We start from the raw sequence: 123,950 nt of genomic DNA on the forward strand, positions 1-123,950 counted from the left end.
AACAGGATGACACATTCTTGACGGTGAAGTGGGATGAACATGAGTTCGGGGCCAGCGTGTGCTACATATAGATATCCTGTCACCAACAAGTTAGATGACCTGTAAGAAATGCATACACTCCTACCAAGACTGAATCGGGAAGAAATAGAAAACTCCGAACTGAGGGTGTAGTTCAGTAGCAGAGGTGTCAGCAGCGGGGAGAGGGAGAAGAAGAGGGAAATTTGAAACAGACCAGTAGTCAATAAAGAAATTCAGTCAGTAATAGTCCTTTATAGGTCTGGAATACAGTGCAGTGCAGTAGAGTGCTTGCTGAGTGTGTATAAGGTAATGAATTGAGCCTATAGTCACACACACACACACACACACACACACACACACACACACACACACACACTCCTACCAAGGAAAGTTCCAGACTTAATGGCTTCACGGCTGAAGTGACCAAGACAACTCTTCTCACTCTTTAAAAAAAAAATCTAATCCAAGTGCAGCCCACTCTTGGCAAGGCTAGTACCAATGACACCAGATCCAAACAAGGGCACTGCAAGAGGATGGCAGCCCGTTTGCTTCTTTTTAAGACGGGGTCTCACTGTGTGTCCCTCACTTGCTATGTAGACATCAGGCTGGCCTCGAACTCAGAGATCAACTTAGAGTCAAGTGTTTCAGTTAAAATTAAATTCTAAGCACAAATAGACATAAGTTCTCTTGCTGTTTTAGGAAAAGTATTCCCAAGCATTTCTTCAGAAGGACACACATGAGTAGGTGTGTTTATCATGTAGGGGGACATCAGTTAGGAAATGCCGCTAAGCCATCCAGTTACCAGGAGAAGCTGTTAGATTTGCCCATCTTGACCCGTAATACCAAACAAGACCAGTCCTTTCCCCTAACCCTGAAACTTCTGACAAGCGAGCTAGGACAAGAGCTGGCACCCACAAACACGTAGTCTTAAGATTTTCACTTTTCCTTCCCCCGACCTGCTATTGCTAGGATATTAGGCGCATACCTGATTTTCTTTCAGAGCCCGACTCTCCAGCTCCTCCCATCCCCCTCTTCAAGAATGTTACAAGACTTAGTGGGTGGCTAGCAAGACCCTCTCCGAAACAAACAGCCATTCCAGAGAAATAATTGCTCACATACCAAGGGCTGCCAACATGAGCTGCTCCCCAGTAGTTCAGTAACCTTAATGAAGCCAGAGCAACGCCCTCCGCCATACAGATTCCAGCTAGAAGAAAGGAGCTACAGACTGCGGAAAAGTCCGAGTTAAAAGGCAAACACCACAGGCTCCACCGGGCGGGGAGCAGGCAAGGATTTCTAAATACAGAGCTCAATTGTAAGAGCACCTATTCCTCACTAGATCATCGTTTGCTCTGTCAAAAATAGAACCTTCCACGTCTTGATCCATTCAGAATAAGCCACAGCAGGCACAGCTTTGCTTACACAAGGCAACCAGGTCAGAAAGGCCACACAGGGAAATGGAACAGGCAGCCAGCAGGTTTTCTTAGGGATTATACTGCTGCAGCTTTTATCCTCTCCCCAGCTATTCTGGTGCCAAGAAAACTGCAGGGAAGGCTTTAGCTCTGCTCTCAAAGAGCTTGTCTGTTATCAGCAGTCCCACAGCTACAACTCCCTCTACTGCCCAGTATTTTCTTTACTAGAGCCGGCTTAAGGAATTTCAAACTCAAGCATGTTCACAGTGCTAAAGCAGTCCACTACTGAAAATATTACCAAAAGGGCACAAATTTAGAAAGGAGCATTGGAGCTGAAAAGCAGCCCCCAGGGGCTGACTTCCACAGTACAGTTTAATGAAGTCTCCGTCTCCACAGAACTGGGACTGTAAAAACTTTATTATCATTTATTTACTCAGTGTGCATTGGGCATGCTTGCGGGAGCAGAAGCTGGACACACACGCAGAGGTCAGAGGACAGCTCGCCAGGATCATTCTTCCTCTCCACCAAGTGTCAGGCTTGGCGGCGGATGCCTTTACCCACTGAGCCATCCTGCCAGCCCAGGAACTGAACTTTCTGGTTGACTTTTGCCCACCTTTAATACCACCTTTAGCAGGATTTGAAATGGGCTCTGGGGTTGGGGGTGCAGCTCAGTGGTAGCATGCTTTGATCCCCAGCGCCACGGAACAGAAACAAACACAGGGCAGGCCGTGCTCATCTTGCAGTACCCACGTAGAACACACTACTAAACTTGTTTGGCTGAGGGAGGCGGCACATGTCATGATCCCAGCTCTTAGGAGGCCGAGGCAGGAGACTGGGGTTAGAGCCTCCTGGGCCAGACAAGAGGAACCAACCTGAAGTTCGTATGAAGAATCGCTCACCTATCGATTTCAGCGTATTTGCTCGACTGCCTAGAAACCCTGCGGCGACCACGGTTCTGCCACCCGAGAAACTTCCAAGCGTGAGGGCTAGAAGCTGCCTGTGTGAGCTTGTGAGTGGAGGATCCGAATAAGGAAAAATAGACCGTGTTCTAAAGACAGAGGGGAAGAGCTTTGGAGTCCACGACGGAAGTGAAAGAATAGTTGTGTACAGTGCAGACAGAAAGGGGAGCAATGCCCGAGCCAAACCAGGGGATGGCTCCGAGGTATTTCCCGCACACCTGCCCACACCATGGACGGAAAGAACCAACTCCCTACAAGTTGTCCTCTGATGGAATGAGCATCCCCACACACAACACTCCATCCATGTAACGGCAAAATAAGCAAGGACCAAAATATGTCTGCTGGGGTGGGCAAGGCCAACAGGTTCTGGCTCTCTGACTGGGGAGGGGAAGCAGCTGCTATCGCAGTGAGCGAGGAGAGATGTGCCGTCCTCGCTTCAGGACAAGCCCACAGCGCCCAGAGCACAGACAAGTTGCAGAATGTGGTAGACCAGCCTAATTTCGCTGGCAGATGAGCAGCTGTGGACTAAAGGCAGCAGCCAGGCACCATCTTGTCCTGATCTGAGACTGCTGAGGCCAAGCCTGTCCCCTGCAGGTCAAAGAACAGGAGGACGCTGTTCCAGTACGTCTTACCCTTGTGCCCCGCTTTCAGTACAGTTCTATTTGTGCGCATGCGCCATAGCATCCATGTGGAAGTTGGAAGACAACTTTCTAGAGTCGGTTCCCTTCTCTACTGAAGGGATTGAACTCAGGATGTGAGGGTTGGCAGCAAGCACCCTCACCTGCTGAGCATCTCCCCAGTCCCTTTTACTACTTTCAACATTTTTACTTTATTGCTTTACATTTTGTTGTTGTTCTTTGGGTTTTTGTCTAATTTTGCTTGTATGTTTTCTTATTGGAAGTACTTTTTTCTTAGCTCCCTTCCCTTGCTCCTCTACATTTTGACTTTTTTAAAAAACAAAAACAAAAAAAATGCAAGTTTTTCTTTTTTTTTTTCCTTTTTTCTTTTTTTTCTTTTGTTTTTTGTTTTGTTTTGGTGCTGAACCCCAGGAAAGTTTTCATTTTCTTATTCCTCTTCTCAGACTGATCTAATTTTGCTCAGCTTCCCCACTGGGAAACCTGATGCTTTTCTTATTCTCATCTCTTGCTCTTTTCCCTCCCCAACACTTCCTTCACTGCATTTCAGAGCATTTACTCACTCTGCTTCAATTCATCCCTTCCCTGCCTGCTTCCTTCATTTCATTCATTCCCTTCCCTGCCTGCTTCCCTTAGTTCATTCATTCCCTTTCCTGCCTGCTTCCTTCATTTCATTCATTCCCTTCCTTGCCTGCTTCCCTTATTTCATTCATTCCCTTCCTTGCCTGCTTCCCTTATTTCATTCATTCCCTTCCTTGCCTGCTTCCTTCATTTCATTCATTCCCTTCCCTGCCCACTTCCCTCATTTCACTCATTCCCCATCTCCACAATTCCTTCATTTCATTCATTCCCTTCCCTGCCCACTTCCTTCATTTCATTCATTCATCTCCACAATTCCTTCATTTCATTCATTCCCCGTCTCCACACTTGCTTCATTTCATTCATTCCCCATCTCCACAATTCCTTCATTTCATTCATTCCCCATCTCCACAATTCCTTCATTTCATTCATTCCCCATCTCCACACTTCCTTCAACAGTTCTGAACTTCATAGTCCGTCCCACAGTCATTTTACCATTTTGTTTTATGGTCCCTGGTGATGTAATAAGGAGCTTAACTGATCTGATTGTATTTTAGATCTTGTATGATTTGATGCTGCTGTAGTTACACAAGTGTTTTCTTCCCACTGAGTGGTACTGAGGGCTGAGCCTTCGAAAGTAGTCCTCTTAAGATCTGCAATGGAACTGAAGACATTCCCAAGCAAAACCACACAACAGGCTTAGCCAGACCCAGGCTAGTCATCTCAGTGAACTTCTCTAGACGGTTACAACAGCCGTTCTGAAGCCACAGAGTATCACACTCAATTCTATACTTTCACTCAGTTACACTTTTATGAATTTGACCACCACACACAAAATTCCCCAAACCCACAGCAGTTCAAACTAAACTATTATCTTTATATCCTCTCACCAGTTATTTCTTGTTCTCCTTTCTACATGTTAGACTGTACCCATGTTCACATTTGTTTACATACATACATGTAGATATTATAGGCACATACAAGGGAGACCATGTTTTTTCCTGAGGTTGTGTGACCTTATTATACATTCTAGGTCTACTGAATACATTTTGTGACATTTTTTAGAGCTGAACAGTATTCCATTTTGTGTATGTTCCAGTCATCTTGTTATTTATTAATTGGCACTGTTTACTGTGTGAGAGAAGCCATGAGGCACAACAAAACCCACTCTAAGAGTTTATTAAGGGGGACTGGAGAGATGTCTCAGTGGTTAAGAGCACCGACTGCTCTTCCAAAGGTCCTAAGTTCAATTCCCAGCAACCACATGGTGGCTCACAATCACCTGTAATGAGACCTGGTGCCCTCTTCTGGCCTGCAGGGACACATGCAGGCAGAACACTGTATACATAATAAATAAATCTTTAAAAAAAAAAAAAGGAGTTTATTAAGGGAAGGGAATAGAAAGGGTGTGAATAGGCCTAGGGAATGACTGTGCGGGAAGAGAGAGAAGGAATAAGTGGAACCCGCTTTTATAGCCCACCCCCCATCCCCGCACATTCGCATATGGGTTTACCTAGTTATGCCACACATGCACATAGATTACGTGATCATGCTGCACATGGATTACGTAGGACATAAGGTCCTAGGATGACTAAGCATCTTGACTGGCTACTAGACAGCACATTCAGTCATGCAGCTGGGGGAATGGCTAGGAATTCTAACAACTAGATTGTTTCCATTTCCCTGATATGAGTAAAGTGGTAATAAACACAAGGATGCAAATCTCTTTACAGAGTACATGGCCAGGCGTGGAACAGTTTGGTTACAAGGTAATTCTAGTTTTAATTTTTTGAGGAAACTCTAGACTGATTCCATAATGGCTATATTAAGTTGTACCCTACCAGAAGTACGAGTTCCTTTCTCTACATCCTCTGCAACATTTGTTCTTTACAATAAAGTTTTACTTTATTATTATTTTTTTAAAGACAGCCAGGTGTGGTGGTGCACACCTTTAATCTCAGCACTTGGAAGGCAGAGACAGGTGGATCTCTGAGTTTGAGGCCAGCCTGGTCTACAGAGTGAGTTCAAGGACAGATAAGGATATACAGAGAAACCCTGTCTCAAAAAACAAATGAACAACAACAAAAACAAACAAAAGATAATGAAATAGGTAAAATGCCAGGATGAAGATTTCAAGAGTTCAGTGGTAAAAGTGATCAATGACTTGAAATAATGAGCAAGGAAATTCACATTCAGGGGTGGGACAAAACACAAACACAAGCAGGTATGCTGATAATGAAAAACTTCATTGAACCAAATATAAAACAGTGGAAAGCATTGTCAATTAACTCAACTGAACAGAAGAATGTCAGGGTGGAGGATGTGATGGCTAACACTGTCAACCTAATGGAACTTGGAATCACATAGAAACAAGCCTCCGGCAGGTCTATAACACACTTTAGGTCAGTACTGGACACGCCTGTGAGGGATTATCTTCGCTGCGTTAACTGAGGTAGAAGGCTCTCCCTAAGGTGGCCCCATTCCCTGGGCTAGGGTCCTGGAAAAGGAAATCAACTGAGCAGCAGCATCCATCACTCTTTTTCCTGACTGCCGACACAATGGACCAGCTGCTTCCAGCTCAGAGGGTAAAGACACTTGCTACTAACCCTGGTGACCTGAGTTGGACACTTGGGATCCATATTATGGGAGGAGAAGATTCCCACAAAGTTGTCCTTTGGCTTCCATGTGTATGACATGGCACACACGCACATGTACACTAAGACCTTAATGTAAGACCTGAAATCCTCAAACCGCTAGAGGAAAATATAAACACTTCACGATAGAAGCTTTCTGAGAAAGATTCCAATGGTACAGGACATGAGTCCCAAGAGCTGGCAAACAGGTGATAATCTATACAATGGGGAAAAAAATCTTTGCCAAAGTGATGAGTCACACAAGGATGTATAGAATATATGAAGAACTTTAAAAAAAATGGGTAAGTGAACTGCACAGTTCTCAAAATAGTTCTTGAGGAAGTGAGCATGCTTAGCCACCAGAAATGCGAACGGAGTGATTTGAGGAGCTAGGAAGACGGCTCAGGAGCAAGATGCTTGCCACACCAGCATGAGAACCTGAGTCTGATCCTGAGACTGACTAACGCCACGGAAGCAGTTTGTAATCTCAGTGCTAGAGACTGGACATGTAGACAAGGGACTCCCTAAAGCTCATGGGCAAGCTAGTTTGTCAGGTAGTGTGGACAACAGAAGACCCTACCTCAAAACAGGTGGAAGATGAGGACCGCCGGGAGGCTGTCCTACAACTTCCACATGTACAGGGCATGCGTGCACCAATACTCTCACACACATCATATGATCCACACGAGATTCCACCTCACCCCACTCAAAACAGCTATCAAGGAAAAAAAATACTAACAGCTGGAGAAATGGCTGAGCAGTTAAGAGCACTGGCTGCTCTTCCAGAGGACCTGGGTTCATTTCCCAGCATCCATGTGGCAGCTCACAACTGTCTGTAATTCCAGTTCCAGGGTACCTGACTCCGTAACACAAACATACATGCAGGCAAAACACCACTGCATAAGAAATAAAATGGCAACAAAGATCCCCCCATTATGTAGACTATCACCCATTTGCCAGTTCTTGGGATTAATGTCCCATGCTATTGGAATTCTTTTCAGAAAGCTTCTATCGTGAAGTTTTTATATTTTCCTCTAGCAGTTTGAGGATTTCAGGTCTTACATTAAGGTCTTGGGGTACATGTGCATGTGTGCTATGTCATACACGTGAAGGTGAGGGTGCTGGAAAGAGAAGCTTGCCTTTTACACTGCTGGCTGTATAGGCTATAAACTGGTACAGCCACTACTGACCTCAGCACGGAGGCTTCTCTAAAGACAAAAACGTCATACGGCTCATACGTGCATGTACGTCGGGCGTAAATTCCCAAAGCACTGACTCAAAATACCAGAGATATTTGCACTTCCATGATCATTACTGCACTTTTCACAAGCTAGCTTAATGTCCCTTAACACGAATGGATTGAGAGCATGGGATATATATCAAATTTTATTCATCTGTAAAAATAAGAAAATCATGACATTTGCAAGTAAACGGATAAAATGGGAAATTGTTATTTTAAGTGAAATAAGGTGACTCAGAAAGACAAGTAGGAAGGAGGAAACCTGAAGGGAAGCTGACAATGTAGGGAAAGAAGGGAACCAGGCAGACAGGGGTAGCTGACAGAGAGAGGACTGACCAGAACAATATGACGGATGGATGAAAATGCTACAATGAAATGCATCAGTTTGAATGCTAACTAAAAAAGAAAAAAGAAATCCTACTTAGGAAGATTATTTGTTCACAGAAAGACCCAGGTACATGGGCTGGGGATTTGGCTCAGTGGCAGAGTACTTGCCTACCATGCATGAGGCCCTAGGTTCAATCCCCAATATTGCTCTCCCAAAATTATAATTATTGACCATTACTTCTTTAGCCAGGAGGTAGTGGTCCATGCCTTTAATCCCAGCACTCAGAAGGCAGAGGCAGGGTCTGTTGTATTTGAAAAAACGAGGGGCTTCATGGCGGGTGAGAGACCCACCCATGCAGACAGCACTCTAATGGAGAGTTTTACTGGGGGGAAGGGAAAGAAGGGAGCTGAGGAGGAGAGAAAAAGAGACGGGAAAGAGGGCAGAAAGGAGATGCGGACATTACCTCCCGGGAACGGAGAAAGTGGCTAGAGCTCTAGCCCTTTTATGAGGATGTAGCACATGTACAAAGAGACTATGTAGCAAAGAGCTCATGTTGTCAGGACCCTGAGCAGGCCAAGGTATTGTCTGCATATTGGCCAGGTCCCCAAGGGGTGGGTCTGAATGCTAACAGTCTACAGAGAGAGTTCCAGGACAGCCAGGGCTACATAGAGAAACCGTCTTGATGCCACGTCCCCTCCAAAGACCTGGGCATGTAGTTCATTTGGTAGAGTGCTGGCCTAACACACAAGTGACCAGGGTTCACTCCCCAGCACCACAACCAGGTATGATAAATGCAGGCTGGCAATCCCAACACTTGGGAGGTGTAGGCAGGATTCAATGTACACTCATCTACATATTGAGTTTGAGGCCAGACTGGACTATAAGACCCTGTTCCAAAAACAAAACAAACTAGGAGTCAGTCAGTCATGTTGGTGCATGGCCATAGTCCAGCACTTGTCAACTGAAGCAGGAAGCTCATGAATCTGGGGTGGGCCTGGATGACCCAACAAGTCACTACCTAAAGAGAAAGAGAGCCAGTGGGTGGGTGGGAAAATAGCTCACTGGCTAAGAGACTGCTCAATCCTGAGGCTGGAAGGATCACAGCTGGATCCAACCACCCACATAGAAAGCTCACAAAGGCTGGCAGCTCCAGCTCCAAGGCATCTGATGCCCTCTTCTGGTTCCATGGCATCATGGCATCAGCAGTCTCAGAGACATACACATGACGTATGTACACACAGAAAAAGAGGGAGGCCAGCATGACGGCTTGCTGGGCAAAGGGTGTCAGCAAGCCTGACAACCCGAGCTGGACATCCAAGTTGTCCTCCAACCTACTCACATGGCTATGGCACTGGTACCTGCACTCACGCAAACCAAATTAAGCCAGATTACCAGTCTTCAATCCCCGGTCCCACATGGAGAACTGCCTCTCAAAAGTTGTCCTGGGTGCTGGAGAGATGTCTCAGAGATAAGAGCACTGGCTGTTCTTCCAGAGGTCCTGAGTTCAATTCCCAGCAACCACATGGTGGCTCACAACCATCTGTAATGAGATCTGGTGCCCTCTTCTGGCCTACAGGCAGAACACTGTATACATAATAAATCTTTTTTTTAAGATTTATTTATTATGCATAGTGTTCTGACTGCATGCATCCCTGCAGGCCAGAAGAGGGCACCAGATCTCATTACAGATGGTTGTGAGCCACCATATGGGTGCTGGGAATTGAACTCAGGACTTCTGGAAGAACAGCCAGTGTTCTTAACCTCTGAGCCATCTCTCCAGCCCCATAATGAACAAATTTTTATTATTATTATTAAGTTTAATGCTTCCTTTTTTTTTTTTAAATGCTGAATGCCGTTTATTGAAGGAGGGAAGAGGTCTTAAATACAGGCTTACAGCACAATGGGAGAACCCCGGAGGGCAGAAGTTTGCTGCAGATGTTTTACAATCTTGCATCTAAGCTGTTAACGCCCATTATGCAGGATACACAGACAAGGAACTTCCCTTAAGCATTCAGGAGGGAACCTGGCAGGGAATTAGCATAGGGAGGATATCAAGGTCAAGGTCAGCAAGCAAGGCAACAGTTACGCAAAATGGGGGCCATGGTCCTACAGGTCCCTTTTACTAAAAAATGAGCTTCTGACTTAGGTTGTGTGGGACGTCAGCAGGTCACCTTTCCTGTCATGGAGACGCCTGCCCAGGTCACACAAGCACTCTGTCTTAGGTTGGTGAGCGCCCCCCAGGAATTACCCGGCTCTGAATACTCATTATCATACAGCCAGTGTTCTTAACCTCTGAGCCATCTCTCCAGCCCCATAATGAATAAATCTTTAAAAAAAAAAAAAAAAAAAGTTGTCCTGACCTCAACATTTGAGCTGTGGCATGAGCATGTACATCCTCATCAAAATAAACAAAGGTGAAAAAAGAAACAAAAAACCTTGGGGGGGGGGCAAAAATAGGTTGTTTTGCTTGTGTTTGTACATGTGCCCCCAGACTGCCAATGGTTGTCTTCCTCAATCACGCCCCAACCTTACACTTTGGGGAAGTAGTTTTCATTGAACACACAGCTTGCAGATGTTGCTCCCAGGTTCCATTTCCACCTCCTAAGCACTGATACTATAGGCAGACCACCACAGGCAGCCAGCTTTCATTTGGTCCTGGGGTCCTGACTCCAGTCCTCATGCTAAATGCTTACCCACTGAGATATTTCCTTCCCCAGACCAAACTAGCTTTATCACTTGGGAAGGCTCTTTAAAGATAAGAGAGATCTTTAAAGATAAGAACAGGTATGTTTCTTCACTATGCTATTACATTATCTAATAATTTACCAGGTATCTGTGGGTTTTTCCCTAAACTACCAATCTCAAAAAGTTTCTTATCAATTTTTAGTTTGTTTTAAATGTACTTTAGCCGTATCTTATTCTCCGCCTATATTCAAACATTCCTCAGTCTGCTCTTGTTAAACAGTCTTGTTTTGCAACCTTGACCTTCAGATCCTCCTGCCTCATTCTCCTGCTACGAGAATGGCATGGGCCATCAAATTCTCAGACTTCAGTGTCTCACTAAGCGCTAAGCAAACAGAGCTATGAACATGTTCTCAACCTCTTGCACTTAAAAACGCTAGTGTTGCAGCACCGAGTGAGTGGGTTGTGGTGTTTGTAAAGCTGGGATCAGACCAGGGCCTCCTGCACGACAAACAAGCACTTACCGGCAACTACACTCCAGCCGCAGGCCATTAGAACCATGAGTTCACCCCAGGGAAGAAGCCGGTTTATCGGTCACCCCCTCAGCCTTTCACTCAGCACTAGCCGCTTACCTGTGCAGGCAGAATTCTCACTCTCTGCCTCAAGAATGTCCAGATCCGACAGGCGGTGGTGGCGCACGCCTTTAATCCCAGCACTCGGGAGGGAGAGGCAGGCAGATCTCTGTGAGTTCGAGACCAGCCTGGTCTACAGAGCGAGATCCAGGAAAGGAACAAAGCTACACAGAGAAACCCTGTCTCGAAAAACAAAAACAAAACAAAAAAAAAAGAAACCTTTCAGAAACCTTAAAATAACAACAGCTAGAAAAACCACTATGTCAAAGGTTTTTGCCACAGGAATCAAACAAAACTGTAATAAAAACAACCTCACAGCATTTATTGTCACCTGATAATAACATAAGGGCCACTAAAACAATATGAATAAATCTCGGACTGTGCTCCCAGCAGCAGACACCTTTAAAAACACTACATGTCCTCTTCAACCTCTTCAACTTCTCGAGTGCTTGCCAGTTTCTAGTTGGAAACACTCTGGAGCAGAGTAATATTGTCTCCTTTCAGCATGATCCGACCTGCAACAACAAAAGTTGTTAATAATCAGAGACAGGAAGTCATCGTTAGCCTCAGAATTTCCTTTTGAACAGTATTGTGAGAGTTCACTTATAAAAAAGCACGTGAACATTTTCAAGCATCCATACTTTGAAAGGTTCTCTACCAGGTCTACTGGCGCACACACACCTTTTCAGTAAGAACAGAATTAAAGCCACACAGTTTTAATGAAAACTAGTTCTTACAGCCTGAGTCAACTGAAAAGTCTTGATGCAGTACCTTCCAGTACAAGTTCAAGAGTTTTTAAATGAGGTGTCTGTCAGATTTGGGAAATGCAGTGTATTTCAATCCCATCTTCAAAACTGTTAGTAAATTAAGAAGTCCACCTTGCTGGGTGAGATAACTCACACCTGCAATCCCAGCACTGTGAGGATAAAGCAGGACTGTAGGGATACCAGCAGCCTGGGCTAGAGTGAGAGCACCTCCAAAGCAAACAAAACTCTATTTTCCACCTATTTAGCTTTGGTCCAAAAAAGGGTTTGGGAAAGGGATATCTGAGCTCCATCACTGATAAATGAATCAGTGGGCACTGACTACTTCTAACAAAAGACAAAATACCTCAATAAAATATCCTTGATTGAGATTCTTTGTTTCCTGGCTTTTTTTGAATTTCTCTTATGTGTGGAACACTGAGTTAGCTATGGAGCTTATTGCAAAGAGAGAGGACGTGACTCATGCACTTATGGAGCACAGAGTCAAACATAGAAGCAGTGATAAAGTAATAAACGTTTCACTACAAACAACATACCACACCCCACCTTTTCCAATCCAAGGAAAACCAAAATAAATTTGGGGTTTTGTTTTGTTTTTAGTTTGTTTTTCCAGACAGGGTTTCTATGTGAAACAGTCCTGGCTGTCCTGGAATTCACTATGTAGACCAGGCTGGCCTCCATCTCACAGAGATCTCCCAGCCTCTGACTCCTGAGTGCTGAGATTAAAGGTGTATGCTACCACTGGCTGGCTAAATTTTGGGTTTCTTAGAGAAAGCTCTATTTGATCTGAGTTCTGAAGACACAGGGAACAATATATGTAAATGCACTTGGTGGAGTCAGGTGTGAAAACAGTGTAGCCCTGTAACACAATCACTAAGGAAAATGAAGCAAGGGGATCTGAGTTCAGGCCAGCCTGGGATAAACAGGAGATCCAAGTCAAACAGGAAGTGGGGCAAATGTGCAGGGTTAGAACTGAGAGGAGACAAGCATGGTGACACTGAGAAAATGGGACAGTGTGACACATGGTGAGAAGACAAAGTCAGGTCAGAAGGTTCTTGCAAAAACACCAAACATTTGTCCTTTCCTAGGAAAAATAGACAATCAAGAATATTTCTTTTTCTTTTTTGGTTTCTTGACATAGGGTTTCTCTGTGTAGCCTTGGCTACCCTAGAACCAGCTCTATAGACCAGGTTGGCCTCTAACTCACAGAGATCTGCCTGCCCATGCCTCCTGAGTGCTGGGATTAAAGGTGTACACTGTCACCACTCAACTGGCAAAGAAGAATTTCAAGTGAAAGTTAATAAAGTCAGACACGGTGTCTCAAAAGATGACTGAACTCTGGAGAGCAACCTAAAGGGGATGAAGGAGGTGCAGAGAAATTGTAAGCTTAATGGAAACTGCCACTCAATCAGGTGGCAAACACAAGCCAAGCTAAACAGAATGCAGGAAGTGAATTTGGCTCCTGATGTGCTGATTTGGAAACATTCATATGGAAGCGCTGAACAGATTCAGAGAAGAGGCTTGGACTAGACACATAAATATGTTAGTCAGTGTACAGATCAGTAACTAAAGCCTTAATGTTATTAAGTACTTAGGGAAAAAACTGTCAAAAGAGAGCTGGAACCCAGCCTCAAATATTTAATGGCTGAGTGGAAAAAGATAAATATACAGTAGTCTAAAAAGAAATAACCAGAGCCGAATAAGAAATACTCATGTACTAGATCACAGAACCAAGGGATCCAAGTGTTTTAAAGGAGGAATCAACTGTGTCAAATCTGTTTAATGCTAAACATAAGGGAACACCAGTAATGACCATAAGCTTTAACACCATTAGCTGGGCATGGCACTTGGAAGGTGGAGGCAGAAGACCAGCCTGGGTTACATGCGATCCTATCAATAAACAAAACAAAGGAGTGGGTTAAGGAATTAAGTGGCAGAAGATGACTTCAAAAGCAACCTTGTAGCTGGGCAGCAGTGGTACATGCCTTTAATCCCAGCACTTAGGAGACAGAGCCAGGTGGATCTCTGTGAGTTCAAGGCCAGCCTGGTCTATAGAGCGAGATCCAGGACAGCCAGGGCTACATAGAGAAACCCTGTCTCAAAAAACCAAAACAAAAAACAAAAAACAGGGCTGGAGAGATGGCTCAGTGGTTAAGAGCACTTGTCAACTCTTCCAGAGGTTCTGAGTTCAATTCCCATCAACCACATGGTGGCTCACAACCACATGTAATAGGGTCAGATTCCTTCTTCTGGTGTGCATGAAAACAGAGCACTCATATACATGAATAAATAAATCTTTAAAAAAAAAAAGGGCAACTTTGCAAATTTAAACATGAATTCAGCTTCAGACCACTCAAGTCTGCTAGCTAAGTAAACAAAAATCTGTAAAGCCAATTGTATTCTTACCCAGTTGTTTCCTTGACTTTGTTTTAGAGTGAATTTCTTCTGCGTCATCTAATACGAGGTTCATGTACTCATCAAAGCCCTGGAAAGTCAATTGACAAGTCATTTTTATGTAAACCACATCCAACCATTCTAAAAGAATAACCAGATCCAGAAATACCAACTAATTCTAGAAGTTTACCACCCCCCACCCACACACACACTGATCTTTCAGTTCAAACACCAAAGGACCTACTTATTTACTAACTTATTTTTATTCTTTTAAAGGTTTTACCTTCATTTTTTTATTCTGTGTATGTATTTGTTTTTGGGTGGATGTATGCACAAAAGTGCAGGTGCCCAAGGAGGACGAGGCAACTGGATCCAGCCACCGGAAGTACAGGCAGTCAAGAGCCATCAAATGTGTGTACTGGGAACTGAACTGGGTCCTCTGGAAGAAGAGCAAATGCTTCTATCTGCTAAGCCATCAAATAGCCCCTTATTTTTGAGATGGCATCTCATGTGGCCTATGTTTACCTCAAACTTTCCATGTAGCCAAGGATAGCCTCCAAACTCCGATCCTCTTCTCTCTCTACTCCAAGAGCTGGGATTACAGGTGTGTGCCACCATGCCTGGTCAAATATGACATGCACAACTCTTGGGGCATTTTCAAAAATAAATTTTGGGGGAGGAGGGTGGTGGTGCTGAGGATTAACTCAGGGACATCCACACATGGTAGGGAAGTGGGTTACCACTGAGGTGCATCTCTAGCCTGCCTCTTTTTAAATACCAAAGAAAGCTGGAATGGGATCCTAAGTACTTCTTCATTCTTTTGGACTTACACATTCACTAGATATGCCAGCCAGATACTTTATCTTTTTATAGCCTACCCAATCCAGTGTGTGTGTGTGTGTGTGTGTGTGTGTGTGTGCGCGTGTGTGTGTGTGTGTGTGTGTGTGTGTGTGCGCGCGCGCGCGCGCGCTCTCTCTCTCTCTCTCTCTCTCTCTCTCTCTCTCTCTCTCTCTCTCTCTCTCTCTCACTGCTCTTTCCTGGTCCTCACAAGCACTACTTCCACAAACTACTGAGCTTGTTTGCCACCTGGCAAGGGATTACTGATGGACACCATCTATACAAAATAACTCAATATGCTAACAACACTCCCAGAAATATTTTATTTTTCTTCTAAGCAGTGGGTAGCTTTGGAGGGGGGGACTAGGGAAAAACTTCAATTGGTAAAGTACTTCCAGTTACAAGGAAATGAGTTTGGATTCCTAACTCACAAAAAAAGCAAGGCACAGTGGCACACACCTACACTTAGTTCTGGGCAGACACATGAGGATTTCTGGGGTTTGCTGGCCAATTAGTCTTGTCAAATCCATGAGCTCCAAGCTCAGTGAGAGATCTTGTCTCAAAAAACAAAACAAAACAAACAAACAAACAAAAAACACCAAAAACAAACAAACAAACAAACCCAGAAGATACCCAATGTTTACTTCTTGCACACACATGAATATGTACATCCATGCACCCCACCACAAACAAAGTTTTCCAGGGCTGAACATGGGTAGTGCATGCCTGTAAATCTCAGGAGGCTGAGGTAGGATCACAAGTTTAAGGCCTCACCTGGCTACACTTGGGAGCCCATTTTCAGGTTTCCTAGTGGCTTTACTCAGCAGGTCTGCATAGAGAGGATGATTGAACCACGGGCCTGAGTGCAGGTGTCTGAGATGGTCTGCACTTGGCTATGCTGGGGGGAGGTCTTTTGCTCTGCCCCTTGGCATTTCTATAAATACCCTAGGGCAGAGACAGTCGGGGCCCTGTTGGAATGGGTTCCAGGCCCTCTCAGGCCATTCCTGTATTTTCTATCTTTATCTTCCCCTCTAAATCCTTCTATTTAATACTTCCTACTGCTCCTACTCAAGAGCACTCTGGAGAAATGTGGGGGTGGTGAGTAGCTCCCCCACACTACACAGCAGTACCTTACCTCAAAAATAAAAACAGGGCCAGAGAAATGGCTCATCGATTAAGAGCACTGGTTGCTTTCCCTGCGGACCAAGGCTCAGTTCCTAGCACCCAAATGGCAGCTCACAACTGTCTGTAACTCTAGTTCCTGGTGATCTGGCACCCTAATACAAACACATGCAGGTAAACACCAATGCATATAAAAATAAATTTTTTAAAAAATAATCAAAAACTAAGAATGTCCATGGCTCAGACAAAAGGATTTCCAAGTGTGAGTCTCTCTTAAAGACTGCCCCACACAAAGAATCCAGAGGCCTCGAGATGGCACAGGGGTGAGGAGCACTTGCTGCTCTTGCAAAGGTTTGGTTCCCAGCACCCATATGTGGCTCATAATCACCCATTTTCAGGTGAGCCAATGACTTCTGACCTGTGTGGGCACTAAACATGCGTGCACACATGCACACACACTCACATACACACCATTCATAAAAATAAATCTAAAATAACAACATAAAATTGCTCAGTGGTAGAGCAGGCACTTAGTATTCAAGAAACCCTGGGTTTGATCCCTGGCACCACCAGAACAACAATAAAATCCTAAAACCAACCAAACAACGAACACTGCTTATGGCAGCCTGCTCTCGAGTCTCCGTTAAGCCTACCGGTCCAATCAGGAATGACCTGGTCCAGAATGAGCCCCTGCATTAGACCCACCTCCTCTGATTTTGATTTGCTGTTGTTGTTCCCTCTCCTCACAAACTAAGTTCTTCTTAAAAGTTTAGTTCTCCCTCCCCTTTAAGAAAAGAACTACCAGGTCTGGAGAGATGCTCAGTGGATGAGAGCCACTGACTGCTCTTCCAGAGGACCCAGGTTCAACTCCCGGCACCCACACGGCAGCTCACAACTTCCTGTAACTCCAGTTCCAGGAGATCCACCCCCCTCACACAGACATACATGCAGGCAAACCCCCAATGCACACAAAACAAATAAAATCTTTAAAAGAAAGGAAAGAAAGAAAAGAACCATCTAAACCTATCAACAAGAGCAAGGAAGGAGAAGGGCTAAATAATGTGGGCCCCAAAGAGCTTTCCTTGGTTGGGTCCTTGACTTCTTGTATATCGCTCTAGCTGGCCATCTTTTGAGAGATCTTTTTCTAATAAATTGAGAAAAATAGCCTGGGTACTCACAATAATACAACCCTCTATCCGCATATTCACTTGTTCATACAGCCAGACCTGAATCCGAGACCTCTGAAATAAAAATAAAAATGTTTTTAGAAATATAAACAGACCCACACCATTACTTTGGTTCCACAACAACTTACAAAAAAAAGTTCCAATGAATATAAGCCAAAAAATATAACTAATTAGTCTACATCTAAGAACTAGCAACTTTGGTTAACTTGCTGAAAAACACTTTTATTTAATAAATGCTCAAGACAGGGCTGTTCAAACTAATTTTCCTACACTCTCAAGACTTAATTATTGTTCCCAGCATGAATACAGTTACAGTTAAAATTTGTTCACAGCATGGCACAAACACGTTTCTATCGCTCAAGCCCTTCTTAACAAAATCCAGATCCAAAATGGAGTGACTGCCGCCCCCTCCCTTCTCAATTTTCCTTGTCACACATGTAACCTCAATTCTGGCAACTGAAAATTACAAAAGGTTAAAACTATTTTTCATTTGTGTTGTAACATTCTAAAATGAACATTGTTAAAATCTCTCCAAAGGTTGCCGGGTGGCTATGATGCACGCCTTTAATCCCAGCATTTAGGAGGCAGAGCCAGGCGGATCTCTGTGAGTTCGAGGCCAGCCTGGTCTACAGAGACTGATCCAGGACAGGCATCAAAAGTACACGGAGAAACTCTGTCTCGAAAAACCAAAAAGTAAAATAAAATCTCTCCGAAGAAGAGCATTTGCCATTAACTTCTCTGTATCTAACGTTTCCTTCTTTTTGGTTTCTTTTCTTCATTTTAAGTCCAGCTAAGGGAAAAACAATATCCAAATGGCATTGTTAGGTTTCCCGACATAACCTGTGAAATTCGTGATTTTGTTCTTTCAGAGTAACGATGATTGTGTACATGCTTGAGTCAGGCACAGACGTACATCATTTTGTTAATTAGCGCTTTTCCCGTAACCTTATTCTCAACTGTGGTCCCCCCTCATCCTGAAGCACAGGATCAGAGAAGTCGGCACAAACAGCCAAATAAGCGCAACTTTCATTTCAGTCGTAGTAAGGAAACAGTTAACAAGTAACTTACGTACATTTTGCAAGTATCTGAAGATGAGGTTCTGCACCACCGCGATCAAGGAAAAAAAAGTAGAGATTCTGCTCCCAACCCTCACCTGAGGGTCCAGCGCCCTAAGGCCAGGCCTGGCTACACAGGCAAGCACTAGCGACCACCTGGATCATGCACTCGGGGTGCCTAGAAACTCTGAAGGCACTTCCTCCTCATCGCCCTCGTTTCTCGGAACTTCCTGGGGGCCCACATCCTCCTCGCCCACTCCGCCGACCCCGCTTTCATTCAGTGGTACACGCCCGGCACGGCCCGCCCGAGCCCGCCTCCCGCAGCCCTTCAACTCCGCGCGCTTTCCGGCCACCTCGGCCGCCCCGGGGCCTCACGGGAAGCGGCCCGCACCAGGCTCCCCCGCTCCCCGGCCGCGCTCACGGCGTCACGGACCCCAAGCCCAGAGTTCACACGCAGCGTAGGATACGATGGGCTGCACCATCACCTTCTGCACCTTCTGGCCCTGGCCGCGGTACGCCATGGTGGAAGTCACAAAGACCACACGGGTAGGAAGACCGCCTGGGAAAGCGACTTCCGGAAGTAAGACCTGGAAACGGAAGTGCACAGGGCCGTAGGCGACCCGGGCGGTCCTGGGACATGCCTCTCTAGCCACGGAGGCGCTTTTTCTCTATGCTTTATAACCTCCGCCGGCCGGCCTCCGAGTTAACCGCTCTTTGAAGTCGAGGTCGGTCCTACAGCGCCACCTGGAGGTAGGCTGGCGGCGCACAGGGGCTTCGGTCAGGCGCCTGCGCAACGGTCGGCTTGCCTCTGCCTAGGTGCTATTCTGAGAGCTGTTCTGGAATGTAGGCCTGCGAGCAGTATCTTGTCCAAAACCATCTGCACACATCCCTTATTCGCTCTGGATTGCCATGCCCGAAGCAGTGGTGTCGCTGTGGTTTGCACCAATAACAGATTCAACTCTCATCACCTTTATAGAGAGTTACTGTTGAGGTGGTAACTGAAGATGGCAATCTATCTAGCTTGAAAGGGCTGAGATCGGCTGGCTGGGCTCAAATCCCTCTCAGAGTTGTGCGACCAATGACAAGTCATTAGGCCCTAATTTCCATGAAATGAAAACTAATTAGTTTTGAGACAGGGTTTCTCTGTGTAGCCTTGGCGTCCTGGACCTCTCTCTGTAGATGAGGCTCGAACTCATAAGAGTTCGGCTTGCCTCTACAGGCGTGCGCCATCAGCACCTGGCTGAAATGGAGAGTTAAGTGCACTTTCTGCAGGGCTTGTGAACGTAATAGTGCACAAGGGTTCCTTGAACTATATGGGATTTGCACGCACCTGTAATCTCAGCCCATGGAAGGTGCTAACAAGAGTATAAGTTTAAGGTCATTTGCTAAATAGTGTGTTCCAGATCAGTCTAAGACACATGAGCCCTTCTTTCAAAACAACCAAAATAATCCACATGGGGTTAAAACTGATAAATTTAAGGTAAACTGGAAATGTAAGCCAAAACATGCATTTTGCCAGGCAATGGTGGCACATGCCTTTAATCCCAGCATTCAAGAGGCAGAGGCAGGAGGATCTCCGTCAGTTTGAGGTCAGCCTGGTCTACAGAGCGAGATGCAGAATGGGCAACAAAACTACACAGAGAAACCTTGTCTCAAAAAACAAAACAACCCCCCCCAAAAAACCCACATGCATTTAATACATACTCCTAGGGCCCTGGGGAAATGGCTTGGTAGGTAGGACCAGAATCCAAACACCAGCACCTGCTCAAAACCTGGACACAGGTGGTACGTGCCTGTAATTCCAGCTCTGGGAAGGCAGAGACAAAAGGATACCTGGGTTTGCTGGCCAACTAGTCTAGCTTAATTGGCAAGCCCTGGGTTCAAAGAGAGACACTGTCTCAAAACTGTGAAGAGTGATTGAGAAGGACAATTGATGACATCCTTTGGCCTCCACATAAAATTATTTCAAATAAATCCTAGTCCACTTAGCACCATCGCTTGGCGTCACCCAGAGCCGAGGCTGCCCCACCTTACCAGAAAGTAAGCAGAGTGGCTTATCAGGGAAAATATCAAAATTCAAAATGCAAAGTATGTTTTTTACTGAATCCATATTACCTTCACATCATCTTTAGGTTGAATTGATGATCAGTCAGGAGCTGTCTAGATATGTGGACAGGTTAAAACTTGTTCTCTGTAAAAGCCCGCCCCTCCCTTTAATCCCAGCACTTGGGAGGCAGAGGCAGGTGAATCTCTGTGAGTTTGAGGCCAGCCTGGTCTACAAAACGAGTTCCAGGACAGCCAGGACTATTACAGAGAAAGCCTGTCTTGAAAAATATAAATAAGTAAATAAATAATAGTTAAAAGAATGTATCACACTCCAAACATGAGAAAATGTCCATATGCAGAGATAGATTTACTGATTTCAAAGACAGCAAGGAGAGAACACAGGTACCCATTCTATCGGAAATGCAAAGATAACTTTCTATTTGCTTTTGCATTCTCTGATTTTTAAACTTTGGTGACGTGAATCCAAAAACAATCCTTTGATTATACAGCTCATCAGAAATGTTGTATGATTTTTCTTTCTTTTTTTTTTTGGTTGTTGTTTTTCAAGTCAGGGTTTCTCTGTTTAGTCCTTTCTGTCCTGGAACTCACTCTGTAGACCAGACTGGCCTCGAACTCAGAGATCCGCCTGCCTCTGCCTGCCCAGTGCTGGGGATTAAAGATGTGTACCACCATCGCCCGGTGTATGATTTTTCTTTAAAAAAAAAAAAAAAAAAAAGATTTTGCAGGGCCAACAAGATGACTCGTCAGGTAAAGTGGTGACCTGAGTTCAGTCCCTGGATTCTGTGTAAGGGTGGGAGGAAGAACCAACTCCTGGAAATTGTCCTCTGACCTCCACATGTGCGCCATGCATTAAAAACCATACACTTGCCGGACACTGTGGCGCACGCCTTTAATCCCAGCACTCGGGAGGCAGAGGCAGACGGATCTCTGTGAGTTCGAGGCCAGCCTCGTCTACAGAGTTCTAGGACAGCCAGGGCTATATAGAGAAACCCCATCTTTAAAAAATTAAAAACAAAATGAACACTTCCATGCATGTGAACACACATTATAAGTACAAATAGGGTGTTCTGGACTTGGTGGAGGGCCGTGGACCTTTCCAGGGGTTTTTGATTGGTTCTGTATAGTTTCTATTTGTCCTGTTATCCCGTGTTTACTTAGAGACCAGTGTCCCTACTGTAAGTCTTCTAAATTTATATTTTATTTGGTGAACTAGAAGTCAGTAGAATTTTCCTTTTTTTCATACCCACATTAGAATCAGATCATCTATTTTTAAAAACACTATTATAATTATTGTTAAGACACAGTTTCTCTGTGTAGCCCTGGCTGTCCTAGATCTTGCTCTATAGCCCAGGCTGGCCTCGAACTCACAGAGACCCACCTGCCTCTGCCTCCCAAGTGCTAGGATTAAAGGTGTGCGCCACTACCGCCCGGCAACATACATGTTTTGACTTCAATTTACAACTTGTTTACCAATTTTAACCCCATGTGGGTTATTTGTTTCACCTCCTGGCCTTGAAACTGTAATTGTTAAAGGTAGGTAACTACCTGGATTTTATTCTAAAACTTTGTCATTGTGTTTGAAAATTTCCCTAACAGCTAGGCACGGTGGTGCCTTTGATCCCAGCACTCAGGAGGCAGAGGCAGGCAGATAGATCTCTGAATGCAAGGCCAACCTGGTCTACAAAATGAGTTCCAGGACAACCAGGGCTACACAGAGAAACCCTGCCTCAAAAAACAACACCAAAATAAATTTTAATAAAGTGCAGAATGTCATTTTAAAAAAAAGATTTATGCGGGGCGGTGGTCTCTAATCCTCAGAATGTCATTTTATATACTGTATTTGCTGATATATGAATGAATGTGTCACAATTCAATGAATATATTCAATAATAGAAAATTAGGCAAAACCTTGGTTTCTTTCACATTGCAATTAATCATAATATCCTTGTAAATCTTGAGATTTTCATGCCCCTCCTGATGTCTGTAAAATATGCTTGAGGAGCACTAGCTCAAAGAGAAATACTCCTGATATAATTTGATTGACATGCTGTTTCATGTGTCTCTCACACTCATGGGCTCAAATTCCTTTGTAGCCAAAGCTGGCCTGGAACTCCTAATCCTCCTGCCTCTGCTTTCTGATTGCTGGGACTACAGGCATTCACCACATTGCCAGCCACTTCCCAAATAAATGTTTTAAAGACCTTAGCCGGGCGGTGGTGGCGCACGCCTTTAATCCCAGCACTCGGGAGGCAGAGCCAGGCGGATCTTTGTGATTTCCAGTCCAGCCTGGTCTACAGAGCGAGATCCAGGACAGGCGCAAAGCTACACAGGGAAACCCTGTCTCGAAAAACCAAGACCTCTCTGCATTTAGGTGAAGTTCTGCTTCCCCTGGAAGCCTCACAACTTTTTGAGCAGCTGGGGCTCAGTGAAAGCATGACAAGGCTGTTAGGGAGTTGCAGGGCAGCGCAGGAAAGATCAGCAAGCCCCGAAATGAGTCAAGAATGACTCCCTCAACAAACATTTGTTTCTCCTGGTACGGACTCAGCTGTTGAAGCCCCACCCCCTAGTACTGCAGCTGTGTTTGAAGACAAGGCGGTTCGTTTCTGTTTCTAACTATTTGTTATTTTGAGACAGGGCTGTTGAAGAGATCATTAGGATTGTATGGAATCTCCTGCCTGGGACTGAACCTCAGCTTTCTGGTGTCCTTAGAGGAGAAAGAGGGGCTGGAGATGTAGGTCAGAGCCGAGTACTTGCCTTGCATACTTGAGGTCCTGGGTCCCATGCCCAGTCAAACAAAATCAAAACAACAAAGACAGCCCAGAGGCCTCCATTTCTCCATGGGAACAGAAGGCCATGTGAGATCACTGCCAGCAGCGACCCACAACCAGAAAGAGCCACACTAGAAATACCACCGCCATCTAGCTGGCCAGGCCTTTACTCTCAACTGAGACATCTGTTGAGCTATTCAGTTTGTAGTAACATATGGCAGCCTGGGGGAACTAATGCACCGATTAGCCAGAGACTTTCAAGACAAGTAAAGCTCTGTCTTAAACATGCCCTCTTCTCCAGGGTCTTCCGCATGCTAGACAAGCATGCCACCTCTGACCTGCACCCTCAGCACTTCCCGCTCTGCGAGGGAAGTATTGGTGAACAAGTTTTTGGAGAGGGACATTGAGACAGGGTCTCTACATAGCCCTGGCTGTCCTGAACTATGTAGACCAGGCTGGCCCTGAGCTCACCTGCCTCTGCCTCCCAAGTGCTGGGATTAATGGTATGTGCCACCATGCCCAGCTGGCAAACAACTAAAATAGAGAGTAAATGAAGAGTATATGCCTAGTGGATAGACATCAACCTTGTTTGAAGAAAAAGGAAGGTTTGGGAAGAAGCAATCCTCTTAGGTAGGAGGCCACATAAACAATAACGAAGGCAGGGACTGAAGAGATGGCTCCCAGTTAAGAGGACTCACTGTACTTGCAGAGGACCCAGGTTTGGTTCCCAGCACCCACATGCTAGCTTACAACCACTCCTAACTCCAGCTCCAGGGCATCCGGCACCCTCTTCTGCACCAGGCATGCAAATGGTGCACAGACATACATGCAGGCAAAATACACACATTTAAAAAACAGGGGGTGGTGGTGGTGGTGGTGGTGGTGATGGTGGTGGTGGTGGTGGTGCATACCTTTAATCCTAGCATTCAGGAGGCAGAGGAAGATAGAACTCTGAGTTTGAGGCTAATCTGGCCTACAGTGAATTCCAGGACAGCCAGAGCTATGTGGGGAGACCGTCTCAAAAGAAAAAAACAAGCCGGGCAGTGGTGGCGCACGCCTTTAATCCCAGCACTCGGGAGGCAGAGGCAGGAGAATCTCTGTGAGTTCGAGGCCAGCCTGGTCTACAAAGTGAGTTCCAGGAAAGGCACAAAACTACAGAGAAACCCTGTCTCGAAAAACCAACAAAAAAAAAAAAAAAGAAAGAAAAAAACAACTAACAGAGGCAGAGGGCAAAAGACAGGATCCCTGCCTGAGGGCTGGGGCATTACCACGTATATATACAAGCATCACTCTGTGTTGTTAAAGGTGAGGTGTTGGGAAGTGCTTGCTCCACATGTTCAAAACCCTGGGTTCAAATCCAGTACTACATAAACCAGACATGGGAATGCCCATCTGTAATCCCAACATTTCAGAGGCAGAGGCAGAAGGATCAAAAGTATAAGGCCATATGAGACCCTTTCTCAAATAAAAGTAAAATAAGAAATAAAAACTAAAACTACTGAACTAGAGCTACTAAAACTCTAGCTCATTCTTCATTTTGTCTGGAGTATTATCTACCTAAAATGTCTATGTAAAGCTGGGCATGGTGGTCCATACCTTAAGCCCAGCAGGATTAAAGAGAGGCAGCCTGGTCTACAAATCAAGTTCCAGGCCAGCCAACTGCCCGTAACTCCAGCTCCAAGGACTCTGGTGATCTGCTGTCCTCTGCGGGCATCCCCACACAAGTGGCATTCACACACACACACTCGTTCGTGCACGCACACTCACACACATCCTCTCAAAACTGCTTAAGTACTTCAAAAGCAGGAATTTGACTTAGACTCATCTATCCTTGATGACCAAAAGTGTTTAATTAGTGTAAGTTCAAATTGCTCTGTGCTCCTTCAAGGGAGGGGGCGGGGAAGACTCCCAAATACTCGGCAGTCAACGTCAACACATCTAACGTTTCCTCCTGGTGGCTTTTCTAAAGGTGACCCATTTCCTTTGAGCTCTCAAAGCAGACAAGTGACTGCCCCATCAGGTAAGGGTCTCTGTTTCCCTGTCCTTCCACTAAACAGTCTTGTTCAAGTTAAATGTTTCCCTAATCCGTTTAGTTCCTTATCCTTCACGCAAAACACCTTTCTAAAAGCTCTCTTTTCTAGCTCCCTTGACTGCAGACCTGTAAGTTCAATGGACTAGTTTTACTGCTAGCTGGGAACAAAGTAAAGACTTAAAAAAAAAAAAAAAAAAAAAAAAAAAAAGAACCCCAGGATGGAGGCAGTAGTTTTAATTTACCACTTTTTGCTCACTGCCACACTCACTCCATCTTAGGAATTAAATCTAACCAAATACAGATTAACAATAGGCCTATTCAGTAGACTTCTGAAACCTTTAGTAAAAAAAAAAATAAAAAAAAAACACCAAAAACCAAAACAAAACAACCAAAGACCATAAAATCCTATATTGCTGCTTGGGAATCAAGGCAGACTTTTTTGCTCATTTTACTACAGTGTTAAGGGTTGAACTCAAGTCACCAGGCTTGGTGGTCATAAATCACTGGCTCTTTTATTTATTAGAAACTTGTTTTAGGGGCTAGGAGCATGTGACACGGCACAAGCATAGGGAGTCAGAGGACAACACAGTTATCTATCTTTGTTGGACGCTGGTTGCCAGGATTATGAGTCAAGGGCCTTTCCCAGCTGAGCCATCCTCTCTCCAGCAGCACCGCCCCCCGACATCACTTTGCAAATTAAAAACCAGCTGCAGGGTTTGCGATGTAGCTCAGCACCAGACTCTGGGGTCAATCCCTAGCACCACACGAACCAGGTGTGGGTCATCTTTCATCTAAGCACTTGGGTGGTGGAGGCAAGAGACTCCAGAAAGGCAGGTCAGCCTGAGCTGCAGAAGCTGACCTACACACACAGTTGGGCTTGAGAAGACTGACCCTGGAAGCTAGCAGTGGCCTTTCTGTAGATTGTTTCAAAATGGGTGCTCAGGACCTGTTATTATTGATGTTATCTAGTAAGCACAGATTTCCTTCTGTTAAACTGCCAAATTCAAGGGCATCACACTTAAGTAACTGCAGAACTATTCAGATGAAGTGAAGCAATAGTTTCAGAACGGGATCCCAGGAGTCTGGTCCACATAACTCAAGCTTCGTGTGTGAACTGCAGTTAGCTCTTTGTGTTAGCCTTCTCTCTATGGGAGCTCCCGAGACTGGCAGAGATGAGAATGCACAGAGCCACATGAGAGATGCTATTGTTAAGGTCAGAATTTCACAGATTTTAATCTTGTTGTCTTTTCATTTTTGGCCTGGAATTCAGAGACCCTCCTGCTTCTGCTTGGGATTAAAGGCATGTGCCACCACATCTGGCCTAATCTTGAAAAAATATAAACTGTAAAACTATCTCCAAAATTTGGGGCAGAGCTAAGCTGCAACATTTGATCTATGACCATTAAGATATGTACATGAAGAGTTCATTCAACTTGATGGGACCTTTTGGGGATATGTGGGGGACAGCACTAGGCTGGACCAAGCCTCATGGACACTAGGCCAACGGTCCACTGCTAAGTTATAGCCTCAGCCTGGGGACTATTAGGATACTAGGAGGTTACTAAAAATTCACATGTATTTTTGTAACAGTAAGAAGTCAGTATACAGATTGAAAAACCTGTACTCTTCTAACTAAACATTTTCTTCCATCTTCATGCTCGAAAATCCTCAATCACTGAATATTAAGATCACTTTTAAACCTGCCCTCCTTTTAAAAAATAGCATCACTTAAGTTATAATGATAAGAACTAAAGATTTCCTATATCAGTTTTATTTAAAACACAAATAAGTATTTCTCTTTCGGTAATGGCAAATGGTTCAAATAATGTTGAACGAAAATCATTGACTAATACAGGGCATTAAATATGAACAGACTTTCTTTTAAAGCAAAAGAATAGAGGATATATACAAAAGGGACCTACAATCTATAGGTCAATTCAAAAAAGGAAATGTGTTTATAAAATGTGTGGTGAAAGCAGAACATTCCACCCCTGCTTTGGAGAAGGGCTATCTTACAACATTCAGTCAGCTGAAGATGGATTGGTACAAGCGTCTATACATAAATTTCAAGTCATTTTTGTATGTGCAGAATCATCCAGATCTTCCCAGACTGAACGGGCAGTCCTGTGGCTTTCTTCCTTTTCCATATTCCCAGCAAGGCTACATGAACTTCAACTCGTGATGAGCCGCTTACAACAGCAGTTCCTTAGGAGCCAACATGACGACGACGGGCGGAAATCTCCAGGATTTCCCTAGGAGAAACAAACTGGCCGCCTACACAAAGTTTCACAATGAACAAGTCTTTCTTTCCGCCTTCCAATTCTGTACAGTGTCTCATTTCAAGACTATTACCCTCATCAGACTTGTTCCTTCACAAGTCTAAACCTTGAGGTGATATGAAGACCAACATCAAGAAAAGAAAACTCAATCCGGAAGTGAAGAAACTGGGGGTATCCAATACACCCCAGAGCATCTCGCCATCCCTGCGACAGCACAGCCCAGTGTACTGCTCCAGTCCGGAGATCAATACTGGCAGCTTGAATGAGGTTCGTTTTTTTTTTTTTTCCCCCTCCTCCCATGGTTAAAGCACATCAAATAAATACTAGGCAAGAGGAGTTTCCTGGGAGAGTTAGAAATTATAAAATTTACCAATTTTCTGTCTCTGTGATAATTCAATGCCAGTAGGAGAAAGGTATTGAAGAAAAGGGACAATTTTCACACTAAAAAAAGAATTTCCCTAGTCATGTCACCATCTTATAAAGAATCCAGGGAATCCCAGAAGTAGAAAATTCGTTTCAGGGGACCCCTGAGGCACTTTAAAGCCTTTAAAAAATTACAGTAATAATAAATTAGCTATTGCTCTTCAGAGGCTTATGGAGCAGCTAATGCAACAGGACCGGGTCCAGAGTTCTGTCCGTATCTCAGGTTCTCGAGCCGCTCGGCCCTCTTTAAAGCTTAGACGAATCTCCAAATACCTTTAAAAAGACATACAATTTAACACAGACGGAGTGGGTCTTTTGTTTAGTGGTAGCATGACATTTGGTCCACAATGGTTAGCAGCTGTCTTCATTTTCAACTCTGATAATCTTAAGACAATACATAAATAAATACAGCAAAGGGAAGATCGCCCACACTGACAAACGCCTCAAGGAGCCACTGAGTTCTCTTGCACCATTTCATTGGGAGCTCAGTCTCGTGTGGAGAGAAGGGCATTACAGAACTTTCTTCTCAAAGATACTAAACAATGGCATCAAATGGACAAACAGTCATCAAGGGATGTAAAGATCTGACCCCAGGGGAACCAGGACACACACGGGTACTTCAGAGGTATACTTTTGATTTGGGCAAAATTTGAGACTAAAGAAATGATCACCTCAGGCAAATGTTAGAATAGATGAAGCTAAGTCCAGTTTTGGTGATGGGTTTTTTTTTTTTTCCTTTAAAGCGTCCTCACCATCAGCTTCAGCTGTCAATCATCTCTGAGAGCTCAAGCAGAAGGTCGTCTTCATCTTTGCCAGGATCCAAGTCAATCTCAGCTTCTAATTTGCCTCCTGAAATTTCCCATATTAGTTTCTCAAAATCATCTTCCACAGAGAGTGGAGGCTTCCCTGTTGAGGCAGAGCTCAGTCGGCGAGGTTTGGATGCCACCTGGGATGAGGAAGGGCCAGATCCTTCTGGGAGCAAGGGTTCTGAAGAGGACTGGGTTGAAGGCAGCACCAAACTGTAAGTGGAAAGCAGACTGTTAGCCCAGCAGTGCCCTTCCTCCATGGTTCAACACTGTTTAAACAGTTAACCACGGTTGGGCGGCCCCGGGGACAGCTAGTGAAAAGTTGTTATTGTTTCACTAACTGGGAATCCAGTACCTTTTGAACTTAGCCAGGTATTTAAAGTATCTTTCAACAATAAGGGCAAACATCAACAGCAGTGCTGAAGAGGAGCAACCTCCAATTTCATGCTTATTTGCCCTCAGTGTGGAGTTAGCTTTAGAGGTAGCTAACCTGTAAATGTTCAGTGACTTTTCGCATTTTTTGACAAAGAGGAAAATCAGTAATGGCCTGGAGTTTGGTTAAGAAGACATTACCTGTCCTTAGGTTTTTCTGTCTCAGACATGGCGATGGATGTATCCTCAGAGAGAAGGGGGACCACAGCCTACAAAGGAAGAGGAAGGTAAAACTCCCTGAGAGTTATGCTTCTCTCGCTGGTGTTTGTATGGTGTGTGTGCGTGTGCGTGTGTATGTGCAAGGGCCCATGTGCGAGTATGTAGAGTTCAGAGAAGGCTGTCACGAGGAGTCCTCTATTCTCTCTCCTTCACTTCTGTGGGAAGTTAGTCTCTTACTGAACTTCAAGCTCATGGTTTCAAGTTATGCTGGCTGGCCAGTGATCTTTTGAGATACACCTGTCTCTATCCCTCAATGTTGTGGTTACAGGCAAGTGTATGGCCACACTGGCATTTTTTATGTAGGTGCTAAGGGATTCAAACTCAGGTGCTCATACTTGTTTAGCAAGCACTCTTAACCACTGAACCATGTCCCCAGACTTCAAGGCTTTTACAAGATTTTCTTTCTTTTTTTTTTTTTTTGGAGACAGGGCTTGACTATGTAGCTTTGGCTGTACCAGACTTGCGAAGGTAGACCAAGTTGGCCTTGAACTCAGAGTTCTACCAGCCTCTGCCTCCTCACTGTCTAGCTTCAAGTCAGGCCTTTTTTTCACCCCCAAGAGCGTATTTTCTTTTGTTGCCTTCTTAGAATCACAGCTAGTTTTTGGGTTTGGCGGTGGGGGTGTGGGGGTGTAACCTAGGATCTTGCACTGAGCTGTATCTTCAGCCCAGAGGCTACAGTTCTTTAATCCTAGGAACCCAAGAACCAATGATCTAGAGGCTGAGTATGTAAGTAAGCAAAATACCGCCTGCCTCTTCTCAAATCTCCAACCAGACTCTAGTTACTAGAGCCACAGTCTGAGGAGGCCAATGCTCAGGAAACGGCAGAAGTGTGAGACGCAAACAAACAGCCCAAGGGCAATCCTACCCGAGTCCAGTACCGCCGAAGTGGGGCAGTTCTTACCACAGCCGCTTTCTTGGCGGGGCTTTCCTGCAGGACACTGCTGGTGCTGAGCGGCCTCACAGCTGCAATGGCAGCCGGGTGCACCTCCACTGCCTTGCGTTTTGGAGCCAGTTTGGGAGATGAAACAACCTTGACCACAGACGGCTTCACATTTACTTTGGGTTTGGCTACAGGAGACAGAACATATCTGATTAGCAACCAGGTGATCTCTTTCACATCCTGAGTAACTAAGAATAGGATACAATGCCTTCAGTAGTAGAAATACCAAAAGAGTTGCCGGGCACGGTATACCCCAGCACCAGGAGACAGAGGCAGGAGGACCTCTGTTGAGTCTGAGGACAGAACTGTGAGTTCCAGGAGAGCCAAGGCCACAGAGAGACCCGGTCTTAAGAATAACAAAAAAAGCAATACCAAAGGAGCAAACTGCCTGAATCATACTCTTCATTCAATGTCACTATCATATGCCATGGTATCTCCTTCTGCAAAAGGAGAGGAAAGCTGACTGCAGCTGCACACCTGTAATCCCAGCACCCCGGAGGCTGAGGGAGAACTGAGTCTGAGGCCATCTGGGGATGGATAGTAAGACCCTATTCAAAACACCGGAAGAAAAGTGCACCACAGAAGTTCTGAATGGGGCTTTTATGTTTTTCTTTTTCTGAGACAAGGTCTCAGGTAACCCAGGCTACCCTCCAATCATGTGGGTGAAGATGACTATGAACTTCTGATCCTCCTGTTTCCACTTCTTGCTTCACCTCTTGAGAAGAGCAAGGATTTGGTGATTCTAATCATAAAACTTTGAATGTTTGTGGGACAGTAAAGAAAATAATAATGCTGTTTGGGTCTAGTGTCTTTGGATAAAGCAACAGAGGAAAAGAGTGAGCTCCATGATAACAGTATGCAGACGCACAGAAACAATCCAGAACATTCAAAGTACGTCCTGAAAGAGAATCCTCCTCCAGCAGCCATGGGACTCAAGCTGCCAAAACCCAAACTCAAACCCTCACCAAACAACTGGCTGACTTACAAGCCATGATGATGACTACCGAGGCACTCCACCTTGGTCGGCCTCTCTAGTGTAGCACAGCCTCTATTGGACTACCCAGACTTTACCATGAAAACCAATCTAATAAACCCCTCTTCTGCATTCATGCTACTGGTTCTGTTCCTCTAGAGAACCCTAACACAAACTGAGCTGGGATTACAGGTGTGTTTCACCAGACATGGTTTTTCTGTGCTGCTATAATGGAACCCAGGGCTTTGTGCATACTAGACAAGTACTAACAACTGAGCTACAGCTATAGCCCCAAAGAAGGCAAAACCAACCCACCAACCCACCCACCCACCCACCAACCAACCCACTCACCCACCCACCCACCAACCAACCCACCCACCCACCAACCCCTCCAGCAGTTAGTTTTAAGTTGTGAAAAAGAGCTCTGCCTAAGTTTCATCTCTGCAGATGACTGTATTACCACCTGTTGGTGTGACCTCGGTGCACACGAGATTCAACCCCATAGTTGCCAGTGACTGAGATTTGGTCATTGTGCTATGATAAAGGTAGCAAAATCACTCACCTTTACTCCTTTTTTCCAAAGTCTGTGCTGCACATTTCACATTCAGTATGGAGTCCCCGATTCCAGAGGTTTCTACCTCCCCCTTTTGGGACGACTTCGTGGGGAGCCGCTTAGCCAGGTGCCGTGTGATGCCTGATACAGCAGTGAGCACGGGCTTCCCCACCACCCGGGTAAAGTACGAGGCCCCGTCTCCGGGGACAGGCGTCAAGGCTGGCTTCTCCTTCTGTGAGGCTCCTGCCTCCTGCTCTTTCTCAGTGTGCTTCTCTCTGACAGTGTCACATCTATTGACTGGAATTTTTGTGGTATCACTTATGGTCTCATCTGAAGTCTGTGGAAAAATTCAATCAAAGAATTAAACCCTACTTTCTAATTTATAGTGCTGAGTGAATATCTAAGTTAGGCAGAGTATTACATGATTCAGAACAATAAGGAAGCTGATTATTTGATATTAAACAGAAGATATGCTGTTAAGTGTGAAAGATTGGAAATGAAGATGTATGAATCAATAAAAAAAACTAAGATTCTATTGGCTATGTAATTATGACCCCAAGAAAACACAAATGAGCTGGGCGGTAGTGGCGCATGCCTTTAATCCCAGCACTTGGGAGGCAGAGGCAGGCGGATCTCTGTGAGTTCGAGGCCAGCATGGTCTATAGAGCAGATCCAGGAAAGGCGCAAAGCTACACAGAGAAATCCTGTCTCGAAAAAACTAAAAAAGAAAGAAAACACAAATGATACTAATTAAGACACTATACATTAAGGTTTATGTCAAGATATTGTAACAACTGTGTGAAAATCTCAATGCCCAGAAAGACCTTCTAGTCACAAATTAGAATATTAGAGCCAGTAAAAAACGAACACCTTAAGGAATTACTAAAGCTAGAGCAAGCTGCAAAATGATATATTGTATATCTCTCAACCTGAGTTGAGTATTAAATCTGCTTATATAACAAAAAGCTTAAAGGAAAGGTAGGAGAAAAATTATTATAGCATTTATCCTTTGTTTTTGAGAGGAAAAAAAAAAAAAAAACTGACTGTGTGGCCCAGAATGGCCTCCACTAACGAGTGTCCTACCTCAGCCTTGCAGTCCCAAAGCCTAGGACAGACACAAGCTTGTGTCACCATGCCTAGGTTGTTCATTCTTTCTAAAGAAAAAAATCCTAGCTGAATGTGGTGGCACATACCAGTCATCATAGCACTGTGGTAGCAGAGGCAGGAGAATCAGTTCAAGGTCCTTGGCTACATAGCTAGCTTGAAGCTAGCCTGATCTATCTGAGACACCGTCTCGAAAAAGTGGGAGCTGGACAGATGGGTCAGTGGTTAAGAATACCTGCTGCTCTTGCAAAGAACCCAGGTTCATTTCCCAACACAGACATGTCAGTTCACAACCATCCTTAACTCCAGTTCCGGGGATCTGATGCCTTCTTCTGGCCTCTGCACACACCATAAACACACATGGTGCCACAGTGTGCATACATGCAGATATACATACATACACACATGTACATGTGTATGTGAACACTCACACACATAAAGTAAATAAATCTTGGGGAAAAAGGTCAAGTTTTACATGATGTGCAGCAAAACATTAACAGCCAGTTAAAAAACTATGAAAACAAAGAAAATTAACATACAGACAACTGTAAAAATCTTCTACAGATGCTGGGCAGTGGTGGTGCAAACCTATAACCTCAACAAACAGGAGGAAGAGGCAGGCAGATCTATGTGAATTGGAGACCGGTCAGGTCTACACAGTGAGTTCCAGGTCAGTCAGGGCCACATAGACCCTATTTTAAAAACCAAAAATCGGGGCTGGAGAGATGGCTCAGAGGTTAATGGCACTGGCTGCTCTTCCAGAGGTCCTGAGTTCAATTCCCAGCACTCACATGGTGGCTCAAAACCATCTGTAATGATATCTGGTGCCCTCTTCTGGTATGCAGGCATACATGCAGATAGAGAACTGTATATATAATAAATAAATCTAAAAACAAACGAACAAAAAAACTCATTAAAAAAAAAAAAAAAAAAACCCCAAACCAAACCAAAAAGAAACTTCCATAGAAAATGATGACCACAGTACTGGGCACTGTAGTGGAGGTTGTAATCTGCACTACGGAATGAGGCTGGCTGAGGCAGGCAGAGTTCAAGCAACATAGTGAGAAACTGTCTTCAAAACTCTCCAAAAGAAACTAAACAACAAGGCCGGGCGGTGGTGGCGCACGCCTTTAATCCCAGCACTCGGGAGGGGCAGAGCCAGGTGGATCTCTGTGAGTTCGAGGCCAGCCTGGTCTCCAAAGCGAGTTCCAGGAAAGGCGCAAAGCTACACAGAGAAACCCTGTCTCGAAAAACCAAAAAAAAAAAAAAAAAAAGAGATATTATCAACCAAATGGACCAAACGTATCTACAGAAACTAAACAACAAAACACGACCCAAAACGAAACAATGAAAACCATACTCAACCGACCAGTGAAACTGTTGACGGAAACTTAATGTACCCTCCAACTAAAAGCACACGTCATTCACCTCATCTCAGTCTGCCGAGAGCCCTATCTGACAGACAAGCTTACCTCACTAGGCTCTGTTTCAGTCACAGTGCTCTGAGAAGCTTCACTGCCTTCCAGCTCGAGGCTTTTCTCTTCTTTTGCACCTGTATTCACATTTAAAACACCATTGCTTTAATCAGGAGGTGAGGAATGAACTAAAATTAAAACGAGCTTTTCTGTCAACACAAGCTACCGATTCTGGGAAGAGGGAGCCTCAGCTGAGAAAATGTCTCTATCAGACTAGCCTGTGGGGCATTTTCTTGACTGGTAATTGATGCAGGAGGGTCCAGCCCACCATGGAAAGTGCCACCCCTGGGCAATTGGTCCTGGCTGTATAAAAAGGCAGACTGAGCACGCCATGGAAAGCAGACGAGTATGCAGCACTCCTCCATGGCCTATGCTTCAGTTCCTGCCTCCAGGTTTCTGTCTTGACTTCCCTCAATGATGGACTGGTGATCAGGAAATGTAAACCAAGTAATGCTCCCTAGCCCTGCTGCTTTTGGTCAGTGTTTAGAGTAGTAACGGAAACAAGAAACGCACGGCTAAGAGATGGGGCGGGCCTACAGAACCTCAAGAAAACACCCACACACCGTACCACTACAAACTGCTACTAGAAACAGCTTACTCTACTGAACCCGCTGCCTCCAATTCCCTCAGTTAAGAAAAGTTTGTCAAGAACCACCCAAGCTCCTGGAGGTCCTGTCCTGTGCTTTAGAACAGTCCTGCTGCTTGGAGGGCTCTACAGACCTGCTCTTTTGGTGATGCGGAGCAGCCTCCTTGCCCCAGGAACAGCCTCGGCTGGAGGCCGGGAGCTGACCCTGCTCTCAGAGCTTCGCTGTGCCCTCAGGGCCTTCTCCAGTTTGATTTCCTCTAGCGTCTTTATGTGCACCTCCTGCATAGACCTGGCTCTTCCGGCAGGCTCCTCGGGTTGTCCTTTGCTGACAGCGACAGGTAACAGACTCACTGTCTTCTTCACGTCAGTATCTGCTGCCAACTTGGGGCAACCTGTATCCTTTTTGGATTTCTGTCTCTCCATTTCCTGCTGCCGATGTTTCTTTTCAGCCAGGACCTCGGAGAAGGTTTTGATCCGCACTGAGGAAGAGCTTTTGGTTCCGGATGGAGACTCGTCAGTCCGGGAAGGCTCTTCTGTCTTCAGTGTGGTTTGCACTTCCCCACGTTTCTGACTGGCTCTTTCAAGAAGGATTTCTTCCAGTGTCTTCACGTGGATCTCACCAGCTTTGTTAACTCTCTCTGTTTTGGGAAGGAACATATATTTACACTCTTGTTTCTCAATGACTTATGATCTCTCTAAGAGTAGAAAATACAGGGAGAGGCATCAGCTGCCTCATGTACAGCATTAGGTTCACTCTCAATTGTAGACAACTGCAAGAAAATCTCTAGAGACAAACCTACTGACTGGTATTTCTATCCAGAAATACAACACAAATGGCTGAGAATCATTTATCAGTGGAGAAACCTGCACCATTATAAACCTTGAGTAAAAGGAGCAATGAGCCCTCAATTCACTCATATGTATATAAAACTTGCACTGGACACATGGCTAGAAATGGTACTAAGCCAAGCATCCCTCTGCCCAGGTATGGTCTATAGTCTGCCAAAACCCAGTAACTAAATGAGCTGTTGTCAAGTCCGGCAATGGAAACTGCTTTGAAGCACACAGTGAGAACATCAACCACCGTCTAGGAACTGGTCAAAGCAAACTTTCATGAAGTGACATTTAAAACACGAAAAGGAAAAGGGAAAATAAAACTGGTGACAAGACAAAACTAAACAAAACCCAAAGGCCACAAATCTGACCTGCACCCCCAGACCTCAAACGATCCTACAACTATTTAAAACAGGGAACAAATGTCACATTAGACAATCATTCTCATTACTGGAGGGCCAAGAAAAGAAATAATGAACTGATGTAGAATTAAAAGAGAGATGATACACATGCATGCATGCACGAACACAGACTAACCAGTAAGAGATTTTAACTAAAATTCAGAAACAAACTACACCCCAAGCTCCTAAATATAGCATGTTCTGGAACTTTGTGAACTTGATATTCCCCCACCAGTCTCATTTCTGTCTGTGTCTCTGTCTCTCTGTAACCCAGACTGGCCTACGAATCCCTGATATGACATAGTCCAAGTTAACCCCAAGTTTAGAGCAATCATCCTGCCTTAGCCTTGGGGATTATAGGCGTGAACCACGACTTCTGTTGCTCTTGTTTAAACAGAGAGTTTATTTAAAGGGTCAGTCTTAACTCAGCTCAGTTTGGATTCTCACCCTCCAGTCCAGTGAGTTTCTCTGGTGATACCACGATGAGAGTCCTGGAACTGCCAGAACCTCCAAACATACTGGATGACGCTTTCTGAGAACAACCAATGATAACCAAAGAGCAAAGTACTCACGACAAAGTAAGTACTCAAATAGTGAATTATCTCTTTATGTTTCCAGTGAGTAAGTCTTTTGTGATAGGGTCTTGCTGGGATTATGGTGACCTCAAACTCACCATTCTCCTGTCTCAGTTTAATGAGTACTGAGATAAAGGGCTACCACAACTTCCTTCTCATTAGATTTTTAAAATGATGGTGGGGCTGTAGAGATGGCTCAGTGGTTAAGGTTCCATTCCCAGCACCCACATGGCTGCTCACAACTATCTGTAACTCAAGTTCTAGGGGATCTGACACCCTCTTCTGACTTCTACAGACACCAGGCATACATGTGATGCACCTACACACAAGCAGACAATTCATACATATAAAATAAATAAATCTGAAAAAAGAATTGTAACTGTAGTTTTTTCTTCCATTTCACAATGACAATCTAATCTCAAAGTAATCAAAGAAAGTACATGGTTAATGGTGAACTGGAGACTTGTTTCTCATCCCTAACAAAATGTCATTGAAATTATAAAGACATTAAAAACAGAATTAAGCCGGGCGGTGGTGGCGCACGCCTTTGGTCCCAGCACTCGGGAGGCAGAGCCAGGCGGATCTCTGTGAGTTCGAGGCCAGCCTGGGCTACCAAGTGAGTCCCAAGAAAGGAGCAAAGCTACACAGAGAAACCCTGTCTCGAAAAACAACAACAACAACAAAAAAAAAAAACAAAAAAAAGAATTAATCTACACTAACAATGAGAAAAGAAGAATGCCACGATAGAGTAATCTTTAAGAATTTCTGTGAGGAATCTATTTCAGTAGATATGTTTAAACAGTAGATGTAACTCTAAAAGAACAGTCAAGCACTATTCTACTCACCAGCACAGCAGACTGTCAGGCCTAGGTTAACTAATATGCAAAGTAACAGTGAACAACGGAGAAATCACTAGGGTAGAAAATGGAAGGACTAGGGTAGAGGATACACCTCATTGAAGAATGCTTGCCTAGCATGCATAGGACCTGGCTTGATTTCCAGCATCTCAAAAACAAATACAGAAACAGAACTAAGCAAGCAAGCAAACAAGCAAAAATCCCAGATTCATTGGAAAACTCCAGAGCAGCCTAAGAAAAATTAAGCTGTTAAGGAAGGAAGGGAGGGAGGGAAGGAGATCAGAACAAAAATCTTTTGAAGACAAATGCCGAAATAAACTCATTTGAAAGACTAAGTAATGAAAAAGACAACGTTGTCTACAACCAGCCATTCAGGATAAGCGAACTATAGCCCACAGGCCAAATCTGGCTATACAGTTTCCTTGGAACACAGCCACTCAGTCATTTACATATTCACGTTACATATGGCTGCTTTCACACCACAGTGGCAGAACTGAGTAACTGTGACAGAGATTGTGGACCACAAAGACTAAAATATTTTTGTTTTTAAGGGTAGTAGGGATCAAACTGAGGGCACCACCATGCTAATCAAGTACTCTAGCACTTAGCTACTTCAAGCTTCAACTATTCACTACGTGGACTTAGAACAATAAAGCCAAGTTAGATTCAAAGGGTCCACTGAACCCCTGGCTTGCCAGCCAAGTGTGTTTACATCCACTACAGTGAAGTAATAGTACATCAATCAGGGAGACAGGAAACCCTAAACATTCTGGAGAATAAAGCTAAGAATGATAACTCACATCTGTAATCCCACCAGCATCTGGGAGGCTGTGACAGGAAGGTTGCCATGAATTTGAGGCCAGCCTGGACTACAGAACTGAGATCCTGTCTTAAGGAAAAGTGGTGGTGGTGGTGGTGGTTTTCTTACAGGAAAGTAAGAAGCTCAACATCAGACTCTCTCTTAAGGATGCTAGCATAAAATGATACAGAAATCAACTATGGTTGGATTAAGAAAGCCCAGAGATACAGAATTTAAAACTCTTCTATAAAAACTATCACATCAAATCCTGAATAGCATAAAGCAAAGCTGGGGGGATAGAGTACATGGTAGGTCAGCTGCCTAGCATGTGTGAAGCTCTAGGTTTGAAACTACAGCACCACAAACAACAACAAAAGCAGAGTATGTGAATATATGGATATTCACTTTATATATATATGCTCGTATAGTTCCCACTATTAAACAGAACTACTATTTACAGGAAGAATCTAAGAATATAAAGAAATTATTTTCTTTCTTTTTAGGGTCTCTACATAGCCATGGCTGTCCTGGAACTGAACGTGTAGGTCAGGTTGGCCTCAAATTCACTAAGATCTCCCCACCTGTTTCCCAAGTGCTGGGATTACCACCATATATATACACACACAAAGAAACTACCGTATTTTTATGTTGCCCTAAAACAAGGAGTGGCCCATGTTCTGTTCACTCTTTGTCATCTGACAGAATGCAACTGGCTATCTACTGCTTGGAAAATGACTTCTTCCCACCCTTTTTGGTAATGCTGACTGACCCCAGGGACCATGTACACCCTGTGACTTGATCTACATACCTAGCCTATTAGAACCTAACTGTCTACAACAGTTTAGCATATAATACAGCGTGCCTCTTACTGGATTTCCTCTTTTTTTTTTTTTTTTTTTCCTTTTTGGTTTTTCGAGACAGGGTTTCTCTGTGCTGTTTTGGTGCCTGTCCTGTCACTCTGTAGACCAGGCTGGCCTTGAACTCACAGAGATCCACACGCCTCTGCCTCCTGAATGCTGAGATTAAAGGCATGGGCCACTATACCCGGCCCCAACCCTTCTTCCTCTTCAGTTGGTTTTATTATTATCGTGTGTGTATGTGAGGACAGACGAATGTGCTCACTTAGGCCATGTATGGGTCAGAGGACAACTTTCAGGTGTCAGTGCTCCCCTATCCACTGGGGCTAGCTGCATGGATAAACACAGGCCATCACACTGCAGCAAGGACTTTGACCAGCTGAGCCATCTCACCAGCTCGATACCTTTAAAAGACCCTTGTAATAGTTTGTTACTCTATCAGAACAAGCTCAAATTCTCATACAAGGCTTTAAAAGATTCTAACCAAATTCCCTTTTCTTCTCTTGTTATCCTGCCCTTCATCTCAATTCCATGGTTTAGCAACCTTTAGTTCCTTGAGTGTATGATACTTCCTCAACTCTTTTCTTGAATACAAACCCTGGTTGTCTTAGTTTCTATTGCCGTGATCAAACACCAAGACCATCAACAACTTGGAGAGGAAAGGGTTTATTTAAGCTTACAACTCTCAGGTCACTCCACTGCTGAAGAAGTGAGGGCAGGAGCCTAGAGGCAAGAGCTGATGAAGAGGCCATGGAGGAATGCTACTTACTGGCTTGCTCCCCATGGCCTGCTCAAACCTGCTCCCTCATAATATGTGGTACCACCTCCCAGGGCCAGTACCACTCACAATGGGCTGGGCCCTCCCACCTAAGTCATCAATTAAGAAAAAGTACCACCTGCTTGCCCACAGGCCAATTTGGTGGGGATATTTTCTCAACTGAGTTCTTCCAAAACAGCTCTAGATTATGTCAAGTTGACTAAAACTAGCATGCACACTGGTCCTCCAACTTCACCCAGCCAATTCCTGCCTTTAGGTTTGAACTTCAATACCATTTCCTCTGTGATGTTTTCCCTAACAGAGCATAATGCTGGGCATGCTTCCCATGTGCTCTCTCTCACAGGAGCATGCATTGTTTTCCCTGTCACAGTACTGATCACAGTGTTGTGGCTATTCCTGTTCTTTCAGGAGCCTGTAATCTCCAGTGCTGACAAGTGTATAACACTGTTCAATGTTGACTACTTAGCATCAAGTCGAGGAAGCACTCAAGTGTTTGTGAGGAGTGAGCAGTGCCCAGCCAGCCTGACTTGTCACTGTTACAGACAGACAAACTGGGAGAAAGCAAGCACTTACCTTTCTTTGGTGCTTTATCAAGGTTAGTTTCTGGAGCTTCCACCTTTTTCCCCAGCCTCTGTGCAAGGCTTCGCTTTAATGGGGGATCACTGTCACCACCTACAAATAGGGAGATTTACTTTAAGATTTTAATCTTCAACCAAGTGAAACAAAAGAAAGAGCTAACAACAGACAATTAAGTTTTCTGTGTTTAAACGGCAATTGTTCGCCACCTTTTTAACTTAATGTTAAAAGCCAAAATGCCCTAGAAAGAAAAAATTAGGAGACCAAAAAATGTAAATACATGAAGAGATACTTTTCAGATAACTAAAATTCCATACAGAGGATCCTAAGCCCTGGCTGAAGCTAAGGCTCAAAGAGAGAGTGTCTTCACCGCTGGTGCTGGACAGTTTCATATCAGCTTAACAAGCTACAGATACCTGAAAGGAGGGAACTCACTTGAAAAAATGCCTCCATGAGATTTGGCTGTAGAGCAGGGCGGTGGTGGCGCACGCCTTTAATCCCAGCACTTGGAGGCAGAGGCAGGCGGATCTCTGGGAGTTCTAGGCCAGTCTGGGCTACAGAGTGAGTTCCAAGAGAGCCAGGACCACACAGAGAAACCCTGTCTTGAAAAACCAAAAAATCGAACTGTAAGGCATTTTCTTAATTAGGGGAGGGCTCGGCCCACTGTGGGTGATGCCATCCCTAGGCTGGTGGTCCTGGGTGCTATAAGAAAGCAGGCTGAACGAGCCATGGGGAACAAGGCAGTAAGCAGCACCCTTCCATGGCCTCTACATCAGATCCCACCTGCATCAGCCTTGCTGCAGTTCCTGTCCTGACTTTGTTGATGATGAACAGTGCTGTGGTGCGTGAGCTAAATGAACCCTTTCCTCCCCAGCTTGCTTTTTGGTCACGGTATTTTGTCACAACAATTGTAACCATAACTAAGAGACCACTAAACTTTGAATTCATAGTAAACTCAGTTTGGAAGAAAGTAAAAGAATTTACGATGCCTATTTTTTAAGATTTATTTTTATTTGTTATGTGCATGGGTGTTTTGCTTGCATATATGTTTGTGTTAGTGTGCCAGATTCCCTGGAACTGGAGGTGCAAACAGTTGTGAACTGCCATGTGTATGCTGGGAATTGAACTTGGGTCCTCGGGAAGAACAGCCAGTGCTCTTAACCCCTGAGCTGTATCTCTCCAGCCCCTTACAATGCCTATTATTCCTGAGGTATGAAGACTTAGAGTGGTAGTTAGATGATCAGATCATGCCTTTAAAAAATAGACAAAAAAAGGAAAAAAGAGAAGAAGGGATGAGGAGGGGGAGAGGGAAGAGGAAGAGGAGGAGAGGGAAGAGGAGGAGGAGGAGGAAGAAGAAGAAGAAGAAACAACCAACTGAAAATATCTAATATTCTCTAGCTTATCCAAGTAGAGACAAGGGTCTTGTAGTCTTGGCTGGCCTGGAAATAGCTATGAAGACCAGACTGGCCTTGAACTCACAAAGACCCTCCTGCCTCTGCCTCCCGAGTGCCAAGATTAAAGGCACGTGTCACCATGTCTGGCTCAAGCCTGTAATTACTAAATCTAGGACCTTCTAAAAAGTCAGTCATGGGCTGGAGATGGCTTAGCTCTCAACTAAAAAGAAAAGATTAGTCATGGTCATAATCTACTAAGTTAGAACACTTCAAACTGCTGTAGCACACACAGGAAATTTTATAATGTTGTCAGTCAAGAATACAGGCAGCCCAGCAGGTCAACACTGATGGTGCTTTGCTGTGGGATGGTCTGTATGGCAAATGTGTTGCTGATTGGTCAATAAATAAATCACTGATTGGCCCATGGCCAGGCAGGAAGTATAGGCGGGACAAGGAGGAGAATAAAGCTGGGAAGTGGAAGGCTGAGTCAGAGAGACACTGCCAGCTGCCACGATGACAAACAGCATGTGAAGATGCCAGTAAGCCACGAGCCACATGGCAAGGTATAGATTTATGGAAATGCATTAATTTAAGCTGTAAGAACAGTTAGCAAGAAGCCTGCCACGGCCATACAGTTTGTAACCAATATAAGTCTCTGTGTTTACTTGGTTGGGTCTGGGAGGCTGTGGGACTGGCGGGTGAGAGAGATTTGTCCTGACTGTGGGCCAGGCAGGAAAAATCTAGCTACAGTGCTTGTATGAAGAGACTCAACAAGGGAACATGTTAATGCACAAACACACAGACAGAAGACACACAAATTCTAACTCACCTACTGAAAATTTTCGTTTTCCCAGTCTCTCAGGAAGACTCAGTCTAACCCAGGGCTCTTCTGAAATGGCAAAAATAAAATGTTTTCACTGTTAGCTGATTCCTTTACATTCATATGAGCCTGCTAAGGAGGTATTTTGAAAATTACATCTCAGTCTTCTGTCACATTTAACAAGAAAATAATCAACAGTCTAATGAACATGCAACAGCATGGCATTATTAACAGTAGCCAAACATATGGACAGAGGCTCTGATTCTGGCCAAACTATCCTTGTGCACCTTGAAAAGCTACTTAACGTTATTACATGAGCAAGTAAGCCTTCTCTGAAATGTTTGTGGTTCAAATGGAACATTTAAACGTACAATTTAATGTATTATATTCCTATGCTACATAGTTTTATGTCAATTTGACAAGCTAAAGTCATCTGAGAGGAGGGAACGTCAATTAACAAAATGCCTCTATAAGATCAGGCTGCAGGCAAGCCTGTCATGCATTTTATTAATTAGTGATTAATGGAGGAATGCCCTCTGTGGGTGGTGCCATCCCTGGGCAGGGTGGTCCTGGGTTCTATAAGCAGGCTGAGCAAGCCATGTGAACTAGCCAGTAAGCAGCACCCCTCCATGGCCTCTGCATCAGCTCCTGCCTCCAGGTTCCTGTCCTGACTTCCTTTGATGATGAAGAGCAATATAGAAGTGTAAGTCAAATAAATTCCTTCTCTCCCCAACTTGCTTTTGATCATGGAGTTTGATCATAGCTACAGTAACCCAAACTAAGACAATTCCTTATTAGGTTTACAACAATTCAGTAAAAAGGCTGATATTTTTCCTATCACTCTAAATATATAACAACATTCTTTACTCGAAATGAGCATCCAATAAACTTGCTGAAGCAAAGAGAACATGTTAAATTAGACACACATAAATGTGAGACTGCCTGAGCAAGAAAGGATTCTAACTTTTTAAACAACAGGATCAAATGTACAAATTTTCATCCTTATAGATGATCAAAATACTTCAGGTTCTCCAAAAACTCCAAAGGGCACGAACATATTACTCAGGGGCTTTGTGTTCCCAACTACATAAAAGTAGACCCCAGTCCTCTGGAGACCTACTATACCGCACCTTGTTTGCTTGAGAGAGTTACTGTCCTCACCACAGTCCGAACATTCTCCTTTTCAGGGCCTGGATTGGACTGAGGCTGATGTAAAGCGCTCGAAACTCCTGAGGAGCTTTCTGAATGAGAAAAGTCAAATAAATAACCTATGGAAAATAAAGCTAGTCCAAGTCAAGAATCTCTGTCCGATGAACGTCAGGTCCAATGCAGACTGCTCTGCTGTCTGAATGCTGTCTCAAGCAGACACTCAACCTCCTCTTTACCAGAAAGGCTAACAAGACTCTAAAGCTAAGGCAGAAGCATGTTTTAACCTTCAGCACTTGCACCCCATCATTCCCATCTGCAAAACAAGGTTCCTACAGAGTAAGCTTTATGGACAGACTCCTCTGAACCAACTTTTACTATATTTAGTATATCCTTAGCTATGACTACATTTTAGAGTAGGAAATCTACATCACCTAGGTTGAGGCAAGCTCCAGAAGAAAATCTTAGCAGCTCTTAAGAACCCCCTTGTGCCGGGCAGTGGTGGCGCACGCCTTTAATCCCAGCACTTGGGAGGCAGAGGCAGGCGGATCTCTGTGAGTTCGAGGCCAGCCTGGTCTACAGAGTGAGATCCAGGAAAGGCGCAAAGCTACGCAGAGAAACTCTGTCTCAAAAAACCAAAAAAAAAAAAAGAACCCCCTTGTATCTAATGATACTTTCTTGTAGGAGGCTGTGTGTACACATGGAGCTAAGAGATCAACTTTTGTATCCTTCCTCAGAGACAGCATCTTATAAGGACCTGGAGTTAGCTGATTAAACTAGGCTGGCTAGTCAGCAAGCCCCAGGGATCCTCCTGTCTGTCTCCCCAGCACACATCCATGTCTGGCTTATTTACCTGGTGCTAGGGCTAGAGGCAGGTCCTCAGGTTTGTGGAGCAGACTCTTTACTGACAGCCATCTCCACAGGCCCCGGAATATGCCTCTTAACTGCTGCTCTTTACTTACAGTTACAGATCTCAAGATACAGCCCTGCATGGTGGTGCGCGCCTTTAATCCCGGAACTCGGGAAGCAGAGGCAGACGGATCTCTGTGCGTTTAAGGCTGGCCTGGTCTACAGAGTGAATTCCAGGATGGCCAGAGATACATATCGAGATCCTATCTCAAAAAACAATCAATCACTCTCAAGATGTACAGGTCTCTTTATATTATCATAAGGTTCTAGCTCTGAACAGTGAGGACTGAAACACAGCTCCAGGAGGTTTGTGTTTCACTCTATACAAGCCATAGAAATGAGAATCTGTCTTTGCTAGATTTGGCTGTTGCTGTCAGAAGTATCGATTAGTCTTGTCAGGCAACATGCAAGTATTCATGCCAAAACTTGTGATGACTTACCACCTTGCTTCTTGGATTTTTCCTTCATTTTCTTTGATTTAATTTCCTCAAGAGTTTTTATTCCAAAATTCAAACATTCACCTGGGAAACCCAAGAGGGAAACCACGTGAGGAACTACAGCCTTTTTCTCTGCATTTTCTCTGCAGCCATTCCAGTACTTGGAGTAAATGACTTAGAAGGAAGTATGTGTCAGTATGCAGACAGCGTATCCGCTAGGAAAAGCTAAGTGACTGCACTGAGTTTTGAAGGTAGTTAAAACAGCCAGTGACACTTCACGGCTGAGAGGCAGCTCAGCCTCTGCGTACCTTGCTTTAAAGCGACTCCGGGTTTCCGGGCAGAAGCCACTCGGAGTCCATTGTGAACCTCAGGAGTTGGCTGCAGGGCAGGCGTCTTGCTTTCATCGCCCTCCTCAGAAAACTGATCTGGATATCCACATTTAAGACAAATTTCCAGTTAAGACCAAGACCAAGTAAGACATTACATTATTTGCCTGAAAAAAAAAAAAAAAAAAGAGGGGGGGGCTAACCGTACCATCATCGTCTTCATCATCATCGGCAGCATTGATTACAACGGGTGGATGCGTGGGGCTAGGGACATTTTCTGAACTTTCTACTTTCATTACACTCCGCAGTTGAGGGGAGGGATTAGACTGGACCGACAGCTTGTTCTGTTGAACTGTGAGCTGGCTAGCCTTTACTTCTTCTTCTTGCAACTCAGGCACAGTGGGTAACACAGCTAAACATTTAAAAAAAAAAGACATAAATTTATAGTAGAGAATTATAATCCCAACTCAACAAAAATCTCTGTCTTTTTGGTGCATTTTCCTTAAGAACGTATGCTTTTTTAAAACTTAATTTTCCCATTTCCATTCTATAATTCTCCATGAAGAAAAAAGTATTTTGAGCCGGTAACTCTTTATTGTAGATAAACAGATGGTAGGAACTGAAAGCGGTAAACCCAAGAGTTAGTTCCAAATTCTAAACATTTCATTTTAAGTTGAGATTCTAGAATTTTCTGCTTGGCACAAAAAAACATAGATCATCTGCCTCTGCTTCCCCAGCTGGGATTAAAGTATGTGTTACCAACTTCTGGATCTTTTTCTTTTTGTGATAATGTCTTGCTATGTAACTTAGGCTGGTCTTCACACTCTAGTTCTTCCTGCCTTAGCTTTCTGAGTGCTAAAATCACAGCCACCTATCACTGAGTGGCTCTTTGGTGGCCAAAGGAAATTGGCCCACTAGGAAATTACTTTAAAAGGGGCTTTGGAGGGGCCAGTGAGAAGACTGCACAGGGAAAGATACCTGCTGCCAAGCCTGATAACTTGAATTGGACCTGAGGACCCACATGGTGGACAGAGAAAATCTAATCTCTCCAAGAGGTCCTCTGACCTCCACACGCATTTCACAACATGTGTATACACACACACTCAAGATATACACAAAGTATTTATATATAAAAATTATTTTAAAAGATATTTTGAAAAGAAATCACAGATTTTTGTGGAGTCAGGATTCATTTTAGGACTGAGAATAGATAAAATTCAGCAGTAGAGGGCTTGTCTAGCATGTTTGAAATCCTTAGTTTGGTCCCTAGCCCTGGAACAGCGGGGATTTTTTTTTTTTTTTTTTAAATTTAAGATAGCCTACATCAAATTTTTTTTTTTATTTTAGCTAGGCTATAAAAAGCTGAACTAAGCCGGGTGGTGGTGGCACACGCCTTTAATCCCAGCACTCGGGAGGCAGAGCCAGGCGGATCTCTGTGAGTTCGAGGCCAGCCTGGGCTACAGCGTGAGATCCAGGAAAGGCGCAAAGCTACACAGAGAAACCCTGTCTCGAAAAACCAAAAAAAAAAAAAAAAAAAAAAAAAAAAAAAAAAAGCTGAACTAGTTAGTATGTGAGGTATTATGGTGAATGCCTTTAATCCCAACACTCAGGAGACTAAGGCAGGAGAATCACAACTTCTAAGCCAGTTTAGGTTACAGTGTATAACTCTGTCTCCATCATAGAGTTAGATGGCTGTACTTTTGGCTTTGTGGGCCATATGGTCTCCTTTCTCAACTACTTAACTCTGCAGTATTAATACAAAACAGGCCACAATATGTAAATGGATGGCCAAAGCCATATGTAGTAAACCTTCATCTTACAGAGCAGGCAGAGGACCCAATTTCCAACCCCTGGTCTGGAGAATTAAATTCTTTTGAAAACATCTATGGGTTTGGTAAGAAAATAAGAATGAAACAAGTATTATATTATACAGTAATATAATCTGACATGACAGAAACATTTGGTTCTCTCTGGATACTTATCACCTAACCTCTCTAAGGTTTTATTTCTTCATTATATAGTAGAAATAGTACTGTTCTCACTGGATTAAAAGTGTGAATAGCAGGTGCTCACTGAATAGCAACTGTTCCCTTTTAGAATCAAAACCAATCTCACTTCTGCTTGGAGGTAGGAACAGTCCATCAACGTAACGACCTCTGTTGTGATGGAAAGCACAGTTTAGTTTTTGACATCCCACTGGCTGATTTTCCCAATAACAAGGAATTTCACTTCGTTTTTTCTGTAAGAGAAAAACATTGTTAAAAAACATTAATCTTGTTAAAAAAACAAAATAAAAAATACAAGTTAAAAAATGAAGTAAGTCCTACATTAATTCTGTGATTGGTTTTCAAAGTAAAGTTCAAAACCCCAATACAGAAGGTCATGTTTAGCAAGAGAAAGGCTACCGAAGTGATACTCAGGCCCTGTGGAGAAATGGAAGAGGCTGTACTTTCCTCCTGTCTTCATCCTGAAAGCCCTGAATGGCCACACTTGATGTAGAGAAGCAGGATAATACAGTAGTTAAGAATATAGAGTAAGGCCGGGCGATGATGGTGGTGGTGGTGGTGGTGGCGGCGGCGGCGGCGGCGGCGGCGCACGCCTTTAATCCCAGCATTGGTAGCCAGAGGCAGGCGGATCTGTGTGAGTTCCAGGCCAGCCTGGTCTACAGAGTGAGTTCCAGGACAGCCAAGGCTACACAGAGAAACCCTGTCTCAAAAAAAAAACAAACAAAAAACAAACCAAGAATATAGAATATTATAATAATTTTCCTTCCTATTAAGTTACTTAAGGGCCTTATGACCACAGACAACTAAACACCTGGTCAGCCTCACTTTCTTAGCTACAAAATGTGAATTGCATATGTGTGCACATGCAGGTATTAGTGTGGAGGCCTGAGCAGGACATCAGCTATCTTCCTCTACTGCCCTCGACCTTACTACACCAGGAGTAGGGTCTCACACTGAAACTGAAGCTCATTCCAGGTAGGCTGGCCAGCCAGCAAGTCCCGAGGATGCCGTCTCTGCTCCCAACACTGGGCTTGTATCTTAAGTACAGCCATGGCCAGCTTTGTACGTGGGCACTGGGCATTCAAACTCAGGTATCCTTTGATTGTACAGCACATGCTAATTTAGCCAGTGAATCATCTTCCTAGGCCCTGAATTAGTGAATACTACACCAATGTTTCCAAGGGAAATAGCCAGGTCCCATGATGCTCTACATCTAAAATATTTTCATCAGCCAGCCAATTCATAATCTTGTTTCATGTGTTTCTATTTAAAGACTGTTTTGCTGGATATGGTGGCACACACTTTTAATCTCAGCCCTTGGGAGGCAAAGGCAGGGGGATCTCTCTGAGTTTGAGGACAGCCTGGTCTACATAGTAAGTTCTAGGACAGCCAAGGCTACACAGAGAACCTGTCTCAAAAAACAAGCAAGCAAAGAAAAAACAAACAAACAAACAAAAAAAAACAAAGAGATTCTATTTAATATATACTGATTATTAATATGAAACCAACAACCAACAGCACTATAAAACTCTTGCCCGAATAAGGCTTACAAATAGTCACACTGTCATATTTTCTAGTAAAGCACATCACAGCTCTCCTCTAATTAGAAACATGATTTAGGACTTTAGCACTATGTGTTGGCCTATTTCTCGGTTAGGGTGTCTCTTTTCTTCCTTTTGGTGTACATGCTATGCAAGTATACCACCAACGAGCTATATCCCTAGCCCTAAGGCACTGGGGATACTTTTTAAAAGCAAAATAATCAATATAGAACACCAAACTGAAAAAATCATAGTAGCAAGCAGCCTTCAATCAAGGACACCTGATTATATTTATATATATTATGAGAGCTCAATCAGAAAGGCAGTTTGTCACCCTATTTCACCTCACCTGGAGACACACATCAGGGGATTTATGTATTTATCCCTGAACATCTTTGAGAGAGCATAAAATATGCAAGTACTGATTTGGGAATTACCAGTACATTTTATCAAGCACACAAATTATTGACTCCATAAATGACAGACTGTAAGGGGTATGCTGGGAAAAGAGTCCTTGTAGCTCACTGCATCTCCACACATCCACAATGCAGGGTTCTCCATTACACTTACAAAGATATAGTTTAAATGCACATACAAGCAAATACAAGTACAAATCTTTCCCTTCTTCTATGCTATTTCAACTTTTTTTAGATTTATGTATTTTTGTGTGAGTGTTTCGCCTGCATGTACATATATGCATCACATAGCTGCCTTGTGCCTTCAAGTTAAGAAGAGGAATCCATTAATCCCAGCACTCGGGAGGCAGAGCCAGGCGGATCTCTGTGAGTTCGAGGCCAGCCTGGGCTACCAAGTGAGTTCCAGGAAAAAGGCGCAAAGCTACACAGAGAAACCCTGTCTCGAAAAACCAAAAAAAAAAAAGAAGAGGAATCCAGAAGAAGGCATGGGATCCCCTGAACCTGGAGCTGGGATGGTTGTGAGCTGCTGTTACGGATGCTAGCGTCCGTACTTGGGTCCTCTGCAAGACAACAAGTGCTCTTAACTACTGAACAATCTCTCCTTCTATTTTATGCATGCTGTTCCACTCCCTCTACATTTTCACTTAATATATCCTGATCCTTCCTTATCAAATAATTAAGTGTCCATTTTAAATTCTTAAATTCTTGTTAACTGCTGCCCACCCCTCCACAGTATGAAGATAGGAAAGCTGCGATGTTTCCAGCATTTTACAAACTGCTGCAATGGTAATTCTGATGTACTTTGTTTGGCACATTGAGTACAATGTGCAAATATTTAGTTCTCTTCAGGCACAAGTAAGTCTATACAAAAAAATATTAGCATGCCCATACTGCTTGGTTGGCAGCTGAGCACATGCCTCTTAGAGTACTTCCTAAGTTAAGTGATGGAGTGGGGAAGGAAAGATCCACTAGAGCTAGACTATTTGTACCAAGGATATGGCTCATGCTGAACATCTGAATGTGAGATTTGGGTACCTCAAACAGATGGTGGATGATTAGCTTCTAAGTAGACTTTCCATGGGAGAATGCTGCAGTGAGTTGCTACATTTCACTTCAGGGGAAAGAATACATTCTGGACAACCCCAACAGGAGGAAGTCAGTCTAAAGAAACCCCACAACAATTACACAGACTCCACAATCCTCTTCTCTTGTGATGGGAAGTATATCCTTACTCTTGTGATAGTTCCTAGATGGGATATTCTGGAGACCTGTTCTTAACTACTTCCTAGGAGTTATGCCAAGGTAGAACCTGAGTTTTCAAAAGTTACAGAGTAGTATTTCTTGATTAATTTAATGAATACCTTGCTATTTGTCTGGTAGGCAACTCAGAAAGCAGTTAAGAAATAACGAGAAACTGGGAACCAGACTGGAGTAGCTTTATGAACCCTGGCACATAAATTACACATTCACTCTCTTCTTCCTTCTTTCTCTCTACATCCCCTACTTAACAACTGAATTGAAAGTCAACTTTGAAGGAATCAGGCACTCATTTGAAACAGGAAAAGCAAAGTGGCCCAAACCAAGATTCTACTGGAACCCATGGAGGGTTAGGAAGACACTGTACCAGAGGATGGTCTATGAGTGTTGAGAGGTGAAGTAAGGCTTCTGGAGAAGGGATTCCAACGAGTGTGAAGAGAGTGGATTCACGGAAGCTGTGTGGAAGGGTATCAAAGGCAGACTGACCAAGATAGGCAGTCCTTATGAGAGAAGCTGGCAGCCAGCAGCAGATAAGTGGAGTGAGGAAGCAGCTCACGTAAGGGAGGGGCCTAGCACAGCCAGAGCCCAAGGGCATGAAGAGTGAGGGCCTCAGCAGGAAGACAGTCCAAGCATGAAGAGGAAGGGGTCTTTAAAATGGAGCTGGGGAAGGACTGCCACAGGGTACTAGAGTCAAAAAAAGTGAGACAGGTAACACTATGAAGCAGCAGCGTCTTGTGACGTCAGACCTAAAAGGGACCTGACCAAAGAAGTCCAAGTATTAAGGACTATGGAAACCAAGTTTCTTGCTTTTGAGAAAACAGTAACAAAGGAAACCTAGACTACATCCTGGTATTGATGAGCTGGAAACACTGATGTGACTTTGTATCTTTCAATATGTAGACTCAAAGCAATGCATACTTATATATCACCTACTTCTCTCTCCACTAAGGACTTGAAAAGCAATAATATCCTAGGAACAGACCAAAGCTTAGCGCCTATGCTGTGGGATGGTCTGTATGTCAAGTGTGTTGCTGATTGGTCAGTAAATAAATCACTGATTGGCCAGTGGCTAGGCAGGAAGTATAGGCGGGCCAAGGAGAATAAAGCTGGGAAGTGGAAGGCTGAGTCAGAGAGACACTGCCAGCCGCCACGATGAGAAACAGCATGTGAAGATGCCGGTAAGCCACGAGCCACATGGCAAGGTATAGATTTATGGAAATGGATTAATTTAAGCTGTAAGAAAAGTTAGCAAGAAGCCTGCCACGGCCATACAATTTGTAACCAATATAAGTCTCTGTGTTTACTTGGTCAGGTCTGAGCGGCTGTGGGACTGGCAGGTGAGAGAGATTTGTCCTGACTGTGGGCCAGGCAGGAAAACTCTAGCTACACGCCTATCTACCCTTCTTCACTGGAAAGAACCAATACATCTTTTTTTTTTTTTTTTTTTCGAGACAGGGTTTCTCTGTGTAGCTTTGCGCCTTCCCTGGATCTCGCGCTGTAGACCAGGCTGGCCTCGAACTCACAGAGATCCGCCTGCCTCTGCCTCCCGAGTGCTGGGATTAAAGGCGTGCGCCACCACCGCCCGGCTCGGCCAATACATCATTTTTAAAAGAGGAGATTCCAGAGCTGGAATAGGAAAACTACAAAGATTACAAAGCCTAGAAAAAAGCAAAAAGTGTTCAAAGAATGATGGGTGGTAAGGACCATCCCCCCCCCACACAAAATAAACAATAAGTCAGCTTGAAGATCTCTTATAGGCTAAACTGAATAGTAACAGATATAACACATTAAGTAAAACAGAAAATCATTAATTCACACTAACACAGATTTGGGGAAGATCCAGTTTGATGAGAAATGGGCTATCTACAGTTTCAAAGTATCACTTCACAAAGTACTTCAAAAATAGGGATGGGCCGGGCGGTGGTGGCGCATGCCTTTAATCTCAGCACTTGGGAGGCAGAGGCAGGCGGATCTTTGTGAGTTCGAGGCCAGCCTGGTCTACAGAGCGAGTTCCAGGAAAGGTGCAAAGCTACACAGAGAAACTCTGTCTTGAAAAACAAAAAAACAAACAAACAAAAAACTGGGATGGTAAAGTGGTTCAGTGGGGAAAGGCATCTGCTGCCAAGCCTGATGACAAGTTTTATCTCTGGGGCCCACATGGTAGAAAAGGAGACTTGTAAAAGTCCTCCTCTGAACCCCACATACACATGTACATGTATACACATATAGTCACACACACACACACTTTTTTTTTAATTATTAAAAATTTATAGTGAAGCAATGTGGTAGGTACTGTGATAAAAAGTTAAACACAGTAATGGGAAATTTAAATTGTATGCTACCTTACAGTACACAATAAAAAGAATATTGCTTTTGTGATGTCCTCTAAAATATATACAATCTTAGGGGAGCTGAAGAGATGGCCCCGTGGTTAAGAGCATTACTGTTCTTGCAGAGAACCCAGGTTTAGTTCCCAGCACCCACATGGTGGTTCACAACGATCTGTAACTCCAGTACCAGGGGATTCAACTGGACCCTCTTCTGACTTCTGATGACACTGCACCCATATGATGCAGACACATCCAATTAATTACAAAAGAGACATAGACAAGCATAATTTAGTAATGAAAATATACAAATAAACCAACTTAAGAGGCATTTTACAGAATAGTTGCCCTAAAACCATCATGAAAGACCAAGAAAGGCTGAATACTCCTCAAATGAATGAGACTAGAGTATCACACCATAAGAAATGTGTGAATGTGGCCTTGCTCCTTCAATAGAAAATATTATCAGACAGCGGGCAAACTTTCCCGAGGACAAACTTAAGTTACCAGTTCTCCTTTCTAATTTCCACAGCTATGTTACCATTGTACAGGAGAATGCCTTCCTTGTTTGTAGGAAAGACTCAAAGTACTGGATATAGAGAATGGCAGTAACTGATCCTTAAATGGCTCAGGAAAAAAAATTATACCAAACTTACATTTTTTCCCTGAGTTTGTAACTTTTTAAAAAGATCTGTTTTATTTTCTGTGTCTGAGTTTTGCCTACACGTATGGATGTGTACTACACTTTGTGACTAATGCCTGTGGAAGTCAAAAGAGGGCATCAGAGCCCCTCAAACTGGAGTTAAGACGATTATAAGCTACCAAGTGGGTGCTATGAACCAAATTAGGGTCTTCTGCAAGAGCAGCAATGAGTCATCTCTATGAATCATCTCTCCAGCTCCTGTTAACTGTTTTGAAACTTAAAAACACAGGGTCAGCAAGATGGCTAAGCAGGTTAAGGCATTTGCCACAGCCCGAGCAGCCCAGCACAAGCTCCAGGACACACACTGGAAGGAACTCTGATGGACTCCTATGGGTCAGGCTGTTCTCTGACATCCATATATGTACAAACAGCATGCATGCACGCCCCCCCCATCCCCGCCAGGCTCAGCAGTTAAGTGCTTTTACTGACTGAGTCATCTCCCCTCACTAGCCCTGTCTCCACATTTTGTATTGATCCCGGATACTTATTGCAACAAAAATTGGAAACTTACATCAATTTCCATGTGGCGATATCTGCACACCTGTCGAAAACAACGACCTTCTTGCCATAGTGTGCAAACAGTTTCATTTCCTAGTGCAGCTTCACAGTGACGGAAAGGGCAGCTGTCACCCTGTTAAAAAAATAAAAAACAAAACAGGAAAGGACTGTGGCACATGTCTATAACAAGAATGCCCAAGAACCTAAACAAATCAGTAAGCAAAGACCAGCAGGGCAGAAAACAAGATGTAACAACCACCACCATCTGGAAGCAAATCTGTAATATAATAACCTATTGCTTTTTGCTATCTGTTTGACAGGGTCTCTCACTGGCCTCGAACTCCCCAAGTACATTAGGCTGATTAGCCAGTGAGGCCCAGGGATCCTCCGGCCTCTACATCCCCTGATGGAGTGCATGCCATTTTGCCTGGCTTTTTAAAATGTGGATCTGGGCATCGAATTCAGTGTTTACATGACAAACACTGTACTGACTGGGCTAACTCCCCAGCCTTAACCTATTTCTTTGTTGTTTTTTGAGACAGGATCTCATTATGCAGCCTTGGTAGGCCTAGAACTCACTATGTAGATCAGGCTGGCCTTAAACTCAGAGGTCGACCTGTCTCTGCCTCCTGGGGGGGGGGGCGGGGGGGGGGGGGATTAAAGGTGTGCGCCCAGCTCTCCTCAACCTATTTCTTTTTTTTTTTTTTTCCTGGAGCTGAGGACCGAACTCAGGGCCTTGTGCTTGCTAGGCAAGCGCCCTACCACTGTGCTAAATCCCTACCCCCCCCCTTTTTTTTTTTGGTTTTTCGAGACAGGGTTTCTCTGTGTAGCTTTGCACCTTTCCTGGATCTCGCTCTGTAGACCAGGTTGGCCTCGAACTCACAAAGATCCGCCTGGCTCTGCCTCCCAAGTGCTGGGATTAAAGGCATGCGCCACCACCACCACCCGGCTTTTTTTTTTCTCAATCTATTTCTTAACCCATTTCTTCTGATCTGACTAAGTGTCACTGTTGACAACTGGGCTGAAAATGACAAGGTGTCAGGAACAGATCCTCTGAAAAACATTCTCATCTTCAAAATGGCTTTGGCTTCATATATACTAACTTCAATAATTTCTAGCTTTTGACCTAGAAGTACTACCCCAGTGAGGCTTCCGGTAACTATCATGCCTACCTATGGCCTGCCCCTGAGGTGGGGCCAAGATGGGAGCCCTTAAGACCTGAGATCCGGATGTGCCGGCTCTCTTGGTTCCTGGTGATCCTAGATGTTGGATGGACACTGCTGGACTGCACTTCACCTCTCCCGGACCTTAAAACCTATCCCTTTATTTGTTGTAAGTAAACCCCCAAACACACCTCCCTTTTAACTACGTGTAGCTGCTTTAATACTTCCACCATTAGAAGTTGATAGGCTGTAAGTAATGTAAGTATACTTAACCTATAACATACAATGATATAGTTATTTTTGTTATCGGAAACAAATCACTATTGTACAAAGTGCATATAAAGTGGACTATCAGAGCTTTGCTTTTTTAAAACCTGCTTTTCTTTTGCAGTGCCAGGGGCTGGATCCAGCATCCCTCATGTTTGCAAGTGTTCTGTGGCTGAGCTACATACCTAGTAGAAAAACTTCATGCCCCCCACTGCTGGGCTTTTTAAGATAAGGTGTCACTACACAAGGCCAGGATGAACGTCAACCCTCCTGTTTCTACTACCATGCCTAGCTAGACTTATCTTTTTAAACACAGCATCACAATGATTTTAGAACAGACCACTATAAATAGTGGAAAATGACAGGCAGACCTAAATAGAGCTATCAAAAACTCAAGCAGAAAAACAAGACATTCTGACAGAGAAAGCAAAACTCTAAAAGAATACCTTCAGAAAGATACCATTACCTTCTTACTAGCAGAAAATGTGGACGAGGTCAAATCTAACCCCTAACAGCTCCCACAAGTATTATACAATCCAGTCATTCATCTAATGCAAAATACACAAAATCAAAGCTGCCAAGCCATAGAAGCCAACGTCTCCCAAATTCCAAAGGCAGTTAGAATAAATTAATTATAGGCAAAATGATGACTACACAACATGGGCAGTTTTGCTTTTTGTGCATGTTATAATTATATATAAAATGAAGAGGAGGAGATGAGTGATGTAGTCTTCCTTAACACATTATAATTTACTAAGAAACTGGCAGTAGATAATAAAACAGCTGAGCAAACCACAACATCAGTTTAAAACATAGGGAAAAATCTTAGCTAATTTGATATAAGGAACAGCAGAAAGAACTGATTTAGAGATGCCAGTCTTACTTTGGTGCATGTAGAGTAGAAATAAAAATAGCAGTCTTCTCCCTGATTAGGCATGCCGGGTAAATTCTCAGGCCAGAAGTGGCTTTTTGGAATAAGCCACTGCTTCCTCAAGGTGAAAACCAGCTCCAAGTGCTCTTGAAATGGACTCACTCTTCCAATGACAACTCAACCACAGAAATCTTCTTTAAAACGTAATCCTGGAAAGGGGAGACAGTGAATAAAGTACTTCAGGTAAATTCTTCCAGCCTCCTCCTCCTCCTCTTCCAACTCCTAATGCTACCACACTGTTAAAACTAGATTTTAATTGTGTTAGCAGGCGCTTACCATACAGAGCCTTATAAACAAGCTAGTTATGAGTACTGTACACTCCCAATGTAAAATTTTTGTTAAGGACAGCCATGCCCTTTTCTTTTCTATTTTCTCTGGTGCTTGTTTCACTGATTCAGTGTAAAATTTAAGTAAGTACTGCTAAACACATGACCTACATTTTAGACTAATAGGACATAGACTACTTTATACAAAATACTTGCCAAATGTCATTTTCACCTAAATGAAAACAATTCAAGGATCTTCGTAAGCATGTTATGTCAGAAGTATTTAATTACAACTAAGTGGAAAGATCCTCCTTAACTAGAACAGTTAGTGAAACAATTACCTTGAGACCATCTAAGGGTTAGTGTAGTCACTAAGACAGTGAAGGAGCAAAGAAGTCTTCCCGGGCAGGCCCACAGAACAGTGACAACACAACTCGCACTCTATCCATCGTCCTTGCCTTCCTCTGAAGCCACACAGAATGTGCAAGAATGCTACTTACTACAAAAGCAAAACCATGCTGAAGAGCACATGAGAATGTGGAAGGGGGTCTCCACAAATTCTAGTAATGCCAGGTAAACCCTGGCTTACCGCTCCAAGTCAATTAAGCAAAAGCCAATCTTATCTTCCATTAGTAAAGTAACTCCTAATTCAAGAACTGTCCATCAAGATGAAAGCTGGCCTTCAAGCCAGCAATCTAAGTTAGGAGCAAGAGTCTTCAACTAACCATGCAATGAAATTTTTAAAATGCATATACCCATTATCAAATGGTTCCACTCTACAATTTACTCTAAGGTAAAAAGTCAATAAACACCCAAGTAACAGCACAAAAGAAAGTTCACCATCATCAGCTTCTGCCTGATGCTTATAGCAACAGAGACGGAAAACATGTACAGAGAGGAACAGCTAAGCAAAACAGGAGACAGGGTTGAAGATTTAGGAACTTCTCAGCCTATCCATGTTGCAAAAAGAAACATCAATCAGAAGGAGAAAGGAAAAGAAAAGGGTGTGCTCTGCGGAGAGCATGTGGGAAGCTGACAGAGGAAGGCGCTGAGGCCAGCACAGTGGCTACCAGGCCATGGGGTCCACAAAGTAAGATACTGCCTTAAAAAAAATGAAACACAAAACCAAAAAAGAAATGCTGGTAAGGATATTCATGAGCAAGGACGAAATTATCAAAGAACATAAACCAAAATGGTGGCAGCCAAGAGAGTAGGAAAATTATTTTTACTGTGTTACTTTACTTTGAAAAAAATCTTTCTTTTTAATTTACATGCATTGGGGTGTTTTGTCTACATGTATGTCTGTGCAGCACTTGTGTGCCAACTGCCCATGTAGGCCAAAAAGGGTATCAGATTCCCTGGACCTGGAGATAAGATGGTTGTGAGCTGCCATGTGGGTGCTGGGAATTGAACCTGGGTGCTCTAGAAGGGCAGCCTGGGCTCTAAAGATGAACCATCTCTCCAATCCCTACTTATTTTATGCTCAGAATAACATTATGTTTTCTACTACAGTGCAATACAGACATAGTACAGACTTAAGCTTGCTTTAATTACAACTGTTTGGTCAAAGCATGGAACAACTACCAGACTTTTTAAAAACCTTTGTGTGTACGCACACATTAATGTATGTGAGTGTGGGTGTACCCTGAGTTTGGAAGTCAGGACAACGTTGGTGTTGGACTACTCCTTCTATCTTATTTCAGACAGACTTTTAATCACTGTTGTATAAGCCAGGCCAGCTGGCCCAAAGCTTCTGGGGATGCTCATCTCCATCTCCCATCTTGCCATCACAGTGGGGTCCTCTCTGATCTTAAACCCAAGAATATATTCTATACTCTAAAGGCAACTTAAAAAAAAATTGCCAGCCGGGCTGTGGTGGTGCACGCCTTTAATCCCAGCACTCGGGAGGCAGAGGCAGGTGGATCTCTGAGCTTGAGGCCAGCCTGGTCTACAGAGTGAGATCCAGGAAAGGCGCAAAGCTACACAGAGAAACCCTGTTGTGTGTGGGGGGGGGGATTGCCTCAGGGGGCTGGAGAGATGGCTCAGAGATTAAGAACCCTGACTAGCCGGGCGGTGGTGGCACACGCCTTTAATCCCAGCACTTGGGAGGCAGAACCAGGCAGATCTCTGTGAGTTCGAGGCCAGCCTGGGCTACCAAGTGAGTTCCAGGAAAGGCGCAAAGCTACACAGAGAAACTCTGTCTCGAAAAACCAAAAAAAAAACAAAAAAACCCTGACTGTTCTTCCAGAGGACCTGGGTTCAATTCCCAGCACCCACATGGTGACTGGCAAACCATCTATAATAAGATCTGATACCCTCCTCTGGTGCTCAGGCATACATGCAGGCAGAACACTGTATACACACAAAAAATAAACCTTTAAAAAAAAAACTGCCTCAGATAATATTGGATCTCTAAAAGATAGTTAAAGGGGCTGGAGAGATGGGTCAGTGGTTGAGAGCACTGGCTGCTCTTCCAGAGGACCCGGGTTCAATTCCCAGCACCCACATGGCAGCTGACAACTGTCTATAACTCCAGTTCCTGGCCTTCTGACACCCTCACACAGACATACATGCAAGTGAAACACCAATGAACACAAAATAATAATAAATTATTAAAAAGATAATATAAAAAATAAAGGATAGTTAAAAATAAAGGATAGATTAGAACACATTTGAGGGGAAAAACATGTTAACTGGAGGAGAATGAAAAGGTGAAATGGTAAGCTGGGCAGTGGTGGCACACACCTTTCCCAGCACTCCTGAGACAAAGGCAGGAGGATCTGTGAGTTCAAGGCCAGCCTGGTCTACAATAGCAAGCAGTTAGGGCAGCACAGAGAAACACTATCTTAAAAATAAAAAAGGGGGGGGGTGAGGGGGTGAGATAGGGTGGGTAGAGGCTGAAGAGATAGCTCAGCAGTTAAGAGCACTGGCTGTTCTTCCAGAGGTTCTGAGTTCAATTCCCAGCAACTACATGGTGGCTCACAACCATTTATAGTGGGATCTGATGCCCCCTTCTGGCATAAAGATATACATGCAGATAGAGCACTCATAAATTTTTTTTTTTTAAGATAACTAGAAATTTTTTTTTGGGGGGGGGGTTTGACACAGGGTTTCTCTGTGTAGCTTTGAGTCTGTCCTGGATCTCATCTGTAGCCCAGGCTGGCCTTGAACTCATAGAGATCCGCCTGGCTCAGCCTCCCAAGTGCTGGGATTAAAGGCCACCACCGCCCGGCCAGAAAATAATTTAAGGAAGGCAGTGGCTTAGATAGATAGCTAGGCCTGGTGGTATACACTGGTAATCCTAGTGACTCAGGAGGCTGAGGCCAGAAGATATAAGTTCAAAGCCAACCCAAGGCAACTTAATTGAAAGATGTGTCAAAACAAAAGTGTAGCATGAGCCGGGCGGTGGTGGCGCACGCCTTTAATCCCAGCACTCGGGAGGCAGAGCCAGGCGGATCTCTGTGAGTTCGAGGCCAGCCTGGTCTCCAAAGCGAGTTCCAGGAAAGGCGCAAAGCTACACAGAGAAACCCTGTCTCGAAAAACCAAAAAAAAAAAAGTGTAGCATGAATCTTTAAAGGTCTTATTAAAATAAAAACAAACCCAGAGCCAGGTATTGGGGTAAATGCTGGAAGTTCAGAAAGACAGAACAAGCTACAGCTAATCTCACCTTGCTAATTCCTCAGCTGATCTTATTTCCTCAAACTGAAAGCCTCTGAGTCCTCATCCGAATGGATCTCAGCTGAACTGCTGCTAAAAGCTTAACCAGACTCTAGTTCCTGGTCCTCACACCTTATATACCTTTCTGCTTCCTGCCATCACTTCCTGGGATTAAAGGCATGTGTCACCATGCCTGGCTGTTTCCAGTGTGGCTTTAAACTCACAGAGCCTCTGGAATGCTAGGATTAAAGGTGTGTGCTACCACTGCCTAAACCTATGTTTAATATAGTGGCTGTTCAGTTCTCTGACCCCCAGATAAGTTTAATGGGGTGCATCATACATCAACCACACAAAAGAATACAACAGGGCTGGACAATGCAGCTCAGTGGTCAACCGGTGGCCCAGAATGCTCAAGACCCCAGCTTCATCCTTGGTTCAGGGAGATCTTCCACAGCCGATCAAACAGTAAAGCAGTTATGAAAGCATGAACTACATTTTGAAGGAGGATTATTTGCAAAACTCCCTCCAAGTTAGGCAAAGTATAGTGAGATTAAATCTAACTTTAACAGAAAGAAACTTTCATGTATATCTGCAACCCTAAGCTTCCTTAGCTTTTACTTTGTAATAAATAAATCAATAAAACAATAATAATATTCAAGATAATGGCAAAAAATCTAGAAACAAAAAATTGATAGTATTATAATCTCATACAAAAACCTAAATCAAGTCACATAATAATAAATTTAAATTTTAAATGGAAGCAGAAAAAATTATCAAGAGGCTAAGAAAAACAAGATGGCGGCTGAAAAGAAAGCAGCCTTTTTAAAGGGGACACAAGATGAGCTGGCCTCCCTCTAAGTACTCCAGTCAATGTTGGAAAAAGGGGACATTTTCAGGACTACAGCAATGACACAACATACCACCATGAGAGAGAAGAACAGCCCTAGTTTCTTCCCTTCAAAGCCGTTTAACCCAGGAACAGATGGCAGCTACCAGTGGAAATGCAACTCACTTAAGAGATCACACACAGGACAGGTTCCAGAATCCAAAGCACATGCCCAAGATAGAGCTAAACTCTTCCAGAGGACCTAGGTTCAACTCCCAGCACCCTGTGGCAGGCAGCTCACAGCAGCCTGTAACACCAGGGGATCTGATGCCCTCTTCTCGCCTCAACAGGCACCAGACTCGTGTACTGAGACACACATGCAGACAAAACATCCGCCATACAAAATCAACTAAAAGTGTCAACATGAGACAGAAGGAAGGTGCTTTACTTGAAGATAATTCATTCAGTCCCCAGACACTGGAACTGGAAGCAGGAGGAGTGGAACAGGAAGATTTGGAGCAAGAATGAGTCTTGGGAAGCGCTAGACTCAGTGGTAAACTTCTACACGACTACTAACCAAGTGAAGTTCAGACTTCTCAAATACAAGTCCAGATACCAGGCATCAGATCTTAAAGGAGACTATGACCAGAGAGTCAGCCTTATTTATTTTATGAAAAATAAGTATCAAAAAGTATACCATCAATGTACTCAATGCATTCTTGGGGAAAAAAAGCACTAACTAAGCAAATGTTCTAATAGGAAAAAAATTGGCCTGAGTACAAAAAGAACAAAACCATGTCACATTAATGTTTCAAAAGTTTATGTTGTTTGAAGTGGGGTCTCAATATAGTTTTGCAGGCTGAACAAACCTGTTATCCTCCTGCCTCTGCTTCCCAACTGCTCGAATCATAAGACATATCCAGCTCAAGAAATGTTACGAAAAATTATGATACTAATGAAAATATCCTAAGTAAAACACTAGCTAAGTGGCCTATCATACAGTAGAAAGAATAACACTACATGACCTGAAGGTTTATTACAGAACTAAGAGTGGCTGCATATTAGGTAACATTACATTAATAACAACTAAAAATAATGAAAACAGAAGGCTTATGATGACATAATGGCTAAATAGCCAAGTCAAAATGCAACGCTCATTTCTGATGGGGGGGGAGCTAAGAGACAGCTCAGTGGAAAAAGCCCTTGCTCACACAAGCATGAGGATCTGAGTTCAGATTCCCAGTAAAGCCAGTCAGCCACATGAACCTGTAATCCTGGGGCTTCTACTTAATTAAGATGGGAGGCAGAGACGGGAGAATCCCAGGGATCTCCTCTGGGTCAGCTAGCCTGGCACAAAGGGTGAGCAAGACCCTACCTGAAACAAGATGGAAGGCCAAGACCAACATCTAAGGTTCTTCTCTGACCTCTGCACAGGTTCATGTGTGTACACAGATGCATGATATGCACACACTCAAGCAAGCACACACACAACAAAGAAACCTGGGGGGGGGGGGGGCTGTTAAAAAGTCAAGTGTGGGGAGGCTGGGGGGGGGAGGATGGGGGTAGGGAGAGGGAAGAGGGGGGATCTGTGGTTGGTATGTAAAATGAATAGAAAATTTCTTAGTAATAAAAAAGGGGAAAAAAAGATATAGAGCTAGTAACTGAAACCCCCCCCCCCAAAAGTCAAGTGTGGTGATATAAAGGTCATCCTCAGCTATGTACTGAGTCGAGGCCAGCATGGGCTACAAAAGACCCCCAGGGTCAATAAAGACAAAACAAAACCACAAAGAACTCCAAACCAAACAAACCTTATAACTAGCAAATGACAAGGAACAACTACTACTATAACCTCTGCCCCGCTTTTCAGACCAGGGCTAAGGGTCCATTTATTTCAGGTTGATCAAGGATCACAGGTGTGCAACTCATGCTGGGTTTATGTTGTTACTGGAACCAACCTATGACTTTATAGATATTAGGCAGGCATTGTCTAAGTGAGCCCCTTCACACGTGTGTATACACACACACACACACACACACACACACACACACACACACACACACACACATACACACACACGCTGCACAGTAAAATATTAGCTTACTTAAGACAAAGAAAACAGAGAAACCCTGTGTGTGTGTGTGTGGAGGGGCACTACAATTCAGTGTCTGCAAATTACAAGCTTACAAACTAGCAAATCTAACAATCAACTAGAAAGTACTGAAAATAGCAAGAAATAGAAAGATACCCCCAGAACAGTAAATTTGTCCCATTTAGATAACAATTCAGAGTAAGGCTGTAAAAGATGAAGAAAATGAAGCATGCAAGAGACATATCAAATACAAAACCAAAAGCTAAGCAGTGACTAGGAACAGAAGACCAGGATAATTCCTAATTGGGACAATAGAGGATTAAGAAAACTACTTCACCGACCAAATAATGAACACCTTGAATACAATTTAAAATACCAAGGAGAAATTCTCCCTACAATTTGAGACTGTAAAATCAACTCTCAATAGCTGAGAAAAATAAAGGTCGTTTAAGGGAGCAGAAGAAGGGCTGGGGAGATGGTTCAGTGGGTAAAGTATTTGCTGTGCAAGCATTAAGGCCTGAGCTTGGAGCCCCAGAAGCCACATAAAATGCCATGTGGGCAAGCAGTCCATTCCTGGAAGTGTTACAAGGAAGCCCCAGGACAAGCTAGCTGCTCAGGGTATCTATAGACCAGTGATCAGTGAGATCTGGGTGGGACTGGAAGACAGATGGATGATCCTCAACATAACCCTGGGGCCTCCACATGTACACATATGCAAAAACATACATACACACATACATACTACACACATGAAAATGGAAAGAAAAAAAGGAATGAAGAGTTTTGCGCTACTTGATACAGATGATAAGTATGAAAACAGTAAATGCAGAATACAAACAACTATACAAATCAGCAATGCAAAAAGGTAATGAATTTAGTTTTAAAAAAGTATGAGGGGCTGGACAGATGACTTAGTGGTTAAGAGCACTGGCTGTTCTTCCAGAGGACCTGGCTTCAATTCCCAGCACCCACATGGTGGCTCACAACTGTCTGTAAGTCCAGTTCCAGGGGACCCGACACCCACAGCAAAACATCAATGCACATAAAATAAAAAAATAAGTAAATTTAAAGAAAAAGTTTGAAATTAACAATAAGCCAGCCATTTGAGAAAAAGTCTCCTTAAAGTACCATAATGGCAGAAGTGTCAGATCTTTAATTAGAGCACTATATTAAAAAACATTCAGAACTCATAAATGCACTCAGCAAAAAGACAAGCCACATCTGACCATGTCTCCCCTACTTGCAGAGGGGTTATGTCATGTAACTGTAATCTTTAAACACCATTTGAATATAGGTATGTATTTTTATTTATATATATATATATATAATTAACTATGTATTGAGTGAAAATCTTGTTGAGTAAAAACCTTTCCTATAATTCTAAAGTTAAAAACCATTAACAACAAAAGTAATATAAAGAGAAAACATTTATATAGCATTGATCGATCTATCAGCAAAATGGCTAAAGATTTGCTATCTTTACTAAAATAGCTTCAAGAGCTTCCACAAATAAGGCAGACTTGTTTAGTAAATTGTTAGTTCTTCAGAGAGTAATTTAACTATTCTATGAATGAACTGGTTCTAAGTTCACACAGATGTGTGCATCAAACTGTTACTGGATGCAGGGCTTTTGTTTGCCCTTCAATATCGCTCAGAGAGTTATACATTACATTATGGCACATCCATACAGTGAAATACATACTACATAGCTACCAGAAAGACAAAATAGAGCCACCTGTATGGACAAGGAGCTATTCGGTAACAAATTAACAATGCTTTTTCTCCAAGAAAACAGAATTATAGAATTTCACCGTGGCTCCAGAAAGAAAGAAGAAAGTTAGTTTCCATCCAAAAAATTAAAAGCTTATAAAAAAAATTACAAGAGAAAAAAAAGCCCGGACAATGGCATTTGAATCTGTTAGTAGTCCAGCATGCCTTAAATTACAGTGTTTACGCCTCTCATGATAAAGAACCGTCCCCACTTACATTAGCTGGTTGCTCTCAACAGGAACATCTCTGTCTTCACTGAGTTCCAAGCTATTACGCCTGTAGGTCGAACCAACACTCAATCCATGAATTAATAATAATGAGGTAGAAAGAATTTTCTTCCTCACATTGCCAAGGAAACCTCTCAGCCACAATTGAAACACAGGACGTGTTTTTAAAACATCTTTAAAACATCTCCCAACTCTTGGAAGATTAAGTCCATTTGCATAACCTCTGTCAGACTGGAGACAGCTAGCATTAGTTATCTCCTCAAAAACAAACAAAAAAGTTCACTTAAAGATGAACTTGAGATTCAAAGAATTAAAAAAAAAATGGAAAAAAAAAAGAATCCATCTTCCATAGCTGAGCAATATAATTAAAAAGTAAAAAGATGAAAAAAAAATTGAAAAAACGAAAAAACAAAAAGCAAAAACAAAAAAACCACCACCAAAATTCAATAAGATCCAATTTCTGGTCTTCAAGATTTCTTCACCTATTAAGAAAAAAAAACAGAAACCTTCCCCCATCTTTATTATCTGTATAATAAAAGCATACTGTATGTAGAAATATAAAGTGTTTTATGTATATAATATGCATATACATATATACTTATACACACACACAAATGTATAGAAATAAAACATTTGGGTAATTATCCTTTTAAAATATAATATTAAAGCCTCCAGATTTGGGTTCATTATAAAAATAGTGAACTTAATTAACTCTTATACCAAAGTACCATGAAGTTAACATTACTGAATTTTACCCAGCCACAAAATCAAGATGAAAAGAAATCCATGTATATGGATACAGTGATATATATGTCAATGTCTATGGTATGTATAACAATAGTTATCAGGGGGTGTTTAACCAAAAAAGGTAGAAGCGTATCGTTACAGAGTAACTACAGAGTGGGGCAGCGAGCCGAAGAAGGCAGAGCAGCATTATAGCCATTCCCAACCAGCTCGGGCGAAGAAACACAGAGACGCTAAAGGAAGCTATTTTTCCTCCTTTATATCACGACAAACATCACTGGCATGGCATTCAATGCTGGCCCTGCAAAGGCTTGTTACACTAGTTCCAATTCTTTACTATTGATGGCTATAGCTAAGGACTTCACTCCAGTTGGTAAAAGGGTAAATTTGGGGGAGATGAAATTTCACTTCACAATGAATGGTACATTTACCATTTAAGAATTTAAAAAAAAAAAAAAGCTATTTCAATACACAGAAATGAGTTTCAAAACCAGCCTAGTAACAAAGCCATTTTGATTCTTATGTAATAAATACTACATACTTTCTAGGCTAAATCTTGCCAAGCACTATCCAAGACAAAACTAAAATCAAGACTTTAAAAAAAAGTGGACACCTTTTACTCACACTTAATACTAGTCAATTTTCCAGGAATTTTTTGGGCAGGGAATATCCCCAAATCTAAAATGAAAAAAAGGAAAAATTGGGATCTTACATTAGTTATTCAGTCTGAAACGTCTAATAGACTTAATAAAAGTCATTATTTTCTGGCCTCCCACTCAGTCATAGAAACAGACTCTCAGAGTGGAAAGGAACCTGAAAGGGCCACTGAGATCAGTTTACTCATTTCAACAACAATGCCAAACAGTAAAATATAACTGCTTATTTCAGTTAATACAGGGGCCCAAACGTCATAGTTAGGAATACCATGCTATGGACCATAAAGTATCCTTTAAAAAAAAACTGAACAAACTACAGAAATATTCTCTGGGAAACTCATACTGGGTTTGCCATATTCATGAGGCTTGTATTCTAAATCCCACTCAATGTTTTTGGTTTTACAAATGTTTAATGTTTACTAATAGGTTACCTATATAATCCTTGTTTTTGTACTGTATTATAAAAGACTAGCAGTCATTTTTTTTTCTAGTTGTTTTTTAATGTTTTCCTTTCATACAGACTTAATCCTAACTATAAAGGGCAATTTTATCATACCCAGTCATTTGACATTATAAACAGACCAGTATGAGGTAATTATGAATTTCCAAATATGAAACAATTTTGTAGGTTTTCATTCTGTCAAGTTGTGTCAGGGGTTTTAAAGAAATTAAAAAATAGGGAAGGGAAAGAATATGTTAGTGCAACCACTAACACATTCTAAATGCCTTTGTGCTTACAGAAGTCCTGGATCACAATACTTACACAAATCACTGATTTCAGAGTAATCAAACCTTCCATGTTGGAAGAAATTTTTACTCAAATCAATGATCAGTCCAATCGACCAACCAGAAATACCTAAGCCCTTCAAAGCTGCACTGCCTTTTCTCATTCAGACTCTTTTCTCTCCACTGATGACACTTCCATCGATGTTAGCTACACTGAGTGACAACTGTGAATCTTCTACGGTAACCTTCATTTCTTCTTCTTCATCATCATATGGCCTCTGCGGAGTTTTCAGCTTTCTTGTACTATTAGATTTCCCCGGGTTTTGCATTTTTGTAAGACAGGATCTTAACTGTTGCCCCGGCTGGTCTCAAATTCATGTGCTAAAGTTATAATCCAGCCTCACCATCTCAAATAGCCAGGACTACAGGCACCCGTGACCACACCCAGCTATTTTTTTTAAAGAATAAATAGTATGACTACATATAATAACAATAGCAATAAGATATAGTAATATAGCAAAAGCTGCCCAGTTTAAGTAGAAAAAGGAAAAAGAAGTTAAGGTAATATTTCTTTTTCATTGTTCTGAACAGCCTTATTTTCAGGGTCCCAGCTCAGAATCAATGTAGAATAGTCATAGTTAACATTCTCCAAGTTCATTTTCAGAAATATCAGCTGTTCTACATTATCAAAGTCCATGTTCATGATCTGCTTTGGATGAAAGTGGCTGTTTGTGGTAAACATGCACTCCGATTGCCAACTACACATGGGGCAACTCAGATACTGAATGGCAACTTGGGTCAAAGCTGGCCATATGCTCACCTTCCTCTGCCAGTAAACCAAAGGGTCATCACCTCCTGAGAGCTCTGAATACTTCTCTTTGAAGTACTCATCCACTACTGCTACAGCAGAGGGGAACAGGAAGCTTCTGCTTCCAATAGCAACACTGTCTGCGGCTGAGCTATCCATAGAACCTGAATTGGAGGTGCCTTCTTTTATAGAAGTAAATGAATCAGTTCCTAATCTAACTAAAGGGCCAGATGCTTCCGAGGTTGCAATTTGGCAGGCCCCGGGCGACGATTCCATGTAATTACAAACCTCTTCTGCAAGGATCTGTTTATAAGTCTCTAAATCAGCACCTTGAGGAAAAAAGTCTTCCAAACTGTTCTTAAAACAAGGATCTAACAAAGTAGCCAAGATACAATGCTTGGATTTGAGCATGGCACTTAGTAGGGCATCAGTTTCAAGTTTCAAAGATAAACTATCTACCAGATTAAGGGCCTGAGTAATACCTCTGACTTGAAAATCTTCTCTGAGTCTCTGCAGGGAAAAGAGGAGATGATGGATTAGGGGCAGCACCTGATTCAATCCCGTGGTCTTTACACTCACTTTCTGGGTGGCCTCCTCAAAGGGCTTAAGAATATCACAGACGTATGTCATCAGAGTCCACTGGAGTGAAGTGAGCACAACTCCACTGGCCCGACCCAGACTGTGGTGAACAGAGTAGCAATGCTCTAGAAGCCATTTTAACATGTAAAAGGTAGAAATCCAGTGGCCACTTTCATCCTGCTTCAGATTCTTCCACGGAAGCTGGTGATCGTTCTGGAACTCTTGTAGTATCTGGCGGGCTTTGACTGAATGGCTAAAATGATGGCAGGTTTTTCTAGCAGCCACTAACATATTTTCAATGCTTTTGTGCTCACAGAAGAAGTCCTGAATCACTATATTTAAACAGTGCAGGAAGCATGGCACATGGGTAAAACCACCTCCTTTGATTGCATCTACCACATTAGAGGAGTTGTCAGAAACAATGAAGCTGGGGCTAAGAAAATTAGGAGAGAGCCACAGACCGATCTGGTCATTTAATTCTTGTAAGATGTTAGTTATCAAACAGTCTTTGGCTAGGCCTGTAACACAAAGTACTGCCCACTTTCTAAAATTGGGGGTCCCACCACTACTGGGGGAAGATGCAGTTTCCAAAGAGACCCAGTGTACAGTCACAATGAAGTAGTCTGTGGAAGGGTCATGGGTCCATACGTCAACAGTCAGGTGGATCTTTTGGCTTTGAACATTCTCTAAAGTTAAGAAAATTTTTTCTCTCACAGAATCATATAACTGAGGTACAGCTTTGGTGAAAAAATAAGTCTCTGATGGCAATCTATAGTCAGGAGCAACAATCTGTAGAAACCGCTGAAAAGCTGGGGTTGAGAAATAGTTGTAAGGATGCATATCTTCCACAATCATCTGAATAAGCGCCTGACTTATCTGACTGGAGGCTGAATTCTCACAATGTAGTGGTGTTTCTCTCTCTTGTGCATGCACCGGATTGGCTTGCTCTGCAACAGGAACAGGACTCTCAGATCTAGGTTCAACCTCTAAAACAGGAGGTTCATCAGTATCAGAGTCACTAAGGTCCTCAGCTGTTAAATCCTGGCTGCCTGATGACTTCTCTCCATGCAAAGGATCATTCAAGAGATCACTGCTCTCAGTCTCAGTCTCATCCAATCCATTTCCAATAGCACCATTGTCTTTGTTGGCAACAGCCCAGTGGATGGGATGTGTGGCCTGAAGGTGCCGTTGAAGTGTGGACGTTCCTAAGTGGGAACCTGGCCTACCCCGGCTCACACTTCTTTTACATATGTTACACACAGCTCTTGAGACGTGCTGAGGATCAGTATAAAAAAAATTCCAAACTGCAGATGTCTTGGCTCTGGTTCCAGGAATTAAGGCATGCTTGACAATGTTGCTTTTGATGAGAAATCGCCCTCTTTTTGCCCTCAGGGCATCAGACGCTGATTTATCACGTTTCTTACCCATTCTGTTTTCATCTAATGAATCTGTAGGAATATACTCAAAGCTTCCATTGCTCTCAGGAGAAGAAGGAGATAAAGACAAATCCAAGGTAAAGTCCTCCTCCCCATTAGTGACACCAAACTTGTTGGCCCTGGTCCAGTGAGGAGAATGCCTTGCCTGGAGATGTCGTTGAAGAGTAGATGTACCCAGATGGCTGCCTGGCTTGCCCCGGCTGACACTCTTTTCACACAGGTTACAAATAGCTCTCCAGGTATACTGGGGGTCAACATGAAAGAAGTGCCATACGATGGAGGTCTTGGCTCTGGTACTGGGGAGATAGATTTGCTTGTCTATATTGCTCTCAAAAAGACTTTCTTCATCTTGCTCAGGGGCACTGGACGCTAACAAAGCAGGGGCATCTGCAACAGGTCTTCCAGACCCCAAATCCTTACTAAACTTCTTGGCAAGGATCAGTTTCTTTCGGCGCCTTTTCCCCTTAATTCGCAAACCCTTCTTTCTTTTCTTTTTAGCAGGTAATTTTGTCTCTTTGTTCACTCCTTCTGCCACCATCTTTCCCTCTACCACATCATCTTCTTCTGCATTTGAATTAATGGAAACACATCCCAGAATCCCAGCATCACTGAAAGTCCTGCATCTTCGGCCAGGAGAAATCGAGGAAACTGGTACACTCAAAGTACATACACTCATTCTCTTGGTCTCCAAAATCCGTACCAGAATCTTCCGGTGGGTTTACCACTCCGGCAGAAATACAGCGGTCCCTCTCCACTTGTATTACCTTTCCTCCAGTTCCTATGGGCGTCAAATTCCCTTTCACCCAATGACCTCCCAGCCAGGTTATTTTTGGAGGAAAAATAACAGCAGTGGAGGACATTCCCAAACTCTGTCTTGCAGGGCGTCAGGAGTTCTTTTAACTTTCTGAATTCAAACAGTCCAGTGTCCTCATGTTATAGAAAAAAGAACTGAAGCCCATTTTCCCACAGTCATGGAATCTAGAGCAGCTAAAAGTCAGGTCTTCCAAATCCAAGGTTCATACTAATGCTGCTGTATCAAGAACTTCATCTGCTGGAAATGCCTTCAGTTCTTACAATGTGTACTTTTAATGAATCCACATGACAACATTGACTTTCCCTTAATTTGGGGATTATTTTCAGGAAATTTCACTTAAATATCATTCAACAGTCATCATTTAGGACTGTGATATGCCAAGACAACCCAAAAAAGTCAATTCTGGAAAGCTAAATCAGATTCCACATACTGGTCATTAGCAGTAAACTCTAGTTGTGCCCTTTCTGTTCTGACATTTTGAAAAATGTAGGTGGCTGAAAAAAAATTATCTGGAAATAAAACTTTAAAACAAGGTAACAAGCTGTATTTTTCATTTATGGTTTCTCTCAAGAGTACATATTTTTAGACTGAAAGCAAAGCGTTACAGCCCGTTAATAGTTCACAAGCTGACATTCTATGAGCAACAAAAGTGAAATGAGCTTTAAACCACTTGCATTACTCTTCCGTGGATTCCCTCCCCTGCCCCCAACATCAACACGTTTACCCTACGAAAGCATGGCTATCACTAGCTCCACAGCCGCCGCCTCAGAGTTCACAACCAAAGCCTGGTAGATGTCAACAAAACGCGCCTTCCCCATAGGGATCCGCACCGATTATGGGCATCTAAGGGGTGTTCTTCATTACGGTCTCACCAATCCTACAAGAACGAAGAGTCCCTGTAGCTCTTGACTCCGATGATGAGGGCTGGGGTGGGAGAGGAATCAGGGTGGGGAATGGGTATAGGACACCAGAAATCCACTACGTAAGTGGAACATGAGAAAAATCTCCCAAGTAGTAGGACCCTAGAGAGGAATGAGAGTAGGTAAACTCGGGTCCAGGCACTCGTTCCGATTTAGGGAGGGAGGGTCGGCTAACTAAGGAGACGGATTCTGGAAAGAAAGCAACCTAGCGTCTGTTTTTCCTCCGGGGGGTCCGAAACAGTCGCTCTTCAGGGGCTACCCGGGAATCCCGGTTCCGGAACACCGGATATGGGGGGGAGGGGAAGAGGTTGGCAAGGGAGCAGGCGCCGTGGGGGGTGGGGCGGAGCGGGTGGGGGCGGGGAGGGTGGGAAAGTGAGCTGGAGTCTGGCTAGGAGCCCGGCCGGCCAGGGCCGCGGGCGGGAGGCCCGGGAGCTGCCGCGCCGACGGGCCCAGCTCGGACTTCCCGGGCTAGGCCGAAACTCGGGCGAGGGGAGGCCGCTGCCACTCCCCTCGCCCTCTCCTCCCTCCCAGGCCCCAAGTCACCCGGGAATCAAAAAACGGGTCTAGTTACCAGAGAACAGAAACTTTACCGAACCGATGACACTGTCAGGGATTCCCGCGTGCTGCCACGTCTTTCTCTTTCCTTAGCCGCGGTCGCCCGCCGTCCTCACAGCAGCAGAACAAGCAGAAACCCAAGACTGCCAGCGTCAAAGATGGCGCCCGGCTACAGGCTGGGCTCTAAGGCTGGGCCAGTAAAAGTGCCAGCACGACGCAAGCGCAGGCATTCTGGGAGTTGTAGTTTCCTTTATGAGGCGAGCCTTAAGATGGCTTCTTGGGTCATAGGGTCACGTGCCACGGAGGCGCGGGGACGTGACGTTCTTTCTCTGGACCGGGATGTCTCTCAGAAAATAACTTTTCACGAAAGTTTTGTTGTAAAATCACAGGAGATAAGCAGGAAACCTGTTTTTAACCAAAGTTTGTATAATGAGTAAGTCGTCCAAAGTTGATATAAATTTAATTAAAAATCAGCGCTAAACCCGGCGGTTGTGGCACACGCCTGGGGAGGCAGAGGCAGGTGAATCTCTGTAAGTTCGAGGCCAGCCTGGCCTACAGCGCGAGTTCCAGGACAGCCAGGGCTCCACACACACACACACACACACACACACACACACACACACACACACACACACACACACACACACACACACACACACACACACACACAGACCCTGCCTCAAAAGTCCAAAAGAAGAAGAGGAGGAGGAGGATGGGAAGAGGGAGGAGGAGAAGAAAAAGGGAGGAAGGAAGACCCAAAAACTAAATAAATAAACCTGCTCTAGGGCAGCGCGGAGTTTATAATTCGATCATCTAGTAGGTTTTTGGTTTTTTGAGACAGGGTTTTGGTGCCTGTCCTGGAACTCACTCTGTAGCCCAGGCTGGCCTCGAACTCACAGAGATCCACCTGCCTCTGCCTCCCGAGTGCTGGGATTAAAGACGTGCGCCACCACCGCCCAGCCATCTAGTAGATTTATAATCCCATCACCCATTAAAACAAGCCAGGTGTGGAAAACAAACTAGGTGTGGCAGAGGCAGGCAGATGTCTGTGAGTTCAAGTCCCTTGTGGTCCACATCTTGAGCTCCAGTATAACCAGGACTATTTAGAGAGACCCTTTCTCACAAAAACAAAATAACAACAACAAAAACATACTGTAGGGTTGAGGATGTATAATATATATATATAGTTTAGTGGCTCGGTGATAAAGTCAGGGCTCAACTTTTGGTGCACCTCACTTCCATTAAAGAAACTACTTTTCTCATGCAAAGTTGAAGGACTTGCAGACAGGAAGCTTTTTGGGTTTTTTGTTGTTGGTTTTTTGTTTTTTTCTGGTTTTTGGTTTTTTGAGACAGGGTTTCTCTGTGTTGTTTTGGTGCCTGACCTGGAACTTGCTCAGTAGATAAGGCTGGCCTTGAACTCACAGAGATCCATCTCCTGAGTGCTGGGATTAAAGGCGTGCCACCACAGCCCAGCACAGACAGGAAGTTTTGTTCAGGAGGGTTTCCTTTATTTGGTTACATTTATCTGTTTGTTTGTTTGTTTGTTTGTGTCTTTTGAGACGGAGCTTGCTCTGTAGACCATGCTGGCCTCCAATTCATAGCAATCCTGCCTCTGCCTCTTCAGTTCTAGGACCACAGGCATCTGCTATCATGACTGGCTAGTTGCTTTTCTTTCTTAAAACGAATGTGTGTTCGAAAAATAATTCCTCTTGATAAGAAAGTTCTGCCGGGCAGTGGTGGCGTACACCTTTAATCCAAGCGCTCATGAGGTAGAGCCAGGCAGACCTCTGTGAGTTCGAGGCCAGCCTGGTCTACAGAGCAAGTTCCAGGACAGGCACCAAAACAACACAGAGAAACCCTGTCTCGAAAAACAAAAAACAAAACAAACAAACAAAAAAAAAAAAGTAAGTAAAAAGAAAGTTCTAAGGTAGCACTGTCTGTAAAGCACTTTCCATGGAAGCCTGGTGGCGTCAGATCCCCGAATCCATAAAGTTGTCCTCTGACCTTTGAAGGTATACTGTGGCAGGAACGTTCAATAATAGTAAAAAAAAGAAAAAGAAAAAAAAAGGAAAAGAAAAGAAAATTGTGAGGGGAGCCAGGGTTCTGAGTTCAATTCCCAAGTTGGGGAGCATCAGGAAGTTTAGGAAGAGCCGGAGAAAGGGAGGATTTTTTTAATTAAGGTTGGGGCCAAAAAGGAAAAAATTCAAGCAATTTCCTCTCTTTCATTATTCACATTATCCCGTACTTTCTCTATTGAAAGTGTCGTCAAAAACGAACACCTTAAGTACTAAATAGATTGAGTAGAAGTTAGAAGCTGCACCAATCTCATTTCTGGGAAATAATCTCCTACTAATTTAGCATATATCCTAACATTTTATACACAGTTTTATATAAGTATCACACGGGTAGAAATATTAGTGATAATGCAATACACCTTTTAAAATTGTGCGTGGGAGGCTGAAGAGATGGTTCAACAGTGAAGAGTACATATTTCCCTTCTACAAGCCCCAAGTTCGATTCCCAGCATCCGTGCTGATGGTTCACCACCATCCAACAGTCCAGGGACTCTGGCACGGTCTTCTCCTTTTACAGGCAGCACTTGCACTCATACTTGTACATACTCACCCCACATATCTACACGTAATTTAAAATAAAATAGACAGTATTTTATTTTGCTATTTTGTGGGGGTGGCTGTTTTGCCTGCCTGTGTGGCTGGGCATCACGTGCATGTAGTGTCCTCAGAGGTCAGAAAGGGGTATCATCCCCTAGGACTGGAATTACAGATGGTGGATGAATGTGAGCTATCCTGTGGGTGCTGGGGACTGAATTTAGGTCCTCTGGAAGAGCAGCCCGTGATTCTGAGTCATTGCTCCAGCTCTCCCACCCACCCCCACCCCCCAAAAAAAGAAAGCTTTTTCTTTTTCTTTCTTTCTTTCTTTGTTTGTTTTTTTGTTGTTGTTGTTGTTTTTTGTTTTTTGAGACAGGGTTTCTCCATGTAGCCCTGACTTACTCTGTAGACCAGGCTGGCCTCAAACTCAGAGATCTGCCTGCCTCTGCCTCCTAAGTACTGAGATTAAAGGCACACCACCATTAAAGGTGTACCACTACAGAGAGGCAAAAAAACAAACAAAAAAAAAACTTAAAAAAGTCTTAAAAAAAAAATGAAAGGCTAGGATTGACCCCCAAAAGTTGTTCTCTGTCCTACACACACACACACACACACACACACACACACACACACACACACACACACACAGACTTTTTTTTTTTTTTCAGGACAGGTTTTTTCTGTGTAGTTTTGGTGCCTGTCCTGGATCTCCCTCTGTAGACCAGGCTGGCCTCGAACTCACAGAGATCTGCCTGGCTCTGCCTCCTGAGTGCTGGGATTAAAAGCATATACCATTCCCGGCGGATAAATATATTTTGAAAAAAAGATATGACCTCTGGGCCTGGTATGGTAATATACACCTGTAGTACTCAGGAGGCAGTGGCGCATCCCTTTAATCCCAGCACTGAGGAGGCAAAAGTGGGGGATCTCTGAGTTGAGGCCTTCCTAGTCTACAGAACAAATTCTAGGATAGCCAAGGCTACACAGAGAAACTTTATCTGGAAAAACAAATTTATGTAATCAGAAGTTTTCCCTCACCACTGTTTGTTCCCAAATACCCAGCAGCTGCTTTCCAAATTACCACACAGAGGCTTATATCAGTTATAAATGTTCAGCTGATAGCTTAGGCTTGTTTCTAGCTATCTCTTACACTTAAATTAACCCATAATTCTTATCTATGTTTAGCCACATGGCTTGGTACCTTTTCCCAGTAAGACATTCTTTGCTTCTCTGTGTTTTCCCTCAATTCTCTGACTCTACCCTTCCTTTTCCCAGAATTCTCCTAGTCTGGCTCTCACACTCAATCTCTTCCTGCCCAGCTATCAGCCAATCAGCTTTATTATTAACAATGAGCATAATCCACAGCAACTTCAAGTTGTAATGACAGATAAGCCAGCACAGGGGCGCTCAGGGTGCTCCTGGAAGTTCACTTTGTTTTATTTTTTTTGTCACAGGTTGGTTTGTTTGTTTTCTGTTACTGTATTTTGAAACAGAGTCTCATTGGACTTGAACTAGTCGTTCTCCTTCAGCTTCCCAATGCAGGGCTCGTAGGCCTGTACAGCCGGCCTTCACCTGTATTTCGATGACTGTGCCAGGTAGGCATTGGAGAATTTGAAAATAGGGCATTTTCCTGTCCATCTGAAAGTTTGGAGTTTTTCTAAAGATACGATAAATATCAATAACAAATAATACCTGTCAGGAGATATACACCAAGCATCAAGTTGTGGTTTAGACTGAAGTTACAAACTACATTTTTACACAATCCAGATGTATGTATGTATATGGTAAAACTGTAACTCAAGCATGCTTTAGTGAAAGGGCCAGCTGCTATTACCCTTCACTCCAGCCTCTTTGTACCAAGAAGGAATGGAATGCAGGCCAAGTATTGGCATGTCTTCTGAGAGTTTTAAAGAGAGCAGGAGAAAAAGAAAGAGTGGGCGGAAGCCCTCACCAGAGATTCGGATTTGTGTGTGTCTGTGGGCACAGATGTGGGCTTGTGGAAGTTAAAAGCCTATTTCAGGTGCCGCCCTCAGCTGCCATTGTTCCTCCCAGGAACTCACCAAGTAGACTAGGCTGGCTGGCGGGCCGGCAAGCCCCAGGGCCTCAGCCTCCCTAGTGCTGAGATTACAAACCCACACCACGCCCGATTTTTCACGTGGGTTTTAAGAATCAAGCTGAGGTCCTCATGATCCTGTGGTCAGCCATGACTTACAAAGCTATCTCCTCAGCAGCCCAGAATTCAGATTTCCAGTGAAAAAAAGCCAAACTTCTAAATTTGGAAGCTCCTTCAAAAAACTCACTTTATGGACTGATTTGCAATCTCTACCTTCCAATTTCTGTAAAGGAATTAAAGAAAAGTTTAAGCAGTGAAAGAAACCATCCACAATAGAAAGTTGATACAATTGTAAGTGAACCCAGGGGGGCAAATTCCAGCCCGAGCAATCAGCAGAATTACCAGCAGTGGCAAGGTGGGTCTGGCTTTAGAGTCAAAGACAGTAAGAAAGGGATTGTGGAATCTCCCTCGGGGCTAAGGGAAGCTGATAAGGCCAAGTGTCCCTGCAAGGCGGCCTAGAGGTGCCCTTGTGTGAAACTGTAAAGAGATTACGTTGGAGACCCCAAGGTGTTGGAGATGCCAGAGTTCTGGGTTAACTGCCCAGGAAAGCGGCAGACCAGGTACGGAAGCAACCCAACAGGGAAAAAAAAAAGTGTGTTTTAACTAACAACGCTGAACAGGTTGGACATCTGAAGAGCACTTTGACATCAGACATAGAGACGCAGAATCTGGAGTTTTCCTTGCTGGGTTTTGGTCTTGCTTTGGTCCATTACTTCCTCCCTATGTCCCTTTCCCCACGTATACGGGGCATTGTATGTTGGAAGTATGCGATCTGCTTTTTTATTTTGATTTTACAGGGATTACACTTAAGAGATTGCCACAAGCCTCACAAGAGATTTTGAACTTTGGACTTTTTAAACAGTGTTGAGGCTGTGATAGACTATGGGGACTTTTGAACTTAGACTGAATGCATTTTTGTATTATGGTATGGTTATAAGCCTCTTGGGCTCTATATTTGAGTGCTTAGTCACCAGGGAGTGGCACTATTTGAGAGGATTAGAAGGAGTTGGACGAAGTGTGTCACTAGGAACAGGATTTGAACTTTCTTTTACTTTTTCTTTCTTTCTTTCTTTCTTTCTTTCTTTCTTTCTTTCTTTCTTTCTTTCTTTCTTTCTTTCTTTCTTTCCTTTCTTTCTTTCTTTCTTTTCCTGGTTTTTCGAGACGGGTTTTCTCTGTGTAGCTTTGCGCCTTTCCTGGAACTCGCTTTGTAGACCAGGCTGGCCTCGAAGTCATAGAGATCCACCTGCCTCTGCCTCCTGAGTGCTGGGATTAAAGGCGTGTGCCACCACCACCCGACAGGATTTGAGCTTTCAAAAGCCCATACCAGGCCAAGCATATCTCCCTCTCCCTCTCTCTGCCTGTGAATTAGGATGTAGCTCTCAGCTCCTTCTCCAGCAGCATACCTACCTGCCGCCATGCTCCCTGCTATGGTGTAATGGAGTGGACTAAGCCTCTGAAACTGTAAACAAGTCTCCAATTAAATACTTTCTTTCATAAGAGTTGCCTTGGTCATTGTCTTGTCACAGCAAGAGAACACTGACTAGAACAATTGTTTAACGTCTCTTCTGGAGTGTTGGTCTTAGTGAATGGTGTCATCCACCATCCATTCAACTATTGAGGCCAGAAAACTGGGCAGTATTAAGGACTTTATTCATATAGGACATCCTACTCACTTTATGCCCGAAATATATACTTTTTCTGTGCATCATCAAACCCAAGGCCTCACACATTCTAGACAAGCACTGCATCATGGAGTTACATACCTACATTCCTAGCTTAATGAGTCATGAATTAACTTGTTTTAAATCCATGAGACAGAGTTTCCTATAGCCTAGCCTTGAACTTACCATGTAGCAGAGGCTGGTCTTGAATTTTTTTTTTTAATTAATTTTCCAGAGCTGAGGACCGAACCCAGGGCCTTTTGTTTGCTAGGTAAGCGCTCTACCACTGAGCTGTATCCCCAACCCCAAAAGTCGAGTTTTAAGTGTTTTGTTTTGCTGTTGTTTTGTTTTTTTGTTTGTTTGTTTTTTGTTTTTTTTCCAGACAGGGTTTCTCTGTGTAACTTTGTGCCTTTCCTGGAACTCACTCTGTAGCCCGGGCTGGCCTCGAACTCACAGAGATCCGCCTGCCTCTGCCTCCCGAGTGCTGGGATTAAAAGCGTGCGCCACCACCACCCGGCCTTGAACTCTTAATCTTTCTGTCTCTGTCTTTCAAATGCTGGGATTATAGGTGTATGCCACCACGAGTGACTTGAATCTACATTTCTGTCATCATTCCCATTGCTGCCGCCGAGTGCAAGCCTAGACACCCTTGCTTACCATCCACTTCGCCATTATCACTGGTTTTCCTGACTCTCTATCTTCTTCTTTCTTTAACTGCCTTTCTTTTACATTTTTTTAATGATCTTTTGTATTGTTTTGTTTTGTTTTGTTTGTCGAGACAGGGTTTCTCTGTAGCTTTGGAGCCTATCCTGGAACTCTGTAGCCCAGGCTGGCCTGGAACTCACAGAGATCCGCCTGGCTCTGCCTCCCGAGTGCTGGGATTAAAGGTGTGCACCACCACTGCCCATTTAACTGCCTTTCAATCACAGAAACTCTCCAATCCCTCTTCCTCTCCCTCTTCCTCCTCTCGTCTCAAGTAATTCAGGGTAGCTTTGAACTCACTATGTAGCCAAGAATGATCTTTGAATTCCTGATCTTTCTGCCTCCATCTCTCAAGTCAAAGATTACAGGTATGGGCCAAAATGTCTCTTTAAAAATACAACTATAAACAGCTTTCAATATATACACACTCACTGGTTCTTGGAAAAATTTCTTTCTTTCTTTTTTTGAGACAGTTTTCTCTGTGTAGCTCTGGTTGTCCTGAACCTCACTCTGTAGACCAGGCTTGCCTTCGACTCACTTGGGTCACTGCCCAGCCAGCTAATTTTCTTTAAAAAATATTAACAGTTGATCAGGGCATGGTGTTGCATGCCTTTAATCCCAGTACTTGGAAGGCAGAGGCAGGCAGATCTATGTGAGTCTCTACAGAGCGAGATCCAGGACAGGCACCAAAACTACACAGAGAAACCCTGTCATGAAAAGACAAAACAAACAAACAAACAAACAAAGACTATAAGAATTCTTAAATTTTGCCCAGCAACCAAGATCAAGCTAATGCCTCAAAGTTTCTTGGTTCTGAAGCTCAGGGATAGAACATTTTTAAAGGCAAAATCCAGAGAAATCACAATTACATCAATGTTAGATGATGGTCAAAATAACCTTGAAATATTGGTTCTGAAAGAACATAGCAGTTATTTCAGACATAACGTCACGGGACGATTAAATTTTGACTTGTACCTTCTTTAGTTTAAGTTTGTATAAACATTAATTATTTTGGTTAATGCATCTGGGCCATGGTCAAATCATGGAAATTCCAAATGTGTTGCCAAGGCAGACATGACTCTTGGGCTGGGGACTTAGAAGGCTGGGAAGTGTCTAAGCAGACACAAAATGGAGTCAGGACAGGAGAGTATTGTCTTAGTCACTTTATATTACCACTGCTTAACTGAGGAAAACAGGGGTCGTGTCTGAGGTAGGAGGATATTTACATTTTATTATATACCATTTGGTTTGGGTTCTAATTTCATTCTACTATACATTACTTTCATTATAGGAAAACTAGTTTTTAAAATCTCTGTATACTTTGACCTAGTAATTCTACATTGAGTTGTATTTTATAGCTGTAGTCACACGTGGGCAAAAAATAATATTCAAGAACATGGTGTACCTAAGTGCCTATAAATACTCCCAGGGCTAAATATTGAATATTACAGCCAGGCTGGAGAGATGGCTCAGCAGTTAAGCGCACTGGCTGCTCTTCTAGAAGATTCACTGGGTTCATAGTGGCTCACAGCCATCTGTAACTCCAGTTCCAGAGGACCCAATGCCCTTTTCTGAACTCCATGGGCACCATACATACATGCAGGCAAAACAACCATAAATACAAAAAAAAATTTTTTAATTAAAAAAACATTGCAGCCATAAAATGAAGCTTCATGCTGTCATATTCATATTAAGCATATTCATGTTGAGCTGGGTGGTAGTGGCACACGCCTTTAATCCCAGCACTCAGGAGGCAGAGGCAGGCAGATCTCTGAGTTTGATGCCAGCCTGGTCTACAGAGCGAGTTCCAGGACAGGCACCAAAACTACACAGAGAGACCCTGTCTCGAAAAACAAAACAAAACAAAAAAAACCTCCAAGAATATTTATGTTATGTTGCCAGGCAGTGATAGCGAAAGCCTTTAATTCCCGAAATCGAGAGGCAGAGGCAGGCAGATCTCTGAATTTGAGGCCAACGTGGTCTACAGAGCAAGTTCCAGGACAGCCAGGGCTACAGAGAGAAACCCCTGTCTTGAAACAAACAAGCACTCCCCTTTCCCCACCCCCTGCAAAAAAGAATATTCACTTTAAAAGCTGGGCGTGGTGGTGCACGCCTTTAATCCCAGTGCTTGGGAGGCAGAGATAGGCCGATGTTGTGAGTTCTAGTCTACAGTGAGTTCCAAGACTGTCAGAGCTATGTAGAGAGACCCTGTCTCAAAAAAATATAAATAAATAAATAAATAAATAAATAAATAAATAAATAAACGAAAGAAAAGAAAGTCGACGTAGCAACACACAGAGGCACGTGATACTGAAGTCTGAAGTTCTAGACCAGAAGCCCAGCTCTGAGGATCCCAACAAATCAGGTCCAGTGACTTGCCCCAAAGCCCAATGCAAAAAGTCATGGGCAAGGGGAATGTGAGTCGGCATCACTATACTGGGAAGACAAGGAGCAGCATCCTCAGCTCTGTCTTCTGGGTACTGACATGAGTTCCCAGACTGTAGGAGGAGAGGGCAGAAAGCCAGGCCAGAGGTACATCAGCTCTCTCCTCAGTCTTTTTCAGACTATGGTCTGCTTGATCACTATCTCAGGACTGCTCAGCAGGCCCTTGTCCACCGTAGAGAGGGCTGTCATGGCTCCAGGGGTGGATTCCACCCTTATCGCCAGGTGTTTCTCCATCAGACCTGCTGTTTGTTCCGGGACTCCATGTGACTGCAGAACAGAATGACTTAGAACAAAGAACACAGGAGCCAAAGGTGGCTCCCGGCCTCCCCCCCCACCCTTTATCATGATCATGATATACTAGAATTTATTGTAGCTATAAACCCAGATCAACATTCAGAACTTGGACAAAGCAACCCATCTTATCAACAGGCTACCAAATGATAACCGCCATTCCCAATAAAAGCTCTAAATAACTTGGGATGGAAATTTGCTGAACTAGGTAAGGAATATCCATACAAAACCCTCCAACTAGAACAGCCATTCTAAAGCAATGGCAATTCTCCTAGGGTTTTACACTTTCACTGTCTCATTTCTATTCATTTAACCACCACGAGGAAAAAAAAACCAAACGATGAAACTAGAAAAAAAACAATTGTATAGAAGCTCACTGAGACATATAGTTTGGAACTGCACAAGTATTTGAGTGGCTGTCTTTTCTTTTCTTTCTTTTTTTTCTAAGACAAGGTTTCTCGGTGTATCCTTGGCTGTTATCCTGGAACTTGCTCTGTAGACCAGGCTAGTCTCGAATTCACAGAGATCCGCCTGCCTCTGCCTCCCGAGTGCTGGGATTAAAGGCGTGCGCCACCATCACCATTGATGTTAATGATCTTCATCCAGTGATGTGATGGTTTACTTGTAAGTTCATTGCAACAAAGTAATTTTTATTTTTGTGCGTTTCCTTGTCCGTCAAGAACAAGGTAGTTATACCCTCTTTCAGCTTCTTAATTCAATGCCATACTGGAAGGTCTCGCTAGAAGGAAAAGGGAAAAGAAAATAAGAGGACTACAGATTGGAAGGTGGGCTCAATATTTGCTAATAATGTTGTTTATAGTAAGAATCATGAGGAATCTACAAAACATCTTCAGGCATATTTTTCTTTTTCTTTTTCTTTCTTTCTTTTTTTTAAACATAAAGACAGGTTGTAGCCGGGTGGCGGCGGCGGCGGCGGCGGCGGCGGCGGCGGCGGCGGCGGCGGCGGCGGCGGCGCACGCCTTTAATCCCAGCACTCGGGAGGCAGAGGCAGGCGGATCTCTGTGAGTTCGAGGCTAGTCTGGGCTACAGAGCGAGTTCCAGGAAAGGTGCAAAGCTATACAGAGAAACCCTGTCTCGAAACCCCCCCCCCCAAAAAAGTTACAATTCAAAAGTCCAGGGTTATTTTAAACAGTAAAATATTTTCTCTGTAGAAAATAGTAAAAATGATAACATTTCCCAATAAGCTCTTTTAAGCCAAATGATAGCTGAATTATACATATAAATATTGATTAGATTCTGGGATACAGAAGAAACCTATCTTCATCTGTTCAGAGAGCTATGTTTTACTTAAGTTGTGTAAGTGAGATTCCTATTCTTCCCCTTCGCTGTTTGATTTATGGCAGACATTTTTCTATAGGCTAATCCATAATCTAAAAAGATTTTAGCCTCCCCTCCTGAAAGTATGGCCAGCATTTTCTTTCATCAGCTTGATACAGTACAAATTCTTATCCTAATAGTGAAATGTTTCACTAAAGCTTGCCCAGTGATTGGGCAAAACCAAAACTTACTCTAAGCCACAGTCATCCTAGGTCCCCTCAGGCATATCTTTTTTAGTTTACACTGAAATGACGTGGTGATATTTTGTTTGTGAGCTAACAGATAAGCTTGCCTTGAAGATCAGAGTTTGGTGCTAAACCACTAGTTAGCCATAGAGGCCAGGCAATGGTGGCACACACCTTTAATCCCAGTACTCGGGAGGCAGAGGCAAATGGATCTCTGTGAGTTCAAGGCCGCCTTGGGCTACACAAGATTGATCCAGTCTAAAAGAGAAACAGAGCCAGGCAGTGGTGGCACATACTTTTGTTCCCAGCCCTTGGAATCTCATGCCTTTTATCTCAGCACTAGGGAAGTGGAGACGGGGTGATAGGCTGGGCGGAGAGAGGAATGTAAGGCAGAAGGAGACAGGAGCTCTTTCTTTTTCAGGCTGAGGAGTTAGTGAGGTAAGAAGAGGTGGCTGTGGCTTGCTCTTTTGTTTCTCTGATCTTTCAGCATTTACCCCTATATCTGACTCCGGGTTTTTATTATTAAGACCTGCCCTGGCCAGCGGGGTCTTCAATGGGACCTGAAGGGACCTGGCGAATGAGAGGGACAAGAGACACAAAGAATGAGAGCAAGACAGGATGTCTAATCAAGCTCCAAAATTTTATTGTCCTCTTTAGGCGTATATAGGCGGGGGCAAAGGGGGGTTGCAAACAGGGAGGGGAGTTTACTCATGGGTTGTTCAGCCAGCAGGGAATGTTGCTATGGGGATTATCTATCTATTCTTGCCTAACTGCCTAACTGCAGCGCGGTCACCTGATTTCTGAGAAGAGGTTCTGGTATCTGTGAGAAGAGGTTCTGGTGCTATGGAGACTTAAGCAAGGCCTAGATCTAGGAAAAGAGGAGAGAAGCCCAAATATGGCGGCACGTGTGTCAAGGATCACTTAGGCTTATGGCTCCTGTCAAAGACCAATTAGGATTCCTGCTACAAAATGATGTATCTGAGATCTTTTCAAAAAGGAGAAAGACAGGGCAGCTCAGTGGCAGAGCCCAAGCTTAGCACTTACAAGGTCCTGCTGTGTATCAAACCCAGAGCCCACTGCATGCTGGCCATACACTCTCCAAACTGAGCTGTGCTCTGGGATGCATGGACCATGAGCTGGGTATGGTGGCTCATTACCAGCAAAGCCAGCACTTGGGAGGTAGAGACAGGATGATCAGGAGTTCAAAGGCGTCTTCAGCTACATAAAGGGTTTGAGGCCAGTCTGGGCTATATGAGACTCTTTCTAAAACAAAACAAACAAACAACAACAACAACAAAAAAAAAACAAGACAAAACAAAAGACTGTAGTCTGGGTCCATTCCAAACATGAGTCGAGATGACAAATTCTTCACATCCTCTCCCCAGAAATGCTGCTGGTGGAGCTGCCCTTCAGTATGAGTAGCTAAAGGCCAAGTGATGCTTCTGACCCCTGACTTTCCTCAGGGGTTGCATTAAACCTTCCTAATGTGAATTCTGAGATGTCGAAGGTGGTTTGACCACTTGCTAAAGGTATTCCCCACATCTTACACTAATGGTTCTCTCCGTATGAGTTCTTTGATGATGAGTCCGGCATTAGCTGAGGAAGAGAGCCTTTACACATCCTCTGCACTCACAGGGCTTCTCGCTGTTGTTGGTTTGAACTCCAAGGTTTTGCCACACTCCACACATTCATAGAGCTCCCCCCCTATAAATCTGCAGTTGAAAGCATTCCCACACTCCATACTTCCTCACTCCACCGGCCTCTTCCCCAGTGTGGATGCTGAAGTGATGAATGAGGGCTTTCCTATCTCTAAAGGCTTTCTCACTTGTGGGACTTTATCCCGTGTGGGCACTCCTGTACAAGACAAAAGCAAAACGGTTCGTGAAGACGTTTTCACATTTACTGAACTCGTACTGTGTTTCTCCCCAGTGTGAATCCGTTGGTGCTCCTTGAGACGAAACCTGTGGCTCAAGGCTTCCCTAAACTCAAGACAGTCGAAGGACGTCTCTCAAGTGGAGCATTAAGAGAGGCCTGCACTCTCACAAAATGCTGCCAACATTCCCTACATTAGAAAGGTTTCATAACATACTTACCTGGCAGGGGAGATACCATGATCACGAAGGTGGTTTTCCCAGGGCGAGGCTTATCCATTGCACTCCGGATGTGCTGACCCCTGCAATTTCCCCCAAATGCGGGAAACTTGACTGCATAATTTGTGGTAGTGGGGGACTGCGTTCGCGTTCTCCCCTGAGAGAAAAAAGAAAAAAAAAAAAAAAAAAAAAAAAAGAAAGGTTTCATACTTGCTTATCCAAGCTCTCTGAGGCTCTATTCGTAATAGTCAGAAGTTGGAAACACCATAGATGTTTGTAGACCGATGAATGGATAATGAAGGTGTGGTACATTTACACAATGGACTATTATTCAGCTGTTAAGAAAAATAAAATCATATGGTCAGGCATGGTGGCATATGCCCTTTTTGTTTTGTTTTGTTGTTTTTTGTTTTTCCAGACAGGGTTTGTCTGTGTAGCTTTGGAGCCTGTCCTGGAACTCACTCTGTAGCCCAGACTGGCCTTTAACTCACAGAGATCTGCCTGCCTCTGCCTCCCCAGTGCTGGGATTAAAAGTGTGCACCACCGTTGCCCAGTTTAAGAATTATTCGTTTCTGACAAGATGCCAGGTGTTGCTGAACCTCTATTTACGGGACTAAGAGGAAGCTGCAACCTTTTTTGGGGTTAACGTCTTTTTTGTTTTGTTTTCCTTTGTTTGAGACAGAGCCTCACTATTTAGCCCTGGCTGTCCTGGAACTCACTGTGTAGACCAGGTTGGCTTCAAGCTCACAGAGACCTGCCTACTTTTGCCTCTCCAGTGCTGGGATTAAAGGTACACCCTATCTCACCCAGATTAGCCCCAGTTACTGCCTGTTGTTACTTCAATCCCCTGAGCTTCACTCTGAACTTTCTGGTCTCTATCAGCCCTTTGAAGATTTTGCTTCTGGCATGAGCAGTCAAGCACCTGCTGGCGATGCTAATAATGGAAACCCGTAGCCACTGCTCAGCAGAGTGGGAAAGCTGTGGAATGCTTTAAAAATATTTATTGGCCGTTTGTGCTTCTTTTATTGAGAACTGTCTGTTCAGTTCATTTGTTTGTTTATTGACTGGTAAGTATTGTTATTCTGGATATTAACTTCTTGTCTGAAATATAGCTGGCCAAGATTTTCTCCTATTCCATCAATCTGTCTGCTCACTTTGCTGATTTTTTTCCTTCTTGTACAGAAGCTTTTTGTTTGTTTGTGTTTTGAGACAGGGTTTCCTCTGTGTAACAGCTCTGGCTGTCCTGAAACTCGCTCTGTAGACCAGGCTGGCCTCGAACTCACGGAGTTCCTCCTGCCTCTGTTTCCCTAGTGCTGGGATTAAAGGGGTGCCCCACCACAACTCAGCCTGAGGTGTTCAATGCAGAAGTCTTTGATTCCCTAAAGTAGGTTTATTCTTCGTTTTGTGTGTTTGTTTGTTTGTTTGTTTGTTTGTGGGTTTTTTTTTTTTGTTTTTTTTTTGTTTTTTTTTTTTTTTGAGACAGGGTTTCTCTGTGTAGCTTTGCGCCTTTCCTGGAACTCGCTTCGGAGACCAGGCTGGCCTCGAACTCACAGAGATCCGCCTGGCTCTGCCTCCCGAGTGCTGGGATTAAAGGCGTGCGCCACCACCGCCCGGCGAGTGTTTGTGGGTTTTTTAAGCTATCATGAATGGAATACCTTTTTCTAATTTCTTTGTCAGCAAGTTCATTTTTGGCACATATAAAAGTTATTAGGCCGGGCGGCGGTGGCGCCCGCCTTTAGTCCCAGCACTCGGGAGGCAGAGCCAGGCGGATCCCTGCGAGTTCGAGGCCAGCCTGGGCTACAGAGTGAGTTCCAGGAAAGGCGCAAAGCTACACAGAGAAACCCTGTCTCGAAAAACCAAAAAAAAAAAAAAAAAAAAAAGTTATTAGTTTTTGTGTGTTGATTTTGTGTCCTCTTACTTTACTGAAAGTATTTATCAGATCTATCTACAAGTTTTCTGGTAGTGTCCACAGGAATTTTCAAGTATAGAATCATGTTGTCCAAAAATAGGAATATTTTGACTTCTTCTTACCCTAATTTTCACTCCTTCCTCTTGTCTTACTGATAAAACTAAGACTCTAGACATACTGAATAAGAGTGTAAAGAGTTATCACTCTTGTCTCCTAGATTTTAGAGGAAATGCTCTCAGTTTTCCCCATTTAGTATAATGTTGGGTATAGGTATAGGTTTGCTGTATACAGCCTTTACGATGTTGGTGTATGTTCTATATATTCTTAATTTCTTCTGGAATTTTATTGTAAACACATGTTAAACTTTTGTGCATCTACCAAAATGATCATAGGATTTCTTTTCTTAGCTTGGCCTAGAGTCGATTACATTTTTTTTTTTTTTTTTTTTTTTTTTGCTTATGTTGAACCAACCTTGCTTTGCTGGGGTGAAACCAATTTACTCGTGATCTATGACTGTAGTCATTAATTTGATCAACTTGACAGGTTCTAGGATCAGATCGAGTTGAGTAAACCCACCCTTAATGCGGGCAGCACAGTTCTATGGAATGCTATCCCAAACTGAGTGGAAAAAGAGAAGGCAAACTGAGTATCGCTCTTCACCTTTTTGCTTCCTTACTGTAGCAAACAGTAGCTACCTGTGAATGAAAGGCAGAGGAGGTGGGAAACATACTGTGTGTATCTGCTCTTTCTCACTGAGTTCTCCATTGTTCAACTGGACTGTAGTCATAAAACACAAGTTCAAAAGTAAGAATTTCTTTCAAAGTCAAGGATTTCAAGATGGCAGGCCAGGTGTGGTGGCTCAGGCACCTGGGAGGTAGAGGCAGGAGGAACAAAAATTCAAGGTCATCCTTGACAACACAGTGGATTTGAGGCTGCTCCAGGCATATTAGATCCTGCTTGTCTAAAAAAATAATAATAATAATTTCAAGGCGATGACAGTGGTCATTAAGCTGAGGTCCTGTGTGTAGGTGTGTGGTTAGGGGCTGGCCCTACAAAGGAAGTTCCTTTCTTGGGAAAGGTTTCAAGTTCTTTTGGGTGGAGGGCATCTGAGTTGGGAAGAAGAGTCCTGTCATATTGTATTCTGCTGAAAAGATCCTAATCCCTCAGGCTTGAAACAGAGATCTACCTACCCAGTCTGAAGCTGGGAATGGTGAGGAGAGTGCTTGAGAAGAGGAAAGAGAGGTGGGCTTATTTCCACTTTCCCTATCTCTAGGGGAGCAAGCCACTGGTTTATTGCAGGTTAGTACACACCCTTAGCCCACAGAAAAGCCAGAAATGACAGTAACGCCCTCACAGCACGCGGGTATCAGGGAGGGCAGATGCCTGAGGGACTGTGAGTTTGTCTCGTCTTCTGCTGGTCAAAACGTGTCTTCTGCTCATGGTATCTTCTGGAGGGAAGGAGCGATTTAACAAATCTCTGTATTTTATAAGTTGTATTCTGAACCAGGAGATAATAACTACAAGGTCAGGAGATGATGTGATGGTTTATCTTGGTTACCAACTTCACTTCATGTGGAATCAACTGAAACCCAAGCTGCTGGACATCCCTGTAGGGAATTTTCTTGATCAGACTATTGAAAGTAGGACCCCCCCCCCCCCCCACTAAATCTGAGCCACACTTGCTGGTGGCAGTCTGGATAAAAGGACACGGAAGAAAGAGGCTGGTGGTGGTGGTAGTGGTGGTGGTGGTGGTGGTGGTGGTGGCACACACCTTTAATCCCAGCACTTAAGAGGGCTACATAACAAAGAGATCCTGTCTCAAAAAAGATCCCACATGCATACATACACACGTGTGTATGTATTCTGTTCTATCAGTTCTGTTCCTTTTTACAGAACCCCGACTAATACAAGTAATTGATTTACTGTTTAAGTACTTAAGGAATCACAACGGATTACTTATCTTTTAAAAATAATGATTTTATTTATCCTTCGAGAATTTCATATGTGTGTATAATATGTTTTGATAATACCTACCTACTGTTTACCCCACTATAACTTCTGGATCCCCCACATCTCCCTCCTGTCTTCACATTTCCTCTCTCTTAAATTTTTTTTTTTGTAACCCACTGAGTCCAGTTAGTGCTGCTTGCTGCAGTGTTGGCTTTTCCTGCGGGCTTGACCTTGTAGAGGTAACCACAGGCACTGTGAGTTGGTTGGGAAATGGCCGTTTGTGGTGGTATTGTGTTCCCCGAAATATTGTGCACCCTAATAAACTTATCTGGGGTCAGAGACAGAACAGCCACAATATTAAACATGAGGATAGGTAGTGGTAGCCACATGCCTTTAATCCCAGCACTTGGGAGGCAGAAATCCATGTGTTCAAGGATACAGCCAAGCATGGTGACTCACGCCTTTAATCCCAGAAAGCGAGCCTTTAATCCCAGGGAGTGGTGGTAGAAAGCAGAAAGGTATATAAGGCGTGAGGACCAGAAACTAGAAGCATTTGGCTGGTTAAGCTTTCAGGCTTCTAGCAGCATAGTTCAGCTGAGAGCCATTGGGATGAGGGCACAGAGGCTTCCAGTCTGAGGAAACAAGATCAGCTGAGAAGTTGGCCAGGTGAGGTCAGCTGTGGCTTGTTCTGTCTCTCTGACCATCCAGCATTTCAGCATTTCACCCCAATAACTGGCCCCTGGTTTGATTTTATTAATAAGAACTTTTAAGATTCCTGCTACAGCCTTGTCCAGTTCATGGCACTGTTTCCAGTCTCTGGACTGGATGGCGGGTTGTCGGTCTCTCCAGAATGCAGATAGTATTTTTGTTTTTGTTTTTGTTTTTTGGCTTTTCGAGACATGGTTTCTCTGTGTAGCTTTGGAGCTTGTCCTGGAACTCACTCTGTAGCCCAGGCTGGTCTCGAACTCACAGAGATCTGCCTGCCTCTGCCTCCCAAGTGCTGGGATTAAAGATGTGTGCCACCACCGCCCGGCAGTATTTGCTACACTATGCAACCCCTATTAATGTAAGCCAACCAGTAAATCTCCTTAGTGATCCATATTCATTTTGTTGGTTCTATTCCTTTAGGGAACCCTAACTAGTAAAACTAGGCTTTAATTAATTAATTAATTTGTTTGTTTGTTTATTGTTTTGGTGTTTTGTGTTTTTTTGTTTTTTTTGAGACAGGGTCTCACTATCTAACTCTGGCTGTCCTGGATCTCACTCTGTAGACCAGGCTGGCCTCAAACTCACAGAGATCTGCCTGCCTCTGCCTCCCGGTGCTGGTATTAAAGGCGTGCGCCACCATAACTGGCTAAATTTATTTTTATTTTAAAATAATTTTAGGCTTACAAAAGAGTTGAAAGAGTGGTTTTGGGCATTCTCATGCATCTTTTTATCTCACTTCCTCTAGTGTTGATATCTCGCATGATCACTTTATAGTCATAAAACTGAAGACGCCAGCACTAACACAATGTTACGAACTAAATATGGGTGTTTGGAATCTCATCTGTTTCTCTATTGCAGAATCCGATCTGAAGCATTGTGTTATATTTAGTCCTGTCTCCTTAATCTCCTCTAATCTGTGACAGCGCCTCAATCTTTTCTGGCTAGGCATCTCTGCAAAGATATCCAATCTGGATTTTTTTTTCTCTTTTAAAGATTTATTTTGTTATTTCTAATTATGTGTCAATGTGTAGATCTGTGTGTAGGTATGTGCCTGAGCATGAGGGCCAGAGGCTTTTGATCTCCTGGAACTGAAGTTACAGGTGATTGTGAGCACTTGACATGGATTCTGGGGGTCAAACTCAGGTCCTCTGCAGGAGTGTATGGTACCATCTTACCAATGAGTCGCCTCTCTAGCCCAGTCTGGGTTTCTGATAAGGCTGGAGTTATGGATTTTTTTAATGGTGTTCTTGGTCCTATCAACAGCATATGACATCACTGTGACTTAGTGCTGGTGGGTTGACTGTAACCATTTGATGAAGGTGGTATCTGCCAAGTTTCTCCATTATAAACTTAGTATTTTCCCCTTTTCATATTCTGACCATTAGAAATGAATCATTAGATGCAGCCTGTATCAAAGTGGGGAAGGCTTAAGCTTCAGGAGGATTATGGAAAAGTTTGTGGACAAGCGTAAAAACCATCACAATAATGAAGAAATATTTCGGGAGGAGTCTCGGAAGTTCTGTTAGGATCTTGCCTCTTGGTGTCACTCTCGAATCTTAGCATCATCCGTGGGTTTGCTGGCAGCGTTGTTCTAGGTGCTGAGTGGAGATTTGTCTATCTGCCTTATCCTTTCTGCACACAGTATTTGGAATTCATCTGTAGCTCAGATGCATCCTTATTCACTTTTGGTATGGACTTAGGGGAATTTATTCTGTGGATTATTAGCCTGTGAACTACTAACCAATAATTACTTGTTTTTCATTGCCCAAATTATTCCAGGTTTTAGAATTGGGAAGTCTTTGCAGCTGGCTCGCTCTTCCTGCCTCTCTTCCTTACTCCGTTTCTACTTTCTACCCTTCCTCCTTTTACAAGATGCACAAGCAGCATTAGCCACTTCTCCAGCGTGTTCTTGTTCCTTCTCCTGGAGAGTAGTGCTTAGGGAACAGGATCTGAGCGTTCAGTGTGCTCAGGAGCATTGCCTACGACATCCTAGTGAACACACACACACACACACACACACACACACACACACACACACACACACACACACTCATTCATAGACCTAATGGGAGGAATAAATAGTTCTCAAAAGATGAAGTGCAGGGCTGGAGAGATAGCTCAGCAGTTGGAAGCACTTCCAGAGGACCCAGATTCAATTCCCAGCACCCACATGGCAGCTCACAATTGTCTGTAACTCCAGTTCCAGAGGATCCAACATCCTCATACAGACATACATGCAGGCAAAACACCAATGTGCATAAAATAAAAATTTTTAAAAATAATAATAAAAAGAAAGATCAGGCTTTAGGCAAGCCTGTAGGACATTTAAAAAGGATGAAGTACAGATGGCCAATAAATGCATAGAAAAGTGTTTACCATCACCAACTATTGGAGAAATGCTAATTAAAACCACACGGAGATTTTATCTGACCACACTCAGTACCACACTGATTAAGAAAACAAATATCACATGTTTTCTCTTATTATTGGTCCTAGATTTTATAGAGATAGATAATATTATGTATGTACAGACAATAGGAAGGTGGAAGTGAGATTGTCCAGGGGAATGCAGTGGTCTCATGGGAAGGAGAAGGAATGAGAAAAGGTACAGTCTTGAGGGATGGGCAGACATCTCGGAGTACATTATATAATTATAGGGAAATAACCCTATATAACTCAGGTTCATACAGTAAAAACATTTTACAGAGAACCTGCCCCTCCTTATCTACAACAGATGAACTTATTTGTACAACACCAGGATCCACTGGGAAGCAGTTTCAACTCCTAAGGATGAAATGGATAGTTCATATGACACATGCAATCCCACCCGCAGCAGCAGGCCTCTCCTAGTTCTACACCCTCACCAGCTCCTCTTAAATTGGAAATGGCTTGCCCTACCCCAGCTCGTTCCTCCCTTTGGCCTGCCCGAGTCACAGAACAATCCACACACTGGTGCTTGCCAAGGTCATTATTTTTGACCGTGTCACGTGTCCACTCTAAGAAGTGCTGTGCGCTTTCCCCTTTCCTAACATCCTGGTAGGACGGCGGTACTGAACTTGATTCAGTTGGCCTGAGAGCTAACAGCGATCTTGACTGAGGAGAACTCTTCTCTGGGCTTCCCAACCGTCTGCTTTTGTGCAGCCTGCTAATGCCCTGTTCCTCTCAGCCTCCTTAGCCTAACCAAGTGACTCCAGCAGAATGCTAGGGCACTTAGGCATCTTCGCTAGAGATTTCGGTGACTAAAGACCCCACAGGATAGGCCACCTCATAAAGCTTTTCAGCTAGATGGTTTGGTGTTCCCTCATCAGAAGGATGCCAAGCATCGGGCCCCTGTTCACAGTCCCTGCCTTCTAACTCGGCAGGTAGCACGTTCTCATAGTCATTAGAGTCTTCACTTGACTGGTCCTCTGTGTGTGCCCCCTCACCGTTCTTACTCTGTGTAGACGGCTGAAATGCCATATAATACACAGAAGACAGGGCCCTCCAGACAGGCTCCCCGCGGTCTGTGTTAGAAGATGTCCCTTCTTCCCAAGTCTGCAGCTGGCTTCCATTGGCATCGGATGACGGGACATTTTCATAATCTCTGCAGCACTGAGAAGCCAGCTCGGGCTGATTCTCTTGGATGTCCTCAAGATCCAAAGCTGTCATATTGACATAGTCATTTGAAGTCTGAGATGAATCTTCTCCATCACTGAGTAAATCGCTGCTCTTACTTCCCAGAGCCCACAGACCAGTGTGGTCAGTGGCGGCCGCCTCACAGCCTGCACGCCCTCCTTCAGCAAACTCCAGCTTCGGGGCGTGAAGACCAAGGTGATTTTCAGGAGTGCTTTTGGTAGAAGTTAGCGTCTCACCGGCCTCTTCTGCTGTGTGGATATTGACGTAATCGCTGGACTCCCTGGAAGAGATGCTGGAGTTATTTCCGGAGGTTCTGACACTGACGTGATGTGCTGAGGGGGCAAGGTGCCCACACATCTGGGGCACTGTGCCATTGTCATAGATGCCAACAGTGTACTCCACAGCGTTTACGGAAGCTATGTGTATCTGAAGGGAACCATCTGCTTGGGAGGCCTGTGAAGAAGAAGAGGAGAAAGTGACAGGGTGGGGACAGACATGGGGACACAGCCACTCTTCCTCCCTGCTCTGCCTAGCATCACAATCCCTTCACCCCGTCCTCCTAGAGCTGAGCTCCAAGTCAGGGACTCACGCTGCAAGGCGGTGGGTGCCAGGTATGTTGAGGATCCGAGAGAAGTAGGCTCAGTATAAGGAAAGCAATGCTGGGCCTGTAGCTCGGTGGTAGAGCACTTGTGTAGCACACACGAAGACCTAAGTCCAGTCCTTAATACGGCAAAAAACGTTCAGAAAAACAGTGACAGCCAAGCGGTGGTGGCGCATGCCTTTAATCCCAGCACTCGGGAGGCAGAGCCAGGCAGATCTCTGTGAGTTCGAGGCCAGCCTGGGCTACCAAGTGAGTTCCAGGAAAGGCGCAAAGCTACACGGAGAAACCCTGTCTCAAAAAAAAAAAAAAAAAAAAAAAGAAAAAGAAAAACAGTGGCTGAAGAGAGACGTTAAATCCCAACAGATTGGCTGTGGTGGAGGGGGAGGAGCCCGTGGGAGGAACGTGGCACACACCGGAGAAAGGGCATTCCACCAACACACACTGACAAAGCCTGGGCTGAGGACGGAGACTTGGATTCAGCCTGAGGACGCAAGTCCAGGCGTTGCCACTTTGTGCTGAGGAGTCTGAAAGCCTTCCCTTGGTACCTTCATCTCCTAGTCTCTAAATTGAGGATTGCCACGATGCCTACGTTAGAAGACTTTTGTGAGTAGTCAAAGAATTACTAGGTATGATGTGTTCAGAACAGTGTTAACATAAAACAACAACAAAAACCCGCTAAAAATGAAGGATACCGGTGTCTAGGACTCCAGAAATTTTGTGAAAAGTTATGTGGACCTTTAATGTGAAATTCCCCCTCTTTTTTTTTTTTTTTTTTTGAGACAAGGTCTTCCTCTGTTGCTCACACAGGCTGGCCTTCAGCTTATGGACAATCCTACGTTAGCCTTCTGAGAGCTTTTGCAGGCATAAACCTCCATGCCAAGATACTAGCTTTATTTATTTATTATTTATTTTTTTTTTGGTTTTTCGAGACAGGGTTTCTCTGTGTAGCTTTGCGCCTTTCCTGGAACTCACTTGGTAGCCCAGGCTGGCCTCAAACTCACAGAGATCCGCCTGGCTCTGGCTCCCGAGTGCTGGGATTAAAGGCGTGTGCCACCACTGCCCGGCACTAGCTTTATTTTATTTTACTTTTTTATTTTTGATTTTATTCATTTTGAGACAGGATCTTACTATGTAGCTCTGGATGTCCTGGAACTCACTATGTAGGTCATACTGGCCTCAGACTCCCAGAGATCCACCTGCCTCTGCTTCCCAAGTACTAGGATTCAAGGCGTGCACCGCCACACCCTGCAGCTACCAGTTATTAAATGTTGGTAACTGAGTCAAAACGTTTTTCGTTGTGAGACAGGGTTTCACTGTGCAGCCCTGACTCTCCTGGAACTCACTCTTTAGACCAGGCTAGCCTCAAACTCAGAAATGCTGCCTGTCTCTGCCTCTCGAGTGCTGGGATTAAAGGTGTGCATCACCACTGCCCAGCTCAAAATGTTTTTCAAGCACTACAGAAGCTAAGCCAAACAGATGCACAAGTTAAAGACCCCTCAGGGACCACTCAAGTTTGGCAATACAGTTTCATTTCCTCTGTCCTTTTTTCAGATACTCCAGGAAGTCATAGGCCAATGAACAGGAGGGAGAGTAAGCAAAGGCCGTACTGTGACTTGGCTTCCTGGGAACCTAAATTTCTGAGCAACAAGAGCTTCTCCATCTGTAACATCCCCGCTGAGCCAAGACCACCACTGACTCAGCAATTGACGTCTAGCAAACATATTGACCATGAAAACCACCGCTCTGGTGGACCCAATCGCCTTTGGACTTCTTGAGAGCCAACCTCAGAGCCAGATCGCAGGGCACACAAAATACTGTTGGTAACCCTCACACTGCTCTTGTAAGCTCAGTGGTTAGTGTCTGCTGTAGCTATTTTGAGTATCCCAAAGTTTCCGTGTTGGAGGCATAGTTCCTATGCAACAAGGTTGTGAGTGGGGCCTTCAAGAGGTGCCTAAGGGGTGGGTTGGGCCAGTGAGATGACTCAGTCAGTAAAGGTCCCCACCATCAAGCCGGAGGACCTAAATTCAATCCCTGGGGTCCAGTGATGGAAGAAAATAGCTGACTCCCTCAAGTTGTCTTCTGACCTCCACGTGCACACGGTGGCACGTGCACACCCTCACACATGCGCACACAAAATAAATGGGTAAGAAACATCATAATGTTTCGAAATACCGTAATTTTTAAAAAAGACAAATGACATTATTATTACAGAAGTAGACTAGTTTAAAGGAATGGATTCTATCCCACGCTGCATGATGCCTTGTGCCGGTTATGACAGCATGGATGCCTCCTCAGAGGCATCCCCTTGACCTTGACTTCCCAGCCTCTAGAACAGCGAGTGAAATACATTTCCACTCATTCTCTACTGCCCTGAATGGATCAGCACACTCTCACTGATCAAATGCATTCTATGTCGGCTTCGGAGCTGAATGGCTTATGGAAATCTGTGCTGTTCAGGAAAACTGAAATGCTTTGGCATAGGCCCTAGAAGTAATTCCCAGCGGAGAGTTTCACGAGCTAGAAAGATTACTCAGAGGTTAAGAGGACTTGCTGCTCTTTCAGAGGACCTAGGTTCAGTTCTGAGCATTCACAACCATCTATAACTCTAGTTCCAGGGGATCCAGTCTCTTCTGACCTTCCTGGGCAACAGACACACATATAGTGCTCATGCATACATTTGGGCAAAACAATACAATAAAATAAAGTGTAAACTTTTTTTTTTTAAAGATAGGCTTAAAGTGTGGTTTGAACACTAACCACATTGTTGAAATAGCTATGGCTTTTTGGAGTGACCACTCTAAATGGAGCAACATTTATTTATTTATTTATTTATTTATTTATTTATTTATTTATTTATTTATTTATTTATTATGTATACAGAAGAATGTGCCAGATCTCATTACAGATGGCTGTGAGCCACCATGTGGTTGATGGGAATTGAACTCAGGACCTCTGGAAGAACAGTCGGTGCTCTTAACCTCTGAGCCCTCTCTCCAGTCCAAACATTTATTTGGATAAACAAATTGTCATGTCTTTATTAAGAATAATCACTTTCAAAAGTTCTAACATCACATACTTGAATGCATATGCCTTTCTTAGACTCCTAAGTGCTGGCCCCTCCCCTTCCCCCTCCTTCGGCATGATATTCCTATGTAGTCTAGGCAGGCCCCAAACTCACGATGTTCTTCAGTCTAGCCTTGTCAACCTCTCCTTGGCTTCCCGAGAGCTGCATTTGCAGGAATGTGTCACCACACCAGCCATAAGTTAAACAGTTATTTCTTTTGTCAGTACGAGGTTCTTCAGGAAGTGGGCCAAATGACACTCATATATAAAACCAGAGCTGAGACCGCTCCCCATCCCCCTCGGCCCTCTGTCATTCTCTTGGGACTTCGTCTTTTCACTTGGCTCTTACCTCACGCTCAGGACCGTCAGACTCTCTGGAGAGGAGGCTCTCCGTACTGAAACCGCTGGACTGATGTCTCCCTGCAACAGCAAAACGGCCCCTGAAGATGGTAGGCTTCAGCGTGCTTTATCCCCACTATCACTGCTGGCCGGTGAATGGGGGGGGGGGGGCGTGGTGCTATGAAAACCTGGAACATCTGGTGTTCTGTGGTTAAGAGGGTCAGAGTTACAGGATGACGCTCTGAGACCTGAACACATTTTCAGGCATGCCTGTGGAGAACTCCCCATCCCTTGCTTACAATGCTGGCATCATTGCTTCCCTTGCTTACAATGCTGGCATCGTGGTCTCATTCACGTCTTCACCACCCATGACATGACTGGCTTTCCTCTGTTGCCTAAAACCAGGAGAAAGCAGACCCCAAGCCCGGCTGACCCCTGCTCTCTCTTCAGAGTCCCCACTGAGGGTGCAGACTACTCAGTGTTGTTCTGCAGCCTGGATACTTGGAGAATGTTGCTTCTGAGTGGTGAGAGGTGCATCTTGGGGGTGTAAGTTCAGAATGTCAGGACTCCATAGATTAGGACAGTGGTTCACAACCTTTCTAATGCTGCGACCCTTTAATACAGTTCCTCATGCTGTGGTGACCCTCAACCATAACATTATTTTCATTGCTACTTCATAACTATGATTTTGCCACTGTTATGAATCATAATATAAATATCTGATATGTGGGATATCTGATATGCTACCCCTGTGAAAGGGTTGGACGACCCCCAAAGGGGTGGTGACCCACAGGTTGTGAACTGGTGGATCAGGAGAAACTTACCCAGCTCTACTTGCTGCTGGGGCAAGAAGTCATAAATATTTTTGGCTCGCTGTCTGGGTGGAGGCAGAGTCAGCGATGGAGCTACTTGGAAGTAAGGAACTCTCCCTGAAAGGCAATGGGAGAATAGGTCAGAACTCAGAACATGGGGGCTCTCAGGCTGAATAGTCCCCAGCCACACGTCCCACCCTCACCAGGTGTCATAGAAGTTATATTTCTAACTCATCCAAAGGACAAGAAATTCAGTGCACAGAGGCAGGAAGAGGGAGCTGGGCATGCGGGTGCCAAAGCAATGTCTTCTCAATGTTACTCAGATCTACGCTATGGCCACAGCTTAGGACCAGTGTCAGAAAGGATACAGGATTCCGGGGGGGCAGCTTCTCATTAGAAAACGCCCCAGAGTTTAAATGCCAGGCTGGAAGATCCTACAGCATCTTAACTGGAGACAAACTCGGGACTCACGCTTCTTCCGTTTGTTCCAGTTCCACAGGATGCAGGCGGCCATGAGGACCAGGAAGCTGGCCAGGAGTGCCACAAAGCCAGGGAGGATGCTGCTGCTCTGGCCTTGCTCTCTAGGAGGAAAACCGGGTGGTCATGCCCCAGCTGGCCATAGGATCTGGGCCTGGGAAATGCTGGAGAAGACATTTCTTTCGGGAGATAGAGCCCCAGTGATACCAGGTAGGCAAAGAGTTAGATATGAGGACATGGAGGCAAACCACAACTGGATCTCAGCTAATTCCCCCGATGGCCTCTTTGTGGTTAAACATCCTTGAAGCCGAAGTCAAGGTGTTCCTGCTCTAACAGAAACCAAGACACCCAGGTGTTTTTCTATATACGTGCACTCAAAAGACCAACGTTATTGTATCACTTTGCATTATGGTTTTGACATCTCCACCCTTTGGAGAGATCATGAGAAAAAATACTCTAAAAGGGAGATGTGGCCCACCCTGATTTGGGAAGAGAAGAGGGACACCTTACTCTGTGACAAAGCCATCTACCTCATCCGTGTTCGTAAAAGCTTCTTCTAAATAGACAGCGAAGTACTCATCGAGCTGTTCCTTGCCTTGAGGCGCTCACCCCACTCTCTCTTTGGAGTGCTTGCTTTGCTTGCCTTTGCTAAATAAACTTTGGTTTAAATTGTGTATGTCTCTTGTTTGTATTCTTTCCTTCAAGAAGAGCCTCCTTCTTGAAGGATTTAGACTGGAGCCAGATAAAGGATGTTGAGGTGGAGGGGACAAAATGGAGCAAGAGAAAGTCATATGTGGGACCCGGAGAGATGGCTCAGTGGTTTGTTGCTCTTCCATGGGCTTGGGGTTCAGTTCCCAGCACCCACTGGTGTCTCACAACCCTCTGTAACTCCAGTTCCAGGGGATTCAATACCTCTGACCTCTGAGTGTACAGACCCATATATACATGCACACATGCACACACACACAACTATATATAACTAAAAATAATAAAAAGAAATGAAACAAAGTCAGCTCTGAACATCAACTTCATGGAGAGGAGCTTTGTACATGGGAAAGGGAGCCATCCCTTTGAACTCTTACCAGGTGCTAGGGGCTTGCATATGAAACGCACTATTCACTCTTCACAAAGCTCCTGTCCTGCTCTTTTCTGTGCCTAGGGATCCTGAGACCAGAAAGGAAAAGCAACACAGCCAGGATCTCATAGGTCAGAAGGTGTGGAGACAAAATAAGAGTCTGGGTTGGTTGAGGCTCAGGGACCATTCCTTTTCTACTCTTAGACTATCTGCAAACTTCCGAAGCTAAACACATCTGGGCCAGCTTCCCCCCCACCCCACCCCCCACCCCCATTCCTGCTCCTGGGTTTCCTGGCTTGCTGGGAGAGGATTACTCAACTCAAAATCAGGGAGTGGCTCTCCCACCGAGTCCAGCTTACATGAACTTGAGTAACCCCAAAATGTGGCGCTGGTCTCTAAGCAACCCTAGACTGTTGGGTGAAATTTAACCAACACTAGCCTTGAGCAGCTTTGCGATTCTCTGGCTGGGCGCAGTCACGACTCTGCTTGGGTGTTGAAAAGCATCCAGATGATTGCAACATCAGGCAGCCACACCCACGCTAGCAGGAAGTAGGCAGTGGAAGTCTAACAGGAACTGACCCTCAAGTATTAAAACCAGGTCATACCCGAAAGATTTTTGTCTCTTTGAGTTCTGGGCTTCTTGACCCCATTTCCTATTGGCCATTTCTCTTAGGTTGTCCAATAGACGTCTCAAACCCAAACTGGGCTCCTGTCCTGCCTCCATATACTGGCTTTTCCTCTAGACTTCCTACCATCTAACAGTACAGGCTGAACTCTTGGCACCACCTCTGACTGTTTTTCATGCCCTACTTCCAGTTAATCAGCTTTGCCCTGGCCATGGGCATCTGCTTCAAGCCCAGCCACCTCTTGTTCTTCCGTTGCCGCCACTGTGGCATAAGCCAACATGAGTGCCACGTGGACTTCTGCAGTGGTCGCCTGCTGCAAGCCGCAAAAATACACAAAGTAGGATTTCAGCGGATTATGACAAAGCTAATACCTGGAAGAAGCCAAGGGCCTTCCAGAGGTCAAGCTGAGGCTCAAGGAGCCTTGGTGGTATTCGGCTTTTGATTATGAGTCGTTTTCTGCTATGGGTTTCTTGAGTCCTATTGTAGCTTTTCCACCATTTTTTGGGCACCATTTCCCCTCTACTAAAGGAACATTTAGATAACCTGCACTGACAGCTATGCTCAGCCAGAACCCCAGTTCAAGCCCCCCAGTAATTATTATCATTGGCAGCATCTGGCCAGGTCCATCCCCAAATGGAAGAAAGTACCTCATCTACTCTCTAAGAACAGACTTAGGCGTCCAGGCTACCTGTTTGAGAAGGCCTGGCAGATGTGCCAATTAAGCTTAACTTCCTCCTTTCCCAAATCTTACCTCCAGTTCCAGATCTCCCTTTAACTATCACCAGAGGCATCTAGCTGTACACAGGTTACCTAGCGACGGAGCACACTTTCCCCCACCCTGCAGAAAAAACGGCAGATAGCTTGGACAGACAGGAGCCACAGGAAAAAAGAAGGCAGTTTTATTTTCTCCCATTGACCCATTGACCTAACAACTTAAAGACTCTTAACATTTTCTACCAATCACGTTTAAGACTATAGTTGAGTACATAAGATCTCTCTTCTTAGATATTACCCGAATTTTGCCTTTAGTTAATTCATTTCCCCATTGGTCACTTCCTTTTGGGGTTGCAAATGATAATTAACGGTTATTGCCCCTCTAAGTGATTCTTCTTTTTTTTCTTTTGGTTTTTCGAGACAGGGTTTCTCTGTGTAGCTTAGTGCCTTTCCTGGAACTCGCTCTGGAGACCAGGCTGGCCTCGAACTCACAGAGATCCGCCTGGCTCTGCCTCCTGAGTGCTGGGAGTAAAGGCGTGCGCCACCACCGCCCGACCTTCTATGTGATTCTTATCACCCCTCTGTTTGACCTTGGAAGCCTGGCTTTGCACTGCCAAGGGATTACTGCTTATAAGTGTATCTATACCGGGACTCCCAGGGCCCGGGAGGAGGGAGAAGAAGATTTGGAAGAGTAAATGACTGGACTAAGAGCTCGGTGTGCTGAGATTCTATTTCCTGGAAACAGTCCTCACCGTTCCTAGTTCTCTCTCTTGAGCCCCTGGGATGGATAATATTAAGGCTGGTCCCTCTAATAATATACAAGAGTCGCCTCCCTGGTGGCTCTTCTGGATTTCACTCTTGACTTCAACATACCATGATCACTGTAAAGAGTAAGTCATACCATGTCTCTCCTCCACTGAGAATCTTCCGTGGCTTTCCATCATACTGGCAATGAATCTCTTACTCAGTGAAGATTTTTTTGACATAATGTGATCTGGCTTCTCCTGATTAACTTCTGGGTTCACTTCCAAGCCCTTTACCTCTGATGCTGACCACCGTGACTTCTTGCTGTTCCTGCCCATACAAAGACTAGCTCTATCTCAGATCTATTTCTCCTCTAGGCACTCAGAACGGCCAAGCCCCTCATTTCATTTAAGTCTCTTCTACAATGTTGTCACCTCCTTAGAGAGATCTTCCCTGGTCATATTCATTATTCATAGTTTCCTTAAAGCTAGTCCTTCTTTTAAGCCCTTATGGCTGACTGACAGTACAAAATACATTTATTGGGTTATCTGTTTGCAATCAAACACTGCCACTGACTGTGAGCTTCAAGAAGTCCTGGACTTGCCGGGCGGTGGTGGCGCACGCTTTTAATCCCAGCACTCGGGAGGCAGAGCCAGGCGGATCTCTGTGAGTTCGAGGCCAGCCTGGTCTACAGAGTGAGTTCCAGGAAAGGCACAAAGCTACACAGAGAAACCCTGTCTTGAAAAACCAAAATCTGGACTTGTCTATATTGTTCACTCAGCATCTCAAACAGCACCTCTGATGTATAGCAGATGCTTAATGAATATTTGTTCAATGATACGTGAATGAAATAATAAATGAATGAACACAGAAATAGTTTTGAGAATAATACAGTCATTGTGGAAAATGACTTATGGCAATTATCCCAAAAGTTAAAAATAGAGCCACCATATGCTCTGCTAGTCCCACTGCTAGGTCTATATTCAAAGAAAATGAAAGCTGTGTGTCTGTCCGCCCCCCCCCCCCCCCCGTGTTTATTAGAGTTGTTTGTGTTGCCATGCTCATTGCAGCAAAATTCACAATAGCCAAATATGGAATCAACCTGAGTATCTACCAACAGCTGAGTGAATAGAGGGAGTGTGGAATATATAGATAATGGGTACCACTCAGTTTTAAAAGGGAAGAAGATCTTGTCGTCTGTGATGAGGTGGATGGACCTGGAGCACACATTGTTAAGTGAACAAAGCTAGGAACAGATAGCTACTGCATGATCTCACTTGTAAGCAGAATCTAAAAAGACTGAATCACAGAAGCAGAGAGCAGTAGAACGGTGATCACCAGGGTTGGTGAGAGAGGGTTCCAGAGACGCTGGTCAAAGATTAGGTGGAGGGAAGAAGTTCAACATGGCGTTGTTGAAAATGATGTATTCTTGAACATTGCTTAAAGTGTTACTTGAAGTATCTGCTCATAAAAAAGTATGTCAACTAATGCATATGTTTACTTAGCTCAACTTAGTCATCTACAATGTGTACATATTTCAAAACAACATGCTAAACATAATATAAACATACAGATTTTATTTTCTAATTACTAAGTGAAAAAGAAAAAAACCAACAAAACAAAAAAATCAACTTAAGAAAAAAGTTTTGCCGGGCGGTGGTGGCGCACGCCTTTAATCCCAGCTCTAGGGAGGCAGAGGCACTCTGTGAGTTTGAGGCCAGCCTGGTCTACAAAGCGAGTTCCAGGAAAGGCACCAAAACTACACAGAGAAACCAAAAAAAAAAAAAAAAAAAGGAAAAGGAAAAAGAAAAAGAGTCAGTGAGCTGACTCGGTGGGTAAAGGCACCCGCTGGCAAGCCTGGCTCTCTGAGTTTGATCCCGGAGGCCCACATGGTGAAAAGAGAACCAAGGGGCTGGAGAGATGGCTCAGTGGTTAAGAGCATTGATTGTTCTTCCAGAGGTCCTGAGTTCAATTCCCAGCAACCACATGGTGGCTCACAACCATCTGTAGTGGGATCAGATTCCTTATTCTGGTGTATATACAAAATATATGAACAAATAAATCTTAAAGTAATAAAAAAAAAAGACCCCAAGAAAAAATTCCTGCAAATTGCCCTCTGACCTCTCCACCAACAAAAATGTAAAAAAAAAAAAAGAAAAAGGAAATAGTTTTGGGAGGGTGTTCAGGCTTCAGCAACGAATATGAACTTATTCCTTTTCAGCACCCATGGTTTACCTCAAGGGACATGGATTTATTCTGGGAATAACATTGAAATTTCCTAAAACTACAGCAATCGAAACAATACACTTTCATTGGGTTTTACTTTGGTCGGGGCACTGAAATTCACGCCCACTGAAATTTCTAAAGTCCTAACACCTGATAGACACCTTACTTGTTTATCTGAGACTGAGACCTTCAGAGGCGAATTTACATCCATGATTAGTTCTGTAAGATCTTATGTCCTAAAACTTTATGACTTCTATCACTACATTTCTCACCCATGACAAGGTTTTAGGATCTAAAAACTCATTGCTGGGGAATTAGGGCTTTTGTTTCTATCGTGGTGGGACAAGAGATTAGAAAGATTGAGGTCAGGGCCTCTGAGAGGAAGGAAATCCAATCAGAAATTCAACTCTCAGTCCCTCCCCCACCTCCCCCATCTCCATTCTTCCCTCCCAGTGTCCCTGAGCAAATCCCAGACCTGGGTTGTAGGTGTGACAGCATTACCAGGTTAGACCATTCCTGCATAGGATCAGAGGACAGTGGCGTTCACTTCCCCAAAGTACTCACCCTTCCAGGCTGCCAAGAGTCCCCTGCAAAGTGCTGGGCCTCCAATTCCTTCTTGTGACATCTGGTGGGGCTGGGGTGGTATACATCCCTGGAACCTCTGAAGGACTCTGCAGCTTCTAAGGCTTCTCGGCGTCAGAATTGACTAGCCAGTATGGCTGCTTTTTTCCTGGCTTTCTAAGATGCTGATTCGTAGGAAAAAAGGCAAATTGGTATGTATTTTGCATACAACCACCTTTAAAAAAAAATAAGTAGATAATATAAGAATGACATAAAATTCTCCAAATCTCCTTGTTTCCCCAAATGTATCACTTTTTCGCTCTTGAAATTTCTTATTTATTTGGATAGGGTTGCATGTATCTCAGACTAGTCTGGGACTTGCTATATAGCTGTTCATGTAGGGTTTCATGTATCTCAGGGTATCTTAGAACTCTTTATGTAGCCAGGACATATAGTTGAAGATGACCTTGAACTTCTGATCTTTCTGCCTCTGCTTCCTTCATAGTGGGATGTACGGGTCTGTGTCACCACACTTTGTAGGTAGTACTAAGGTGGGACTCTGGGGCTGTGCGCTCCTTGGGCAAGCACTCTGTCAGCGTAGCCTCCCAGCCATTCTTCCTAGATTGTATTCACCAAAGTTCTCAAGTACAAAAAAAAAAACAAGGGTTTGTTTTGTTTTACTTTCTGAAGAATTAATCTTCTGCTCTAGAACTTTCTCCCAGCTGACTCCCTTTTTTGGGCTGGTGCGATGGCTCCTCAGGTCGAGCTGGCGCTTGCTGCCGGCCTGCTGACCCAGCTTTGCCCCATCACCACCTTCCTGGTGGAAGGAGAGATCCTCTGATCACACACACACACACACACACACACACACACACACTAAATAAGTGTACTATTACTACTACTACTAACAACAACAACAATAAAACCCAGTCCTCCCTACCTTCACCTGAAATTCCAGGCTGAGTCGGTACAAGGTTCGAAAGCATCGGGTTTGGGTTACTGGAGGTGGCCCCAGGGCCCACTGCAGAAACTGAGCTGTCTCTCATCCAGGTATCGATGGCCCCAATGTGAAGTGGCTCGGGTAGCTCTCTAGTTTCTTCTGCCTGTTGGTGGAAACATGAAAGGTACAGGGGAAAAAAATCTGCCCAGAGGCCCAGAGGATCTGTGAGAAACTCTTTTTCCTCCAACCCCCAGAGCAGAGAGGAACCAGCAAACCACTCTGGCAGAATGGAAAGAGCCGCTGACAGGAAGCACCTCCGCCAGCGTGCTAATGAGGCACGGGGCACAGGAAATGCTCAGCTCTCCACTGGCTCATGAACCCCATTTTCAACCCTGCTCTTCCCCACAGGCACTCGGGCATCTGGGGTACACGTCGTTAAAGAGGGTCAGGGAGTGAGAGACTTGATTGTTCACCTTGGTTTTCTAAGTGTTATAAGCCTCCGGGGTCCAAAGATGGAGGTTTAAAGTAATTTGTGTGTTATTTTTACTTACTTATTCTTTTTTTTGGAGGGGGGGTTTGAGATAGGGTTTCTCTGTAGCTTTGGAGCCTGTCCTGTGTGGGGCGTTTACCCAACCACTCCCACAGTTCCCCAGAGTTTTCTTGAGTGCGAGCAGCAGGAAATATTAGATAGAAGGATTTATTGCGGAGAATATCGCGGAGATAAACAGATAGAAAATAAAGGATAGCCTCGAGAGTGCCTGGAACCTATTCCAATGGGCCCCGACTGTCTCTGCCCCAGGGTTTTTATAGAGACGCCAAGGGGTGGAGCAAAAGACCTCCTCCCCCAGCACAGCCAAGTGCAGACCATCCCAGACACCTGCACTTAGGCCCGTGGTCCTAATCATCCTCTATGCGGACCTGCTGGGTAAAGCCACGAGGAACCCGAGAACGGGCTCCCACAGTCCTGGACTAACTCTGTAGACCAGGCTGGCCTCGAACTCACAGAGATCCACCTGCCTCTGCTTCCCGAGTGCTGGGATTAAAGGCGTGCTCCACCACTGCCCGGCTTACTTATTCTTATTTATTTAGTGTGTCTGCACACATGCCATGACACATGGGTGAGGTTGGAGGACACTTGGAGGAGTCTGTTCTCTCCTACTATGTGGGTCTCAGGAATCAAACTCAGGCTGTCAGAGTCAGCAGCCAGTGCCTTTATCCAGTGAACCATCTTGTTGACCCTTCTTTGGTTTTGAGGCAAATCTCACTTCATAGCCTAAGTTGGCTGAACTCATGGTACCCTCCTATCTTGATGTCCCTGGTGGTGGGGTTATAGGTGTGGGCCAGGCTCGGGGCTCAGAATGGTTCTTTTCTTTTCCTTTCTTTCTTTCTTCTTCTTCTTCTTTTTTTATTTTTTTATTTTTTTATTTTTTGAGACAGGGTTTCTCTGTGTAGTTTTGTGCCTTTCCTGGAATTCACTTTGTAGACCAGGCTGGCCTCGAACTCACAGAGATCCACCTGCCTCTGCCTCCCGAGTGCTGGGATTAAAGGCGTGCGCCACCACCGCCCGGCTTTTTTTGTTGTTGTTGTTGTTTTTTGTTTTTTGAGACAGAGTTTCTCTGTGTAGCCCTGGTTGTCCTGGAACTCATTCAGTAGACCAGGCTGGCCCTGAACTCAGACTCACCTGCCTCTGTCTCCCGAGTGCTGAGATTAAAGTTGTGTGCCACCACCACCCAACTGTCTTGTCTTTTTTTTTTCCCTTTTCCTTCTCTCCTTCCTCCCCTCACTCACTCCCCTTCCCTTCCCTTCCCTTCCCTTCCCTTCCCTTCCCTTCCCTTCCTTTCCCTTCCCTTCCCTTCCCTTCCCTTCCCTTCCCTTCCCTTCCTTTCCCTTCCCTTCCCTTCCCTTCCCTTCCCTTCCCTTCCCTTCCCTTCCCTTCCCTTCCCTTCTCCTTCCTTCCTTCCTTCCTTCCTTCCTTCCTTCCTTCCTTCCTTCCTTCCTTCCTTCCTTCTTTTCTTTTCGAGACACAGTCTTCTCTACATATCCCTGGCTGTTCTGTTCACTTATGTAGACCAGGCTGGACTGGAATTCACAGAGATCCTCCAGCCTCTGCCCCCCAAGTGCTGGGATTAAAAAAGAGCATCGCCATGCCTGGCTTTGGAATGGTCCTCAGCATTCTAAACATAGTCTAAACAGCACTAGAAGTAGTTGTTTAGAGGGAAGTGCCGATCTGGCACCTGCTTGTGGTTCAGTGGGTGGACAGGCTTTATAAATAGGTCCTCTGCAGGTGATAGTGCCTGAAGCAGTCTGTGTTTCACACTTTGAGAACCTCTTTTCCGGTGTCATGGTGGGAATAGAACTGAGCCTGGGTTGCAGGGCCTCTGGAGGCTGTTTCTTTCTCAGGACTCAGCACTTCTGGGGACGGGCTGTCTGCTGTTGGCTTGGCTCTTCTGTACTCCAGTACCAAGCCTGGGTAGCCTCCAATCTGAGGTGCCCGTGGGTTCCTCGCCAGCACTGACCTGCAGGGCCCGAGCACAGGAGAATGTTCCACGTCTGGTTGTCGTTCCCCTTCTTTTTGGCTCCACAAATGTCCAGAAGAGTATGCAGAGCACGCCGAGCGTCTCCTGACTATAATTTCCAGACCAGGTGGAGCTCCAGGAAAATGAAAGGGATGACATCAGTGCCTTTGTTTCCTGGCCTCTCCCTGACCTCTTTCCAATGGACATTGGAGTCCTTGGCTTCCAGAGCCCAGACAAGCCCTGCTTGTTCTGGCTCTCCCAGGGTCCCAGGGGCTGCAGACTGGTCCTGTAAACTGCAGGACACCCTACCAGGCCAGGCTCTCACCACCTTCCCTCTGGGGAGCCTGGAAACAGATGGGTTGGTGGCAGTTGGCTCCAGGGCTGGAACTTAAGTCTCCGCATACATTTCTTTCAGGTCTGAATAAAAACTAGGATTCCGCCGGGCGGTGGTGGCGCACGCCTTTAATCCCAGCACTCGGGAGGCAGAGCCAGGCGGATCTTTGTGAGTTCGAGGCCAGCCTGGTCTCCAAAGCGAGTTCCAGGAAAGGCGCAAAGCTACACAGAGAAACCCTGTCTCGAAAAAACAAAAAAAAAAACAACAAAAAAAAAAAACAAAAACAAAAACAAAAACAAAAACAAAAAAAAACTAGGATTCCTCACTAGATCCCTTGCACTAGAGGACTGGCCAGGCTGCCCTTGTGAGCCATTGGAGACTATGGTGAATGCTGTGTGAGCTACAACGTGAATGGGGCCTCAAGGGAAGCCAGGTGGAACTGACCTCAGAACCCTGACTGATGATAGATAAAAAAGTATTTCCCTCTGTGTATAATCACCTCTCTCTCTCTCTCTCTCTCTCTCTCTCTCTCTCTCTCTCTCTCTCTCTCTCTCTCTCGTTTTTCGAGACAGGATTTCTCCATGTAATTTTGGTGCCTGTCGTGGATCGTGGATCTCACTCTGTAGTCCAGGCTGGCCTCGAACTCACAGAGATCCGCCTGCCTCTGCCCTCCGGAGTGCTGGCATTAAAGGCGTGCACCAGCTCTACTCAGCCATGTAATCATCTCTTTTGTTTGCCCAGCCTGCTGAAACCAGACCAGCATTCCCTCCTGGTGTCCCAGGCTGCTACCATGCCTGAGGGAAACAACCTCAGAGGGATTCTCTTCTCGGGCTTCTGGCCTCAGCCCCTCTACTCTCCTGTTCTCCTTTCCTTCCACAAGTCAAATCTGGCTAATAAATTAATATAAGAAAGTGGGGAATACTTTCTCAGAATAGGGGAAGAAAACCACTTATTTCTGAGAAGCAAGGTGGTGCATGTTTTAAACTGGATTCTTTTAGTGTTCCTTGAAACCTCTCAAAATCATTTTAGGAGTCGAGTGTGACATATGACTATAAACTGTTAGGACTGTTTTTGTTCATGCTAATTTTTTTTAGGCAGGGTCTTGTTAAATAACCCAAGTTGGCCTTGAACTCTCAACCTTCCTGCCTTAGGGTCCTGAGTGCTGGGATTATATGCATGTGCTGCCATGAGAGGTTTAGATTGGCTCGATAATAGACTCAGTTTATATACATGTTGGTGGGCAAAGACCTTTTTGCTTGTTTGTTTTTGTTTTTTTTGAGACAGGGTTTCTCTGTGTAACAGTCCTGGCTGTTCTGGAATTTTGTAGCCCAGGCTGGCCTCAAACTCACAGAGATCCATCTACCTCTGCCTCCCAAGTGCTGGAATTAGAGGCTTGTGCCATCACCGCCCGACTTGTGCCAAGACTCTTGATGGAGATGGAGGGCTGCAGGCTATGCTGTGAATGCCTCTACTGCCAGAATTTTTTCATTAGTCCTCTCTGGGAAGACACAAATTCTAGTTGAAAATCACCTGGGGTCAGATTCTAGCCAGCTTCTCTTTTTGTGGTATTTCCTTGGATGTCAACTGGCGACATTAAAAGTTCTTACACAACATTGTTGTAAAAATTAATTGGACCACTAATGAAAACTGTCTGGCTCAGTCCTTACACACACACACACACACACACACACACACGCGCGAGCTCATTAAAGGGAGCCTGCTCTGCTCTTACGGTGGCATTAATCTTCTTCTCTTGTATTTAATGAACCACCCCCAGTGCCCTCCACCCTCAGTGTTACTTTACTTCTTGAACACAGGGCATTCCTGTAGTCATTCTTGTGAGACTGAGGCAGGAGGATGGAGAGTTTGAGGCCAAATTGGGCTCTATTGCAAACAAAACATCCAAACTCCTCCATCCCACACTTTTGAGGCATCGCTCACTGGGGGACCCACTCTTAGGTCCTCCCTTGGCATGGATGGCAGCGCCGGATGGCTACTTCCTGCTCTGTGCATGTGTTACACACAGACCCTATTCAATCTTACTTTGTACAATGGGTGCCCACGTATCTTCATTTTATCAGCATTTTCTTTCATTCTGTAAAATTCCAGTACAGTCCTCTCTGAAGCTCTGTGCTGGTCCTTTCTGGATGGTAGGCCTTGAGAAAACTGGTACTTTCTTCTCTGAACAGCTCTCTACTCAGATTGTTACAACCATCAAATGTTGTTTTTAGAAAAAAAACTGATAATAACATATTTTTTTCTTTTTCTTTTTAATAAAAGGAAAACATGGCCCAAGAGTTACCACCTCTGTGAGCTTTCCCTCTAGAGACCTGGGCATTCCTCTGTGTCTCCACGGCTCTGTGTGTGACATGGTCTCGTGCATCTTGTGGGGACTCCAGCCTTTGATGTGGGGCTGTCTCCCTGAGTGGTCTCGGAGGCCCTGGGGACAGGAGAGTGGACCCTCTGCTCTCAGAGCACAGAGTCGCCTCGCAGAGCTAACTGGGCCTCTCTCAGGTTTTCTTCAGTGTTTCTTGCCACCCGCCCAGTTTGTGACCCACAGCGCATGGGTGAGACCCTGGGACTTCTCAGTGCTTTTCATTCGTCCTGCCGGGCACTCTTCTACCAAGGGACAAGGGCAGTGCGGCCCTCACAGGAAGGAAGGCCGGGCTCTTGTGGCTGGCCTTTGCCCCACAAAGGTGTTCAGAGTAGCTCTTATATTTCTGGAAAAAAAAAATGTCCAAATTGCCTTGTGTGAAAGAGTGAAAAACACCTCAGATCAGACTTCCTTTTTTGGAAGTTTTGGGGCTGGGACGGTCTTAGATGACAAGACTTCTCTGTGGAGGCATCCCTTCCCCCTTGGTTGCTCCATCCCTCAGGCCTTTCCAGTACAGACAGGTCTGAAAGAGAACAAAGGCAGCAAATACCTTCCTTTTGAGCTAAAGATGTGAGAAACCAGCACAGCCCCCTCCCTTCTCGGCTCTCCACCTCCTCTCCACCCAAAATCTTTGAGCAGCTTGAGGAACTTTCAGAAGTGAGGACTGAGGCCAGGCTGGGGGCGGTCCCTGCACACTCACAAAGACTTGGACCCTGAGGGGGAGGCTGCTGGTATTGCCAACAGATAAGAAAGTTCCAAGGACAGACCAGGCCTCTGTCTTCTTGAGTCTTCTGGAATTTTCTATCTAGCAGCCTCTACCCTACCAGCCTGAGAGCCACAGGACAGTGGTGATGAGGTGTGTCTGGAGGAGGGATGCCCTGCTAAGAACAACCCAATTTTCCTTGGCCCCCAAGTCGCAAGTGGCCGGTGACCCTCCTGTAAGAGGGCAAGTAGACAGTTGCTGACCCCTGGGCCCTGGCAGGAAAGGGTGGCACCTGGCACAGGAAACTACTGTGGTAGTCACAGGAGGCATCGGATGGCTGCAGCAGGTCTCAGGGGAGGTGAGTGGGCACAACACCTGTTTGTGGCCCAGATGGTAACTGTGACAGTGAGAGCTAGAGGATGGAAGGTGTAGGTCAGGCTGTCTTCTTTTTTCATGACAGGGTTCCTTTGTATGGCCCTGGCTATCCTGGAACTCACTCTATAGACCAGGCTGGCCTCGAACTCACAGAGATCCACCTGCCTCTGCCTCCCGAGTGCTGGGATTAAAGGCGTGCGCCACCGCTGCCCGGATAGACTGTTTTCTTTGTGCCTCTTGGAGATGAGTAGAAAAACTCCCAGCAGTAACTGAAGGAACCAGTATTGGGTCAAGACCCCCAAGACCAAATTCTCAGCACAAAGGAGATTTATTTGCTGCAGAGGGACAGAGGGCGGGGACTAAGAGACAAAGACAGGAGACAGAGGAGAAAGGGGAAGGGGAAGGGAGAGGGACAGAGATGTCTGGTGGGGGGCAGGATGGGATGACAACTCTAACAGAGGACTACCTCTAGATAGAGAGGAGACAGCTGTGGTCCACAGGCAAATGGTGGTTTACTAAAGTAAAAGGGGGAACCCCATGTTAGGAAGAGGTGCTTAATTTTTTTTTTTTTATAATTTATTTAACTTTATTTTATGTGCATTGGTGTGAGAATGTCAGATGCCCTGGGACTGGAGTTACAGGCAGTTGTGAGCTGCCATGTGGGTGCTGGGAATTGAACCCGGGTCCTCTGGAAGAGCAGCCAGTGCTCTTAACCTCTGAGCCATTTAAGCACTCCCGAGGTGCTTAATTTTAATTGGGCATGTTAATTAGGTGAGCCAAAGGGGACTTTTGATCGCTGGACTTCAATCGTTCAATAGCTGGACCTCAGTAGTCAGCCTCAGGAAGAGGAGTTGGCCAAATAAGGGACTAGATCTTGGTGGCTAGCTTTAGGAACATGTTTAATGGTTTTTAGCAAGGCAGAGGGGATAAGCGAAGGGCAAGGCCTGCCAGGACCATGTTGCCATGCTCGGGCTGGCTAGAGTCCCTTCAACAGCCATTCTTCACTTCATTGACTGGATGCCCCCCACACACGAGGGTGGCACTCCCTTCTCACTGTTTTGTGTGCCGTAGGATAATGGCATGGCAATGGGGCTTGGATCTTTTGGTCCTCTTAGGAGGTTAGGTCACCCACGGTATAGCTTTCCATCGTCTGACAGACCATGGGAGCCCTTTAAACTGTAGGGAGTAGCTCGTGGCACCTTCTGTTAAGATCCTCCAGTGAACTTCCATCGCACAGAAGCCTCCAGGTTCTGAATTTGTCATTTTCACTTTCCCATTGAGTCACTCGGTTCAATGTGTGATCTCCTTGCAGGCCCCCAAACAAGTAAGATCTCCTGCTTCAGTGCTGATCCTTTAAGGCACATATTCACCCAGCTCGCTTTAACTACCTCTGGATTAGGGGGCCGGGCTGGAGAGATGGCTCAGCGGTTAAGAGCACTGGCTGCACTTCCAGAGGTCCTGGGTTCAATTCCCAGCACCTACACGGCAGTTCACAACTGTAACTCTGGTTCCAGGAGATTCAGCATCCTCACACAGATACACACACACACACACACACACACACACACACACACACAGAGGCAAAACACCAGTACACATAATATAAATAAATAAACAAATGTCCCTGTCACAATAGCATTCCCTGACTATTCTGTTCACCCATCTTGTGCTCACCTTACTTTCTACCCTGCCCCTAATCATCCTTGACATACTACATATTTGCTTTGTCTCTCTCATGGAGACTAAATTCAAAGGGGTGGAGTGGGGGGGCTTCGTTTAATTCAACTTCAGTGGACACATGCCTGGCGTGATCAATACTGTACTTTGTTTACTGAATGAGTGGATGAATGTCCAAGGACAGGAGACAAAGGTACCATATCCTCTCACAGATCTTGCTGGGCACAAGCTTGGTCAGTGCCTGAGTTGATTTAGAAAAGCAGTCTCACACTTCAGGGATGTGGAGCATTTGTCTTTGATACGGATGCAGGTGGCTGGGCCTGAGGGGAAGCCTGCTGGCACACGTCCCAGTACGCGGTAATGTTCAAAGCACACAATTACGCTGCATTCCAGGGAGATAAAACAGAGGAAGAGAAATTCCGCTCAGGCTCCAGAGAGTTGTTAATAACAGCTAAAGACTAGAGGAGGAATCGAGTGACCGTCAGGGTTGGGAAGACCCTGAAGTCACCCAGCAAGTGAGCAGCAGGGTCGGGATCTGACACAGGCTTTTTTAACTTCCGGGTCAGGCTCTCCACCTTGCCTCAAGTGGCAGCACCTCACGTCTGTTGAATTGGCAACATTCCAGTGGGTTACAACTCTGGGCTTCCAAACGACTGCTCTTTCTACATCACATTCCCAAACACGTTTCCAGTCTACTATGCAATCAACTAGATGATAATACTATCAACAGTCTGGGCTCCAATCACTAAGTTTTATTAGATTTTATTTGTGCATATGTTTGTAAAAAAAAAAAGGGGGAGCAGGGATACTTGAGGTGTCTAAATTGGGCTCGTGTCTTCAAACATGCAGTACTGTATATATATATATATACATACATATTGTGTGTGTGTGGGGGGGGTTGGTCCTGTGTGCATATGGATCTATGCAGGCCAGAGGTCACTCTTGGATGATGTTCTCCGCAGCCACCCACCTGGCTTTTTGAGAGAGGGTCTCTTGGTATCTGGTGCTCACTAGGTAGGTGTGGCTGGCTGGCAGGCCAGTGAGTCCCAGTGTTCTGCCTGTCTCTGTCTCGCCAGCATTGGGATTACAAGAACACATCACTGTGGCTGGCTTTTTCACATGGCTTCTGGGGATGGAACTTGGGCCTTCTTGCCTCTATGGTGAACACTTGCCTGACTGCGCTAGCTCCTCAGGCATGCTTAATTTTTTGTTGTTATTGTGGAGGTAGAACCTGAATTTTAGAGCTGGCAGAGACCTTCTGGATAAGCTAGTTCAATGTTTTTTAAAAACTTTGTTCAGTTTAGCTTATGTGCATGTGTGTATGCCTGATATCTATATATCTATATCTATATAACTATATCTATCTATACACACACACACACACATACACACGCTCTGAAATCAATATCATAAACAAAAATTTTAAATGGGCCTAATGTGAACACCTGCAGTTTAGAACAGGCCACTTCCAGAGCAGCGCTCCTAGCCCAGTAGTAGGGATCAGCCTGATCCCTTGTGCGGTATCGGGAAGAAGAAGTCTATGCTAAAGGGAGATGCTTTTCTACTGCAGGGACGTGGAGGAAACTGAGCAGTAGCTGGGTTTGCACACCGAGCCCCGGTCTGCTGTGGAGCAGGGACTGATACATCCGTTGGAATGTGTGGCTCCAGCAAGGCCCGTGCTTCTCAACCTGTGGGTTGTGACCCCTTCGGGGGTCAAATGACCCTCTTATAGGTGTTGCTTAAGACCCTCAGAAATATCAGATATGGGCGTTATGATTCCTATCAGGAACAAAATTACAGTTGTGAAGCAGCAGCAAAAGTCATTTGATGGTTGGAGGGGGCCACCACCACATGAGGGATTGCATTAAAGGGTCACAGCATCAGGAAGGTTGAGAACCACTGGGCCACGCCGACAGTTCAAGTATTTGCTTGGCTTAAATTGCATAAAAAGATGCTTAACTTCTTGTTGTCGTTTGACTTCCCCAACACACAAATCATTTAACTCCTTAGTTTAAGTGTAGAGATGGCGTGCTGTGTGTGTGTGTGTGTGATATCATCCACTTAGAGAGGGCAGCAAGGGCATCGTTGCAGAGCATCTCTTGTGTTTTCTAGGCCCGGGGGAAGGAGGGCTACTCCAGGGAGGAATTGCTGAAAACAGTCTTACAAGCGAAGTCAAGCCTTGTTGCCAGCAGGCTCCACATCAGGATTCAGAACCAGAAGGCACCAGTTTCCAAGATGAACGTTTCTTGGTCTATACACAGAGCAGGCTATTTCTTTTTGTTGTTGTTGTTGTTATTTTTGTTTTTTGAGATAGGGTCTCTTGACATAACCCTGCCTATCTTGGAATTCACTCTGTAAACCAGGCTGACCTTGAACTCAGAGATCCAGTACCTCTGTCTCCCGATGCTGGGATTAAAGGTGTGAGCCACCATGTCCAGCCCATTTCTTGTGACTTAGGTTCACACTGAAGGCAAGCAGAAGTTGGCGCCACCACACAGAGATAGAGACGTATTTATTTTATTTACAGTAAAGTTGCAAAATTGTTTGCCTGTGAAGGACCTGCCATTCCTCCTCTCCTTCCTGCTTCCAGCAACAAGGTCAGGTCTTAACAGATGCAAGGTAGGAGCTGGTGACCACTGTGTCGGTATCTGATGGGTTATCTATGGACCTGCCAGCCCCTTGGCCATGTGTATGCTTGGGAGGGATCAGGCAGACTTGGTAGAGCTTTAAACAACTCAGTGACCACACAGAGAGGACATGTAACCGAGAGAGGGGACCTTACAAAACATTGAAGATGGAGATCAAAACAATTATTTCCTAAAACTGGAATTAAAGAAGGTAAGCACGCTCTCTTTCTGTCTTTTTCTTTACTTTTTTTTTTTTTGATTTTTGACACAGGGTTTCTCTGTGTAGCCATGGCTATCTTGGAACTCACTCTGTAGACCAGGCTGGTCTCGAACTCAGAGATCTGCCTGCCTCTGCCTCCTGAGTGCTGGGATTAAAGGCGTGCGCCACCACCCAGCTGAGCAAGTTCTCTTTCATGTTCACCTGGGCCCAAGGAACCCAACCGGCCTTCATGTCCCATTGAACCAATGTCTTAAGACACAGCAGTCTTAGCCAGACACCATTCACATGCTGGATCAGGAGGTTGTGTTTTTAAGATCCAATTCTTAGGCGGGCAGAAGTGATGCATATCTTTAATCCTAGCACTCAAGAGAAAGAGACAGGTGGATCTCTGTGAGTTCGAGCCAGCCTGGTCTACAGAGTGAGTTCCAGGACAGCCAGGGCTACATAGAGAAACCCTGTCTCAAAAAACAAACAAACAAAAACACACACACAACAAACCAAAAACCAAAACAAACAAACCAAAAAAACACAACAAAAAACAAAAACAAAAAATGGGTATTTAGAAGGGCACTTACAATGGGGGAGAAAAGCAAGTGACTGATTTATGGCTTCTGTTCTCAAATAAGGGCCCAAACTCCTTTAAAGCTTAAAGTTACTTAAATTAATTACTTCCCTAGCCTCCATTTTAAAGAAACTAGGTGGGCCACGTGTCCACGCCTATGGAGAGCAATCTGGGACAGGCAAGAACGCTGGGGATAACACTTAGGCTGAGGGCTGGCGAGATGGCTCAGTGGTGAAGAACACTTGCTGCTCCCAGCACCCACATGGAGGCTCCCAGGCATCTGTAAGTCCAGTTCCAAGGGATCCAAAGACATCTTCTGGCCTCCTTGGGCTCCAGGCATGAGGAGCACAGATATACATGCAGGCAAAACACCCATACACATCAGAATTTTTTTTTCTTTAAGACATAGCCTGCGAGTCTTCCATCCAGGCTAGTCCCTTTTGAACCAGCACCTTCAGAAACATCCCAGAGAGACCACCAGGGAACACTGGCTGTCCTCCGCCAACACACTTTACTAAGGAACCCTGGACAAGAGACAGGGCTCTTTTCTAGAGGGGGTGACTTAAAAGGGGGCAGGGAACTTGGTTGTATACCTGGGTGCAAGCTACAAGGAGTCATCTGAGAGATATGGCAGCCCAGAAGGTAAATGGCCTACATTCTTTGATCAGCGATTGGAGTCTAACACAGTCATGATGCCAAAATGTAACGAACGGAACGTTAAAAACAAAGGGAACAGGAGGTGGGCGGTGGAGAACGTCTGCAGGAAAAGCAGTTACTGTAAGGGGGACTAACTTTGTCAAAAGGCATTTTAAGAAAGAGGAGGGGAGAGCTGGGCATTGGTGGCGCATGCCTTTAATCCCAGCACTCGGGAGGCAGAGCCAGGCGGATCTCTGTGAGTTCGAGGCCAGCCTGGGCTACCAAGTGAGTTCCAGGAAAAGGCGCAAAGCTACACAGAGAAACCCTGTCTCGAAAAACCAAAAAAAAAAAAAAAAAAAAAAAAAGAGGAGGGGAGAAGGTTAGGAGGAAGGGACGAAGGAGGAGAAGAAGGAGGACCTAAGCCAGGAGTCCTCTTGCTCATCCTTCCCAAGGCCTCAGCTTTTCAGGACCTAGATCATGAGCTCTAGCCAACTCCAGCTGTAGAGTGTACAGAAAAGCTGGCTCTCCTAGGGAATGAGGCTGGTCCCCAGGGCTGTGGGCCCCTGAAGGAAGCATGTCATGGGAAGGAACATGCTTGGGCCCTGTTTTTGCTCTAAAGGTGGTGAAGGTAAAACCCTTCTCAGCCCCGGCAGTCCCAATGGTGAGACCCAAAAGACACATGGAAGACAGCACATTACAAGTGGGCATGGGTTTTTATTCTCAGTGCATGGCATTGGTTTCTGCTCATCAGCAAAAAGCTTTATTGGTTCCAAAAAATGACCCCTTTACAAACTCTTCTTCCCGTGTCAGTGGGACGACACATTTGCATTACAGATTTGTCAGTTTATAGCATCCCCCCAAGAGCCATATAAATACATGTGAAATATTACACATAGAGCTTAAATAATATCAAATGCAAATACAGATTGGGTGCACTGTTAAGCTGAACTGCAAACTATGGCAATACACACTAGGATATACATTGCTTTGATATGATCATGTCTGTCATGCAGACTACAACAGTCAATTTTCTGTTTTTTTTTCTTTTTCTTTTGTACAAAAATAACCAGTGCTCATTATACTAGTTACTGAGAAGAAACTCAAAATTCCTATCTGCATGCCGATTAGAAAAGATGGCATAGATCAATTTGTTGGCACATATATATGGCATATTTACATATGGCATATATACACATGGGGAGAAAACACGAACCAAAGGCCGATTGGGATGCAGGGAGCTCACCTCCCTTCACCTCTCCCAGGAAGAAGAAAGGGGACAGCAGGCCTAACTGCAGAGCTGGGAAGGCAAAAGTTCTGGCTCTGAGCTGAATGGCAGGGAGGGAGGGTGTGTGGTCTACTGAGGAAGAGGCTGGGATGGCTTTAGAACAGCAGGCATTGTAAGTGCGCACCCCCACCAGTGCCATGGGTCGGACCCGAGACGCAAAGGTGGCTGAGTGCGCAGACTGGGATGGTACCACAGGTAGCTTCAACTGTAAGGCAAGGGATGGGAAGAAAGGGAGGGATGCAGGACAGGAGTCAGGCACACTCAAGCACGCGTGCCCCTCTGGATTTTCGGCAGTGAGGTAATCACTCTGATTGTTCTGCGCAATTGTCCCCTAAAGCTTGAAGGAAACTATAAATCCAAACCTGAGGAATCCACAAAGGCCCAGAGGGGGTCTAGCTGGTCTCTCTTACATCCTTTGGGATGGGAAAAGCACTCTAGAGGACAGTGAAGGACTGTTGAGAGGGACCTAGTCCTCGGACTGTCAGACTGGAAGCAACCATTGCTGTATTTATCTTTTCTATTTGGAGCTCAGTCTCCCATCTGCTGTGTTGTACAAAAGAGGAAGGTGCCACTACTCAGATTCATGCACAGACACTCACTAATGGGGTCACTCTGGGGAGAAGGGGAAGTGAAAGAAGCGTAAAGAAATGCAAGCCCCATGTCACAGTTCCCTTGCCTACCAGGAGAGACTGTCATTGACACTGCTTGCCCGCTAACTTCTCACACACAAGCCCAACTGGCCCTGGGCCCTGGTTACCAACAAGCCTGGCCCTCCTCCACGGCAGCATACATCCATGTCCTGACAGATGAGAAGTCTCTTTCCTGGGGTTTCCCTCACTACCTGCAGGGTTATCAAGAGGGCTCTAGGATGGTTTCTCTTTCTCCCCATCAGAACTCTTTCAAATCCGAAGCACCATGTAGGGGAAACGGTTATTAACTTCTGTCATATTTACTCACTGCCACCTGGATCACTGAAACTGAATAGAAAAAACATATGCACAGAAACACTTGAACTTACTCAATTCCATTTCAACAAAATATATATTAAAAAAAGTCTAGAACCCAACAATTATTTTTCCCTAAATATAAAGATGGCTGTTTGGAGAAAGGAAGTATGGTGTGTATATATATATATATATATATATATATATATATATATATATTAAACCAATTACAAATATACTGAGCCACCTGTCATGCCAAAGCTGGCTGTGTGCTCCCTCTATGGTGCTCTGTGACGGCATTTTATTTGAAGTTCTTCAAACAATATATATATATGGCTGACTCAAAAATATTAGTTTCTGATCTAAAGAAAACTATGTTTTTTGCATAATATTTCTATATTTTCTCTCTTACTATGGAAACTAGAACACACACATACACAGGCACACACACACACACACACACACACACACACACACACACACAAACTATTGACTTTGAAAAAGTAGACATAAAGCCCTCAAGAGTGACCTTCCAGGCACCACAAAAGTCCCTTGGGAGCAAGGATGGTAGATGGCCTTCGAAGCCTGTTATTGGCTTGCTTTGAAAAATGATCTGAGGTAATAAAAGAGTTGACAGAATCAATCTTCGAATGTACTTAAATGTGTGTGTGTGTGTGTGTGTGTGTGTGTGTGTGTGTGTGTGTGTGTGAATAATTAACAACTCCAGTGAGCTGTTTTTTCGCCACAAGGAAAGATTGCTCAAGTGTGTAAGCTTTGCAAAACCCAAATCAAAGCCTTCTCGCTACTTCCTGTAATGATGGAGTATGCTGTAATGGGTGTGGAATGGTGATTGTTCACTCATCCTATCTTGGCAGCTTGGGTGGGAGGAAGATCTCTAGAAGAAAGGCTAGGAGTGGACAAGTTCATCTTGTCTTTCTCTCCCAAGTGGAAACCTGGCAGTTCTCATGAGCCTCGCGCATCCTCCTTATTTCCATACCCCTAGAAAGTGGGAGGCAGGCTTCACTGAACTCATGGGAGATGGGACTTACTTGGGGACATCAGTTTGGTCCACCTGCACAAAAATGCTTAGATCAGCATATCAGGGGTACAGATGGAGCACCTGGGAACGTGCCTCCACCTCGTCCCAGTAAGGCGAAGTCCCTTTCGGTGAAGTTCCCAACTCCCGAGAGGCGGGTGGGCAGAGGATGCATTGGGCAGTGTTGGGGGTAAAAAGGCACAGGCTTTCCTGGGCAGCAGTGGAGACACTGCTGAAGGCAGGGAGAGCGTGTGTGTGTATGTGTGTGTGTGTGTGTGTGTGTGTGTGTGTGTGAAGCGAGGAGAGAGGAGGCAGGGAGCTTTCCGGGGAGGGCCTCTTGCTCCTTGAATCAGAACCCTGTCAGGGAGCCTCCTCTTTCCGGTGTGTATTTTCAACATTGAAATATTTGCAAAAGTTGGGGACCTCCTTAGAGGCGGAAAATGTTGTGGAACACAACAAAGCATAGAATTGGAAAAGCAAAGAGAATGTCAAAGCTGGTACTCAGGCACCTAGCCTGAGGGGAGGTTCTCAGATCCCGATGGATTGGTTCTTTAGCCCCTCCCAAGGCTTCCTAACACTCATTCCCTAACCATCAGCTCCTGCCCTGGGAGAGCCTTGGCAAATACCCTTGAAAATAGTCTGCTTCAGTGATTTCTGGTCCTACGCCTGCCCCATGTTGGTCCTGAAATTCGTCATCCAGCTAGGAGGCAGGGTCATGTCCCATTCAAGGAGGAAGCTCAGGCCTGTGGTAAAAACTATATATTATACATATGAAAGCTTCATGGTCATGGCTGATTTCCCTGGCACTTAAAAGCCCCAACATACTCAAGAAGACAGCTGGACATTCAGAAGTTGGAGCTGACCTGGTGGAAATAGAGAAATATTTCACTAGCTCATTTGCTCCAAAAAGACCATTTTAGCAAAGAAATCTGCCTGCCTCTAGAACAAAATGAAAGGTTCTACCAGGGCCAGAAGGGGCCAAAGTTGACTCAACTTGTCCATGTCCTTTCCATTCTCTTAATTACCACAACTTAGGAAAAAAAAAAAAGAGTAAGAGGAAGGATGATAAGGGTCATATAAGAACCAAAGAACCTTGGAGAGGTCAGACTGAAGAGCAGGAAGAGCTAGAGGCCTTAGGGTGGGCATTTTCAAAATAGGAAAAATGTTCTAAGGATAATCATCAGTCTACTGAAACACAAACACAGGGTATTTGTCTCTCCCTGAGCCTACAACTTAGCTTGTCAATGGCAGAAACTCATAAAGTCTCCAAGTCAGTAGGCGGTGACACATGCGGGAATGCCGTGGAGACTTTGGGTTGGGTGATGCCAGGAGGATTGTCATCATTTCTTTAAAGACGACAACTGATACACTTGAGGAGTAGATCTACCATTACCTGCCCAGGGTTTGACCGAATCCTTGTAGGTCTGTGCTCTGGTTTCTTCACGGCCAGGTAGGGGTTCTCACACACTTAGGAGCAGCTGACATAACAGTGACAAGTCCCATCGTCACCTTATAGACGGGATAGATGATAAAAGAAACAGGGAAAGCAGGGACGGGAGTCAGAGAATGGAAGTTCAAACTGATGTCTCCAGGCTTTGCAGAGGGCTGTCGGAATGGGAGGTGACGATTTGCACTTGGTTGCAATCCACGGCATTGTTGTTTTTGTTGTCATGTGGAAGTGGCCTCACCATCCAACAGGAGCACCCCAGTCCCCAATTTAGAACTCGGTCCAGAATCTTCCTCTTGATCATCCTGGGATGACTTCGGAAATTCATCGTCTACGTTGTATTCAGGGTGGTTCATGAAGTTGTGGATGGAGTGTTGGTTTCTGGGTTTATGGATTG

General features: G+C 44.4%; 4 protein-coding genes, 1 long non-coding RNA gene and 1 other non-coding gene across 12 annotated transcripts in view; 1 reads left to right on the forward strand and 5 right to left on the reverse strand.

Moving 5' to 3' along the window:
- Positions 1-2,507, reverse strand: part of LOC128109384 (uncharacterized) — a 3,621-nt gene extending 1,114 nt beyond the window's left edge. The window contains exon 1 of the long non-coding RNA XR_008217807.1: positions 1,138-2,507. This is a non-coding gene — a long non-coding RNA (uncharacterized LOC128109384). The remainder of the gene's footprint in view (positions 1-1,137) is intronic.
- An 8,909-nt stretch (positions 2,508-11,416) lies between these two features.
- Positions 11,417-19,069, reverse strand: Snrpe (small nuclear ribonucleoprotein polypeptide E). 2 transcript variants are annotated; one of them, XM_052736973.1, is made up of 5 exons: positions 18,942-19,069; positions 18,492-18,518; positions 17,411-17,473; positions 14,286-14,364; positions 11,417-11,630 (listed from the first exon to the last, which is right to left on the reverse strand). In XM_052736973.1, the coding sequence occupies exons 1-5, from the start codon at positions 18,993-18,995 to the stop codon at positions 11,575-11,577; spliced, it is 279 nt and encodes a 92-aa protein (XP_052592933.1). In that variant the 5' UTR covers positions 18,996-19,069; the 3' UTR covers positions 11,417-11,574. The 2 variants fall into 2 exon arrangements, with proteins under 2 accessions (XP_052592933.1, XP_052592934.1); XM_052736974.1 differs by having other exon boundaries at positions 18,960-19,010.
- Positions 19,070-27,096: 8,027 nt separating this feature from the next.
- Zc3h11a (zinc finger CCCH-type containing 11A) lies at positions 27,097-57,009 on the reverse strand. Of its 2 annotated transcripts, none has more exons than XM_052736978.1 (15): positions 56,902-57,009; positions 54,602-54,721; positions 47,956-48,079; positions 46,049-46,252; positions 45,823-45,939; positions 45,518-45,598; positions 44,153-44,263; positions 43,032-43,091; positions 40,806-40,904; positions 35,266-35,769; positions 34,543-34,622; positions 31,976-32,303; positions 30,402-30,568; positions 29,423-29,490; positions 27,097-29,062 (listed from the first exon to the last, which is right to left on the reverse strand). In XM_052736978.1, the coding sequence occupies exons 1-15, from the start codon at positions 56,953-56,955 to the stop codon at positions 28,804-28,806; spliced, it is 2,376 nt and encodes a 791-aa protein (XP_052592938.1). In that variant the 5' UTR covers positions 56,956-57,009; the 3' UTR covers positions 27,097-28,803. The 2 variants fall into 2 exon arrangements, with proteins under 2 accessions (XP_052592938.1, XP_052592937.1); XM_052736977.1 differs by having other exon boundaries at positions 47,914-48,079.
- Positions 57,010-67,200: 10,191 nt separating this feature from the next.
- Positions 67,201-73,043, reverse strand: Zbed6 (zinc finger BED-type containing 6). Its single transcript, XM_052736975.1, has one exon. The coding sequence runs from the start codon at positions 71,408-71,410 to the stop codon at positions 68,468-68,470; it is 2,943 nt and encodes a 980-aa protein (XP_052592935.1). The 5' UTR covers positions 71,411-73,043; the 3' UTR covers positions 67,201-68,467.
- Positions 73,044-86,452: 13,409 nt separating this feature from the next.
- LOC128110215 (U1 spliceosomal RNA) lies at positions 86,453-86,617 on the forward strand. The gene has a single exon (XR_008218168.1). It is a non-coding gene; the product is annotated as a U1 spliceosomal RNA (small nuclear RNA).
- Positions 86,618-93,438: 6,821 nt separating this feature from the next.
- Lax1 (lymphocyte transmembrane adaptor 1) lies at positions 93,439-107,090 on the reverse strand. 5 transcript variants are annotated; one of them, XM_052736980.1, is made up of 6 exons: positions 106,824-107,090; positions 105,881-106,112; positions 99,926-100,035; positions 99,467-99,571; positions 98,653-98,723; positions 93,441-95,092 (listed from the first exon to the last, which is right to left on the reverse strand). In XM_052736980.1, the coding sequence occupies exons 2-6, from the start codon at positions 105,964-105,966 to the stop codon at positions 94,235-94,237; spliced, it is 1,230 nt and encodes a 409-aa protein (XP_052592940.1). In that variant the 5' UTR covers positions 105,967-106,112; positions 106,824-107,090; the 3' UTR covers positions 93,441-94,234. The 5 variants fall into 5 exon arrangements, with proteins under 5 accessions (XP_052592943.1, XP_052592944.1, XP_052592940.1 ...); XM_052736982.1 differs by having other exon boundaries at positions 105,881-106,062; positions 106,818-107,090; XM_052736979.1 differs by having other exon boundaries at positions 106,818-107,090.
- Between the last annotated feature and the right edge of the window lie 16,860 nt (positions 107,091-123,950).

This window comes from Peromyscus californicus, unplaced genomic scaffold (assembly GCF_007827085.1).
Source record: "Peromyscus californicus insignis strain IS unplaced genomic scaffold, ASM782708v3 Scaffold_14__1_contigs__length_90479793_seg_2, whole genome shotgun sequence".
NCBI lineage: Eukaryota > Metazoa > Chordata > Mammalia > Rodentia > Cricetidae > Peromyscus > Peromyscus californicus.

Bases quoted from the DNA above. Each gene is read 5' to 3' on its own strand.
- Snrpe (XM_052736973.1), bottom strand. From the start codon at position 18,995: ATGGCGTACCGCGGCCAGGGCCAGAAGGTGCAGAAGGTGATGGTGCAG. The intron at 18,519-18,941 runs GTATCCTACGCT...GCGGTGGTGCAG, and splicing joins AGGTGATGGTGCAGCCCATC to AACCTCATCTTCAGATACTT. The intron at 17,474-18,491 runs GTACGTAAGTTA...TTTTTATTTCAG, and splicing joins TCTTCAGATACTTGCAAAAT to AGGTCTCGGATTCAGGTCTG.
- Zbed6 (XM_052736975.1), bottom strand. From the start codon at position 71,410: ATGAGTGTATGTACTTTGAGTGTACCAGTTTCCTCGATTTCTCCTGGC.
- Lax1 (XM_052736980.1), bottom strand. From the start codon at position 105,966: ATGTATACCACCCCAGCCCCACCAGATGTCACAAGAAGGAATTGGAGG. The intron at 99,572-99,925 runs GTGAGTCCCGAG...ATTGCCTTTCAG, and splicing joins CTGGAACAAACGGAAGAAGC to GGAGAGTTCCTTACTTCCAA. The intron at 95,093-98,652 runs GTAAGAGCCAAG...TCTTCTTCACAG, and splicing joins CTGACGGTCCTGAGCGTGAG to GCCTCCCAAGCAGATGGTTC.
- Zc3h11a (XM_052736977.1), bottom strand. From the start codon at position 56,955: ATGCCTAATCAGGGAGAAGACTGCTATTTTTATTTCTACTCTACATGC. The intron at 45,940-46,048 runs GTACGGTTAGCC...GTGGATATCCAG, and splicing joins TGATGATGAAGACGATGATG to ATCAGTTTTCTGAGGAGGGC. The intron at 45,599-45,822 runs GTACGCAGAGGC...TGGGTTTCCCAG, and splicing joins CGGAGTCGCTTTAAAGCAAG to GTGAATGTTTGAATTTTGGA.